Here is a 121,896-nt window from a genome sequence, read left to right as displayed (position 1 = left end):
GATTCCAGTCACAAAAGTTTCACAATCACTGTTACATGGAATTGATTCAGCATTCTTGAACTATCCCCTAACTGTCTGTTAAGATGGATATTTGCTGTTCAACATGCTGGTAAACCTATGTATGATTAAGTATATGCATGTGGACACACACACACACACACACACACACACACACGAGATGTCACTGTACTATAGTACAAACTGTATTTTGATTAAAGTTCTAAAATACAGTCCTTTGAATTTTCTAATTCACCCCAGGAAGGATTCATTACATTTCATTTTCATGTTGTTTCCTGTAAACCTTGAGAAAAAACAGAAAAAGAAATAATTATTATAATTTATTTTGGTAATACTCCAGTTTGAGCTCATCTTTACTGCAAAATAGGTCAATGTAAAATACTTTTTATTTATTTATTTATTTATTTTTGGCCAGTCCTGGGCCTTGGACTCAGGGCCTGAGCACCATCCCTGGCTTCTTCCCGCTCAAGGCTAGCACTCTGCCACCTGAGCCACAGCGCCCCTTCTGGCCGTTTTCCATATATGTGGTGCTGGGGAATCGAACCCAGAGTTTCATGTGTAGGAGGCAAGCACTCTTGCCACTAGGCCATATTCCCAGCCCCAATGTAAAATACTTATAACAACACTAAATATCCAATGATTGGGAACTAGTTAAATAATCTTATGAGAATTTGACTATTCTAGTATTATTATGTTACTTGAGTCAACTAAAAATATTTTAAATTCAATGTAAAAAGTGTTAATAGAGAAAAATATAAGTAGCTGATAAATTTTTATTTTACCATTTCTTTTTTTTATTTAATACTTGATAAGTGACATCTTTCTTCCACATTAAAATATCAATATCAAGTCTTAGATTTCACTTCAGTGTACAAGATAGCCTTGAACCTTTAATGGAAGTGATACTTATGTTTCATTATATAATAAATTCTATAAGGTTGCATGAATATTAAATTTAAAAATGGAAATAAACATGGCTGATTAGCCACTGTCCTTGAGAAGTGTTATGAAAGAGAAACTGATGAGAACACAGGTGATAATTTCCTCCTTTTTTGCATGTACATTAAAATTTATATAACTAGTGTTTTTGTAATGGAATGAAAATGAACATTTTAAAAGGAATGGCTAGAGCGCTTTGTTATTCTGAGAATAGGTTATGATTAAATTTTGCTTTAAACTTTAGATTTAAATTAGGACTGCATTAAATATTCAGCTCCATAGCCTTACTCTCTGGATTATTTTGTTAATAACTGAAAACAATCTTGCTTATTTCACTTTCATTATTATTACTTTATAATAATTATGATAATTATATATAGTAATATATGATACAATTATATATAATAACATATAGTTATATATAATTGTCATATTTTTTAATTTTTTGGTGGTACTAGGGTTTGAACTCAGGGCCATTGTTAGGCAGGTGGCTTTACCACTTGAGCCATGAAAAGTTAGCCTTAAGCCAAGCTGTTCTATGAGATGGGAGAAACCTGAAGTCTCATCACTTGAAACACTGGAAAGGCCACTGGAGCTAACTTGGTCCCAGACCCAGGGTTAAACCAGGCTATGCTGAGGGCTGAGGAGCCTGTGGCCAGTTTTGCCAGGATCCTGTAGCTGGAAAAACAGGAAAGGTGATGGGTTACTATGAACACAGTAACTTATTTATGTAATGGAGAAACTACCATCAATCTTTTTTATTTTTCTTCCAGATCTGGGGCTTGAACTCTGGGGCTGGGCATTGTCTCTGAGCTTCTTTTTGCTCGAGGCTAGCACTCTACCACTTAGGCCACAGTGCCACTTCCAGCTTTTTCTGTTTATGTGATATTGAGGAATCAAATCCTGGGCTTCATGCATGCTAGGCAAGCACTGTCCCACTAAGCCACATTCCTAGCCACTACCGCCAATCTTGTAAAAGCATATCTGCCTCCAATTTCAAATCTCTCTTGGCGCTACTTCTTTCTCCTTTTTCATTTCATGTCTTTTTCTCCCTCTCTCACTTTTTTCTTTTCTCTCACTTTCTTTCTTTTTGTCTCTACCCATTATCTAGAAGCAGATAGTTTTAAGTAGTGTAGTGAGTATTTCTTAGCTGACTCAAAGACACAGGTAAGGAAATAGGACAGGAGTCACATATGTAGAAATGCACTTTTGGGGTTTGCACCACTAGTCAAAACATCAGCTTGTCCTTGGGCCTTGGACCAGTCTGTAAAAGCATTATTTGCCTGTGCTATATGACCAAGATTCTTTTTGCCTTTATCAGTAAGTCAGTCATAGCACTAAACTCTACTGTTATGACTCGTGATCTGAATGAACCTGAGCACTGAGGTACAGGCATCCAGCAGCTGAAACACCATGGAAGCTTCTCACTGGGGTTAGAAAAGGGAGCTGATATCTCTTGGATAGATTGCTGTTAGTCAGTGGCTGTCAGTCATGAAGTCAGAGCACTGTGTCCCGCCCCCTTCCCCATGTCATTCCCCAAGCTTCATTAAGGGATGCTCACCTTCCATTAATATAACAGATGGTGGTGGTGGGCAGGCATATCAGGCAAGGTTTATTAGTCTTACTTGCAAGAAGACATTTTAGAATGGTTATATTTTCTTTTCCAAAGGGGTTCATGACTATGTGAAAGGCTGGTACTGAAATCAGCGGTATTTAGAATGAATGGACTGCCCAGCTTTGCTCAGCCCCCTGCTCAGAAAGGAATTCACTGGGGGCTGGGAATATGGCCTAGTGGCAAGAATGCTTGCCTCTTATACATGAGGCCCTGGGTTCGATTCCTCAGCACCACATATGCAGAAAATGGCCAGAAGTGGCGCTGTGGCTCAAGTGGCACAGTGCTAGCCTTGAGCAAAAAAGAAGCCAGGGACAGTGCTCAGGCCCTGAGTTCATGGCCTAGGACTGGCCAAAAAAAAAAAAAAAAAAAAAAAAAGAAAGGAATTCACTGAAGACATAGGTCATTTCATTCTTATTGAGAGATGACATTTGGATAAATGCAGTTGCTTCTCCCCCAAAACCTTCACTGCATATTGTCTTATTGTCTCCTTTGAGCCAATTGGTGATTATATTTTGTTTGGAAGTCACAGGAATCTTTTTTTTTTTTTCTTTTTTTTTGGCCAGTCCTGGGGCTTGGACTCAGGGCCTGAGCACTGTCCCTGGCTTCTTTTTGCTCAAGGCTAGCACTCTGACACTTGAGCCACAGCGCCACTTCGGGCTGTTTTCTGTATATGTGGTGCTGGGGAATCGAACCCAGGGCCTCATGTATACGAGGCAAGCACTCTTGCCACTAGGCCATATCCCCAGCTCTATTTTTGGGTTTTTTGAGACAAGTTCTCACTCTTTAATCCAGACTGGCTTCAAATTAGAGATCACCCTGCCTCAGTCTCACAAGTGCTGTGTTTATAGGCATGCATCATTTTAACCCAAGTAGTTCAAATGTAGTCACACTGGAGTTTTGTTCCTCAGCACCCTTTTCATCTTCTAATTCCTACCTTCTGCCCAGCTTTCTCTTTTAAGGGTTTTCTTTCAAATCAGGAGGTGTAGGTGGGGGGTCTTCAATTACAAGATAGGGGTATGATTCAGTAGGAGTCGTGAGAGGGTGCTATTTCCCTGGCCATAATAAGTTTAGCAAGATAGGTAACTCAACAGAACAAGTCAGGCTGGGTATTTTTACCACACTAAAAATGGAAATTTGCTTTCTAAAAAATAAATTAAATCTCAGTGTTTGTGCTTAGCCTACATGAGGCCCTGAGTTTGACCCTCAGCATTACGAAAACAAACAAAAGACTGTTCAAAAGATTTTAGAGGTTGAGGTGGCCGAGTGGTTAAGGTAATGGACTGCTAAGTATTTTTATACATATGAAGTAGTGAAAATAACACATAAAACTCCCTGTACTGGGGACTCAGCTCCAACACTGATCCATACATGGACAAGCTTAAAAGCATGAACTGTCTTTTCACATGGGCTGATGGACTAGGAGAAGGATGCTGACTCCAGATTTTCACAGCTGTTGAGCAAAAGAGAGATGGACTTCAAAATGAACTCAAGGCGAACTGCAGCAGAGCCTCAAAGACAACATCTGAGCTCCTTGATCCAGCTGAGCCTGAAGCCACTGCCACCTCTGCACAGGAGGAGGAGGAGGAATTGTTCCAACTCTGTAATGAGCTCTCTAATAAGAAAAACCTTAAAGAAGACTCAAGTAATTTCTAAAATTTTGTGTTTTGAAGTATTTGCAAAGTAGATTTAAGGGAATAAAGGAAAATAGGAGCTCTCCACATATTAAGATAATCAACATTGAAAATTTTTCATTCTTCTAAATGGATTATTTCAGGCCCACTAATACTTTAAATTAACTATCATCAATATCATAAGATATGTAACAAAGGGTAAAAGTTTCACACCTTAAAACAAACACACTTTGAAATCAAAATAATCAACCCTCCCAAACGCACATGAAATCACTGAGTCTGAATTATTTTCAAAGCAATGAATGAATGAATGAATGAACACAATTACTCCTCAGGATTTTGACATGCTATTCTTGGGTATATGATAACTCCTTTTGTGGCTTTTCTTTCCTTAGCATCCACTTTGGCAGGGTGATACTTACCTTTTTGCTTTGCTAGTTCTTTCATTAGATCTTCATATACTTTGGAAAAAAGGTCCTCTTCAGATTTTGTTCCATCTAAGTAAACTAAGAAGAGGAAAAGTGACAGTTCTATGTTAGCACGCTTGCTCTGGCACCTGCTATGTCAAAAAAGAAAAAAAAAGCAATTAAAGGTACACACCTAAGCCAGGTATCATAAATCAAGAATTTTGGTTTGTTATAGAAAAAAAGCTTAGCAGCTCCTTTGCAAATCATTTAAATAAAAGAGAAAGGAAAGGGAGATGGCATATGCATAGAAGATGGACGAGGTGCTAGGGAGGCAACCCACCAACTCCAACGCTGGGAAGACCTGGGAAGTTTCTCCAGGCATTGGTCTGGGCCCTGCCACTTATGTACTCAATTAGAATTCTTCAGGCTGGAAGAAATGTGTTTATAGTAAAATGGATGAAGGCAGTTTTGGAGAAAAAGAAGTTGCTCATGGCTGGAATCCTTCCTCTCAGGCCATACTTCCCAGCCCTCTTTCACTTTTTGTTTTCTAAAGTAACACCTGATCATTCCTTAGATACCTGCCATCTCATTTCCCAAGATGCTCCACATATATTTCATCACACAATTGTAATGAATTACATAGGACCCTAATATGTCCCGAACCATGTAAATCCATCTTCCACATAGACAAGGGATCTTACTCAAACACATGTGTCAATCCATCCGTGTTAATCTGTATGTAGAAGTTTCTAATTTATTTTCTTGTATTAATGACCCAAACCCTTAGCAGGCTTGTGGGCCTAGCAGGGTGTGGCTCCTGCCAAGGTCAACAGAATAAACTCCCTCCCTGGGTTTCATCTATAACAAACAAGCTAGTTATCTTTTAGGTTCTACTAAGGCCTTCCAGGCTTTTCCTTGCACCTTTCTCATTGTAAAATCTATCTCTTTTTTCTGGTCAAACTGTTCAGTTAAACTTATCAGTTTGGTCTAAAAGTAGCTTCTTGCCGGAAGCCTTCCTGGGAGTGGGACCTGGTCTCCCCTAGAGTGTGATGTCACAGCCCTTGCTCCAAGCAGGAGACCAGCTTGTGCAGTTGGCATCTTTGGTGCCATTCCCTTATGGAAAATTAGCTTCATGAGAATAGAGCCTAGGCTCTCCTTCTACCTGCTGTCTTCATGGAAGGCCTTCAGTGAATTGTGGATGAATTAACAACTATCCAGAAGTTGACAAACTTTTGACAGGAGTTACAGAGAGAAGCAGAACACATTGCAGAGGAGGAGGAGGAAGAGGGAAACCCAGAGAGTTCCTCCTAGAAGCATCCCTTCATAGTTTTGTGTACGGGAGAAAAGTATCCCCAAGTCCTTTGAGGCAAATGACAAATCAAAGGCTTTAAATGGAGGGAGAACAGATACCTACCAATTTCCCAGGTGATGTGCTCCATTTCCCCTCTATGCTTTAGGTACATGGGCCACACGTGGCCATCAAAGTACCCTGGGACATCTGGAGGGTCGTAGACCCTTGTACTGTTGAAGCACAAAGGAAGTTTTATGTTGATAGAAATATACAATTAATAAAGTACAATGATAAAGGTAGCACATTGGGAAAATCATTAAGATTAAATCTAAATGGGATTTAAGGCTAATTTGTTTTAGGCATGTCAATTAGAAAGACAGTAAAAGGTAGTTCTCTAATCTACACATTAACTTTGCATACTACCACTCAGCATTTTTTTCATCTAGTGCTTTATAAAAGGATTAAGAGATAGCTATTAGTGTAAATAGGAGATATTGATGGGTTGGATGAAGCTCTAAATGAATTGATGTTCTTTGGAGCTGTAGCAGAACACAGTATCACTAACTTCGAGCCACAGTCAAGACAGGACTGCTTCATTTGAAGATTTAGTAAAAGCCAGTTGAAAACGGTGACACTGGCCGTTTATTAGAGAAGTACTGTGCTCAAATTATTCCATGTGAATGATGATGTACAAGAATTTGGGGGGGGGGGAGAGGGGCAGTCCTAGGGCTTCAACTCATGGCCTTGGTGCTGTCCCCGAGCCTCTCTGTGCTCAGAGCTAGTGCTCTACCACTTGAGCCATAGCATCACTTCTAGATTTTTCTGAGTGGTTTATTGGAGATAAGAGTTTCAGGAATGTTCCTGCCTGGGCTACCTTCAAACCATGATCCTCAGATCTCAGCCTACTGAGTAGCTAGAATTACAAGTGTCAGCCAGTGGCCACCTGGCACAAGAAAACATGTTGTTCCTGTGCAAAAGATTATACTTCCTTTGTTGGATAAATGAGCACCACAATGTTTAATAATGTCTTTGGAAATATGATACCAAAGGTGATTTCAACACTTACCTCCTCCTCCTCTTACACTCTTCATATGGAACGGTCAGAAAATAGCTTCTATTCCATAGGGTGTCAAATGGCCTGAGATAAGAAGCATGTTTAGTTTACAAGGCTTTTCCCACTAACAGGTCAGCATTAGAATGGGGACACTTACTTATAATTAAAGATCAGGAAACCTTCGATGATTAAAATGGAGATTTCTTCAGCCGTTTCCTGGTCTGTTGATCCCCCTGTGTGTGCTGGGCTTTCCATCCAGCACGAAATGGCTGACATCATTTTGTCCATGTCAAGTGCTTCAAGTACTAAGACAAACATTCAAGACAAGAAACTTCTGTGAGCTTTTTGTGATGATGGGGCTCTTAAAGTGTATGAAATAACCCCACTCTATTTTACCTTAAAGCTACCTAAGAACACATACTGTAGGCAACCAACTCAAACTCTAACATGACAAACTTATATGTCCGGTTTTTATTATGAAATAATCCAGCACTGGGGCTTGAACTCTGGGCCTGGCTATCCCTTTGCTTTTTCACTCAGTGCTGGTATTCTATCAATCTGAGCCACAGATTCATTTTTGGCTTTTTAATGGTTAATTGGAGATAAGAGTCTCATTTGAACTTTGATGCTCAGATTTCAGCCTCCTGAGTAGCTAAGATTACAAGTATGAACCACTGGCACCCAGCCAAATATTATTTTAGTGTAAAATGTATATACATTTTGAGCTTACGGTTGTGATTCTAGAAAAGTAGCCTATAAAAGTAGTTCTGAAATTGTGATTCTCAGAGACCTGGTAACCTCTTCAAAATGCAAATTCTCAGCCTCACTCTAGGAATACTAAATAAATCATCAGGGCTCCGAGGTTTTCTTAATGGATGCTTTTCTTTTTTGATTCATACCTTTTAAAAATTGTGTTTAAGTTATTACATATTTTTCACATTATACATTTTAACTTTCACAATGATGAAAATTGTCATTCTACTCTACATAGCTTATTAAGTCTATGAATTTTAACAATAAAATCACTTTCTCCATTTCAGATGATGTGTACATTACATTCCTTTTGTTCAGCAACATCTATTCTATCCTTCACTCATTCTTTCCTTCCCATTCCTACCCATGAGTTGCTTAGTTTCCTTTCATCAGTGTTAATGGATGCTTTTTTTTTAAAGCATGGATGAATTTAGTTAATAGATATGAGTATTAAGATTTTTTTTTATTATGGTGTTAGTTTTGGTAGGTGCCATTTTTTCCCCCGGAAGCTGTCAATTGAACCTAAGCTTTCAAACATTTGTTTCTTTCTTTTTTTTTTTTGGCCAGTCCTGGGCCTTGGACTCAGGGCCTGAGCACTGTCCCTGGCTTCTTTTTGCTCAAGGCTAGCACTCTGCCATTTGAGCCACAGCGCCACTTCTGGCCATTTTCTATATATGTGGTGCTGGGAAATCGAACCCAGGGCTTCATGTATACGAGGTAAGCACTCTTGCCACTACGCCATATTCCCAGCCCCAAACATTTCATATGTGTTCAGAATATCCAGATCTCTGAATCTCTGTAGGAGAGCAATCACAGTCTTTTCTCAGTTTCAGTACCCGTAATTGGTATCTTCTTTTTGTGGTCAGTATTATTTAACTAATTCAAGGTTTCTCATATGCTTGAAATGATAGTTTGGGTCTCCTATCAAATTTGAGAAGTGCTTTCTCAAAAATTATATTTCTTCCGTTTTCTGAAATTCCAATGGCATGAATATTACATGTTGCTCTTCCACAATTCCATTCTCTTCAGTCTCTTTTCTTTGTTGTTAGTAGTTGTTGCTATCATTCTGTCTCTGAGCTGATTATTCTTCTTCTGAGCACATCCAGTATGTTTTAAGATTTCAGTTATTGTGTTCTTTTACTTCCAAAATTTTAATGCTTAAAAAAATCTTCTATTGCTTTACTGAAGCTCGCTAATCTTCCCTGTTTCAATCATATTTGCAATTGCTTATTGAAGCCTTCTTATGATGGTACTTTAAAATTCTTATCAGGCAGCTTTGATGTTTGTATTATCATGGTGTAAGTACCTACTGACTTGTGTTTTTTTTCTTACTTGAGATTTTCTTGGTTCTTGATATGCTTTTCGGTTGTCCTGGAAATTTTAGGTACTGTGTTATGAGGCTCTGTATCCTATTTAATTTTTTTTCCACAGCCACTCTTCCTATTGAGGTATAATACACAGGCTCTGATGGAAATGTTCACCTGCCCGATGCTCTTAGATGGTGGTGCGGGGGTGTTCTAGGGGGAAGAAAATGATTAATAGAGTGCTGGCTCAGCTTCACTGATGACAGGGAGGTCAATGCGCAGCCTCACTCTGGGTCCTGCTTACAGTGGCTGCCACTTCCTGAGTGAGAAAGGTAGCTACCCGCAGCCCCCCCACATTGCTTCATTCTGCTTTTCTGCTGCTAGGTGCAATATACTTGGCTGCCCCATCTCTTCCCTACGGCTGATGTGGAGGTCAGCTCATGAACTATGCTGGTGCTGGGTGGATCCAAAACCTAACTCCTCACTTGGCCCTGCTAACACCTTGAGAGAAGCATGATGGATGGGCATCATTGATGATTTTCTATTCTGCTTGGCCACCCTTTTTCTCTTGGTCTGTTGGTTATAGGAACGGGTTTCTTGGTACTTTACTTCCCTTGGTTTATGTCAATAGATGGCTCTATGTTGCTCACGACCCTTGCACCAATCCTGGCAAAAAGGAAACCCAAGGGACTCACAGCCATGTCATTCCTTATGTCCTGTTCATTGTCTTCTTTTTATCCTTCAGCTTTCCTTTGTTGAATGCACTGTGTTCAGGGGTTTGGGTTGTAAAGAGAGGACCAGAGAGAAGTTGGGCCCATTAACCTTGACTGCAACCAGAGGTTTCATAGTTTTGAAAATGTTTGATGTGCTTTAGTTTAATTGTTTTTTCTAAATTGCACTGTGATTAATCTTTTGGTCCATGGAATGTTTAAGTATTTTTCTTATTGACAAAAGACAATGATGGGCCAGGTGCTGGTGGCTCACACCGGTAATCTTAGCTACTCAAAAGGCTGAAAGCTGAGGATTACAGTTTGAAAACATCTGAGCAGGAAGGTCCATAAAGCTCTTATCTCTGAATAATCACCAAAAATATGAAAGTGGAGCTATGGCTCATCCTTTTGAGTAGCTAGAATTTTAGGTGTGAGCTACTAATGTCTGGCTGTAAGTGGTACTTGAAAAAATATTTTAAAAAACATTTTGTTATGGAGACTTTCAGATATATATGAAAGGTATGGTGAACTTGCAAGAGTTTATCACTCAGCTTAAAAAACAAAAATGATGGGCTGGGGATATAGCCTAGTGGCAAGAGTGCCTGCCTCGGATACACGAGGCCCTAGGTTCGATTCCCCAGCACCACATATACAGAAAACGGCCAGAAGCGGCGCTGTGGCTCAAGTGGCGGAGTGCTAGCCTTGAGCGGAAAGAAGCCAGGGACAGTGCTCAGGCCCTGAGTCCAAAGCCCAGGACTGGCAAAAAAACAAAACAAAACAAAAAAAAAACCCAAAAATGAGGATCTACTGGCCAATTATATTTCATCTGCATCCCTACACACTTCCTTTTGAGTTATTTTAAAGCAATTCCATACCATCATACTTTTTGTCTGTATAGGTCCTGGTCCTGAGGCCTGAACTCAGGGCCTGGGTGCTGTCTTTGAGCTCTTTTGCTCAAGGCTAGTGCTCTATAATAGTCATTGTCATTAACTTCTTGATGAAAGGAAGAAAAGAATAAAACTACATGCCCCACACTTAAGCAACTCAACATAGAAAGGGAGTAAGCCAAAGATTTTGTCTCTCTTAAAACTATCATAGGTATGCAAGAACTGCTATATAATAACTTTCCTCCAAAGTTTACAAAAATAAAGAACACCTTTCATGAGACTGTTGCTAGTCTGCATAAACACTCAACAATCCATATCAATTATAAAAGTTACTACGATACCAGGTGTCGGTGGTTCAGACTTATAATCCTAGCTACTCAAGAGGCTGAGTGAGGATTGCAGTTCGAAGCCAGCCCAGGTAGAAAAGTCCACGAAACTCTTATCTCCAATAAACTACTCAGAAAAAGCCAGAAGTGGTGCTGTGGCTCAAGTGGAAGAGTGCTAGCCTTGAGTACAAAGAGGCTTAGGGAAAGTGCCCAGGCCCTGAGTTCAAGCCCCAGGATCAGGGAAGAATTAATTAATTAATTAATTAAAAAGGAACAAAAGGACAAAAAATAATAAGATCATGAAGTACAATATACTATGTTATCACAAAATTCTCTGAGGGAAAAGAAATATTTTCTGATGGACCTAGGTCCTTTGAAGGAATGACATATATCCATCTTTAAAATAATAATAAAAAAATCCATAGGCCTTTCTGAGAAATATAGAGGAAACAATCAAACAAACACAAGCTTCCTGGTACTTTGAACACCAGAAGGAAAACTTAGAGCATAGAAGTGTAGTCTCCTTCCGGTGAGGCAGGGGTGTGTGTGTGTGTGTGTGTGTGTGTGTGTGTGTGTGTGTGTGTGTGTGTGTGTGTGTGTGTGTGTGTGTGTGTGTGTGTGTGTGTGTGTGTGTGTGTGTGTGTGTGTGTGTGTGTGTGTGTGTGTGTGTGTGTGTGTGTGTGTGTGTGTGTGTGTGTGTGTGTGTGTGTGTGTGTGTGTGTCTGGCTGTGATGAGCCATGAATGCCTAGAGGGGGATGAGTAGAGGGCTGGTGAGCTTGTCTTGCCCTAGCTTCAGAAGGAAAGGCTATCACCATTGTTTCAGTTGGAAATACAAATCTGGAGAAGAGATTTTATTTCTTTCAATAGATGGAAGGTAAATCAGAAAACTTGTTTAAGGTACAGCAATATATTTAAGTCATTTTAAGACTGTCCTCACAGGTTGTGAATTTCTTTGGGTTTGAAAGAGGAAGTGAATGTAAGCATATAATGGTTTATAAGTTAATCTACTTACCATCATACTGCAAAAAACCATTTTTATCTGTCTCTATCTCAGATTCTGGCTAGAAAAATAATAAAATACCCATCAAAATAGTGTGTAGGGCAGAAATAATACAATTATATAATAAAGAGATGTCTTAAATGCTCTGGTGGTACTAAGATCAAAGATCGGAACTAGATGGTGCCATCTGGTGGACAACTAACATTATTGCATAGAGTCTTTATTTTATGCAAGACTCATCACTCAGTAAAGGCCTTTTGGATACAATTAAATTCCCAACAAACTTCCTTATTTTTAAAGCCAGGTGCCAGTGGTTCACATCTACAATTCTAGCTCCTCAGGGGGTTGAGATTTAAAGACTGCAGTTCAAAGCCAGCCAGGGCAGGAAAATCCATCAGACTTGTATCTCCAATTAATCTCCAGAAAACCAGAAAACCTTTGAGCACAAGAGCTCAAGGACAGCACCCAGACGCTGAGTTCAAGCATCATGACTCACATACACACATAATTCTTATTCTTGAGACAGCATCTCCCTATGTAGTCCAACCAGCTTGTGAACATTTCTGCCTCAGCACTTAAAAGGCTAGGATTACAGGAGTGAGACACAGTGCTCAGTTGCATTAAGCATTTTTATCAAATAAGTTATATTTTGTGGTTACCTTGAAGAAGTCATCCTGAGATATGATGCTGCAGTTTGCCAGGTGTTTCTGCAAGTTCTTAGCCAGTGTTGTCTTCCCACCATTTGTCACACTGAACCCAGGAAAAAATCCAGAAAGTTCCAAGGAGGAGAAGGCATTAAAAACAGAACACTTAGAAATAATCTTCTGCTGGGCACTGGTGACTTATGTGTGCATTCCTAGCTACTTAGGAAGCTGAGATCTGAGGATCACAGTTAGAAGCCAGCTTGGGCAGGAAAGCCTGTGAGACTCTTATCTCCGAGTATAACCCCAGGATACACACACACACACACACACACACACACACACACACACACACACACACACACCCCTTTTTAGAAAGGATATTTAAAACAGTATTAACTACTTAAGAATGAATTCTTATGCATCCTTCATAGGCATAGCTTTTGCTGTTAGCAAAACCATGGGCCTTGGCAAATGTGCTATACTAAATGGAAAAAAATAAGCTGGGAATGAGGGAGAAAAGGAGCTAAGTACTGGGAAATACAGACATTATGTGGAAAGAGTCATTGATAAAACAAAGTCTACAATAAAAAAATCTCAGCTTGAATGAACAGTGCAAAAAAACAAGAGGAGGGCTGAGAATATGGCTTAGAGGTAGAGTGCTTGCCTAGCATGAATGAAGCCCTGGATTCGATTCCTCAGCACCACATAAACAGAAAAAGCTGGAAGTGGTGCTGTGGCTCAAGTGGCAAAGTGCTGGGCTTGAGCAAAAAAAGAAGCCAGGGACAGTGCTCAGGCCCTGAGTCTAAGCCCCAGGACTGGCAAACAAACAAAACAAAAACCAATCAAACAAAAAACAATAGGAGTGGCTATGTCCAGGCCCAGAGTCTATCAAGAATGTACATCTTACAGGTAACACCTCCAGCCTCCCTTTCTCTCTGTACCTGGGGGTGTGGCAGGAGGTCCACCACAGTCAATTAACTCAGGTCAATGTTTTGTCCTCCCTGGGCTGGACTATGACATCAAAACAGGTCCAGACTTCACCATGCCATCAATAGTCCACAGTACGAAACTGACTGTATACCTGTTTCAGAGTAGTTGTCTATCAGGCCTTGTCTCTTGTGTTAACTATGGGGAAGAAATGGAAAAGTGGGCCAAATGCCGCTGACTGACCTTTCTTTCTCAGTCTACAGGAAGCTCTTCCACATTGGCATTTGCTTATGAGGTAGCACTCTGCCATCACACTGCATTTGCATGAAAACACCATTTGCACAAAGATTCTCTTATCCAGATGTTGCAAAATTACTCACCCACTGATTCCAACAACAAATGTTTTCATAATTAGCTTTGAAGATCCCGTCTTCCGAATGTTTCCTGAAATGAACACAAATGAATACATAGCATTGAGATGTCTAGAGAGACAAGCATTCTCAGTGAGGAGCACCAACCAGCTGAAATCGAGGGATGCCTACAATGCCAGGCTGTGGGGAGAACTTTCTGCTGAAATGTTCATGTAAAGTGCCTAGAGATGGTGCTTGCTCAGGGCCTGTCCACCAATGTCTAGGAAACCCTGAGAGCTCTCACGGCCAAGTGTTTACCTATGACCACCATTTCTAGGGATGTGGGGTTATCAGGCCACAGGAAGGCCTAGGGAGTTTTTAGTCTCCTTCTCCTGACCAGTGTGACTCACCACCCTGAGGCAGGGTTAGCTTCTCTGCCTCTTTCAGTGAAAGAGGAAGAAAACCATTGCTGAACAGAGGCTAGGGGGAAACTAATAGCCTTTTGTTTGTTTTTTTCTTTTTTAAATTTGCTGGTCCTGGGATTTGAATTCTGGATCTGGGCTCTGTCCATGAATTTCTTTTGCTCAAGGCTTGGGCTCTGCCATTTGAACCACAGCACAGCTTTCAGCTTTTTCTGAGTAGTTTATCAGGAATAAGAGTCTCACAGACTTTCCTGCCTGGGCTGGCTTTGAGTTGTGATCTTCAGATCTCAGCCTCCTGAGCAGCTAGGATTATAGGCAAGAGCTACCAGCACCCAACCTTTTATTTTGATGTATCACTGCAAGGCTAGCATTTGTCCTGAGATGGTATCATTCTTTTTTGGTGGTATATGGAATTTCCCTTTTTCTTAAGAAATAATGCTGTCAGACTGGTGTCACCATTTAGCAAAATAAAACTCATAGCATTTGTCATTCTTTGCTGTGATAGTTTGGATATAAACCCCCTCTCTCCCAGACTCCAATGCTGAAGGCTTGGTCCCCAAGGCAGCAGTGGGTAGAGGTGGGGCTTTTGGGAGGTGACTGGATCCTGAGGGCTCTGACCTGATCAATGGAGTAGTCTAAGGAGGTGTTATAGGTAGGTGATGACACATTGGAATATGGGGCTTACTGGATAAATGGGGTGACGGGTGTGCCCTTCAAAGGTATATGTTGTCTTTGGCCCTTTCCCCTCATCCTGGCTTTGTGATGATGAGTAGCTCTCCACAGAAACAACAGAGTGACCCTGAACTCAAAACTACCAGTAAAGGTAAATCTTTCTTCATCTTCTCAGGTATTTTGTCACACTGACAGAAAGCTTACATACTTGCCCCCATATCATTTACTTGTGGACAGTTTGTTGGAGCAAACATTCTGAAGCACCCACATAAAGCCTTAGCAATCACTTAACCTTCCCCTTCATTTTGTCCTAGACATTGGTCCAGATTGGAAGGAATGACAAACCTGAGGTCAAACAGCTAGTAAAAAGGAAAAATCCAAAATGAAAGAAAAGAGTGAACATCTTTCCATCACTTCAAGCTGGTACAAAGCACTTTATTCTCAGGAGCACAGAATGGTCCTTGCACACATGCTGGCTTAATTGTCAGGCTCTGATGCATGATTGGTTCTTGCTGCATTATTGATGAGGCGTCCATTTGCTGTGCACACTAGAAGGACTACTGGTTCCCTGGTGTAACTACCACATCAGTGCATACACACCAGAAGATACTCATCAATTACTCAGTATATAAATAATAAGGGAGTGTGGATGAGGCAGTAGAAACAGGACTGGGGTTTACTTGTGTGGAAATTCTAGCAATTCAGAAAAAGGTGAAGTCAAGAACTTATTTAGAAAATTCCTCAGACAGAAATGGAGGGATGTCCCATAGTCAACTGCAAGTGTTTTTTTTTTTTTCTTCTTTTTCCTTCCCCTCCTCTCCCCTCTCTCCCTTCCTTCCTCTGTTCCTTCTACATATACCATTGGCTCTACTTTAGTTAAAAGTCTGAGCTTGTTCCAGGCAGAGTTTGGGTAAATGTTAGGCATACCATGTTGGCAGGGGGCAGGTCACAATATGAAAAGGGCAGAGAACGGCAGACACAAGGCAGGCTGAGTGAGTGGATGGGATGGTGGAGGGGGCCTAGTAAATCCTGAAAAGCACAGGATGTATAAGGCACAAGTCCACAAGTCCAAGTTCAAACCTAGCACAGTCTACCTCCCCTTAGAAACTATTTATTTCTTTGACTCTTTCTCTCTTTAAAAATGATTTAAAAAACCAACTGGTACCTTTGGCTCATGTGTGTAATCTTACTCAGAGGCTAAGATCTGGGAACTGTGGTTCAAAGTCAGATGGAGCAGGAAAATACGTAAGGGTCTTTTTCCCAATTAACCACCAAATCCAAACAAAAGTGGAGTTGTGACTCAAGTGGTATAGAGCCAGCCTTGAGTAACAAAGATAAGGGAGAGTGCCTAAGCCCCAGTACCGGCATAAAAACAAAACAATAAAACAACAACAAAAAGTATTCAAAAACCAAACTGGAAGAGTTTCAGTCAAGGGTTGTCAAGTTGCAAACACATGCAGCAGGTCTCATGAAGCAAACATGTCTGATCAATTACAAAGTGTAAAACATATGATGTCTCCAGAGAAACAACTTCTTGAAGTTTCCAATGTAATCAACTTAGGCCATCCTATGACCAGGACTTCTTAAAAATCTTTTTGCTTCAACACCTGTTGGCCAAGATTGCACTGTGCACCACTACAAACTTACATATGTGGCTTCATGAAAACGTTATGTGTCACCTGCCATCTCATGGGATATTTACAATTTATTCCCTCCTTCTCCATGTGTGCAAAGTGTTCGTCAACCTCAGATATCATTTACAAATGGGGTAGAACAGACTGGAATAGCCAAATCTGAAGTGAGTCATTTCTATTTCTCTATATTTCAGTTTTACCCTACAGAAAATGTCTTTTTCTTCATAGGTGGCATGTGTTTCATGTCTAATCCATTACATTACTAAACATGGTACATTTTGGGTTCTGAGTTACAGAAGGGTTCCACAGGACACATAACAAATATGCAGATTCCAACACATAAATTCTTGGAAAGATAACAACTGCAAACAAATGGTGGTTTTTCAAATACTTCTACAGGGCAGTCTGATGTCTGTCTGATCTATGTATCTGTCTATCTGTCTGTCTGTCTATCTATATTTCTATTTCTTAAATTACATTGTATTATCTTTAATTAGTGTACAAAGGGGCTATCACTTAACAAATCAATTTTAAGTACAATGTATCTGGTTCAATGTCACTCCTTTCATCATTCTCCCTGATCTTTGCCAACCCAACCTCTCACCTCACTTTTGCTGGTTTCATAGCATATGCATTGAATATTGTGATTGCATTCTCCCCCCGCAACCCCTGCCTGATATTTAACAGAGTAAAAGGTTTATTGGACTGCTCACTCATTACTTTTTTTTTTCTCAGAAATTTACTCCGACAAAATTGGGCAGTGTATTCCTATGTGTTTTTAACCTTTGGTCCCTTTTGTAAACACAGAACTCACCCAAGTCTGAAAACAACAAAACCCTTGCCTTCTCCGTTCGAATCACTTTTTGTTTTAAAACAATCTTGAAACTTCGAAGCTTCATTTTCTGTAGGTTTTTAGGCAAACAGTATTTTCATGTCATTTTTTTCTTTCCCTCATATGAACAACAGGTTTATGATATTGGCTTATGATATTTCGAGTTTACACACACTGCCTTTCTCCTAGGCCCTAGATTCAATTTGCTAGATCATAGTTGGGCAAACTTGCATCAAGTGCCACATAGAGTAACTGTATTCAGCTTCACAGGCAGCCAGACAATTTGGGTAATGAGAAAGCAGCCACAGGTATATTTGTAAAGAAATGATAGACCTTTCCAAACAAAACTGTGCACAGACACTGAATTCTGTATTGCACAGAACTTTCATGTGTCACAAAATATTATTCTTTTGCTTTCTTAATGCAACACAAAAACCTCAGAAGGGTACAAAACCAGCAGCAGGCGGGCTATATAGTCTGGCAGCCTCAAAAGGAGTGGAAAGGCTGTGTCATATTCCCTGGAGATCAAGACCCCAAGGTGTCCCTGATAACTTCTCCCGAGGAATGCCGGGTGTCTGGCCGGTGGTTCCCACAGGTCACAAAGCAGGAGGCCTTAAAGCCTTAGGCTCTGAGCAGTTTAAAGTCCTATCCCGGTGTAGAGTGGGTGGAAAGGGGTCTGTTAGGGGAAGAGTCCCTCCAACAGGGCTTTTTAGATATCATCCAAAACCTGGAAAATACCTCCAGGTCCCATAGAGGGCCCGGCGTGGAGTCAGGCAGGAGGTACTCACCTGACGCCGTGTAAAGACACAGAGACGCGTGCCTGTCACCACAGCGTTGCTCCAGGCCGCTGGACACCCAAGAGGCCCACAGTCCCTTCCTCCACGTCCGTGCAGGAGGGGCGGCCACCAGGAGGAGGTTCCTTCCCACGGGGACACGGGGACATGGGGACCCAGCCTACCTCAGCGGGGCGTGGCTTCGGCCAACGTGGTTCTATACGCGCACGCGCGCGACCGGCTTGGCCCCGTCCCGCTCGCGTCAGGAGCGCGCATGTAGACCTGCCCCAAAGGCTAGCCCTAGGCGCCCATGCGGAGCGTGGATTGGTTCCGCCGCCTGGCACTCGGCCACGCCCCTTTCAGCTGGGGAGCCAATTAGTGCTCGGCGAGGCGGGCGGTCACTTCCTCATCTGCGGGGCGCGCGCACGGGACAGCTCCGGCGGGGCGTGGCACTGGGCGGAGCACCACGGCCTGCGTCCGCGCTTCTCAGCAGTGAGGGTGGGCGCGGGTCCCGGGAGGCGCTCGGCTGAATACCGGATAGAAAGCGATTTGGGGAGCTCCAGCTGAAAGGAGCGATCGTCAGGTTTGTTGGTGTTTTTTTTTTTTTCCGTGCACGAGGTCAAGTTGCTGCTCAAGGAAGCGAGATGTCGAAGCCGCCTCCCAAACCAGTCAAACCAGGTAAGAGAAGGAGCTCTCTCCGGGCATCGGCAGACCAGGCTTGCTTCTGGCCTCGTTTCGCACTCGGATCCTGCTCGACTTTGTTGAGTTCGCTACCACGGGAGGGATGGCTTCTGATAAAAGAGGATTTCGAGGATTTTTAAAAGAATTATCCGTTTAGTATAGTTTGAAAGGAGTTGCCCACGGTGTTGCAGCGGTCTGCACTCGCCGTAACTTTTCTACTGGGTACGTGACGGTGAGCGACGGCTCCCGGAACTCTTCCGGTCAGGCAGGGCTATTGATCTGTCTTTGAACATAAAGGAAACAAAATTCAACCACGTCAGGCAGTGGGCTCTGGCCACTTCCTCTTTTCTCAGTGTGTCACTGTCAAGTTAGAGTTCTTGACCGGCCAGCGCGCAGCGAACGGGAAGTGCGCGGCCGGCTGGGTGGGGTGGGGTGGGGAGGGGAGGGGTGAGCCGGCCTTCTGCGGGACTTTTGGAGGAGAGGGTGGGAGAGAGCGGAGTGGTTGAAATCGACCCCAGGGTCTCGGGTAGAACGTTTGGAAGATTCTGTCCTGGAGCTCCTGGGTTGGAAAGTGACAGTTCGGAAGTGTCACTTGAGCGTGCAATCCACATCCTTTGCCTCAGGTCCTGGGTGACAGATCTGCTAAACTTAGGGAAGGGAGCGAGCACAACAGGACCTTCCTCCGAGCAGTCTTCCTGGCCAGCTCACGGTTTAGTCTTCCCGTAGAACGTTTTCCATTAGGTGGGGAAACAAAAGCATTTAAAGGATGTCATTTCGATTCCTGCCTGCAGTAAACTCCTGAATGCATTCATTTGGATGGGTAATATGGGAAACTTTATACTCATTTGGTTGGTCATTACACAGAAAGAGGCAGATAAATGATGGATGAGCTCTCAGGTTTTTCCTTTGCCAATCTTGTGTAATTTTGATACCGCAGAGGCTGAAATTTAATTCATTTACATAGATTCGAAAGTAACTTTTGTTGCAAGAGGTCAGTTTTTCTTTGACTTAAAAAAACAAACAACAAACCCTGTCAAACACTACAGCTTTCCTAATTTTCCAAATTTTCTTCCCAGTACTGGACCCTTGTATTAGAAAACAGTGTACATAATCACACATGTGAAGTAATTATTCACTGAGGACAAATTTTGGAAGGCTGAGTAAGAAGACGGTTGCTGAGACCAGTTCTGCTTTGAGCAAAGATGGGCATGGCATAGGGTGCAATAGATGTGGACTCTGAGAAGATTGCAATTTAAATGCATATGTATGAGATGACAGCTTTCTAAACTCATGTGTAAATAAGGACCTCAAGTGTTCAATGGAGCTGAATTGTTCTTTGATACACTGGGGTCTTTTACTTTAAAGAATGTCCCAAGGAGCTGGGTGGTGGTAGTTTGTCCTGTAATCTTAGCTATTCTGGAGGCTGAGATTTGAGGATTGAAATTCCAAGCAGGAAAGTCTTTGGAACTCATCTCCAGTTAACCATAACAACAAATGGAGCTGTGGGGCAAGTAATAGAGTTCCAGCCTTGAGTGAAAAAGCTAAGGACAACACCCAGGCCCTGAGGTCAGGCCCAAGTACAAGCACACAAAAAAAGAATATCCCAAGAATCTGTTAATTAGGTTATTTTCATTTCTCCAAATACATTAAGTGAAGTCTGTGTTCCATCTAGAGGGACAGGGACAGCAATGTGCCTGTGCCCTGTGCATGTAAATGTGTGTACCCCTGTGTCCTAGGGCATGGTTTAAGAATCCTCTCTTATCAGTTTGGGTTACATTCCCTGAAACTATTTTTATTGCTTTCTCTTCTCTCTAGCAAGTCAGAAAACACGTGGTGAAAACATTTCTGCTCTTTTATTTGGACTCCATACTAATTTATAAATGAGACCCAAACATAAATAAGGATACCATAAGAGATCAGTTTGTTGAGGGTTAGAGATTTAGCTCAATAGTAGAGTGCTTGCCCACAGTGGGCACAGCCTTTAGTTTGATCCTCAGTAAAAAACAAAAAATAAGAAATCAATTTGTTGTTGATTTAAGTGACTTACAAGGATTATTATTGGTATCATGCAGACTTGGAACTGTTGCCTTACTTAAAACAGAAGTGTCCTGTTATCATACTTACTGGTCCACATGTACTGTGGCCTGGGCATTGGCCTAGTTACTTTTACATTCTTGTTTGGTTTTGGTTTTTTGCCAGTCCTGGGGCTTGAACTCAGGGCCTGAACACTATCCCTGGCTTCTTTTTACTCAAGGCCAGCACTCCACCACTTGTGTCACAGCGCCACTTCTGGCTTTTTCTATATATGTGGTGCTGAGGAATTGAACCCACGGCTTCATGTATGCAAGAGGAACACTTTACCACTAAACCATATTCCCAGACCCACTACTTCTACATTATTTAACTGATTCATTCCTCTCAAAAACCTTATGAGGCCAGTACCATGTTTTGTTCCCATGTGCACAGGTAGGAAAACAAGAAGAGACCAAGAAAGGTTATTTGTTTTTTGTTTTTTGATCTAAAGTCAACAGCTAGATGATGAGAAGGATAGAGCAGGTAGGATTAGAGGTCAAAGGATCTGACTCCAGAATCAGTACACCTAGCCATGATGTCACAGCTCACTCACCATGCTCTTGGTTGACTATGTATCTTATAGCTAGTGGGCAGGAAGTGGAATGGAAGGGGCCTGTAGCCCTCAGGCAGTCTTGGAATGATAATCCCCCCCCCCCAAGCTGTAGCAGTTGTGTTGCCTTTAATTTCCTGTCCTATAGGCTAGTGATGTGGTTAGAAATATCCAAAGCTCGGAATGGGTGAGAGTATATTTGATTTTTTTAACCTTCTTTCATCAATAAAAGACAACTCCATATAAATTACCTGAGAGAAAGAGAGAGGGGGTGGAGGAGAGAGATTGGAATTGAGGGGAGGAAAGAAGAAGATTTTGTGGAAGGGGAAGAATAGAAAGTTGAAACTAGATGAAAGCTTTGCTCATGGGCATAATTGTTATAAGGCCCTACAAAGTTTCTGTGGTGGGTTGTGGATTTGACTCTCAACTTAAAACGTGTTGTTTACTCTGAGAAGTAGAATTTTACAAGTACTAAGGTCTAAGACAAACTTTTCCCATGGGAACTGGACATCATAAGCAATAAAAGACGGATTTTAGCACTGTTTAAAAAAATATTGTAAGCCGGGCACAGGTGGATCACACCAGTAATCCTAGCTACTCAGCAGGATGAGATCTGAGCATCAGAGTTCAAAGCCAGCATGGGCAGAAAAGTCTATCAGACTCTTATCTCTTATTAACCACCAGAAAACTGGAAGTGGTATTGTGGCTCAAAGTGGTAGAGCCACTAGCTTGAGCTAAAGAGCTCAGAGACAGTGCCCAGGTCCAGAGTTCAAGCCCCATGACTGACCACAAAAAAAAAAGAAAAAAATATACATACACTAAAATTAAATATAATCTGTCAATATGTTTTCTATGAGAAAGAAGTAGGGAAGGTCATACCTTGTTTACTCTCCCCCCGCCCCGCCCCCCCCATAGGATCACTTTTGTCTTGTCATTGAAACTCTTCCTTCTAATTGTTAGATGTGTCACTACGGAATGCTACTCAGATGTGTTTCAGTTTCAGCTTCATGGTCTTTAGTACATTCCTTTTTTTTTTTAATGTTAGTTTTGGTGCTTGAACTCAGGGCTTGGGTGTGGTTAGCTTTTTTATTCCAGGCTAGTGCTCTACCACTTGTGCAACAGCTTCACTTCCTTATATATTTATTTATTTATTTGTTTGTTCATTCGTTTGGTCATTCATTCATTCATTCATTCATTCTTTTTTTTTTTTTTTTGGCCAGTCCTGGGGCTTGGACTCAGGGCCTGAGCACTGTCCCTGGCTTCTTCTTGCTCAAGGCTAGCTCTCTGCCACTTGAGCCACAGCGCCACTTCTGGCCATTTTCTGTATATGTGGTGCTGGGGAATCGAACCCAGGGCCTCATGTATACGAGGCAAGCACTCTTGCCACTAGGCCATATCCCCAGCCCCCATTCATTCATTCTTAACTGGATAAAAGAGTCTCACAAACTTTCCTGCCTGGGCTGGCTTTGGGTTGTGATCCTTAGATCTCATCCTCCAGACTAGCTAGGATTACAGGTAAGAGCCACTGACATCCAGCTTTAATTATTGCTTATGGGATTTTCCTTACCTTTTTCTGAACAAGTTCAACTTCTCAGTTGACTTTAGGTACTGTCAAAGACTTTGGGCTTTGACTAAGGTGAACCGCTCAGGCTTGTCAAAAGGTACAAGGCAGAATTTTTGGCTGGGTGTACACAAGGTCTACTCTTCTAATCCAGCAATGTGGGAGGCTGGCATAGGAGAATGGTGGCTTGAGACTAGCCTACAGGGGAAAATGAACTAGAGATCTTACCTGAAAAATAGAGCAAAAAAGGGGCTGGAGGTCTGACTCAAGTAAGAGGGCCATTATCTAGGAAATATAAGACTCAGAGTTCAAACCCTAGTACAGTCAAAACCAAGAAAAAAATAAAGTAAAACAAAACACACACACACAAAAACAGAATTGTTCTCACAAAGACAATTTTAAAGACTGTGTTCTGGGACCTTTTATAAAAATGGGCCTATGGCTGTCAAACAAAATTGGACCTTAGAATCTCCTCATTCTAGGCAAATTTGTTACCAATCCACTGTGTTCAGAAACCTGATGTCTAGCTTTGGCTGCATCTTTCAAATGGCTTATTGATTTTGTGGTACAAGTAAAGCAACATAAATATTTTATGTAGCTTGTAAAAATAAATTCATAGAATTTAGAAACAAATGTGTTCTGGTTCTTTTGCTTTGTGTAGTAAAAACATCATAAAACTTCAAAGACATCAAACATATGCTGCACCTAAATATCAAAGAGGAAAAAGAGTCTTCATATATAGAGATCACAACTATTGTGTAACAATTGTGTGAACTATATTGTGCAATTGGCTTTGAATACACAGAAATTATTTTCTCTCCTAGACTGTGAAATGCCCTACTGGGATTAAGAGCAAGTCTGAGGAAAACACCCAGAAAAAGCCCAGGGTAATGAAAATATTGACCTTGGTAGAAGCAGATAATATTTATTTGTCCCTATTTGTCTGGTACGATATCAAATACTTTATATGCTCTATACTGTTTAATTGCCCTGCTTTTTCTATGAGTTGGGCATATCTCTATTTTACGAATAAAGTAATGGTTTAAATATATTACTTAAAACTTCAAAATTAGTTGTGATTAGTGTGCCTGTAAGCTTGCTAGGCTTACCCTTAAGCTCTAGCCCTAGAAAGCAAGAATTTTAAGTATCATCAGCCTTCCTATAAAGATGCATCTCTGTACATATTTGTTAGTGTAAATAATTGTGTTTAGTTTTCAAGCAGAGATGAATGCATTAGTAGCTCCAAATAAACTTATTCATGCGACTGTTCTGGCTGCCTTTTTGTTTGTTCAGTATAAACATCTGTAGAAGTTTAAAAAATGCAAAGGCACATTCTCTTTTGGCAGTGATTGAGGGAAAGTTTTGTAATATATTTGTGCTTTCTTTTTTGTGTATATGTGCCAGTACTGGAGCTTGAACTCAGGGCTTGAGCGTTGTTCCTTAGTTTTTTGCTCAAGAAGATGGACATTCTATCATTTGAGCCACAGCTCCACTTCTGGCTTTTTGATGGTTAATTGACAATAAGAATGTCACATGCTTTGCTGACCAGGCTGGCTTTGAACCTTGATCTTCAGATCACAGCCTTCTGAGTAGCTAGGATTACAGGTATGAGCCACCAGTGCCCAGCTCTTTTTTTTTTTTTCTTTGACTATTTGGGGGCCTGCTTAGTCAGTGTAGTTTTGTCTGAATTAAACATATCTTGACAGATTCTTCAGATAAGAATACTGGCTTTGAAATATTGTGACAGAAACCATTCTCTCAGAGTGTTAGTGTACTGAAATGGTATGCCAAACTTGAAATGTTTTCAACCTTTACTTTTCTGAAGAAGATGAATACATCACTACTTCTTTGTTATTTAGGGTCTAAATCTTAAGTTACCCAAGCAGCTGCCCACTAGAACCTGGATCTACTTGAGCTGAGATGTAAAGTAGGAGTTGCTGCAACTGCTCATAGGAGCCTCTTCCATCCAACAGGCCTTTTGGTTCATGTCTAATATCCTTCTGCTCTGAAGGACCAAGGCTGTTCTTACATATTGAAGCTCAAAGGTCCTCTGGGGACCACCAGGGTCCCAAAGCCTTGTTAGAAAGTCTATTGACATGTTAGAAAGTCTATTCTTAGTCCTGGATCTTGTCCATTTTCTGATTCTTAGTTGGGATGAAATCTGTTATGTCTTGATACCTGTTCTGGCATTCCCTTTTGATTAGTTTCTGTATACCTTGCTGCTCAGCCTCCCCCCCCTCCCCACCCCCTGCCCAAGCCTTTGTCATCTGCCTCTCCTTTGTTACTTGGATGCCTCTCCAAATGATTGGAACTGTGCTTTATGGCTTTTTATCTTATAGTGGGTATGGGTCTTTGTCTACTTTTGGATAGGTTGCTATGTGGACTTCCTTCCCTGTTAAGACAGACTTTGGTCTAATTTGAGCACCATATGCCCAGGGGCCCTTACAGAAGTATCTTGCTCAGAACTGTCCCAAATTTTCCCCCACTCACCTCAATTAGAACTTGGTTTCCTTTCCTCTCAATTCCATGGGTCCCTGAGAATGAATTCACTGCTTCTTATCTGATGACAAATTCTCCATCAGTGTTAAAACAATCATCAATTCATTGTAGTTCTGTTTCCTAAAGTACTTACATTAAGGTATCTGGCAAGAAAAAAAATAACAAGATTCAAGATTCTGAGAAGGAATTTATTCCCTGTATATATTTTTTTGTTATTGTTTTTTCTTTTTGCTCAGGGGAAGTGCCCTATCACTTTACCACAGCTTTATTTCCTGCGTTTTGGTGGTTTACTGGAGATAAGAGTGTCATAGATTTTCCTCCCTGGGCTGGCTTTGGACCATAATAGTCAGATCTCAGCTTCCTAAGTAACTAGGATTACAGGTGTGAACCACTTGTGCCCAGCTATATTCCCTGCTTAAATAAATTTGACAAAAGAATTTCAAGCAGAAAGCCTTGTGTTTTAGGATGGAGATTGTAGGTCCAAGAGATTCACTGGAGGAAGAAGAGACCAGTTATACTAATGGAAAGTAAGGATTAAGTTTGAATTCTAATTTACAAATTAGCTTGCTAGGGGACCTTGATAGTCTCTGGACCTCTAGGCCTATTTCTTTATCTTATTCTAAGCCTCATTCTAAATCTACTAAATTACCTTCAACTAGATTTCAAGTAATTTCTCACACTTCTAAATAATTTCATTCTGTGTTGCTTCTCATAAACCCTTGGGAAAGCTGGGATTATTCCTTACCCATCTCCCAACTATTCTTGTGGTTAGTGTCATTGGGATGCAAGCGTGGAGGAATAAGTCCAGATTTCTGTGACAAGTGGGGGTATGGGGGAGGTGGGGGATGGGATGAAGGTAGGGGAAGAACATCATGTGCCAATAATTGGGTCTGATCTAATTTCACTTAGACTCTGGCTACCTAGGGCAATGTCTTTCACAGCTGACTGGAGAAAGAGAACATCGATTGTAACCTGGCCCGAATTTATCGGTGGCACTTTATGCACAAATTCTAATGAGGCCATTGCAAAATGTGACTGTCCATAAATAACTATTGAGACAGTGGAGATCTTTATATCCACTCTAGACCTCAGATGTCGGGATGTATCTTCTGCCAGTTTTTAGAAATTAATTCTCTTTGCAAGATGTCATTTAGAATGCTTATTTCTTGAGGACCCCCTTCTTGTTCTTTCAACTGTCCTCTTTGGTGGTAACAATTTAAAGCCATGGACTCAAGTTCATACCTTGCTTTATTGTACATTGCATTCCAGGATGTCAGGTCTTTCCTAAAAGAATTGTTTGTCATTCATGTGAGTTTCATCAGAGAAAGTAACCTCCTCCCCTGGCCCCTCTCCATCTCTCCATGCAGGAAACACCACTTATTTATTCCTAAAGGTTCTGTTATAACAACAGTTTTAAGGACATAGAGTTACACTGGGAATAAGTGTTATCACGATGGCTTTATGATTCATACGAAGATAATTCTCATAGTATAATTACTTAACTTTCCACTAAATATCTTTAAAAACCAAAGGTAAAGTCTGCAATTTGTTAGAAGAGATGGCAAAATATGTCAGCGTGTTTGAGTATGGGGGCAGTGAGTATAGATAGCAAATTTCTGTGATTGTCATGGTTCAGGTGGCTCCAGTGAGCTGAATTCTCTAATGTCTCTAACCTCTCTGTCTGCAGACAGAGGTTATTTTCAGTGTCATTTCATTCACTTCTTACATAACCACTGGATCTGGGACTTAGAAAAGAACCAGTATTATTCCTAGGAGTTTAAGGGCAAAACTCAGTTGTCTGTCCTTCCATCCATGTCTCCCTGCTCATAAAAAGACAAAAGAAAACTGGTCACTGGTGGACCATGCCTGTAATCCTCACTACTCAGCAGGCTGAGATTTGTGGATTGTGGTTCAAAGCCATCAGGCAGGGAAAGTCCATGAGTCTCTTACCTCTAATTAACCACAAGGAAACTGGAAGTGGAGCTGTAGCTCAAAGTGGTAGAACACTAGCCTTGAGCAAAAGAGCTCAGGGACAGTGCCCAGGCCCAGAGTTCAAGTCTCATGACTGACCAAAAAGAAGAAAAGATAAAAGGATGCTTTGAGTGTCCACCAGAGAACTTTCTGGGTTTTTTGTTTTTGTTGGTCTTTTAAAATAACCTATAGCCAAGCATTTATAGGAGGTTCACACTTTTTTACTCTAACTACACAGAAGCTTAAATCCAGAGGATTATATTTTAGAGCCAGCCTGGGCAGATAAGTTTGTAAGACTTCATCTCCAAATTAACCAACAAAGAGCTAGGCTGGAGGCTTAAGTGATAGAGTACCAGCAATGCAAGCAAGCAAGCTGTACAACTGTGAAGCCCCGAGTTCAAACCCTAACACCAGCAGAAAACTCTCAGAACACAGCCTATTAGGCAAGTTCAGCCTCTAAAGGATATGGTCTTAAGCTTTGGAGTGGCCTAAAATGAGGCACTTCAAGTAAATTTATGTCCCTTCTAGTGATCAGTACTCACCACCAGGCCTTGAAAGAAAGGGTCTGTGATTTTCCCCTGTTGTAATTACAGTCCCTAGAAAACCACAGCTCTTCATTTATCTTCCTGTCATTTTCTGGGGAAAGCCTAAAGGACTCTGTTCCCTTGAGAACCCCTCCATTTCTCCCCAGATCTGAGCTGTTTGGGAAAATACCATGAAATTTCTTTTGGTTAAGATCCTTCCCTGGTCTTTTCGGCAGTGTCTTGGATTCATTGGGTCTTTCCAGACCCTCCTCACTTCTGTGTTGCCTCTCCTTCCCATAAATAATTTTGACTTTCAGAGTCCGGCCAGTCTGGAGCAGGACCTTGACACCTAGACATCTTTTGATGGGCAGTCAGGGCTGAGTGGACAGGCGGATGCCTGGTCTGGCCCTGGAGAGGAATGGTGGGTAGAAGCCACATGTTCAAGGCCACCTTTTATGATAGGAATGTGGCCTGGAGAAGCATAAATCTTTGAAGTTAGGGCTGCTGAGACTAGAGACAGGATGTGATCAGAGAAACAAAATCTGGCTTTAAAATCTGGCTATTGTGCTAAGGAGGAGATGATCTTGGGAGAAATTAATAAAGTCTTGCACATCTTGCTCATTTCTTGCAGATGGCTTCTCTGAATCTGTGTCCCCCTTTTTTGGTTTTGTTGTGGGTTCTCTTGGATGTATTGCCTAAGTAAATTAGAATCCTTTTGTTTTCTGGATAGAGAGTGCATTGCTGTTCCTTGCTGTTTATTCACTCTCTTGTGATTTTATAGATTTGATTCCTACATATCTCTGGGGCAGCTTTGGTTGAGTATCTGGAGTAAGATCAGTTCTTTATCTTTCATGATTCTCTTCCTTTTCTTAAATACTCAGTATGTCCCTGTTTCAATGTTAGTCTGAAAGAGGCTCTGTGGTTCTCACTGGACATGCTTTTAGCATTATGAACACACTCAGTATGTTTGTTTATGAAGATGGGTCTTCATAAAGGACTAACACTCAGGCCACTTAAAATGTATTCTGGCCTGGGGCTGGTGGCTCATGCCAGTAACCCTAGATAGTCAGGAGGCTGAGATCCGAGCATAGTGGTTCAAAGCCAGCCTGTGAGGGCAGGAAAGTCCATAAGACTCTTATCTCCAATTAATCATCAAAAAGGCAAAAGTGGAGCTGTGGATCAAGTGGTAGACTGCTAGCCTTGAGCAAGAAAGCTAAGAAATATTGCCCCGGCCTTAAGTTCAAGCTTCATATTGGCACACAAAGAAAACCCAAAACACACACACTCTCTGTCTCTCTTTCTCTCTGTATATATATTTCAGAGGACATTTCACTAATTATAATACATCAGGTATCTAAATCTAAAAAATATGTCATGTGATTTCTAAGCATTGGATTTATACATTCACATATTAAATGTCTTAGCCTGCTGGATTTTAATTTTTTCAATTGTGGGTGGTGATCCAAGAGTAGAATATGAAATCAGTATTAGATAACAGGAGCAACCAGAAAGAAGGTGGGGGTAGGGAGGAGAGAGAAGTGATGAGGAAGGAAAGGAGGAAAGAATGAGGGAGGGAGGGCAAAATGAGAGGAGAAGGGTGAGCTTTCTGAGTTTCAGACAACATATAAAGATTTAGACGTGGAAACTTACTGCTTATTGCTCTGCCAGGAGAGGAAAAAGAATTAACTGATTATACATAACATTTTCCCTAATAATATGGAATTTATATATTTAGTGTTCAGTCCCTGGAAATAATATTGATAACAGTGAAATGAAAAAAGCTCACCCTCAAAATTTAAAAATAAAAAGGAGTTTAAGAAATTTCTAGCAAATTTGCATCTCCCTCCCACAGTTGAATCTTTCACCATTTTCTACCCCAGGCAGTGGCTGAGGTTTCTAGACCTCATATCCGACCTTCAGCCTCTCTGTTGTGTGTTTTATGTCTTTCTACTGTCTATTATCTTTTTTTGGGGAGAGGAGGGAGGGAGAGTGCTGGTAGTGGGTATTAACTCAGTTTTCTCAACTTCCTTACTCTTGGTGTTCTTCCTCTTGAGCCATGTCTCCACTCCAGCTTTTTGCTGGTTGTTTTTTTTTTTTTTTGGCCAGTCGTGGGCCTTGGACTCAGGGCCTGAGCACTGTCCCTGGCTTCTTCCCGCTCAAGGCTAGCACTCTGCCACTTGAGCCACAGCGCCGCTTCTGGCCGTTTTCTGTATATGTGGTGCTGGGGAATCGAACCTAGGGCCTCGTGTATCCGAGGCAGGCACTCTTGCCACTAGGCTATATCCCCAGCCCTGCTGGTTGTTTTTGATATGGATTCTTGTGGGCTTTCTGTCTGGGATGACTTTATGCCTCAGTGCTCTGGATCTCAGCCTCCTGGGTTGCTAGGATTACAGGTGTGAGCCACAAATACCTAGCTCTACTGTCTCTCTTGCACTTCTTTGCAAAGGTACCTACTGTTTTCATTCTCCTCTCTGTGTTTATTAACTAAGGCAGGAAGTCTGTTTGCTTTTGGCATTGCAGATGCTTCTCTATGCATTTTTTCCCATTGAAATTCAAGGAGAAAAAGATATAAAAGGAAACTTAATAGTAAATATTCTGGTGGTAAATATAATGCTAGTAACTTCTAAGTGTCCTTAATAGAGCATTAAAAGAGTATACACTTTATTAGATGTGCATGGAATTTTTATTCTTGTAGACAATTTGGAAGATAGAGAAGAAAATAAATATGACTCAGAGGTCTACCACCCAGAGGTGACTGTTGACAAGTTGGTATTTTTTTTGCAGGTTTTCTTGGATGCATGTTTTTATTTTATATGGCTGATTGCATGTGTATTATCTCTAACCTTTTTGTATTGTAGCAAAATGTAAGTATATTTCCAAAAGCTAATTTTTAGGAAACATAAACTTTTGGGAAAAACTCCATTATTATAATAACCTGTGTCTCAGTGTATGTAGACATTTCCACACTCATGCATTTGCTTCTCTCCCTCCCCTCATGGATAATTCTATAGTCATTACCATAGGTTTTCAACAAATGATAGATTTAGGGCTAAGGGGCCTGGCTTAAGCAATAGAACAGTGCCTGCTTACCAAACATGAAACTCTTAAGTTCAAACCCCAGTACTGGAAAAATGAAACAAAACATATGATAAATTTAAGCTCTTTCTCTGTTGTGTGTGTGTACGCGCGCACGCGCATGTGCGCACACACATGCTTGCCTGAATGCTCACTAATACCGGGACTTAAACTTGGGGCCTCATGCTCTCATTTGGCTTTTCCACTCAAGGCTGGTGTGCTAGCTACCACCAGAGCCACACATCCACTTCCAAGATTTTTTGGTTGTTAATTGGAGATAAATAAAAGTCTCCCATATTCACGTTCTACTTGCTTAATAAGTAACATGAAGTTATTTCTGCTGGGATGTTGTAATGATACATTCTCTAGTTCACAGAGCTGGCTTGTCCAATAATGTGAGAGGTAACAAAATTTTAAGCTCTAAATAATGTAAAAATTCATAGCAATTAACAACAGTTAACACTTAAGGGCACACATCCTCAGTCTGGACCTACATCTATTATTTTACATATACACACATATTTTACATATTTAGTTTCAGTGTATCAGCTTTCAAAACCTGGAGACCTGAGCAGTATGGGTTCCTGCTGTTCAATCTTAGCCTGGTGAAGTTGGGGCCTCAGATTAAGCCCCCTTCAAGATTTGTGGACCAGACTGCTTTCCCTTTCTAATCTCAGTTTCCTGGGTTGTAAAATTGGGCTAATTATGTATTTGCTTCATTGCATTCTTTGGTAGATTAAATAAATTGCTGTAAGTTAGTGCTTTGCATAGTATCTGGCCTTTGGTAAATGTCTTGGAAATGTGAGTTCAGACGGGTAATTTGGTTTGAGATGAGAGACATGAATGTTAGGGAAATTTCTGTCTGCAATCTTGGCTATGTAGAGTTCAGTCATGATTTTTTTTTCTTTCTTTCTTTCTTTTTTTTTAAGCCAATTTTTTCATACAGAAGGAGGTCCAGCCTAGGTAGGTTTTGGGGTGATTAAGAGGCATTTCTGGAGCTACAACTTCTCAGGTGGTGATATATTGGTTCTTTTGTCTGATTTGTTACTTCTAGGAAAAGGGGACCATCAGGTAGGAGTTATTCTGTTCAAAGGCAGATAGTAAATATTTTTGTTTTGGTGGACCACAGAAAGCCTGTCGCTGTAAGTTCAGTACAGGCCAGACAATATGCAAATCGAGGGCTGTTTCCTAAGAGTACTTTACTCAGCGATATCACAGTTTAAATTTCATATCATTTTCACATGCCATGAAAAACTACAGTCATCTCTTGCATTATTGTGGTTCACTTGTGGCTTCACTGTATCTCGAGGGTTGAAAAAATTACTTAAATTACTTATTGCTACTTCGCAGATTTTCACCTATTGGGGGTGTCTCTGGAACATGCTAGGTGAGGGATCACTGTATTTTTCTTTTTATTTTCTCCCCAACTGTTTAAAAATATAAAACCCACAGGCCATACATTTCAAACATTGCTGTCATGGGTCTACCTCAAACTTAATCTACATTTTGTAGAAGATGACCACTAGTTTTGTTTTTGTTTCTTTTTGGTTTTGTTTTGTTTTTAATTCCTGAGGCTGCAGAAGGTTCCTTCCATTCTTAAGTCTTCAAGGGCTGTTCCTCTCGTTTTCTAATACCTTAGTCAAGATATAGTTGGCAAAGGGCATGCCATTGGAAAATTTGAATTCTGCTCTTTGAGATTTTTATATTCTATGGTAAAAGAATAAAAATAGCCAGTAGGGGTGATCCTTCAAGATGTAAAAGCACCGAAGTTTGCTGAAAGACATGGCAAAGTATAAGCAAATGAAAAAAAATGGATTAGAAAAGGCATACTGTTAATAAACAGAACCCTCTTGTCAGAAAACACATGGCCACTGTTCTTAAGGAGTTTGCCATTCATTCCTGCAGCTGAAATCAAGATACATTTCAAATTCCTTAGTTTTTTTTCTTTCCTCTTTTTTTTTTTTTTTGGATTGCATAAAGAGGCAAGAGGTGTTGTTTGACTAAGAAGGAATAAAAATATATACGTCCTTTGTGTTTTCTAGTAGCTGCGCAAATAGAATGGACTTAATTTGCTTTAATTAACTCAAAAGTATAAATATGTGAAAAGAAATTTGTCCTTTTGTTCATTACATCCACAACTCTTGGATAGTGTCATGCCCCAAATCATATGATTTGTTTTTTCCTTCCAAAGATTACAGCCTCTTTTTCTTTTCAAGAGCAGTGGGCTTTTGTGGAATGATACAGGGAACTTTGAGCAAAGCAAGCAAGTTCTGAGCTAACCACTTCGCTTAGGGCCATTGGAATCTTTCCACAAAGCCCAGGGGAGGACTGTGTTGACCCAACAGAGCACAGCTGTTTCCTTTCACCTCAGGAATCCAAAGGAAGGCCTTGACTCTTGGATGCCATCACATAGACTTCTTCTGTTTCACTTGGAGCAGAAAACATCCTGTTTCATCATGTATGTTTAACAGTCTAAACATGTCTCATAGAATTCACATTTAGTACTTTCACTTAGACCTGGGAATTTTCCTCAGGTCATGACACTTCTTTTTGGGTCCATTTTCCACCATTTACTCTTATTATAAAAAATAGTTCAACTCTTCTTGCAAAACAAAAACAAAATAGTACATACATAATGGACACACATATCACATTTTTCTTCCTATGGCTTTAGCCCAGCCCTACCCTATCAAAAGAGACTACAAGAAAAAACAAACAGAAAAACACATGCACTTGTGGGACATACACACACACTCACACACACACACACACACACACGCGCACACACACACACACTCAGGAAACAACTCTACCTGACCACATTCACAGAAATGACACCAGGATACACTACAAAACAGAAGAAGGTGTCATCTGATTCTTCTCCATGTCTTGTACTAGTTGAGTAACTATCATTGAACACACACTAAATCAAAACTAACTTAACACTTGTCAGATCTGGAGGCAGAACAGGAACTGGAGTCTTCCCAGCAGCATTTTCTTACAATAAGCACTGTCAAAGTAGCAACTCTTCTTGAAAACCAAGGTTGTCTGTACAGTACAAGTAGGCAAGGTAGTGCTTGCCTACTTGGGCTCTGCTCTTCAAACTGACCAGATTTCCCCTCAACAGAATGCTTTCCCCTTAAAAATTAAAGAGAATGAGTACATTTAAACTGAAGCAATTTGTACTTTTTACATGTAAAAGAGCATTCTAGAGAAAATTCTCCTATCTTTAGACCTACCTAACTGCACAGGCTTCCTTAAAAAGGCATTTAGAAATTAGTTTAATTGTAAGGGTGATGTACAGAGGTGTTACAGTTACATAAGAAAGGTAATGAGTACATTTCTTGTCAAACATTGTTACCTCCTCCCTTGTTTTCTGCCCCCCTTCCCTCCCACCAGGTTGTAAAGTTCATTTCCAACACAGTGTCTTGTGAGTATAGCTGTAAAAAAGGCATTTTATTAGGCCTCAATAAAGAAGCCCACATAATAACACCCTAAAAAAATGAGAACATATTCAAAATAAAGTCTGTGGCAAAGAAAAAAGATAAAAAGGAGTGGCCAATGACAATTAATATAATGCATAAATCTAAATACATTTGGGATGTTATTCCAAAATTTTTTAAATAAATTCCAATTTCTAAATAAAACATTTAAACTTAAAAAAATTCTCATGTACTACTGTCTGAATTCAAATACCTTCAGGATAAATGTTTTTCTCATCATTTATCCAATTAGAATATTGCTTAAAGTGAAAGGAGGATCTCAAAATTTTCCCTAGAAATCAATCACACCTAGGTAAACTGGGGGCTCATTCAAAGAGTTTTGTATGATCATGACACGTTTATTTTTGCATACCTACAGGATATAAATTAAGAAGATCAATTAAGGAGATTTCTTTATCTTAGACAAATATATAAGAAAATATATGTATATAGTAAAATTCATGTATTTCACAATTCTCCTTTGATCAAATAATCTATTTTTTGCTTTTTGAAAACTCTATGACTGGTTGTAACTATCTGGTGTTGAGGAAGAGGATAAAATAATGATTTTTTTATATAATAACTGCATCTGAAACTCATAAAATACAAGAATATTACTTATTTTTTATAGAGTCCTAATTTGGTCAGATGATAGAGCAATGATTTGTAATTTTTGTGTATGCCAGTACTAGGACTTGAATTAAGAGCCTGGCTGCTGTCCCTTAACAGTTTTTACTCAAGGCTAGTTACTCTACCTTTGAACTGTGATCCTCAGAAGTCAGCCTCCAGAGCAGCTAGGATTACAAGTATAAGCCTATATATTTTTTTAGACCTTGACCTTTAGCAAGATGCTTTACTTGGTGACCTGATACATTAAAAAAACACACACAGAAATATACATATACACAAGGGGGGTAGACCATGAAATTCACCTTAGCCTTACATTTCTTTCAGAATCTGCCATCACCTTTTGCCTGCCTGCTGGCCAAGTAAAGTTGTGCCCCCTTCTGTGTCATGTCTATTATGCCAGAGCTTAGCGTTAGCCGGGATTATAGATTGTATAGGCAACTCTCATGCCTAATCATAGTAGCTATAAGAGTAATGAAACAGAGCATGACACTTTGATTTTTTTTTGTTACCTTATATTCATTTTGGAAAAAGAGTACTGTAAATGTAATTTATTCCTAAAAGTATGCTTTTTATGTTTTGTGATTTATATTTTGTCCTTTATTTATTGAAATTCTCTCAGTCAGAAGCATGAGTATTTACATCTGGATGATAAAAGTATTAAAATTAATGATGCTTTTGAGGCTGTAAATTTTCAGTCTGAAAATCATTGATGAGTAAAAACATATTTGGATTTTTGTAAATACATTGGATTTCAAAATCCAATATTGTATCTTTTTTTTTCTTTTTTTGTTTGTTGTAGGGTTGAACTCAGGGTTTGGGTGCTGTTCCTAAACTCTTTTTCTCAAAGCTAGCACTCTACCACTTTGAGCTGCAGCATCACTTCTTCTTTTGTGGTGTTTAATTAGAGATAAGAGTCTCACAGACTTTCATGCCCAGGCTGGCTTTGAACCATGACCCTCTCATCTAGGCCTCGTGAGTGGCTAGGACTACAGGTGTGAGTTACCAGCACCCAGCAAAACTCAATATCCTTTTATGATAAGAACCTTGAAGAAAATTGGGAATGTAAGGATCATATCTCACCACAGTAAAGGCTTTGTACTGAAGATAGCTAAGATTATATCAAATGGGGGAAAAACCAAAAGCATTTCCCCTAACATTGAAGGAGACAGGTGTGTAAACTGTCATCACTTTTTACAATATAGTGTTCAATTCTGAGCCAGAGCAATAAGGCAAGAGAAGGAATTAAAAGACAATATTGGAAAGGAAAAATAAAAAAACCAGTTATCCATGTTTCAGATAGTATAGTCCTATACCTAAAAGATCTGAAAAGCAGCCATCCTGGAAGACCTTGTGGATATCGTCATGTACAGGTGAAAGAGGTTTATAAGAAGGTTTATCAGAGGAGCCATGTTCCCCAGGGGAGTGGGAGCAATATGGCGCCTACTCCTATCCTGGTTCATCCTTGTAACACTGAGGTGGAGGTGCCCTGCATGTGCAGCTACGTCTGGGCAGAGAGTGGCAATGCTGCCCAATCCCAGGAGAATATTAGGGCAGGGAAGAGTTCAGGTCTGGGTGGAGAGCTTTGCTGGGGATGACAAGCTCCCCTGGTGGTAAAGTGAAGTGGGAGGGGCTGGGGAACTGATAGAGAGGGAATGCTAACTTTTTCCCATTTGTTGTTTAACTAGGGATACCAGACTGAGAGTTTGGGTGGAGGTCATTTCTTCTGGAGCTACTTCCTGCTTTTAAAGGAGCAAAGTAGTCAGGGGTTCCAGATTTGTGCTTTGGCTGGATACAATCCCAGAAGTATTTGCTTGACAATTAGATTGGTAAATGTCCTCATCATTTCAGTGAGATAGTTATCTAAATTGCAAGGCACAATTAGTAGAAAGCAAAAAATCGCTGCTAGCAGACCCAAGAGAGGAATAAGCCAGGAAGGGATTGATTTCCAGAAAGGGCTATCAAAGATTTAGGATTGTCTTTTCTGCCTTGGAGACATACTGCATAGTACCTGACTCCGTGTATCCTGGAGGGGATTATGATGAACATGTTTGGCAAAGTAGCCAGATGCAAAATCAACACACAAAAACCAGTAGCTTTTCTACACACCAACAATAAATTTACTGGAAAAGAAGTCAGAAGACAATCTCATTTACAACTTTGAAGGAAATGTAAAAAAATATCTTAATCAAAACCTAAATAGGATGTTAAATACCTCTAAAATGAAAACCATCAAGCACTGAAGAGAGAACTTGTAGATGAAAGGATCTCCCGTTGATCCTAAGTCAGCAGAATTAATACTGCTAAATGGCTATACTACTAATAGCAATCTGCAAGACAATATCAAAATTTTAATTGACATTGTTCACAGAAAAAGAAAAATAATACAAAATTTTATCTAGAAACACAGAAGGACCCCAAATAGCTAAAGCAATCCTGAGCAAAAGAGGAATGAATGCTAAACCAGGTGAAGACATGCATTCCTGCAATACCATTTCTTAGGTGGCCGAGACAGGAAGAACAAGAATTTGAGGTCAGCTTGGGCAACATAATGACACTCTGTTTCAACAAAACAAAAACAAGAATGAATAATGCTGGACATATCTCATTGATCTGAGTTCAGGTATAGAACCATAGTAATAGAACCAGTATGTGGTTGCACAAAAACAGATGCATAGACCATTGGAATAGAATCCAGAAATAAAACACCACAGCTGTAACTATTTGATTCTTCACATAGGTGACAGAAACATACATTGGAAAAAAGACAGACTCTTCAAAACTGCAGCTGGAAAAACTGGGTATATACATATAGAAGACTGAAACTTGATCCTTAACTTACCCTGAACAAAAATCCAAATGGATCAAAGACCCACTCCTTTCAATGACTAGGAGAAAACAGGGGATCATTTCAAGATCTAGGACTAGACAGTGACTTTCTGAATAGGACTCCACTAGCTCAAGAAACAAGAGCTTGGCAAAGGAAATAATTGTGTGAAGAGACAGCCCACAGAATGGGAGAAGAATCTTTGTCTGATATTCATCTACTAGGAGATTAGTACGCAGAATATATAAGGGACTCAAAACACTAAGCAACAAAAGAAAATCCTGTCAACAAGTGGGACTGAACAAGTGGAATTGAACAGATGCTTTCAAATATAAATGTACGAATGGCAACAAATATATGAAAAAAATTCAGCATTTCTATCCATCAAAGGAATGCAAATCAAAACTCAGGATCAAATCAAATTACAGGTGTGAGCCACCTGTAATCCTAGCTACTCAGGACCTGAGGACCTTGCCATTGGAAGCCAGTCCTGGCTGCAATGTGTGGGAGACTCTTATCTTCAGTAAACTACCAAAAAGCCAGAAGTGGATTTGTGGCTCAAGTGGTAAACTAGCCTTGAGCAAAATAAGCTCAAGAGCCCTGCCCAAGCCCTGGCTGGGTTCAAACCCCAGGGTCTGCATCAAAAACAAAAACAAAAAGAACAAAACTGCATTGCTATTCTTTCTCAATGTAATCAGAATGATTGTCATCAAGAAAACAAAAACAAAAGCTGACTAGGTTATAGAATAAGGGGAAGGAATGCTTCTTACTAAGAATGTAGTTTATTCCAGCCACTGTGGAAGTCTATATGACTCAAAAGAGTGAAAATAGAGCTTCCTAATCATAGAGTGACACCATGTCTAGGCATTTGCCTAAAGGAACAACGTGAACTTCCCACAGAGATTCCTGAGCCACCTCAGCACTGTTCATAACCGCCAAGTTAGGGAATCAGCCTAGGTTCCTTGAGCAGTGGGTAAAAGAAACCCAGAATAGCCGGGACATTGTATCATTTTCAGGAAAATAGATGAGAGTAGAGATCATCATGTTTAATTAAATAAAACTAGAGAAAGACAACTGTTACATGTTCTCTCACACATGAGGAACACTGGGGTGGGGGGAAGACAGGAAAGTAAAAGGGGGACTCTGAGGGACACTGAAGGAAAGGGAGAGTGTATGGGAGATAATGAAAAGGCAGTAGAGTAAGTGAATATGATCAAGTACATTATATGCAGGTATAGATATATCACAATGAAACCATCTTGTATAATCACTGTACTAATAAAAGCAAAACAAATAGGTGTAGATTAAGAATTCATATTGTGATAGCTTGTTCATGAATAAATGTTGAGAAACAGTTGTAATCTTTGTGGGATTGATTACCTCCTGTGAAGTCACATTATAGTCATTAAGCCCATTTTATCTCAGGAGATGAGGAAATATGCTTTGACCTATTTATGTTGCACAGAAAGGAAAGTTTACAAACTCTTGCAACATTACCACAGGCAATAGCTTGGTTGGCAAGGCTGGTGCTAAACCCTGCTGCTTTCCCACAGATTTTTCTCTTTCTTTCTTTCTTTCTTTCTTTCTTTCTTTCTTTCTTTCTTTCTTTCTTTTTCTTTCTTTCTTTCTTTCTTTCTTTCTCTTTTCTTTCTTTCTCTCTCTCTCTCTCTTTCTTTCTTTCTTTCTTTCTTTCTTTCTTTCTTTCTTTCTTTCTTTCTTTCTTTCTTTCTTTCTTTCTTTCTTTCTTTCTTTCTTTCTTTCTTTCCACATTAAAAATAATTATCGGGCTGGGGATATGGCCTAATGGCAAGAGTGCTTGCCTCGTATACATGAAGCCCTGGGTTCAATTCCCTAGCACCACATATATAGAAAACGGCCAGAAGGGGCGCTCTGGCTCAAGTGGCAGAGTGCTAGCCTGGAGCAAAAAGAATCCAGGGACAGTGCTCAGGCCCTGAGTCCAAGGCCCAGGACTGGCAAAAAAAAAACCCCAACAAAATAAAAATAATTATCTTTAAGAAGTTGTACAAAGCAGGTGCCATATAACAAAGCAAATTATAAATACAGGGCATCTTGATCAGTGTTTACCCATTCAACATTCTCACCCCTCCCCATCTATCCCTTCTCTTAGTTTTCTTAATTTTGTGGTATATACAATGAATTCTTGATTATATTCTTCCCCTTTCCTCCTTCCGCCTTCCCCTTGGTCCTGTCTCCTTCTTGGATGTACTCATTTCCTGGTGTTGATTTAGGTGGGCTTTGACCTAGTCCATTTTTCAATTAATTCATTTGCAACTACTTCCATAAGGCCTGTCCCGACATGTTTACTTAGCTTTTTTTTTTTTTTTTTTTTTTTTTTTTTTTTTTTAGAGAGAGAGCACGCTTGCGTTTAGATTCACAAAAGTCCAATGAGGCTTCAGGCAATAATGGTTCTTGCTCTTTTTTTTTTTTTTTTTGTCAGTCTGGAGGCTTGAACTCTGTGTCTGGCTCTATCCCTGAGCTGCTTTTGCTCAAGGCTACCACTTGAGCCACTGCACTACTTGCAGCTTATTCTGGTGGTTCATTGGAGGTAAGAGTTTCATGGACTTTCCTTCCTGGGCTGGCTTCCAATCATGATTCTAGATCTCAGCCTCCCTTGTAGCTAGGATTACAGGCATGTACCCACTGGCACCAGTTCTTGCTCTTTTTACATTGAACTTTTAACAGTGGATCTACTGGGATTTCTAAAAATTTGTAATCATTCAATTGGCTTGAATTTTTTAAATTTATTCTCAAATCCCATTGTAGTTCATTGTGTACAGATGACATGTAGTTTTGCTAAGAAGTAACTTTTAATATTTTTTCATTTTGTAGTATGCCAAGTAAGTATTTGATAAATTTCTAAAAATAAATATTTTCACCCTTTAAGTGAGTTAACAATTTCACATAATAGTAATTAATCCTACTAAATCTGGTACACTCTGGTCTTTTCTGTCCCATTTAATTTTGGGGTGGGGGGAAGATACTTGGTTTAGCTGGGTTCTGGTAGCTCATAATTCAAGTTACTCAGGAGGCTGAGATTCAGAGGACCGAGGTTTGAGGTCAGTCCAAACAGAAAAGTTCAAGAAAGTTCATCTCCAAAATAACCATCAAAAAGCTGGCTGCAAGCTTGGCTCAAGTGGCAGCACACCGATCTAGCAAATTTTAAGCCCTGAGTTTAAATACAAGTACTGCCAAAAATTAAGCTAAACCAAAACAACAACAACAAAAAACTACCCCCCAACCCATTCAGTTTCATTTTCTACAAATGGATGATGACCTCCATTTACAAATGTTGAGACTTGCTGTTTTCTGGGAATAGTGAGATAGTTGGGAGGGGTTAGTTTTTAATTGCTACAGTTTTCCAATAGTTGTGTGTGTTGGGGGGTACGTGTGTGTTAATTTAACCTCTGTGAATGGTGAATCTTGACAAAAGTCATCTTCCAACCCTAGGAGGAATACTTTTGGATGTAGTGGTTTATTCTAGAAGAAGGTCCTAGGAGGGTGTGTGGTTATTGTCCTTTCTAAAAACTGCAATTTATGGTCTCAAAACTGTATTAAGACTTGTGAAAAGTGGCCAAGGGACAGTGGCTCCTGCCTATAATCCTAACTACTCAGGTGGCTGAGGTTTGAAGATCGAGGTTCGGAGCCAGCCTGGGAAGAAAAGTCTTGTGAGATTCTTATCCACCAGTTAACTATCAAAATAGCCAGAAGCACAGCTGTGGCTCAAGTGGTAGAGCCATCATTGAGTGAAAAATCTAAGCCCCAAGTTCAAACCCTAGTACTGTACTGGCATTGGAGAGAAAGAGAGAGGAGAAAGAGAGAGGGAGAGATCTATGAAAATGAATTAATGCTACTTCTAAATAATTTTCTGTATTATTATGTTAATTTTATACTCCCTTTAGCAGTTAGAAAATTCCAGTTGGCCTGTGCTTTTTATTTTTTATTTTTTTGGTCAGTCCTGGGGCTTCGACTCAGGGCCTGAGCACTGTCCCTGGCTTCTTTTTGCTCAAGGCTAGCACTCTGCCACTTGAGCCACAGCGCCCCTTCTGGCCGTTTTCTGTATATGTGGTGCTGGGGAATTGAATCCAGGGCCTCATGTATACCAGGCAAGCACTCTTGCCACTAGGCCATATCCCCAGTCCATGGCCTGTGCTTTTATTAACTTTTAACATCATTAATGCTTTTTAAAATTTTTGAATTAGAGGTTGAGTAAACCTTATTGGAAGAAATGTTCCAGATTCTAGAGCTTTTCAGATTTTGGAATGCCTGCATAGACTTTCCTAATTGTAATCCCATAACCTGGAAATTCAAAATCTTATATGCTCTGAAATCCAACACTTTTATTTTAGGTTTTATTTTTTGGAGCAGTTTTAAGATCACAGCAAAATGGAGTGGAAATGCAGAGTTCTCATATACTTGGTGCCCCTGCTCATGTTTTCTCCCAGTTTTCCATTTACTCTACCAGAATAGTCCATTTGTTCCAGTCTGCAAGCCTGTGATGATATATCATTGTCTCCTGTAGTTTACAGTAGGGTTCATTCTTGTAAAATCTAGAGGTTTGGCAAATGTATAACAACAAGGGTGTATTTTGCTAAGTGAAACTTGTTAAAATTTTTGTTAACTGAATTTTTTTCTTAAAAAATTTTTCACAATGAAAAAATATGTACATGTATATATGCTATAAACATTAGGTCTGATTTTATTACTCGGATATCCTCATCCACAGCTAGGCCTTAGACCTAATCATGTCAGAGCTGCCCATTTCTAAAATCTTAAGCTCTAAAAGCCCATGTTCTGAAGTAGGTTCTGTTTTTCCAGCACTCCTACCTAATTAGTACATCAGCACCATAGTCCAGCATCTCCATTTTTTCCCTTTTTATTGGCCTGTACAGCTAGATTTTTGATCATTAATGTTACTCTAAACTTTGGGGCAATTCCCTGGGCCCTTGGCCATTTTATTACACTTGCCCAGCAAGGCCAGTCCTGCTTAGATTTTCTTTTCCTAAACAGAGTTGGTGACTGGCCATTCTCTCCCAGATCTTTTTTTTTTTTTTTTTTAAATCCAACAGCTCAAATTTCTCATCCAAATGAGCAACAAAACATTCTGTGTGGCTTGTTTCTAGCTCTTTCTGTAGCAGCCCCTACATTACCCTGCAGCAGTTCTGAGTAATGGGGTTTGATGGATCTGGAAGTCAGACCAAAGCCAACCTTCCACCTTTGAGGTAAATGATAATAGGGTGGGGTGGGGTGGGGGTGCAGCACATGGTAGAGTGCTTTCCTAGAATGCCTAAGGGTCTGGGTTCAATCTAGCACCACCACAGGAAAAAGAATGACACCATAAGGACTCATTAGGGTTATTGTATGTAGTTCTAGTACCCCTAAATAAATCTGAGTTTGAGCCTTTCCTGTAAAATTATACTCCTTTCAAACAATGAAACAAACACAACTGCAATGGATGTGTTTGAAAAGTTTTAAAGGTGTGAAAATTGCTGTTTTCCCACAGTGGACAAACTAGATTCTATAAGCTTGGGATTATGTAGTCGGGTAGGATTTTTGTTGTTGTTGTTGGTGGTGTTTTCTTTTTTTCATTTAAACATTTGTAATTTCTACCTTGTGACCCTGTCTAAAGTCTGGATTTCCTTGCAAATAAACATTAAAAGATAAAAAACAAAAACAAAACAACAAGTATCTAATTCTGTAGTCCTCATTCTGGATAGTTCCACTGGCCTGGATCCTCAGTGTTCCCCCGGTCATCCCTCCCTCCCTTCTGGCTCCAGGTCCCCACAGATCCTTTACTGTTTCCCTACCTTGGCCTTTTCCAGAAGGTCATGTCGTTGGAATTATATAATATGAAGCCTTATCAAATTAATTGATTTCTCTTGGTAACATTCCTTGAAGTCTCCATCTTTTCCTGGTTTGCTAACAATTCCTTCCCTCCCTCCCTCCCTCCCTCCCTCCCTCCCTCCCTCCCTCCCTCCCTCCCTCCCTCCCTCCCTCCCTTCCTTCCTTCCTTCCTGTGGTGGGGCTCAAACTCAAGGCCTGAGTGCTATACCAGAGCTGTTTTGCTCAGGGCTAGTGCTCTACTGCTTTGAACCACAGCTCCACTACTAGTTGTTGAGTGGTCAATTGGAGATGAAGGTCTCACAGGGACTTTTCTGCCATAGCTGGTTTCGAACAATGATCCTCAGATCTCAATCTTCTGATCCTCAATCTCAATTGCTAGGTTTACAGGCATGAACCACTGGCACCTGACACAACAATTCTTACTAAATATCTCATTGTATGGTTATAATTTGTCCCATTGTGGAGTAGTTTTTATTTTAGCCACTATACTAGCTATTGTCAGTCAGTTGAAATGCCTCATGCTTCTCAGCATTCTTTTGAGACACTCTTTCTATGTAGCCAAGTTGGCCTTGAACTGGAGATTCTCTTACTTTGGTCTCAGAAGTGAGGGATTACAGGAGTGTACCATCAAGCCTGGCTGCTTTCCAGCATTTCTAGAAGATTAGTGCAATAGTCTATCTCATATAGGTATCTGTGGCCTTGTGTTTTATTTTTCTTTCAGTTCATTATATATCTATTCCTTATAGTAAGCAGTCCCTTCTGAACAGTATTGGTAGCTGCTTCTCTCCTACTCCTCTAACAGAATAGGAATTCTGTGTTTGGATTTATTTGTAAGCCTCAAGTCATCTTATGTGTTTCAGGGGCACACTGATACATCCCCCAGAAAAAGAAATTTCTCTTACCCTGTAACTGTGAAAGTCCCGTGTCCCCCCTCCACCACTTTCTCCTTGCCTTCACGCTTGATCACAGGATTCGTGTATGGAAGTACCACAGCTATAGTGGGCTTGTCCATTCTCTAGAGGGGGCCGGGTGGAGTTGGAGAGGAAAAGGAAGGACTGAGAGCAGGGCTGGGAAAAGAGGCTGTTGGAGACTGTTACTGCTGTCCTTGCAAATTTACCTTTCTAGTTATGTCAGGAGACCAGCCCTGCTTAAATCTGTCTATGGTACTATTCACATGAAGCCTGTTTATGTAATATCTACCTGCAGCATCACACAAAAGGTTGGGCCTCTTTCCAGCTTTCACTCAAATGCTTTTCAGGGTGGTTTTAGGTAATTTCCATGGTCCTCTCAGCTCCCCATTCTCTACTTATAAATGACTAAACTTGGCAAGAAAATGACCACATTGAGACACCCTTAAGAACTAAGAAGGCAGCCAGGCACCAGATGTCTCACTCCTGAAATCCTAGCTATTCAGGAGTCTGAAGTCTGAGCATCATGGTTCAAAACCAGCCTGGGCAGGAAAGTCGTGAGACTTTTTTATCCATATAACCACCAAAAAGCTAGAAGTAGAGTGGTGGTTTTGAAATTCTTTAATTTTTTTTTCTTTTTTTTTTTTCTGGCCAGTCCTGGGCCATGAACTCAGGGTCTGAGCACTGTCCCTGGCTTCTTTTAGCTCAAGGCTAGCACTCTGCCACTTGAGCCATATATGTGGTGCCACTTGAGCTATATATGTGGTGCTGGGTAATCTAACCCAGGGCTTCATGTATACGAGGCAAGCACTTGTGCCACTAGGCCATATTCCCAGCCCAAAATTCTTTAATTTTTATTGAATTTTACTTGACATTGGGTCTTGTTTCCAAATTGAGCCCACACGTTTCATCATTGCTGCCCCCTGGAAGGAACTAGAAAATGTCATTGTGGATTTTGGTCACAGGTGGATCGCTATTTCATTTGACTCTTCTTGGGAAAATTGAAGTAATCAAGAGAACTAGTCTTCCTCAGGAGTGACAATGGAGAAAGTATTTCTCCTGGCAGCTCCTCCTTCCGTTGGATGTTTTCATTGTCCAGATGGGTTGTGGGTATCTGTGGGTAAAAAAATAATCTGTGAACCAAAACCTTTTTATCTCCACTTTTGCTTCTGCTTGTGAACTTTCCCTACCCTCCCTGAAGCAAATAGACATGGCTCTAGAATTCTCATGACAAAGTATTTTCTGGAAGATATATCAGGTTACAGGCTATGAGCTGGGCTCCTGTATTAAGATGCTGAGAGGAAGAAGGGTTTTGTGTGTTTGTTTTTTTTTTTTAATTCCCCAGTATTGTTACTGTTATCATAGGTAATGAAAGTTAGACATGCCCTGTGTAATGAATGTAAACACTAAGGTGAAGTGTAATGTGAAGCCCTGTAAATGCTGGTCAAGGTCTGGGGCGTAGGCGTGTGTGTGTGTGTGTGTGTGTGTGTGTGTGTGTGTGTGTTGTGTGTGTGTGTACACGCACATGCGTGTGATAATGTATCAGTACTCAGGCAATAATGTATCAGTATTCAGGGCCTTTGGCTTTTGCTTGACTTTTTTTTTTTTCTTTTTTTGCTGAAGTCTGATATTCTACCACTTGAACTCTACCTCTATTTCTATCATTTTGCTAGTTAACGTCTTTCAGATTTATCTTCCTGGGCTGGCTTCGAAACAGGATTTTCAGACCTCAGCCACCTGAGTAGATAGGCATACAGATGTGAGCCACCAGTGGCCAGCTTGATGAGAACACTTTATATCCACCCTCAGTGTGTACTCATTCAGCAAACATGTGTTTATCCTGTGCACCTGGGAGGCACTGGGAAATTGAACAAGTTGGGGTTCATGCACTTTAATGAGACAGGCTTGAAAATAAAGTGTTGCCTGTAGAACAGAGAATAGCTCTTGAGGAGTCATCTTCTTTGCATCGTTATTGCATTCTCTACTATGGGGACTTAATGAAATGTTTCTTCAACAGATTCTTTGATTTATTTCTCCATGATATTTTACTTACTTTTGGAAATGATAAGATTCTAACTTAAACATTTAAACCAATGTGAATTGCCACAGTGTTTTTGTTGATGTTCACTGTTGTGTGTGTGTGACCCTGAGCTCTTTTTTTTTTTGCCCCTTCAGTTGGTCATGAGATTGAACTCAGGGCATGGGCATTGTCCCTGAGCTTTTTTTTCTCAAGGCTCCATTTTGAGCTTCATATCTCCACTTCTAGTTAGAGGTAGGAGTCTTATGGACTTTCCTGCCCAGGCTGGCTTTCATACATGGTCCTCAGATCTCAGCCTCCTGAGTAGCTACGATTACAGGCATGAGCCACTGGTGCCTGGCTGACCCTAAGCTTTTTTGCTCAAGGCTAGTGCTTTACCATTTGAGTCCTCTACTCTTTTTGGTGGTTAATTGGAAATAGGAGGCTCACAGACTTTACTGCCCAGGCTGGCTTTGAACCATGATGTCAGCCTCCTGATTAAGTAGGATTACAGGTATGAACCTCTCAAGGGCTTTCAATGAGGGAATTGGATGGACATAATGAATAATACAATTTAAGACAAAATGAGAGAGAATTGGTCATATATATATGTTTTTCTTTCCTTTTAGGACAAGTTAAAGTCTTCAGGGCTCTGTATACTTTTGAACCCAGAACTGTAAGTATTCTGTTTTGTTTTGTTTTTACTTTTAGATTGGCATAACAATGTCAGGTGATTTTAGGTGGATTCTTATGCTGGTGTGACTGGTATGCCATTTCTTGGATAGAAGTTAGGTGAGGTCACCGGAATGAGTGTTTACTTGCTTCCTGCTGCTGGCCCTAAATGCGCATGTCAAGTCCTCTAATCTGGGTCTGAAGATCTTGTGGTCCATTTCCTACTGTTTCTCCCCTTAGTGTGACACCCTAAGTCACTAATGATTTCAGGTAAACACATGTCTTAGTCATTCTTCCTTCTGTTTCTGCCATATAGCCTTTCCATTGTTATGTGTCTATCATCCCTCAAACCCCCATAGCTCTCTGTAAACTTGGCTCATAGGAAAGCTATGATTTCATGCCTGACCGACCTCATCAAGTGCTTGCTATATTATCAGGCCCCTGAGGAAGGTGGGAGTTGGGAAGGACAGGTGGCCATCAGCTGGACTATGCCATGGAGTGATTCTTGATGTGTTCTGTACTCTGTCCCCAGTTAGCATCATTTTAGTCCTTTCTTGATGACCTTCTCCTCCTTCCCCTATGGTTCTTCCTGACCTTATGCCTCTTCCCATTTTCACCAGCTTCTCCTTTTGTCTTCATTCTCTGCATGATTAATCTTCCTAAAATGTGGCTTCTGTTTTACTACGTGCCTCAAATTTTCATCCAGCTGAGGCTATGAATCTTCTATAGGCCCTCCTTCTTGAATCACGAGATCAGGCTCCTGGTAGAACCCATTACTGAACCACTTCTGGATCTACTATAGTCCATTCCAAGCTCTGTGAACTACTTCCTCTTCCATAGATCCTTCTCCGACCACTTTACTTCCTCTATCTCCTCCACCTCTGACCTACAACTTTGAGTTTTTGCATTTCACGGAGTGCAGTGAGAACTTTGGCAGAACAAAGAGCCTGTCTCAGTGTTTTTATCTATAAAGTGAGATAATAAGCATTTCAGGGTTTTGTTGTTGTTGGGTCTTTTTTTTTTTTTTTTTTTTTGCCAGTCCTGGGGCTTGAACTCAGGGTCTGAGCACTGACCCTGATTTCTTTTTGCTCAAGGCTTGTACTCTGCCAGTTGGAGCCACAGCACCACTTCTAGTTCTCTGGTGGTTAATTGGAGATAAGAGTCTTGGACTTTCCTGCCCAGGCTGGCTTTGAGCTGTGGTCCTCAGCTCTCAGACTTCTGATTAGGTCTGGTTACAGTTATGAGCTGCCACTAGCACTTGATATTTCAGGGTTTTTACATATTACATGTAAAACTAAAGTTACTACTAAGCAGTAATAATTATTTATTGGAAGGAACAGTGGTTATTATATTGAGATGTTTAACAAATATTTCTGGTTGCTTGGCATATTGGTTAATTTACCTCCAATTCTGCTCTGAGATTGAGTTTTTCCACTGCTTTTTTGTCTGCTTTTAATAAATTCTTAGTTGTTGTTTAATGCATAGGAGAAAATACACATTTAACTCATTAGGGCTTAAGCTATTCCATATTTAAAGTATGGCTGTATTATATGGAGGACCTTAGACTGTCGTTAGTGATAGCCTTTCCAAGATGTACATGCTTCTCAAATCGAAACACTTGAAGCTAGTCTCAAAAGACATCAACCTCAGAGCTAACTCTTTGATTGGAAGCTTAGAAAGCCTCCCATTCTCACTTTAAATCCAGATCTTGAAAAGTCGGGTTTGATGGACCACGGAGCCCCTAGGTTGGTCTTTTCCCACTGTGATTGGTGGCCATTTTCTTTTAGAGGGACAGGTACACCATAACTCCTTGGGGAAGGATTTTTTTTTTTTTTTTTTGGAAAATGATGTCTTTTTATTGCTATGTTTGCAGTGGCTTTTTAGCACAATAAGAATGCCCTCCATAGGCCCATGCCCTCATCTAGCCCCACCCATCAGGCCTAAATCTATCCCCTTATGGAGGAATCCTTTCTATGGGCCGCTCAGCTGTTTGGGCTTGATAGGACACAGTTGTGGGTAAAGCTGCTACACAGAAGACTGGAGATAGGGCAAGTACAGCAGCCTTTAAGCTTGGAGGCAGGAACTTGGGATCCTTTTCCCTGGGCTGTGCCCATGGATGATCCCTGCAGTCAAGCCCAGCCCAGGGAGCAGGGTATGGGCTAGCTTGAACATGCCAGGTGAGCAGCTTGGGGAAGGATCTTGCATCTTTAAACCCATAAGGACCTGGTAAGATTGAAGGGCTGAGCAGAAGAAGCTTTTGCCAACATGGAAAACACTTTAAGAAGGTCTCAGGCCTTTGGAGAGAGAGAGAAAGAGTGTGTGTGTGTGTGTGTGTGTGTGTGTGTGTGTTGGTACTGGGACTTGAACTCAGGGTTTGTGTGTTGGTACTAGGGCTTGAACTCTGGGCCTGGATGCTGTCCCTTAGCTTTTGCTCAAGGCAGGTGCTCTACCACTCGAGCTATACTTTCACATCTGTCCTTTTGGTGGTTAATTGGAGATAAGAGTCTCATGGAATTTCCTGTCTAGGCTAGCTTCGAACATATCCTCAGATCTCAGGTAGGATTACAGGATGAACCATCAATGCCTAGCCTAAGGCTTGTTTTTAATTACTATTCCCTCTCCAGGGGATAGATAGCAATGGCTTACTTGTATTAGTGATCCTTGGAACATGTAGAGCATGTTGCACCTTCTGGCTCTGGGTTCTTCATAGAAGCCCATTTGTCATCTTAAAGCCCATTTATTTGTCTTACTTAATGGCAAGGTAATTCTGACATCACTCAATCCTCAATCCGACAGTGTCCTGGCAGGGTAATTCTGACATCACTCAATCCTCAATCCGACAGTGTCCCACAGAAACACGTCTGGACTGGATAGACTAGTGCAAAGACATCTGGACACAAGTGATGGAGGAGTGAGTGTTGATTTCAAAAGGGAAGCCATCTGGATGGACCCCAGCAAGGCCTGATGGGCTGTACTGGTTTTACAGCACATATTGTGCAGGAAGGAGATCTACAATGGGAATCCAAAAGCTGAGGTAGCAGCCCAGCCAGGCTCCACATTGTGAGGCAGCAAATTCTTTTAACTTTTGTGGGTCTGTTTATGAAATTGAGATTACACCCTGACCCAGCCACACCTAGTGGGTTGTTTTGAGGACCAAATCAGGTCAAGCATACTCTGCAAGTAAAAGGCTGGCTTTGTTCATTGCCTTATTAGGAACACCCCCTTCCTTCTACCCCACCTCTTTTCCCTCCATTCCCCACACAACCTCCTGACTAGGGATTAGAGCCCAAGCCTCTAGTTTTTTTTTTTAACTTTTAAAATTGGTACTATAAAGATGCAGAGGGGTTCCAGTTGCATAAGTCAGGTAAAGTACATTTCTTTTTGAACCATTCCACTCCTTCCCGCACTCTTATAGTTTTTCCCTCCCATCCTCACCCATAAATTGTATAGTTAAAAAAAGTTTTTATTGTAAAGGTGATGTGTACAAAGGGGTTGTAGTTACATAAGTCAGGTAATGAGTACAGTTCTTTTTGAACAGTATCACTCCCTCCCTCATTTTCCCCCTCCTGATATAGTTTATTTTCAATATAGTGTCTAGTGAGTACCCCTGCTGCATTTGTTCACCCTTTGTCCCTCCATTTATGTCCCCTTCTGTCCTCCCAAAGACAGATAAATGAACAAACTAGACAAAAAGAAAAGGAAACAAAAACAGCAACAAAGAAAAAAGAATCCCTCTTGTTTCCATTTCCTGGAGTTCATTTCAATAAATATTTTATATGACGAAATGCACATAGGTGTTGTACCTTTGTGTGTTCCTCTCCTAAGAGTATCCTCCTTTGATCTCACTGTTTGTGAATGCCTGTATAATTTATCATGTCCTAGTGATTTTAGATCTAGCTTCTGTGTATGAGGGAAAACATGCACTGGGCCTCTAGCTTGCTAGGCTAGGTGATGCTTTACCACGTTTGCCACTCCCCAGCCTTACCCTGCATTCACCATTAGGGGTGAGACTGGGAATAATGAATGACAGCTATTTTCCAAGGCTATTATCTTTGAACCCGACGGTGTTAACATCATAGCAAACAATGGCTGTGTAGGATGTTTCTGTGTGAGAGACAGCCTTGGTGGGCTTAACAGCTGGGACCTGCTCTTAAGTCACGTGCTGTCTGGTCTTGTGACAGTCAAAATAGCTCAGCTTCACAGTATTGTTGATGAGGATTAAATCTGTTAATGTTTGTCAGGGTCAGGCCAGGACCTGGCCCATAATAAACATTATACAGTATTAAGTGAAATGGGCTCTTAGGTTATCAAATTTGAAAAAGATCAACAGTTTCTTTAAGCTTCCCATAGAATATATACTTGAGTAAACCAACAAAAATAACACATTGGGCTAGGCCCTGGTGGCTCGTGCCTCTATTAGTAGCTACTGGGGAAGCTGAAATATAATCGAAGTTCAAAGCCAGTCAAGGCTGACAAATCCAAGAGACGTTTATCTCCAGGTGAGCAGCAAAATGCTAGAGGTGGAGATTTAGCTCAAGTGATAAAACACCAATTTTGAGTGAAAAAGCAAGAAAGTTCAAGCCCTAGTACCAGAACACACACACACATACACACAAAAGTAATGGTTTGGTAGCCATGTTACCTAGAATATACAGACTAGCAATGAGACTATGTTCCCAAGTACATGCCTACCTAGGTCTGGAACTTTCTTGTTCAGATATCCCATGGTTCTTCAAGGAGAGAGGAAGGGGAAAAGCTATTAAAAAATCTGAGAACAAGCTGAAAATAGAGACAGCCTTAACTTCACAGAGCTGTGGTTTTTCCCTTTTCTGTCCCATCAACAAGATGCCAGGAATTTCAAAGTAGATCCTCAGTGAATAATTTATGACAAGTGTTCTGCTGGTGGAAAATGTGAATATGATAGGTAAAAATCTGATTTTCAAATCAGCTTTGTTATCTCTGTGACCTTTAGTATTCTGAAGAATTTCAGAAACTACCTTTTTAGTCATGTTAGGAAAAAACAGCTCCTCACTTCTTCGTAGGTAGTAGCATTGTGCATCTGGAGCTTTTGATTCAAGGATAATAAGCTGGCCTGGATCATTCCTCAGGATGAAAAAAAAATAGTAAGATCTTTCTATGTGATTGAAATTGACCTCTGTTGTGGCCTTAGTTGAAACACTATGTTGACATAGTGGCATGTCACTATGGACCATCAGCATAGAAAATCATCCAGATGATTATAACTGGCACTGTTTTCCAAATAATGCATCTTACCAAGTCACAAGCATTGAGTTTTAGCTGTTTTTGAATTTTTACATTTTCAAAATTGAGGTAAAATTCACGTAACAAACCTTGGGGTTAGCCACCGAGCAGCTAGGATGCTGCAGTATTGAATGCATCTCTAAAGCCTGTCTGATAGTGATCCATTTTGCAGCAGATATTAAAGGAAATAATGAAAGATAGTAAAGGAATAATTAAAAGAAGTCTGAAAGGAAATTGTGTCCCTGACCACTTCCTGCAGCCATTAAATATTGGTAGTAAAATTGGTCATCAATCATCAAAACATTTTAGAGACAGATTAAAGGTCTTTAAGTGCCTTTCTCCAAAATATTTATTCAAATAAAATTATGATGCATGTCATCAGGTCTAGGAGGTTAATTTTGTTTAGTTTGTATTGTGTAGAAGTAAATCAACGTGCAATGTGTTATGTGGAATGTAAATCAAAGTGTAAATGAAACAGATGCTTTAGGAATTATCTTTTAAAGAAATCCAGCTGTTTGGGTGAGATACCATTAATCATTATCTAATTTAAATATTCATATATTGCTATTTCTTCAAGCAAGTAGTCTTCACTTGTATTCAGGACAAAATAAGTTAGAATAGTAATAGTACAGACCAGCTTTGAAATGAAGTAAATTACTAATTCTGTAAATTACTAATCTTTTTTTAAAATTTACTCCAATCTGTTACCAAGAGGAAGCAAACAAATGGAGAAATAACTTGTTTCTCTAGTGTAGTTGTTATTTGTAAGGAATAGTTACATAATCAGAAAGGTTCAAGTCTTTTTTTTACCCAAGGTATCTCACCACTAATATTTTCAAAACAATACTTCTTCATGGTAGAACATTTCAGAAATTTTCTATGTATGTTTCATGCACAGTTGCTATCTTATGTGGAATATTGTCCCCTGAATTTATTTTTTTCTGCTCTGGGGGCCTGTAGCTGAGCCATTTTTACTCAAAGCTAGCAGTGTAACACTTGAGTCACAGCCCCATTTCCAGCTTTTTGGTGTTTACCTGGAGATAAGAACACAAACTTCCTTCTCTATCTGGTTTAGGACCACAGTGTTCAGATCTCAGCCTCCTGAGTAGCTAGGATTGCTGGTGTGAGCCACTCGCACCTGGCAACATATATTTTTAGAAAATGATAAATGTCTAGAATTTCAGTCACGAAGAATACCAATAGTTGCTATCTACTTATTTTAAGAATACCATCATCCTGGTGTTCATAGGGAATAGAATTTATATGGGTGAATAATTAATATATAGTTCAGCCATTAATAAAGTCAAAGAGCTAAAAGATATAAAGCAGTTACTGTCCAGAGACCATAAACAGCTCTAAGGGGTTAGAGGTAATCCATATGTATTCTGGTTGTACACAACAAATGTCCTACAAGCTCTGAATAAAGTGAGCAATTTAAATGAAACATCTATTTCTCTTTTGATATCACACCCACACACTCACACACACACACAAACACCTTGTTTCTCTTGTGGAAGAATATGAGATATATGTGTGGAAAACCCTTATTTGTTTTATATACCTAATTCTTTGGCATGCATCATGGAAAATATTCAGCTTTCCATTCAAGTATTAATTTGTCACTAAAGTTTTGTTATGTGGTTTATATGCTGATTAAAATTTAGAAAGCTACATTGTCTATAAAGGCCTTTTAGAATTTAGAATTATATGATTAAGGAATCATCATATTATAGTTCATAAAAGAGCACATGACTCAAACTTTTTTTTTCTTTCAGCCAGATGAATTATATTTTGAAGAAGGTGATATTATCTACATTACTGACATGGTAAGCCTAGCTAATATTTTGTAATAGTATGTATGTACTACAGTTAAAAATGTTAACATTATTTAATGAGTATGTACACAGACTTACTTATGCAGAAATCTGTTGAATTTAACACAATTCATAGTAGCATAAGGTTGAAAGTAGGCCTTTAGTTGATAAAAAAGGAAAATTAGTGGAATGAACAGTGTTATATACACAAACAATATTATGCAATTATAAAAAAGAAATGGGGATTCTGTTATGGAGCAATTAAAGCAAACAAAATGCAAGGTGAAACAATGTTTATATTGTTTTTGATATTATTACCAAAGGCAAAGTAAGAGAATGTACAGATATGTTTGTATGTTTGTTTCCTACTATTTAAAGTAAAAATAAAAAGGTAAGAAATTAAATTCGTTTCTTTCTTTTTTTTTTGTCAGTTGTGGGGCTTGAACTTTTGGCCTGGCTATTGTCCCTGGGCTCTTTTGCTCAAGGCTAGTGCTCTACCACTTTGAGCCATAGCACCACTCTGATTTTTTGGTGGTTGTATGGGGATAAGACTCTCACAGGGCTGGGAATGTGGCTTAGCATGCATGAAGACCTGGGTTCGATTCCTCAGCACCACATAAAGAAAAAAAGCCAGGAGTGGTGTTGTGGCTCAAGTGGTACAGTGGTAGCCTTGAGCAAAAAGGAAGCCAGTGACAGTGCTCAGGCCCTGAGTTCAAGTCCCAGGACTGGCAAAAAATAAGTAAAAGAGTCTCATAGCCTTTCATTTGGATTGGAAATATTTTATATTTTACCTAGAAAGAAAGAAAAATATTTCTCCTTCCTTCCTTCCTTCCTCCCTCCCTCCCTCCCTCCCTCCCTCCCTCCCTCCCTCCCTCCCTCCCCTCCCTTCCTTCCTTCCTTTTTGCGCCAGTCCTGGGCCCTGAACTCAGGGCCTGAGCACTGTCCCTAGCTTCCTTTTGCTCAAGGCTAGCACTCAGCCACTTGAGCCCCACAGCGTCACTTCTGGCCATTTTTTATATATGTGGTGCTGGGGAATCGAACCCAGGGCTTCATGTGTATAAGGCAAGCTCTCTTGCCACTATGCCATATTCCCAGCCCCTCCTCTGTTCTTTAAAAGGCCTCAAAACTACTATCTCAAATATGTTATTTCCTACTGCAAGGAACAAATCTACTTAATAGATGCCAGAATCAGGTGCCAGTGGCTCATGCCTATTATCCTAGCTACTCAGGAGGCTGAGATCTGAGGATCATGGTTCCAAGCCAGCTTGGGTAAGAAAGTCAGTGAGACTCTTATCTCCACCAGAAAACTGGAAGTGGCACTGTTGCTCAAAGTGGTAGAGCACTAGCCCTGAGCAAAAAAGCTCAAGAACAGAGGAACAGTGTCCAGGTCCTGAGTTCAAACCCCACAACTGACTAAGAAAAAGGGGGGCTCATGCCTTTTATCCTAGTTACTCAGGAGGCTGAGATCATGGTTGAAAGCCAGCCCGGGCAGGAAATCTTGTGAGATTCTTATCTCCAATTAAGCTTACCTCACCCCCCCCCCCCCAAAAAAAAACCCTGGAAGTAGGGCTATGGCTCAAATGATAGAGCATTAGCCTTGACCAAAAAAAAGCTTAAAGATGGCGCCCAGGCCCTGAGTTCAAGCCCTAGGGGCAGGACAAAATAACCAACAATAAACAACAAAAAAAAGTTACTCAAAAGATGAGGTAAAATAGAAAGATCGTTAGGAATCCTTCCAGAACATAAAATTTTAGAAGAGAAGCAAAGTCAAACAGAACAACAACAAAAAAAACCACCCCCAAACAAGAAAACTCTCACTTCCACTATAGTTAGTTTTCTCTTTTATGTTATCTCTGATTTGTCTGGGGGTTGAGGCTCTGCCATGAAGTCTATTTGGTTCTTGTGTTAATTGTAATTTAGTAGTAAGGGAGGTGGCTACCGGTAATAGTGGTATGGTATGAAGGAATTTGATAAACATGGGCATCATAAAGAAAACAGAAACAGCTCAAGCAAATAATCTCATAATGTATGCAACTAAAGCTTCTACAAGAACGGGAACAAACCAAACCCCAAAACTATTAGAGGGAGAGCTATAGTAAAGATTAGGGCAGAAATCAATGAACTGGAGACAAAAAAAATATACCTAAAATCAATGAAACAAAATGCTGGTTCTTTGAGAAAAAATCAATTAAATGGCAGACCACTAGCTAAATTGACAAAGAAGAGAAGAGACTCAAATCAATAGAATTAGAGATGCCAAAGGAAACATTATGATCCAAAAGATCATGAAGGACTACTTTCAAAACCTGTACTATACTCAAATAAAATGATAAACATGGGCAGGGCCAGTGTACACTTTATAGTACAGGTAATCTGGGAACCAGTGGTTTTTAAGAGAGGTTGAATGGAATCTGGATTTGGTACCATATAACTGAACTCTTCTTTCATCAGAGTGATACCAATTGGTGGAAAGGGACCTGCAAAGGCAGGACGGGGCTCATTCCAAGCAATTATGGTAAGTGCTACTGGGGTGGCTTTACTGTGTTCATTTTCATCTCCTGGTTCTTGAGGTAGATTTGGCTTTTTGCTTGCAGACGTGGCTAAGAAATCAATGGCTTTATTGCTTGTCTAGGACATTTTCTACTTTCTGAGCCTCCAATCATACAGTACCCAAGAATCATAGGCCTGAACCCTGGGCTTGAGAGAATGTACTGCAGTAGCCTGAGGTTTCCCAGGAAACAGTATGGTCTCAGTTCACTTGGCTTTTCTCTTTCGATTCTTTCTTAGATGAATTCATGTTGTTGTTTTTTAAAAAGCTCCACTTTGTTAGTTCATGTTTGTGCAAACCCCCCCAACTTCTAGGATTATATCCATGTCCCATCATGCCCAGCTCTTGCACCTTTTAATAACAAGGTACCTTAGTTAAGACTCATACCTTAGGAATTTAGTTTTTGCATATCTACGAGGAAAGGTTTGCACATTTATCGATTCTAAGGTTCCTTTAGAATTTAGCATTATGTGAGTCTTTAGACTGATAGAGTTTGCTTCAGGCATCAATTCCCAAGTACCAGAGATAACTTAGAAAATATCAGAGTACTTCGAAGTTCTGGTGATAATTGGCGCCATGGCTAAGACCTGGAGCCTAGCACAGGGATCCTGCTCACCTTGGTTTTAGGATGGGACTGTTCTTTGCCAAAGCACCCTCTCTTCACTCTCCCGTAACCAACAAAACAAAATACAGGAAGAAAAAACAAAAAAAAAAGAATTCTCTAAATATTTACATATTTCTGCACTTGGACTTTTTTTTTTTCTTCTGATTTGGTGCTGGTCCTCTGAGGTTTGAATTGAGGACCTGGGTGCTGCCCCTAAATCTTTTTTGTTAAGGCTAACATTCTATCACTTGAATCACAGTGATACTGGCTTTTTGGAGGCTAATTGGAGACAGGAATCTCAGGGACTTTCCTGTTCAGGCTGACTTCGAGCCACAATCCTCAGATCTCAGACTCCTGAGTAGCTAGGATTACAGGTGTGAGCCATTGGCTCCCAGCTTGTGTTGCCTTTTTTTTTTTTTTTTCTTTTTGGTCCCCAAACTGGGTCCTTTTTCTCTCTGGAAAGTGGGAGATCAACAAGAAGACCCAACACCCATTGAGCAATAAAGAAGACTTTTAGTTCTTCTTTTTTTTTTTGCCAGTCCTGGGGTTTGGACTCTGGGCCTGAGCACTGTCCCTGGCTTCTTTTTGCTCAAGGCTAGCACTCTGCCACTTGAGCCACAGCGCCACTTCTGGCCATTTTCTGTATATGTGGTGCTGGGGAATCGAACCCAGGGCCTCATGTATATGAGACAGGCATTCTTGCCACTAGGCCATATCCCCAGCCCGAGTTTTAGTTCTTGTCCATGAATAGCAGCAGTAGGAGATAACTCCTGGATGTTTGGGGATCAGAGGTTATAGATGCAGAATAAAAGAAATGGGTTAATATGGGGCAGGATAGTCACATCTTCTCTAGGACTAGGTGGAGTTTTCCCAGGAGTTCAAGTGTTATCTGTTTTCACTCCTTTCATGATTTGGTCAAGGTGTCCCTGTGGTAATTATCAACTGCCACAGAATTGGAGGGTTGTGTCATTTATCACAGAGATAGAATTATTATGAACTTGGGGGTTGCTGGGTATTTACCTTGGCAGCCATCTTAGGCTCCAACCACCTAAAGATGGGCTTCTGGGCTTCTGGCCTCCCGGCATCCTGTCCTCAGAGATTACTAGATGAGGGCATGGTAGAAATTCAGCTTGTGGGGGCTTAGAATATGGCCTAGTGGCAAGAGTGCTCACCTCATATACACGAAGCCCTGGGTTCGATTCCTCAGTACCACATATATAGAAAAAGCTGGAAGTGGCGCTGTGGCTCAAGTGGTAGAGGCTAGCCTTGAGCAAAAAGAAGCCAGGGACAGTGCTCAGGCCCTGAGTTCAAGCCCCAGGACTGGCAAAAAACAAAACAGGGCTGGGGATATAGCCTAGTGGCAAGAGTGACTGCCTCGGATACACGAGGCCCTAGGTTCGATTCCCCAGCACCACATATACAGAAAAAGGGCCAGAAGCGGCGCTGTGGCTCAAGTGGCAGAGTGCTAGCCTTGAGCGGGAAGAAGCCAGGGACAGTGCTCAGGCCCTGAGTCCAAGGCCCAGGACTGGCCAAAAAAAACAAAAAACAAAAAACAAACAAACGAAATTCAGCTACTTCCCTAGGTGGTGCTCCAAGAAACATGTGACAACCCACATGGACCTTTATAGAAAAGAACATTCCATTACAGTTCTTCCATAGTGGGAAAGGGTGGTCGTGAAGACACATTTGAACCCCTAGCCCTTCTTCGAGTACACTTCCTCATTCTAGGACCGCAGTGACACTTCTCTTTCAGGGACTCGTAAGTTTGCCAGTTGTCCTTTCTGACCACAGGAGGCAAGTTATTTCCCTCACTCCAACTTGTACTCACACAGAGGAACCAGAATTATTTTTAGGTATTTTCAACACAGGTTGGTTTGCTGAATGAGTAGACACCAGATGCTATTGTTCCCGTTTATTTATTTATGGAATGCTTGAGTAAATCCCTGGGGTTGGTATTAAATAGTAAATCCGCAGGTTGGATGGTCTATTTGGCTTTGTTCATATTTCAATGAATTGCTGTGTGATTGCCTTACTAAACATAGACTTCAGCTTCCTTTAAAGCAGGCAGTATCTATTTGATTCTTTGTTAGGTTTTAATCTACATTAAGTAAATGAAGCTGTATTGTTCAGGGCCTTGACACTCATAAAGTTAGGATGTGGGTCACTCTGGTAAATCATAGGACATCCTCAGTACTGGAATTATACTTTTTCTTTTCAATTTTCTAGTGGCTGAGCAGGCAGAATCCATTGACAATCCACTGCATGAAGCTGCAAAAAGAGGTGGGTGTGATTTTTCCATGTGATTTTTTTTGTTCGTTTATTTCTTTGTTTTGAGTAATACTGAGGTTTGAACTCAGAGGCTCCTGCTTGCTAGGCAGGTGGTTCACCACTTGAGCCACACCTGCAGTGAATGCAAGGATTTAAATTATGCAATACATTGACTTTTGGAAAATGCATACAGCCAGGGAACCAACACCCAAATTAGAATCTAGAAAATTTCAGCCACCTCTAAATGTTCCCTCCTGTACTTGAGATTCTCTCCTCTCCAGAGACAGTCTCTGTGATGACTTCTAACTATAGATGATGGAAATGTAGTATGATAGGTAGAGAAGTTGAAATGTATTTAAGTTGGACAAGCTGTAGTGGCCAGACTAAGGAACTGGAGAGCAAGAGCATGGTGGTATCCTGGGGGTACATTGAAAAGAGTGTTCTTGTGGAGAGGGGGTTTGGGGAAGTGTTGGTTAAGCAGCATTTAGTTTGAGGAGGATGTCTACAATGAGCACCCGCCTCCTCATTATTTTCAGTACTAAGGTTTTGAACTCCAAGGCTTCATGCTTTCTGATGCTTGCTTTACTACCTGAGCTATACTCAACACTTTTAACTTATTTATTTTTCAAATAGGATCTGCATTGTTTGCCCAGGCAACATGGATTATGATTCTCCTGTTTATACCTCTTGCATAGCTGGGATGATAGATGTGTGTCACTATGCTCAGATTATTGGTTGAGAAGGGTACTTGCTTTATGTCTTGCCTGAACTGGATTTAAACAGTCCTCCACATCTCAGCCTCCTAAGTAACTATAGGCATCTATCACTGTACACCCATTTAGCAGTAATTCTTTCCATTAAGCTCTTGGGCATTTGGCTGTATTTGGAGACATTTTTACTTCCATGACTTGGGAAGGATATTACTGGCATATTTTGGAGAGGAGGCTGGGCATGACACTGAGGCTCCATAATAAAATTCTCTGGCCCCAATGCCAGTAGCACCACTGTTGCCACAGATAATAGGTGTTTTGCTAAAGCCTTGGTGAGCTCTTTTCCTTCTGTTCTGGGTCTTTTAAAAACCCAAATGTGTATAAAGAGATTATGGGATTAGAAGTACTAAGATGACATTTAAAAACATTCCTTGTAAATTAGATAGTTAGAGCATTAGCTTGAAAAAAATTTAAATTTATAGTTAAGTTTTAGCATATAAGGACAGTAGATTTGTGTAGTTTATGTAGTATGTCTTGTCTTATAGGAACTTTAAATATGGACCTGAAGAATGAAGACTGGTCTTCACTCTAAGGTTCAGAATTTCACAGAGAAAGACAAATACATACATACATATATGTATATATATATTTATCATATATTTACAGAATACCTTCAGTAGATCTACTTAGATAGCTCTTCCTATCACTCTACCATTAAAACTTGATGTGCATGCTTTCCATTAATAGACTGAGAGTCAAAATGTATAATAATAAATGCACCAGTGGGCATGCCTTAATTTAAGACTTGCTGCTGCTGCTCCACCACAAATGGAAGTTAGTGAAAGATGAAATTGATGTAAAAGCAGAAGAAAAATAAGATTGTCTTTCTTGTGTTCTTTATGCATGTAAATTTGTTCCAGGCAACCTGAGCTGGCTGAGAGAGTGCTTGGACAACCGAGTGGGTGTGAACGGCTTGGACAAAGCTGGAAGCACCGCCTTGTACTGGGCGTGCCATGGAGGTCACAAAGGTACTGTGTGTCATTGGCTGTGACAAATCTCTTGTGTTGTTGGGACAAAAGTGTGTCACCTAAGGGAGCCAGATTTACAAGAAGGAAAATCCATCAATGCTGGCTGTTCTTTCAGAACGCTTTAGAGCATCAGACCAAAGCCTTGCTCCGGGAGGCCCCGCAGAGCTGCCAGGCTGTCAGCCTCACTGGCTGGGCCCACTGCTCACTGGAAAGGCTGTAAAGTGCTTGTTTTCTCTCAGGCTTAGAAAGTTTCCCAGAAAACAGAAGTACTTCAAAAATAAGCCCATTGTTCTAATTTTGCAGATGGAAAGGGAAAATGTAGCTTTTACCAAGACATATTTTTATGAATTTTTTACTACTCCCTTAGTTTTTTGTTGTTGTTGTTGTTCTCAAGGCTAGTGCTTTACAATTTGACCCAGGCCTTTGCTTCCAGCTTTTTGTTGGTTAATTGGAGATAAAGGGTCTTAAAGAGTTTTTTGCCCTGACAGGTTTTGAACCATGATCCTTAGATATCCGCCTCCTGAATTGCTCTTAGGCCCAGCTATGATTTGCATTTTAAGTTGAATGCTAACAATTGACTTCGGAAGAAAGGCATTGTTGTTGGCTTAAATTTATAGTTCATTTGCTGGTCTCTCTATTGTAATCAGTACTAATGACAAAGTATATTTCTAGTTTTTTTTTTAAACATTGGCCAAAAGTGTACCACACCAATCTCTTTCTACCTTTTCCTATAACACAAAAAATACCAAACAAGGAGAAAAACAGAGCCCAGCTAATTAAATAGCACACAGCACAGGGAAATTTGTGATGCTCTCTCCAAAGAAATTTGTCTTACTTTAGGTCACCAGACAAGATAGGCGGATACTAAGTATCTTAGCAAAGGTAAAAAATACTTTTGAATAGATCATGTGGAAATTCAACAAGCAAAACTATTTGAATAGTTTAAACCCTGTAATAATTCTACTTCATAGATTCTTTTTGTTTCCTGTGTATAGATTTTTTGGACAAATTTGTTGCAAGAACTTGCTGGAAAATCCTCCTAAAGAATCTTTCGTTAAATACGACTGTGCCTACTTCTATCAGGTCTTACCTTTCCTGCTTAAGAAACATCTTTTGTGCTTGACTTTCAGATGTGGTGGAAGTTCTATTTACCCAGCCCAATATTGAACTGAACCAGCAGGTGAGTCTGCTCATTGTGAAGAAATCACCACACACACCTGCCCTATTGTGTTCGGTACAGAACAGCCTATGGCATGCACAGTTTAATTCATAAAGCAGCACACAGGATTTGTTTGTTGTTACTTTTTTTCGCTTTGTTTTGCTGTGTTGCTGATGGAACCCAGGGCCTCACACATGCTAAAGACTCACCCTACCACTGAGTGACATTGCTAGCCATTAAAGCATTTACAAAGTAGTATTATTTTAGTTTTTAAATTGTTATTATAAAGGTAATGTACAGAGGGATTACAGTTTCATAAGTCAGGTAAACTTCCTTTGGGTACTGTCACCGCTTTCTTCACTCTATTATTATTTTAACATTCAAATTGGTCAGTACTCCTTTAAGTATGGAGCTGGGTCAATATGTAGCATCTGAAGATGTATATTTTGGCTTCCTGGTAGATTGCCGGAGGTTTAAGCTTGTTGATTGACCCCTGATCTCATCTTACAGTATCCTAGCACTCAGCATGTCTATCCTTGCTCCTCTTGATGTATGTTATCATAGGCTTGGATTATATTACTGTGTACTGTTTACACTAGCACTACTGTCTAAATAATGGCCACTGCTTGTATAACTTGTTTCTTTATTGTTGACTTCTGTTTAGCCTTTTAAAATCTTATTCAAACTTTTATGGTTTACACTCTATTGCTATTCTTTTATAAAATGCTTAAGATAATCAATGAGTTACCAAAATCTCCCACTCTCATCTCCCACACCTGAGCAGCTCAGCCTCTGCTACCTGTTGCTGCCATCCCCTCTCTTCTGTGTTGTAGCTTCACTTTTCTGGTTATACTTCTTTCATTTGTCACAGGACATCTTTAGGTAGAGTCTTGAAAAAGGAGAAGGTTGAGATGGGTTATTTAGCTTGTCACAAGTTTATATTTCCTCAGTGCCCATTGACCTATGGTGTTTTTGTTTCTGGGGTTGCTTTTGAGAGGTTTGATGTCAGTTTGCTCTTGTATTAGACAGTTTTCTGTTACTAAAATGAAATATCTGAGACAGGTTACTCTATAACAAAAAGAGGTTTATTCAGCTAATAGTCGTAGAGATTCAAGGGCATTGAACCAAGATCAGGATGGCTGTGGTGAAGGCCTTAAGGTAGATAGCATCATCATGGTAGGAGCATCTGAGGACAGATAGGAAGCCAGGCAAACTGTAGCATCTATTCCTTGTAGGTTAGGATTCTAGGCATGCCATGGTGAACATCTTGGCTCAGATTCTCAAGGTGACACTCAGCTATGAATTGGAAGTTGGGTTCTTATACAGAGCTTCGGAAAATTGAGTTTCTTGCCTCTGCTTCCTCTCCACAGACAGCTTACAGGGTTGTTTACATTCTTGTTCAAGGTAGTTACAGAAGATGGGCTCCCTGCCTCTGACTCTTTTTTTTTTTTTTAATAGTGAAACACTAATGTAATGTAAGCCTCCTTTTCCCGACCTAAAATCTGGAGTTTCAGCAGTCTAACATTTCTCAATGGGTAACTGCTCCTGTGCTTTCCCCAGCTCCCCAAATGCTTGCTTTAAGGGGAGTCTATAGAGCACTATGGGGAAAACTTTATATATATGCTACTGTATTCCTTTTTGATTATGCAATTCATTTCAGTAAGCATAGTTTTTATATGATCATATGCACATAGCTATCAAGATCTTTAAGGAGTTCCTTCATATCTTATTTCTTTTTCCTCATTCCTACTCCAGTGTCTCCAGGGTGATAAATTCCAGGTTCTTGTTAGGTTTCTGTACAGACTAATCAAATGGCTTCCTCTTGCTGTCTCCCTCTGCAGCTGTCTGCAATTCATTTTGTACTCCGCCATGTTGTTTTCTGCCCTGCGTCCCACCCCTTCCATCTCCCCACATTATTGCTGAGTCTCCTTCCTTGTTCTTCTTAGAATTTTATAGCTCTGTTCTCACTTCAGGCTTAATTAGATTAAAGTTGATGTCTTCTTCAATCCACTCCCTCTTTTTCAAATGCCACTTGCTTTCTGTCACCATAGAACAAGTTGGGGGACACGGCTTTGCATGCTGCTGCCTGGAAGGGCTATGCCGACATTGTCCAGTTGCTTCTGGCAAAAGGTAAAGTTTGTGCTGAATCGATCTGGCCTTTGCTTACTGGGAAAGATAGGCCCCGTCTAGTCATACCATTAGAAATAGTAGAAAGATGATTGCCTCCTTATTTGAAACTGGAATTTTAGCTTTTAGTCAGTCTATATCATAGACTTTATATTACGATGAAATTGTTGGGGCTTGTTTATGTACTTTCTATTATAAATTAGAACCTTGACATGCTTTAAAATAATGTGTATTAGCTGGGCACTGGCTGCTCACGCCTGTAATCCTAGCTACTCAGGAGGCTGAGATCTGAGGATCACAGTTCAAAGCCAGCCTAAGCAGACAAATCTGAGAGACTCTTATTTCTAGTTACCCAGCAGAAAGTTGAAAGTAGAGGCATGATTCAAGTGTAAGAGGACTAACTTGAGGGAAGAAGCCTTTAAGGAACAGCTCCCAGTCCTGGAGTTCAAGCCCCAGTACATGCACGCACACACACACACACACACACACACACACACACACACACACACACACACAGCATGGGCATTACTTTTAGAAAGAATATACTGTGTGCAGTATGTATTATAGACTGTGGGAGGAAGGAAGGGTATGTGCTTATGTTTTGAAGAGACTAACAATGCCATGTGAGTGAAAGTCTTGATAAATAAGCCTCAGCATCCTGCCTCAAGCCGAGCAGGTGCTAGTGGTACAGGAATAATGCATGGCCCACTTTTTACAATTCAGCGGGAGTGTTGAGATTGTGGACTACCTGTCCATTCATCCTTGTGTCCCATGAGCATTACTTAACCCTTACAGGCAACCAGATACCTCCTCTTGATCCAGAAGCTTGTGACTCAGGATGGCAGTGGCCATCAGCAGGAGGCGACATTGCAGGATTCATAGGAAGAAATGGTTTTTATTTGTTTGTTTTTTAAATGTCAAATGTGTGGATGACATAAGCTTCAGGTCTCAAAGGTCAGACTAAAGGTCATTTGAGGCCTGTTCTATGTCTGAGCTGGCAGACAGTAGTCACTGAACACCTGAAATGACACTGGCTAGATTGAGAGTGCTGTAAGTGTGACAAAATGCACATCAGATCTCAAAGGTTTAGTGAGAAGATGTCATGATAACTTTTATAGTTACATAATGATATTATGTATTATAATACCAGGTAACTTTATACTGATAAAGTATTTCAGATGTAGTAGGTTATATAAGACCTTTATATAATTTTACTTTGTGTAAAGGTAGTTACTAGAAAATAAAAAGCAATCTGTGGCTCTGCTGTTTCTACTAACACTGTACAGAGGACTAAGGAAATGACTGTGTTTTGGTGGACATTCCCTGTCTTCACAGAAGTCGTGTGTGTTGAGTTCTAAAATGTTTGACTAGTCATAGAACTTTTTCACCCTCAGGAGTTTTTGACTTGAAAGGCTGAAGCTTTCCGCACAAACCCTGGCTGTGGAGAGTTAGAGATCTGCTCAGGAGAAAGAGATTTTGACACAAGATCTCTGTATTCCTAGACATGCTTTTTTTTTTCTTTTTAATTCCCCTTACACTTCTCTCTCTCTCTCTCTCTCTCTCTCTCTCTCTCTCTCTCTCTCTCATTATTGAGATGAGCCACCAGTATCCAGCTACAGATGGTCTTTTGTAAAGATGCTCCTTAGCAGAAGAGGCAAAGGTGTGCCTGTGGATTCACAGATTCCTGCTGAGATGCATGTACCTTCTAGTGTCTAGGTACATGGTTTAGGATTTGCCCAGGATGTGATAAACACTTCCCTGAAAGCAGTCCTATAGGGACTGGGTGGGAAAGTCTCTTTTAATGGAGCATATAATTTCAGAAGCTATCTGATTATTTATACCAAAGATACCATTTAATCCTGGGCCCAAATTGTTCTCTAGTTTGATGTACCCATAAATGATTAGTCTGATTGACTTTTCTTGTGTTGGGAAGGTGCAAGGACAGACTTAAGAAACAACGAGAAGAAGCTGGCCCTGGACATGGCCACGAACGCTGCCTGTGCATCTCTCCTGAAAAAGAAGCAGGGAACAGGTATTTACCTTTTTAGTTCTTTCTCTGTGTATACTAAGACTCATCAGGTCACATTGGGAAGATTTTTTTTTCTTGGTAAATTCTTTAGATGGTTATGAGCTTAGAGTTATACATCCTTGTTCTAAACCAGAACCTCCAACATTGAAGAACAACCTGACACAGAAATCTGGAGGAATATAAGATCTTCCACCCTTTTCTTGTCTCTTTTGTTCCTTGTAAGCTATTTCTGCTTACTTTTTTCTTCACAGTAGTCCATTCTGGAGAACCAATTCCTTTCTCCCGGTCTAGCAAAGTACTTAGGAATAGTCTTGAGGATCTCATGGCTCTGTGGTTATATTTTGTTTCTAATTTAAATGAGGATATTAGTAAATTTCATTTTAAAGTATTCTAGATTTTGTTAAACATTTTGGACTTCTTGTGTGTGGCAATACTGGTGTTTAAAAACTCAGGGCCTCATCCTTAATAGGCAGGCTCTTCTAGCTTCACTGAGTGATATCTTTTTCTTTCTTTCTTTTCTTTTTGTTTTGCTTTTCCAAGTAGGGTTTTGCTTCTTGCCCAGATTGCCTGGACAAAAACATGATCCTCCTGTTTAGACTTCTCCTATAGATGGCATGACAGACATCATGCCCTTGGCCAACTTTTTTTTGGTTAAGGTGGGGTCATGCAAACTTTCTGTCTAGCTTTGTCTCAAATTGAAAGTCTCATCTCTGCCTCCCAAATAGCTAGGATGACAGATGTGATGAGCTCCCACCTCCACACCTGCCAGCTAAACATTTTGGAATTTATTCATAATACTGTGGTAGGTTCTTTTTCTGTGTGTGTGTGTGTGTGTGTGTGTGTGTGTGTGTGTGTGTGTGTGTGTGTGTGTACATACGCCAGTCCTCAGGCTTGAACTGAGACTTTGGGCACTGTCTCTGAAATTTCTTACTCAAGTCTAGCAGTCTACCATTTGAACCACAGTTTCACTTCTGAGTTTTTGGAAGTTTATTGGAGATAAAGAGTCTCACAGATTTCCCTGCCCAGGCTGGCTTTCAACCTCAGCTTTCAGATGTTAGCCTCCTGAGTAGCTAGGATTACTTTTTCTCCATTTTAGTGGGCTGCATTATAATATTTGCATACATATATGATATATTTTGATCATATTAATGCTCCCTACTCACAAATGGCTTTCAAGTGTACATGTGTGTTTTCTTAGTTAAAAAAAATCTCTTTTGGTGCCAATACTGGGGCTTGAAATGAGGGCTTCTAATTCTTGCTTAGCTTTTCTGTTCTTAGTGTGGGAGAGCATGTGAGAAAAAAAGCACAAAAACTTTTGTGGTTGTTTTGAAAGAAAGGTGTTAAGACATAATGACTCACTTGTGATTACTATTCATGCTAGCTGTTTATTGACCTCTCTGTAAACCTAATGAAGGTGTCTTCCCTCAATTATTCTGATGAATTCAGTGAGGATTTGCCTTTAACTACTACTTCATTTCCCCCACTACATGGGCCCTCCTGGCCCATTCATGGCCAAGCAGGAGAGGTGAACTTAGAGAAAGGTTTAGACAGAGAGGACATTGAATTTCCCTTCATTTTACTTCTCAGACCTTGCCCCTTTAATATTTGGCACTTGGATACCCACTAAAATATAAACAAACATTACATTATGGTTACAGTTTTCTAGGAAGAAACTGGTATCATAGAAGGTGTATTTTTTGTAAGTCTTTACATAAAGGTTGTTCATCATCCCAGACCTCCATTAATGCTCAAAAGCTCAGCTGATCCATGTTGATAGAGAATTACCAAAAGGAATGGAATACATATGCATTCTGGAGACAAAGGACATTTGTTTTCCTGTTTTTTCTTTCTTATGATATTGGGGCTTGAACTTGTGGACTCACTTAAGCCACACCCCATCCCCTTTTTGCCTTAGTTACTTTTCAGATTTAATATCATGGTTTTCCTTCAGGCCTGGCCTTGTACCAAGATTCTCCTGCCTATGACTCCCACACAGCTGAGATTGCAGGTGTGCACCAACCACCCCATCTGACATGTTTTCTTCTTGAGTTGATTTGTGTAATGGAACACTGATTACTTCTGAATTAATCTTTGATAGTCTATCTCCAATATTTCTTTTTTTATTGGAAGAGCCAATTTTTAAAATATAATTTTATTGTTATTACTTACATGTTATCCAGAGGGGCTACCATTTCATAAGTCAGGTAATGAGTACATCTCTTTTATGGGACGCCATCACTCCTTCCTTTCCTTCCCCCAGTTTCCCCCTCCTGTCCCTGCCCACAAGTTACATAAGTCATTTTTCATATAACATGAATATGAATGCCATGATTGCATTTATTCACTCTTCTTCTCTCCCTTTCTACAACAAATGTTTTACTATCTCTTATTCAGTTGCTAGCAGAAGCAACAAAATAGAAAAATACCCTTAGGCTCCTGTTTTAGTCCATCAAAAGAAATTCTCAGTTCCCTTTTCTGCATGATTTGCCAAAGGAACCTCCAATGATTAATCTCTGCACTTCCTACCAAATTCCCATCGTAGACCTCCAGGAATGCCTTGTTTTGTTTGTCTTTTCTTCCAGATCTATCTTTGTTCCACATTTTTGTTTTACTTTTCCACTTTAGTTCAGATGTAGTGTAAACCACTTACCAGTTTGGATTTCTTATTTAAGCCATGAATGCTCACTGACAGAGCCAATCTTTCTTTAATGATCCCTTCGTAGACATGGGTTCTACTAAAGGAATGAGAAGCACTGATCAGCTAAACTGGTGCTGGCAAGAGCCATTTTATTGGGAAGCCATATTTGCAGCTGTGTGGAAAGATACTTTAACTTGAGGTTGGCCTCCCACTAACTCCTCCTTGCTGCTTTGGTTAGGTTAGCAAGGAAGAGTGTGGCCCAACTTCCTTTTTCTGCACTAACTTCCCGTTGCTAGACAAATAAATTCAGAAAGTCTTGAATAAGTAAGGTTTATTACCAGCTGCAGCTTCTCAGAGTCTGGTGCATATTGTATTCTTGACCCTGATAAATAAGGACCATATCAGATCTCAGCCTTGGAGAGAGGTGGAGCTGGGAAGTGGGTGGAAAGGTTTCACTTAAATTTCTATCGATTGCACAATGGACTTGTTAATGAGATAATCTCAGGGTCTGGCAGACAGAGCCCAGAAGTGAATCTTCGTATTTCAGGTTTCATGCTTCTTGCTTCATTCCCTCAATCACCCAATTTTAAAATTTAAAATTTGTATTGTTACCCTCTTTGAATGAAGGTTCCATTTGGCCATGTCCACCAGCTTGAACTCTAATCTAGAAATGGTATAATTGGATATTATTTGATAAAAACAAAATATGTATTCTTTTATAAGGACAAAGAAATCTCACAGATTGTTATCACCCTGAAGGATTACTTTGGGATGTAGGAGTAGGGGCAAGGGTCATACTTAAGCCCTTTAAATTTAAGCTTAAGTTAAATTTAAGCCCTTTAAATATCCTCTTCCAATTAAAAAATTAACTATAATTTACATTAAGTAAAACACACAAATGTCAGGTGTCTTGTTAGATAAATTATATTTCTAACCATGTGTACCTATGTACCCAAACATGTGTCTAGCTAGAGAACATTCCCACACACAAGAATTCAAATACAGTATACTCTGTTACTCACCATAGATTGTTTTTGAGTAGCTAGGATTACAGATATGAGCTACTGGTGCCTGTATGTGTCTAATATTTTCCATTTACTGTATATCTATAAGGTTTATCTATGTGGCTGTGTTTGTCCTTCTGCCACTTAAGTGAGGAGAGGAGCATGGGAATGCTGCTCGGAGATATGTTACTGTGCTGGCTGCACATGAAGGTGGACAGTGGAGAGACTCAGTTAATACACTGTATACACTTGGACGGCACCCAACACATTTACTTAAGAGTTTGTAAGGCAAATCTAATTTCCACATATAAGGGAAAACATACATCCTTTGTCTCTCTGGGCCTGACCTTACTTAACGTACTTTTTCCTAGTCTTTCCTTTTTTTTGACAAATGGTACAATATCATTCTTTCTAATGGATGAGTAAAATTCCATTGTGTATATATACCACATTCTCTTGATCCATTCAAGAATGTAACTAGACAGTTGAACAGGTGACAATGAAAGATAAGCTGTCTTCATTTTGACCCCCATTCAAGGTGTCTTTACCATTTGATTAGTCCAACTATTTCTATTATAAACCTTTAACAAATTAGCATACATTAGTTGTATAAAAGGAATTTCACAGTGACATTTCCATACATATAAACAGTGCATCCTCATCAGCCCTTCCCCACCCCTCTATTATTCTTTCATAATCTTAAAACTTTGTTTTAACTTTCCATCATTTGCTTCTAAGAATACTTTGATTTCAGTGTTTTCTAAAATGAAAGTGAACCTTATATGTTTTCATTCTGTTCTATTTCTCTATTAGTTATCTTTGTGCCCACTGACATTGTCATGAGTGAAGGGCTCAGGTTGTGGGCTAAGTGGGCTACATGTGTACTTGACAAGGGGCTGGAGGACGTTGGGAGCTCCATGATCACAGCATTGTGACTTGTGTCATGGTACCATGGTGTATGTGGCTGATAACCGTTAGAAATGGACTTACATTTGCTTTGCTGTCTCACATGGATGAAGAACATGTAAGCAGATTTATTTGTCAGGCTCTGCACTGGCAGAAACTTAAACATTTCTGAAAAACAAACACGGGAAGATCTCAGGGAAAACATTATTTCTGGGTCTGGGAGAAGATTACAGTTTGTTAAATTGAAGGAAAAAAATGAAAGCAATTTGTAATTTCTGTGTTTTACCTTTTCTCCCTATTCTTTTAGACACAGTTCGAACATTAAGCAATGCCGAGGACTATCTTGATGATGAAGACTCAGATTAATTCCCTTCTGGAGCTTTGACATCTAGAACTTCTTTTGCTTTTGCCATTCCAAAACTTTGTTTTTGCCAGAAGAGTATTGATAACTGTACAAAAAAATGTCTATATGGACATGGCAGTGTTGCACTGTGAGTAGGATGTATAAATGAATATCTCACCTTTGTTTTGCCAATAAGTGGTAGGAAACTTTGCTGTGTAAAATACATTTATATTCACCAGAGTAGAACAAGAAGAGATTATTTCTATTTATCAAGCTAAATGAATTTTAAGAATATTTTGCCTTAAAAAGTCAGGATCTCTCTCTCTTTCCCCTTGGCCCCTCTCGGTTTAGTTGAAGTTCTTTACCTCAAGGATTGGGGTATCTTGAATGGATTTTTTTTTAAAGGTTGGATGCTTATTATAGTAACAGACCAAAATACTTAATAGAAAATTGTCAGCTGTTCTGATAGAAATAAACATTTTAAGAAACTTTATGTCCTTTGTGTGTTTTTGTGCCATCATTCATTTTTAGTAAATAGAGCAAACTTCTTATACTGAAGGAAGAACTGGTTTGTGTTTTTTAAAATTATATTTTATATTAGTACAGAAGAATCATGCTAGCTATGTTTAAGGACAAATTCCTGTGTCTGCTTTGGTTAGTCAAGACAGTAACCAGTGAGAAAATGAATATGTAGTAACATGTATAATTTGAACAATTCTGAGATGTTCAGTTTTATTTCTAAGGTTATATAGTTATAGTTATATAGTTACTGTTCCTAAGTGAAGAAATTCAGTAACTTATCACAGTTTGCTTAAGATTTGAAAAATTGAAAATGTTTATATACTACCCCCAAAAAGCTGTCATAGGTTTCCATAAGAAAGAGTTAAGAGTCATGAATTTATTCACATACATTATTTTCTCTTGCCATATTTCTTTCCTCAAAGTGCAGGTCTAGCCCATAACAGTTCAGAATCTTTTTGCTGAATTAATTAGCATCGCAGGAAGCTTTGTGCAGTAATGACTGACACTTCCTTTGTGCTTCTAATTTTGTGTTACTGCTGTGCTGATGTTAAAAATGACATACCCACTAAAAATTTGCCTAGATTCTCTACTCTGGGCCCAGAAGTACATTCATAAGTAGACTGAAATGCTAGTTTCAAAATTTACATTGGTGAAGAGAAGGAAGTGTTTGAAGCAGGAAGTGGTTTAGTTCAGGAAATGAGTATCTGCCACTGTAGGAGTTTCTTTTGTCTGTGACTGGCCTTTCTTGCTGTATCTTGAGAAACCACACTAAGAGAAGCCAATGAAGGACACTGAATGGGGGTATTTAATGGAATCTGTACATGTTTTGACTGCGAAGGATGAGCTCAGTGTAAAGAACTAATCAAAAGAGAATATTCTAAAATAAACATGTCATTAAGTTTTATTTAATTTGTTTTTCATCCTAAGAGTAAACTAGAAGATAGATATAAAGTCCTTCTTGAAACTGTAAGGATTTTTTTTTAAAAAACAGGGCTGTGCCTATGTGAAAAGATTTTTGAGAGTCTTATAACTTTTTGCTCTTTTCTATTTTGCACTTCTAGGTAATTAAATGTGTGTGTGTGTGTTTGTGTGTGTGTGTGTTGTACTGAGTTTTGAACTCAGGGCTGGTGTTTTACCATTTGAATTTCAGCTCCACTTCTGACTTTTTCTTTTTGCCTTTTGGTGGTTAAATAGAGATAAAAGTCTCACACACTTTTCACCGCAGCTGGTTTCAAACTGAAGTCCTCATATCTCAGCTTCCTGAAAAGCTAGGATTAAAATTGTGAGCACTGGCACTTGGCTTAAACACTTAAAAAAATATATATATATAATGATAATAAAGTTTTGCTGGGATTATGGCCTAGTGGTAGAGTGTCGGGATCTGACAGATCCCTTTCTCCCCGATCCCCCGGGGAAAAGGCTTGAACCCCCAAATCTATGAAAGAGCACTTGGCCTTGCCTTCCGCCGGCAGAAAGCCAAGGCGTACTCTTATGGAAATACGCTAAGTTGAGGAAAGGTTGCTGAAGCCTACCCTCCTCCTGATCCCCTCACATGTTACCAGGAGTGGGGGCGGAAGAAGGCATCAGGGAGACGCTGTGATGGTTGAATGAGTCTCAAAGGCTTTAATTTGGGAGGGGGGCTTATATAGAGGTAATGGCGGGAAAGGAAAGGACTTGGGCCATTGGCTAAGCGGAGGTGCCCATCAGGTGATGTCATGAAACTTCCTTTGTGGGCTGGACAACCCTATCATGGTGGCACACACGTGTTCGCCCCCCAGGGGCGGGAGGCTTCTTTTCCGGTTGAGGCCGGAAGGTGGGAGGGGCTCCCTCCCACACTGTCCCAGGGCTGGGGGAGGGACAGCGCCTCGCTCTTGGCGCCCTTCCCCCACCAAGGCCAAAACTGAGTCCCCAACAGTAGAGTGCTTGCCTTGTTTACATGAAGCCCTGGTTTTGATTCCTCAGCACCACGTATATAGAAAATCCAGAGATGGTGCTGTGGCTCAAGTGGTAGAGTGCTAGCCTTGAGCAACAAGAAGTTAAAGACAGTGCTCAGGCCTTGAGTTCAAGCCCCAGGACTGGCAAAAAAAAAAAAAAAGGATAAAGTTTTATAGATAATTTTTTACAAAATACTATGTGCTTGATTTAGATGTATTATTTCTTTAAGAAAAAGAATAATATGGCTTTACTATTGTTGTTTTTATTATGAGGATTCCTCTATGTTGGCCAGTTATAGAGAGAGGACATAGGCATGACCTCTGGTTTCTGGGGAAGTTGTAGCTGTAATTCCATGGAAATTTTCTTTCTTCTTGTTTGTTCAGCTTAGCAGATCAGAGTTTCCTCTCAGATTGTTTAATGCTAAAGTCAGCAACAAAACCCCATTTTGGGAGATTGCCACTACTCTGCAAGGAGAGCTTTGGTTATGTTCTAGAAATGATTTGGAAGTTTTGTTAATCGGAACGTTCTGACAGTTGGTGTAGTAGGATGCTACCCTAGCTGTTGCATTCGGTAGATAGAAATACCGTCCAGCCTCTCAGGCAGTGAGATACTGGCCCAGCTGTATGTCCAAAAGCATCTTGCACTTTCCAGTTTTAGTTTCCCTTCTGGAGTTGGGTCTGCTGCAATTTTTTTTTTTTTTTTTTGTCATTGAGCTGCCATACATTACAGCAATGAGCTTCTGGATTTTATTTTTGTTTTTAGTGTTCCTCACCGGCTCCCCCCCCCCCCCCCCGCCCTGGTACAATTTTCTTTCTTTTTTTATTGTCAAGGTGATTACAAAGGAATTACAAAGTAGTGACTGCATTTCTTGTCAAGCTTGGTACCTCCTCCCCCATTTTTCTTCACTGGCTCCTTTTTCTGTTAGACTATTGCTCTCACTACTGAAAGGTCTTCCTTCCTTCCTTCCTTCCTTCCTTCCTTCCTTCCTTCCACTTCCACTTGTATTCCTAGCTACTCAGGAGGCTGGGAGCTAAGGATCACAGTTTGAAGTTATCCCAGGATGGAAAGAGACTCTATGAGACTCTTCTCTCCAATTAACTACCACAAAGCTGGAGCTGGAGGTGTGGCTAAAGTGCAAAATAGCTTAAGGACAAGGCCTGGGCCCTGAATTCCAGCTCCAGGACTAGCGTGTATGCATGCATGTGCCCGTGCATACACACACACACACACACACACACACAGTTGGAAATAGTGCTGAAAATGAAATTTTATATATTCAAAGTAGAAGAAAATAATTTTTTTCTATAACGTGTGTGTGTGTGTGTGTGTGTGTGTGTGTGTGTGTGTGTGTGTATGTCAGTACTAGGCCTGAACTCAAGGCTTTGTACTCTTGCTTGGATTTTTTTGCTCAAGGGTGGTGCTCCATTAATTTTTGCTGGTTGATAGGATGTAAGAGTCTCTTGAATTTATTTATCTACCCAAACTGGTTCTAAATTGAAAATTTCAACCTCCTTAATCACTACAGTTACAGGAATGAGCCACTGGCACTTGGCTAAGGCTTCTTTATAAATGTTATGTTTTATGTATATGTATATTTATTATTTATTTATTGAGACACATTGGCCTCAATACTGAGATCCTCCTACCTCAGCTTCCTGAGTGGTGGGATTACCACGTGTCACTATGGCTGAATATAAATGTTCTTTATTAGGGAAATTTATGATTTACTGTTTTATTTTGAGGATCACTATGTTTCTCATTACATATTGGTTTCTTTTCTGTTTGGCTGTAGCACATGACATTTACATTATCATCTGCATTACTCTGCTGTCTTTGATTTCTTTTCACTAGATTTTTAAAAATAGTAACTATGTTTGTGGCAGTAATACCAGAGCAGGAATATATTACACAGCCAAACTTCAAAGTATCAAATTTCTAATATTTAAGGTTTTGGTTCAAGAAGGAGTGCAAATGATAATGTAACCAATCCCTGTTTTAATTGCATAGATAACTTAGGACACTGAACAGTTCAGGGAAAATTGTAGACCAGATTTTTGGTTCCTGACTCCTTATTTCTTAATAACATGCTTTTATATCTGACCCTCCTTTAAAATGACCTAAAATGAAGTAAAAGTAGTATTTATTAAATGCCCCCACTGCCAATTCCTGTGCTAAGCATTTTTACAGACATCATGTCATCTGATCCTTACCGCTGCCCAGTAAAGAATATTAACATCCCATCTGTTTACAGAGAAGCTGAAGCTTGAGAAGTTAAGGAACTGTCTCAAGGTCATGCTTCTTAAATGGACATGCAGATCTGGGGAAATCTTAGCCCATGCAAGAAAGTTTTGTAGAAAGGAAGTGTTACTTTTTCAACTCAAACCCAAACAGAGACATCTAATAAACCCAGCAAATGCAACAATCAATTATGTAACCCAACCTTAAAAACTTCCATAAAAATCTTGGGCGTCACCCCCACCATCCCAAGAAAAATGTTGGCAAAACTCTTTTGTTTCCAGTCATCTTAAATATGATTGAATCAGGTGTTCCCTTCAAGTATATGAAGTTTCCTGCTCTTTCTGTAAAGAAAGAGGCCAGAACAGCTTTGACTCTACATGGCTGAGTTCAGAGTTGTCCTGGAAAGTCTGCAGTCCTCATACATTTCTGAATAAACATGGAAGGACAAGCCAGTGTTCCGTCAAGTTTGGTTGCAGGTTGTGGGAACTGAGGAAGCCTCATTTCTTAGGTGCTTCTTAGGTGCTTAGGTGCTGCTGTGTCTCTCGAGGGTGCCATCTGCTTGGATCTTTTTCCCAGGAGGCTCAGTCTCCTGCCTAAGTTTATACCACCTGCAGACTGGGAGCTGGTAAGGGGCCAAATCCTGGCCTTGGCTGCACAGGATAACTGAAACAGTCCAGGGGGGATGCATTAGATGGCTGAGAGGAAGCAGAAAAGTGGATGGGAGGGAAGGCTGAGCAGCAAAGATATGATCACCTTCCGTCGTTCTGATAGAAACCATTAGGATGTTTCAAGAAGTGGCTAAGAGAACAGGCATTGAAGTCAGACTCTGCATTCAAGTTGTGCTGCTTATTGGTGCATTATTTTGAAGAAGACTGCATAAACACTCTGATTCTTTTCCTAAAAGTGGAGAAACAGCAATATTTATTGCCTAGACTTTTTTTTAAATTAATTTTTTGTTATTATAAAGGTAATATACAAAGGGGCTCTGCCTAGACTTTTGAGGATTAAATAAAATGATCCATGTAAATCACTGAATTGATTAGTTATTACTTAACAAGTATTGCTTATAATAATGAGGGTAAATACAGTTTTCATTAAAAGTAAACTGGTGTATATGTAACACTTAATGTTTTGCAAAGGCACTAGTATTTCTTGGAAGAGCAGAATTTCCTAAAACACTGAAAATAAGTGAAGGACTATGATGTTTCCACCTAGTCTTATAGGTATAGAAGGTTTGGTTGTTAAGTTTGAAAAGAAAAGTATGATTTAATTGATTATAAAAAAGCATAGGATACTCATGTATAATTCTAATAAAATGTGTAAAGGATCTGTGTACTAAAAACTACAAGTTCTGCTGAAAAAATATCAAAGGAGTCTTAAACGTATCATCATAATATGTCTGTGGTTTGGAGCATTCAGTATTGTTGGCATGTTAGCTATTGCCAAACTAAAGATATGTTCAGTCCAATCCCAAGAAACACCCCAAGTTTATTTTTCAAAGTAGCAAAGCTGATTCTAAAAATTACAAGAAAGTCAATTTAAAAACTCATTAATTGTGAAAAAGAGAAAAGATAGTTAGGCATTGGTGGCTCAAAACTGTAATCCTTGCTATTTAGTAGTCTAAAATCTGAGGATTGAAGTTCAAAGCCAGCCAGGAAAGTCTGTGAGATTCTTGTCTCCAATCCACTATGAAAAAATGGAAATACATCAATGGTTCAAGAGGTAGAACTCTAGCCTTGAGCAAAAAAGCTTACGGACAGCACCCAGGCTATGAATTCAAGCCCCAGGACCAGCACACACACACACACACACACACACACACACACACACACACACACACACCTTACATGGTCAGATTTTAAGACATATATACAAGTACTAAAGTCATGTTTGTAGAATACTTGGCTAAATTGTAATCACAAAGATCAATGAAACTAGTGTTAAGAAGTTTATTTGTAGAGAGGTTTTACACAATAGTTTGACAGCAGTCCCATGTTTAAAAGATTATTGGATTGTCCATATGTGAAACAAGAAATTTGTTGTATCTTGTACTTTTTGCAAAGATTAACTCAAATGATCATAGTCCTCTGTAAAACATCAAACTATAAAATTTATATCACACTGGATTAAGCAGATTTCCAATATCTGAAAGTAAAGCACAATCTATTTAAGATCAACATTGAACTTCATCAAAAATTTAAAATCTTTGTGCAGAAGTATCACTGTTACTCAATTGGTAGAGTGCTGGCCTTGAGCACAAAGAGGCTCAGGGACAGAGCTCAGACCCTGAGTTCAAGCTCCAGGACTGGCAAAACAAAAACAAAAGCAGAAAGAAAGTTACTTAAAATTTTTGTGGTAGGGTTTTTGAGTATGAAGTTACTTCTGTGAGGTACTGAGGAAAGTAACATGATCAGACAAGGCTTGGTTATTACTAAAAATAATTCAGGCACAGAGGAGAATATCTTAAGAATACTAATACATATTAATGTATCTATACATTACTATATATAATATATTAGCAGTACTACGTTAAGAATATCTTAAGTTTATATGGACACTTTGAGTGGTTCAGCTTCAAAGACCATTGCTCTAAGGTGGTACATATGGATTTCAAATCAGAAGGGTATTTGGTATTAATATCTTGCTTCTACAGTATTTCCAAAGTTGAAACAGTCCAATTCAAATGGATAAACTTTTCAGTTTCATGTTTTCCCTACAAGGCCTAAGAATTTAGTCTCATAGAAATTAAGTATCATGTATTCATCACTGATTTTGAACTAGAAGGTGAGAGAGTAAGAAGTCAGTTGGGTATTTCATCACTCCCTCCAGAAGGAAGATTCTTGAGGGTATTTCTTGTGTGAGTCAAAGATGTGGAAATGAAGCCTGTTTGGACATGAGTTGACTTGAAAGATCAGCTAATGCAATAATTGACTGAAGCTAGAGTCAGAGAAAAGATTAGCCTTGAAAGGCTCTCCAAAGAAGGCAGCATTTTCTTTGCTACTTGGGCTCAGAAAAGCTTGCTCTGAAAGCTTCATCATTTCCTTTTCTTCTTTTTTTTCTTTTTCTTTTCTTTTTGTGCTGGTCCTGGGGTTTGAACTCAGGGCCTGGACACTGTCCCTGAGGGTTTTTTTTTTTTTTTGTACAAGGTTAGTGTGCTACCACTAAAACTACAGCTCCACTTCTGACTTTTTATGGGTTAATTGGAGGTAAAAGTCTCATGGACTTTCCTGCTCAAGATGACTTTGAACCTCAATTCTCCGATCTCAGTCTCCTGAGCAGCTGGGATTATAGGTTGGAGCCACTGGCACTTGGCTCATCATTTCTTAGCTTGGTAACACTGATTAGACCTTTGGTCTCCTGATATGTCCATAGGAGATTCAGGGGACATTAGCTTCGCCTTCTGTGAATGCAAAGTGTTACTGCTATACCTGCTTTTTAGATTGTCCCCATCAGTGATTTGACTTGAGCCTCTCAGAGCACAACATAACCCACAATGGTTGCTGGTCAAGTCTACAGTGTGTCATAGCCCTCAGGTGTCTGGCAGGATACAGGATTGACCCCCACACTTATTATGTGAACTAAGATCCAGATGGTGGATCTTGGAGTGAAAGGGCATGGAAGATTCTTTATCTAGTACAACTGAGAATGTGGGTGTGGTCTAGTGTGGTCAGTTTTTACTGGCTGGATGGTGCTGACATCACTGTTTTTGTGGGTGTTAAGCTTTTCATGTTGACACCTGGGTCACCATTTACCAAAAGTGTGTGACATTTTGTATCCCTTTCCTTTAAAGTCAGAAACTTATTTTTTTTCCACTTTTCAAAGTTAGCAATAGTTTTATTTTCTTTTAGTAATATGTGAATTCATTGATTTCTATGACCACTTCTACCTGTGACTATTCAGCAGGCCTAATTTATTATTTATGCTTTTTTCTGTTTGTTTGAAACAGTCTCACTATGTCACCCTGTCTGACTTCCATCTTGATTTGGAACTCTGGTTGACTTTGTCAGGTGATCTTCCAGCCTCTGCCTCCTGAGTTCTGGGATTTGAGGCATGTGCTACTCCACCCTGCTGAGAATTGTTCTTAAATTTTGTTCTTGCAGTCCTTAGATACTATTCATTCAGTCCATATATATATTCTTGAATAGCTGGCGCTGGAGGCCCCAAGGTGACTTGCTAGGGGGAATGTAAACTCATGCCAGCTGATCAGCAAATGGGGAACCAGAAGCAAGGGATTTGAGGTGCTTGTGGAGGGTGATGCTCACTAGATCACATTGTTGTGAGAAAGATCACTTTCAAGTATCTTTTCTTTATTGGATTATCCAGGTGCTAATTTCAACATTCTTTCCTTTATTCCCTTCTCTTTTTCCTTCACCTACCTTTTAGCCATACAGAGGGGAAATGCGAAGTGTCTCATCAAATCAACATTTTCTTTTTCCCTTACATTTCTTTCGTGATAAATGTTACCGTGGTGAATATGGAGAGAAGTCGAAAAGCTAATCAAAGAGAAATTTGAGATGATGGAGTTAATTATCCATGCTTTGTCCCTTATTAATTACTTCCCCTAGGTAAACAGGAGTTGAATGTCCATGGTATCTTAGTTACTCCACTGACAACGTCATTCAATACAATGGATGTTATCCAGTATCAATATCAGTGTTGCTTGTGCCTTCTCTCTGGTTATCCATCTGTAAATGGCCTATATATGTTTAAGATACTTCCTTTCTGAGACCAGTGATAGGTACTTGGAAGCCCACAAACTCTGGAGGCTAAAGGAGGATGTGAGTTCACGGTCAGCCTCTGCTATACAGTGAGACACTGTTTTAAAAAAAATAAGGAATAAGGCATTACACATTATTAAATGTTTTACTTAGTATTTGTGTAACAGCCTGGACATTTAGACCCACCAAAGAATTCTAAGAATGAAGTAGGTACTGATTCAGTAAATACTTTTGACTTTTATGTGTTCTTTTAAACCAAGAGCCTCGTAAGCTTGGTAATGACTTCAAGTAAATTAGAATGGACATCCAGTTTCCTTTCTAGTCTTATGATATGCCTTGCTTAGTTTAATGGTTTGCATATATTTTTATTGCATTGTTAATAATGAATTCATACCAATACACATAAAATCTCACTATGTCCAAATTAGTTTTCTGCTCTTTTCCATTGTATATGCTTGTGGTTTAATAAAGTTGTGACTATATACATCCAGTACTATCTAATTTCCCTTTTTATTTTTAACCACATGCTATATCGTAAACTTTGTTCTCTATATAAATTATGATCATTCTCTCTTTTTTACTGTAAGAGAGCCAATATTTATATGTCTTAAGAGGTTTTCCGAATGATTTCCTGGTTCTCTATAAAACTCATAATCATTTTAATCATTTTTAAAAAATTCTATGCCAATAAGGAGAGTTCGTTTGGAACAAACTCTGCTTTCCCTCATGTTAGCCCATACTTTTGTAAATTGTTACAGATCATAGTACTTTGTTTAATACATTTTTAGACTGTTACAAAGATGGCATTGCACAGTGCCATGTGAAGGCCAGTGCTGTCTATGTTCCTTAGCTCATGTTTAGCCAGTATTTTGACAGAGATTTCCTTTAGTACCAAGAACTGAGAAAGCACAACAAATACAAAAAAGAGAGGAAAAGGGAAAAAGAACCACCTCTCCTAAAGGTTAACTCTGTGCTTTGTGCCTTCCTTGAACATTTAGCCCAGCTCATTCTAAGTCTAGAGATCAGCCCAACATGAAAGTTTAGAATCTGCTCAAGGTTTTTCTCTACTTGTGCCTTGCCCTGGGCATACAGGAAGCCTTCTAAAATCTTAGTATACTAGCTGCTTTTGAATGTTCTAATTTCCCAAGGAAATTCACTCTAGTTTTTGCCTCAGGCAGATTATTGTATTGTAAAATTTTGCCTCAGGCACCTGACAGTTGTTAGTTTGGTTTGTAGTATATTTGGGCATTGCTTTTCTGGCTTGCTCTCTGAGTTAGGAAAGCAAAGATGGTTGACTTGTATGAGTCCCTACATGGATTTAAACAAACGTGCAATTGTTTGTTTTTTGCCAGTCCTGCTGCTTGGACTCAGAGCCTGAGCACTGTCCCTGGCTTCTTTTTGCTCAAGGCTAGCACTCTACCACTTCTGTCACAGCATCCCTTCTGGCTTTTTCTATATATGGGGTGCTGAGGAATTGAACCCAGTGCTTTGTGTATATAAGGCAAGCACTCTACCACTAGGCAAGTACTCTGCCACATTCCCAGCCACAAACACATGCAATCTTAAGTCTATTTGTAAGTCTATTCTGCTCCCTTCTGGGTCACAGAAGAGTCTCACAGTATGAATGCAGGCAGCTATTGTGTGTGTGTGTGTGTGTGTGTGTGTGTGTGTGTGTGTGTGTTGTCAGTAGTGAGGTTAAACTCAGGGCCTGGGCACTGTCCCTGAGATCTTTTGCTCAAGGCTACTGCTCTACCACTTTGAGCCATGGCTCCATTTCCGGTTTTCTGAAGATTAATTGGAGGTAAGGGTCTCATGGGAACTTTTCTGCCTGGACTAGCTTGGAACCTCAGTCCTCAGATCTCAGCTTCCTGAGTAGCTAGGATTACAGGTTTGAGCCACCAGCACCTGGCTAAGTGTTTTCTTTGCATCTTGTTTTGTTTGTTGTTTTTGCTAGCAGTCTACAGAGTTAATTCTGACAGTTCGTATTGAATCTCCAATGTAGTTATAGAGAATGAATGTGGAAAGCTACTTCACTGTTTCACTGATGTCATGTAGCATGCAGTTGACAATTCTTCAATTAAGTCTTATGTTCTTGGAGAACATGAGCTCTGTCTATTATTTTATTGTTTTCTTCTTTTCATGTTTTGTTTTGTTTTATTGCCAGTCATGGAGTTTAAACTCAGGGCCTGAGCATTGTCCCTGGCTTCTTTTCTTTTGCTCAAGGCTAGCACTCTACCACTTGAGCCACAGTACCACTTCAGACTTTTTCTATAAATATGATGCTGAGGAATCGAACCCAGGGCTTCATGTATAGGAGGCGAGCACTTTACCACTAGGCCATATTCCCAGTCCTGTTTTCTTCTTTTCAGACTCTTGTGTGAAATTGGATTTCATCTATGTTCAACTTCAACAGAGCTGGACTCATCATCATCTGCTTAACTAGTAATAAGTCATTTGCTTATGCACTCAACATTTGCTGATCTTGTCTTTTCGTTCAAGATGAAGCTATAACTGAGAAGGGTGAATCAGAGTCAAGATTTCTTCCCCCAAAAGCTAATGACCTGCTGGGCACCAATGGCTCATACTTATAATCCTAGCTACTTAGGAGGCTGAGATCTAAAGATAGAGGTTCAAAGCAAGTCCAGGCCCAGTTAACCAGAAAAAAACAAAACAAAACAAAATGCAAAACAAAACAGAAGTCAAGGTATGGCTTAAGTGGTAAAGCAAAGCACAAGCTGTGAGGGAAAAAGCCAAGGGAGAGTATAGTACCAAAAAAAAAAAAAAAAAAAAAAAAGCAAGAAGAAGCTAGTAAATCTAAAGGAAAGAAATGGCTTCATTATTGCAGGGTTTTTTGTTTGTTTTTAAGAGAGGTTTCTTCTAAGATAATGGGAGCCTGAGAGAAGTCTCTGGAGTCTCTGGAGAAGGAGCTACAAATAAAGGGTCAAATGAAAACATAATGATAATAAAAAATAAAGTTTTCTTGAATCCATTAAAAATTTCATAGTTTATTTTTTATATTTCTAAAATGTTGACTCCTGCAGGACAATGGTCTTATCTGAATGGAATATAAATCTAACACCCAAAAAGTGAAAAAAGGAATATTTGTTTTTTTTTTCCCAATTTTTATTATCAAACTGATGTACAGAGAGGTTACAGTTTCATATGTTAGGCATTGAATACATTTCTTGTACTGTTTGTTACATGGTCCCTCATTCCCCCCTCCCTCCTCCCGCTTTCCCTTTCCCCCCATGAGGTGTTCAGTTCACTTACACCAAACAGTTTTGCAAGTACTGCTTTTGTAGTTGTCTTTTTTTACCCTGTGTCTCTCGATTTTGGTATTCCCTTTCAATTTCCTAGTTCTAATACCAGTATAGACGGTTTCCAATATACTCAGATAAGATTACAGAGATAGTGTAGATACAACCACAGGACGGTGATACAAGAACATCATCAATAGTAGAAGCTACAGATACACATGGGATGTTGAAAGTAGTTACAGCTGTGATATAACAATCGTTTCCATACCATGGAGTTCATTTCACTTAGCATCATCTTATGTGATCATAAGGGTATATCTATTGGGCTCTTGTGATCCTCTGCTGTGACTTGCCTAAACCTGTGCTAATTATTCCCTATAAGGGAGACCATAGAGTCCATGTTTCTTTGGGTCTGGCTCACTTCACTTAGTATAATTTTTTCCAAGTCCTTCTATTTCCTTACAAATGGGGCAATGTCATTCTTTCTGATAGAGGCATAAAATTCCATTGTGTATATGTACCACATTTTCCTGATCCATTCGTCTACTGAGGGGCATGTGGGTTGGTTCCAGATTCTAGCTATGACAAATTGTGCTGTGATGAACATTGTTGTGCTGGTGGCTTTACTATGATTTTGTTTGTGGTCTTTTGGATAGATACCCAAAAGTGGGGCTGCTGGGTCATAGGGGAGTTCTATATTTAGCCTTCTGAGGAATCTCCATACCGCTTGCCAAGAGTGGCTGAACCAGTTTACAGTCCCACCAACAATGAAGTAGGATTCCCTTTTGGCCACATCCCCTCCAACAATTGTTATTGTTAGTTTTCTTGATATATGACATTCTTACTGGGGTGAGATGGAATTTCAATGTTGTTTTGATTTGCATTTCTTTTATGGCCAGTGATGTAGAACACTTTTTCATATGTCTCTTGGCCATTCTCATTTCCTCATCAGAGAAGTCTCTTTGTAAGTCTTTAGCCCACTTGATGAGGGGGCTATTGGTTCTTTGCGGTTTTGTTTTGGAGAAAGGTAAGTCTTTTAGTTCTGCATATATTTTAGATATGAGGCCTTTGTCAGTTGAATGGCCGGTAAAGATCTTCTCCCAGTCTGTGGGCTTTCTGTTTATCTTGCCAGCTATGTCCTTTGCAGTGCAGAAGCTCTGCAGTTTGATGCAGTCTCATTTGTCCAACCTTTCTTTGATTTGTAGCCTTTCTGGGTCTTTGTTAAGGAAGTTCTGTCCTACGCCAAGGAGGCCAAGTGTTTCTCCTACTCCTTCCTTTAATGTTTTCAGGGTGTCTGTTTTGATTTTGAGGTCTTTAATCCATTTGGAATTGATTTTGGTGCAGGGTGATATATAAGGATCTAGTTTTAGTTTGTTGCATGTGTTGAGCCAGTTTTGCCAGCACCGTTTGTTAAAGAGGCTTTCTTCCAAACTATTGTTTTAGCTCCTTTATCAAATATTGAGTAAGCGTAGTTCTGTGGGTTCATTTCTGGGTCTTCAATTCTGTTCCATTGGTCTTCAGGCCTGTTCCGGTGCCAATACCAAGCTGTTTTTATTACTATAGCTTTATAATACAGCTTGAAGTTGGGTATTGTAATTCCTCCAGCACTGTTCTTTCTGCTTAGGATTGTTACAAAAGAATATTTGTGAAGTTATTTAAGACATGGAGGAATCAGAAGAATTTTTTTGCACGCGCATACCATTAAGGTCAGTTAATGGCAGACAGCTGTGTCATTATATTATATGCATGAATTGTTGTACCCAGGAATTTTCTAATCTAAATGAATAATTGAAGTTAGAGGATGATGATTTCATTTTGACTGGGTTGGCCCAAATTCTGAAACCTTCAGCGTGTGGGCCAACCCAAAGGCTTTTCTGATGGTTAGCATAGCAGAAAACCTCAACTACTTCTTCATTCATTTTGTCACTCAACAAATATTTTGGGGGCTCCTAGTACATACCAAGTGTTGATGATAAACAAAACCAACATGAATGCTATCTTCATTTCCATAAACAGTGAACAAATAAGCACATACATAATATGGATTATTCTAAGTGACATGTAGAAATGGACCAGATACTATGATGTTATGGAATTAGACAATTACTTCAATTGAGATGACAATTTAAGACAATTAAACAAGACTGAATGAGAAGCAACTCTGCTGACAGATGATTCTTGGAGGGTGACAAAGCCTCCATTTTCAGTGAAAGAAATGTGTCTCAAAGATGGAAAGAAGTTGTTCTGTTTAAGATATGGAAAGAAGGGCTAGAACAGAGTGAAGGAGGGAGAGAGCCCTGAAGACAAGGATGGAGAATGAGACAGGAGGTAAATTGAAGTCAGTGCCAATCCTTGGAATGACCCATAGAGGTGCTGGGATAGAGAACTTGAAAAGAAGCACTTAAAACTTTTTGGTGGTTTCACAGAGAGACTTTATATCTGTCCAGTGTAATACAAAATTAGACTGATACTTTATGTTCTTTTTCTGGCTTAATTTTCCCCCAGTAATTTACTTATTATGTCTTATAAAAGTATCTACCAGAGAGGGCTTGGTCATTTTAAAAATACAGGTTGGTCCTTCCCCATTGCTTTTTTAAGGCATCACCTTATGGACCCAATAAAGCATTAGATTTTCTTGTAAATTCAAAGGAAAATTTTAAATTGTAGGGTTTATTTGGCTTGCTTTTACCTTATCAAAAGACTAACCTGGGGTTGGTTCAGCTAGTACACACACCTAAAAGTCGATTTCCTTGGTGGATGAGAGATATACTTCCTAGGCACTTTGATTGGCACATGGAAAGGAAATAAAAGTAGAAAAGTATTAGCAAGAATAGAAAGATCACTTCCTATAAAGACTAAGAATTGATAGCTCAACTGTTACTACCATAGAGTAAGACATTCTGGAAGCCATTTCTTCCTTAAGCCCTTTGTGGGTGGTAATATGCATATTAAAATGAGTCATTTTTCAAAAGAGTTAGAGTCGTTTCTGGTGGGTGAATGGGTTTGAACTTGTAAGTGTGGGAAAGGAGAGACTTGTTAGACTGATGATCATTGTAATGTTCAAGAGGCGTGTGAAGAATGGTAAAGAGCAAAATCGAACTGTGTTTTCTACACATTGCATTTCAGATCTGTGAAATGCAGAAGTAGAAATATCACTTAGTTGGACATGTGACTTGGAACTTTTTTTTTAGTACTGGGGTTCAAACTCAGGACATTGCCCTTGCTAGGCAAGCACTTTACCACTTAGCAACATCCCAGCCTGTGAAGTAGAACTTTGAGAAGAGGTCTGATATCAAGATATACATTTCTAGATGATCAATGTATAGGTAGTATTGATTGTATGTCATGACACAGTTATTACCATGGAACATAAAAACCCCCAATTTCTAGAGGTGATCTTAAGAAGGGTTGGCAAAGGAAACTTGGAAGTAGTAGATTGAGATAGGGAAAGATACAGAGAGTGCGGATTCTCAGTAACCAAAAGAGGAAACTGTTTTAAAGAAAGCAAATGGAATGGAACACTGTATGACAAGTTTCGGAAATGAATACATTTAGAATACTGTGTGAGTTTAGACTTTGATAGCATTAAATCACTGCTGACTTCATCATTCAGATTCCAGTTATCCTTCTTGTGGTGATAAAAGACCTCCCCTGTACGAATGATCTATGTGTAGAAGAGATCCCCAGTGATGTGATGGGCTTTTCCTCAGTGAATAAAGGGTCTTTCTCAGCTGAATGATATACACATTCCCACAAACAAGCCAATATGGATTCCTACCTGCCCTTGGTATCATTACCTAAGGCAGAGTTTTATAAGTAGTGTAGAAATTCAAAGTTCCTAACAGACTCTTCTATTTTTCTTCTGTTTGGAAATAGCATAACTATGTGTCAACTTTATTGTGTCATCAAATGATAGAAGTCACATCTTGTTGAGTCTACTTCCTAGATCTCCCCTTTGCGTTGGCATGGCACCTAAGACTTTGTCTTTGTTTTAACATAAACATCTAGATTATGTATGATGTTTTTCAGAATTGTAACTCTATAGCTACACACAATAAAATTTCCTACAACAGTTACTTCTCTGAAATTCTGCAGGAGAGGTTATTGAACCTCAAAGATGTTGCCTACTTGTGTAACATATCAGAAAAAGTGGAATTCTTTGGGTGTGGGTGTATTTGGGTATGTCAGTCCTGGGTTTTGAACTCAGGGCCTGAACACTATCCCTGTGTATTTTGCTTAAGGCTTGCACTTGTCACTTGGGCGACAGCTCCACTTTCAAGTTTTTGGTGGTTAATTGGAGATAAAATCTCATGAAATTTTCTATCAGAACTGGCATTGAACCACAGTCCTGGGATCTCAGCCTCCTAAGTAGTCAGGATTATAGGTATGAGCCCTGGGAGCCAGACTTGGACTTTAAGTTTACTTGGATTCCATTTATTGATTGATTGACTGATTGTAGGTATGAGACTTGAACTCAAGGCCTAGATGCTGTCCCTGTACCTCTTTGTACCTCTTTTCTAGGCTAGCGCTCTACTACTTGAGCCACAGCAGTACTTCTAGTCTTTGAGCGGTTAGTTGGAAATAAGAGTCTCATGGGGACTTTTCTACCTGGGCAAGCTTGGACCTGCAATCCTCAGATCTCAGCCTCATGAGTAGCTAGGATTATGGGTGTGAGCCACTGGCATCTGGCTTTACTTGAATTTTAAACAACAGAATCCCAGAGTGAGAGGACATGGAAATCATATGAACAAACTGTCTCTGACCCACATCTGCAGAAATCTATTTGTAATATCTCCACTGTGGACCTTTCCTGACCCTGTTGCTACCCACCGTTCCTCAGAGTAGAAGGGTACTATTTTCTGAGGCATCTCAATCCATTTTTTCTTTTGTATTGCTACTAGGGTTTTAGCTCTCTCTCTCTCTCTCTCTCTCTCTCTCTCTCTCTCTCTCTCTTTCTCTCTCTCTCTCTCTCTCTCTCTCTCTCTCTCTCTCTCTCTCTCTCTCTCTCTGTCTCTCTCTGTCTCTCTTTGTCTTTCTCTTTCTTGTTCCATGCTAGTACTCTACCACTTGGGCCACAACTCCACATCTGGCTTTTTGGTCGCTAACTGGAGATAGGAGTTTCATAGACTTTCCTTTCCAGGCTGGCTTCAAACCATGATCATCAGCCTCCTGAGTAGGTGGGATTACAGGTGTGAGCCATGGGTGCCCAGCTCTACTTTATTTTATTTATTTATTTATTTATTTATTTATTTATTTATTTATTTATTTATTTGTGTGTGTGTGTGTGTGTGTGTGTGTGTGTGTGTGTGTGTGTGTGTGTGTGTGTACATTCTGTGGATCAAACCCAGCACCATGTTAGGTAAATGCCTTACCACTGAGCTGTACCTTCAGTCTGCTCCATTTTAAACAACGCTAAAAGGAAAGACGTTTATCCAGACATTGATTTAAGGTCATTTTCAGTTTTTATTTGGGGATTAAACATGATGTTTTTATAAGACAGCCTTTTAGATATTTGAAGACATCTTTTTATTTCAAAGATACCTCTTAGAAAATATTTTTATAACATCAATTAACAGTTATTTAGTTAAGCATGAATTTACTTTCACAGTTGTAAGTCAAAATTATGTGGGAAAGAGATAAAAAGAACTGTCAAGTTTCTAGTTCACAAAGTTCAGTAGCATCTAATTTGAGAGAGGAAAATACCCCGAGGAGAATGCACTGCTAATTTGAGAATGTAAAGATGAGGCAGGGAAACCTATCTCTTGGTGGAAATGAATGATGAAAATCCATCTGTGAGCACAAATTTCTCACTAGCAACCAAGAATAAGAGGGGCCATCAAAGCCCCTGTACAATGCCCATTCACTAGAGGAGGGGGAGGGTGAAGAGCCCCTTCCTCATGAACTGTTTCTTTGGATCAATTGGGAAATGTGGATCTGGGAATCTGGCTCTTTGCAGAATGGAGTGAGGAAAATCCACTGGTGAAAAGACATTTCACCCTGGAAATGAAGGAGGGAGGGGACCATCAATGCCCCGTTGGTGGGCTTTATGCTGGAGATGGACCCTTCACATATCTTTGAGGAGGTGGGGGAGGGGCGGCAAGGAGGCCCCCTTTCTCATCGACTTTCCGTTTGGATCCATTGACAGAAAGGATTTGGGAATCCAGCTCTTGGCAGAACTGAATGAGGAAAATCCACCAGGAACAGAGGATGTGGCCATCCATAAAAGTCCCTTGGAAGAATATTCAGGAGAATGTCCACATACATTTCTTTGAAGAGGTAGAGGGCAAGGAGGGCCCCATCCCATGCACTTACTCCTTAGGTCTACCGGGGACAATGGACCACAGAAGGATCAAAAGCAAAACCTGCTGCTTAGCTGTTCAATAGGTAGTGATAAATCTGGCACAGTAGAATTAACAAGGTCACTTTTGGTATCTTTTTCCTTGGATTCCATTTCTAATGACATTGACGCATTCACTTTATTGAAAGAAGGCCTCTTCAAGCTTCTGGGTTCTTCTGGTCCAGACTGTTTAGCAGAATGGGAATAGGGTCTATTTTACTTCAGTTGACGTAGTGCTATGGGACCATTAGGGACATCATGCCTGTTGAATGTTGTACATGGAGCATCAAATGTATAAGGATCTTTATCCACAAGTTCACATTGAAATATCATTTCAGCCATTTTTTAGTCTTATCATATAGGCATTTTTTTTTGGAAATACTGAAGTTTTTTTCAGCAGTCTTCAGGCTGCTAAGGATGTGGCACAAAGTTTTATCTCATAGGAAACAGCCTGACTTTGATAATAATGAATGGTTTTCTTCATTTTTAGTTAAAGCCCTCCAGCTAGTTTGCGATATTGTTTAGGTCTTCAGATGCATAACTGATCTTTTTTTTCTGCATTGGAAACTTTCTTCTCTATCTCTAGCCTGCAATGTTCCTCAACTAGTAATCTCCTACATGGGTTGTTCCTTTCTTTTCATACATTTCAGCCAGTGTTTTAAGTCTCTGCGGAAGCTTTGGGTTCTTCTGTTCAATATGTTCAGTTATAGACTTGAAAGATCCTTTTTCAATCTGGAGATATTTAATATGGTTCATGTTGGTTTTATCTACATGAGACAATGGAGTGGAAATTTGCTTTCTTTCTCTTTCTAAGGTGTAAGGAAGCACTTACATGAATGGCAGGCAGCAGTTTCTTCGAAGCTCCGTTGTGCTAATCAAAGTAAGCACCACTTTCTGCTTCACTCTTCAATTTAAAGTCCCCATCATCTGACACATCAGCTCCTGGCAAAGCATTCCACTCTTTTATCTATAGCAAGCTTTCAGCCAGAGACTGGATAGTGTTTATCATTTAGAGCTTGCTCTGCATGGATGTTGGAGTTTCTAGCTGCTATTTTCTCTCTATTAAGTTCACTTATTTGTTGTTTCCTTATTTCTTCTTCTTGTGAAAGCTCTTTCAGGCAATCCTTAAGCTGGGAATTTTCATGCAGAATATCCGTGACTGAGTCTTTCAGTTGTACATGGTTGATTCCAAGCCTCTTGCGGGTGCTTTTGGCCTCATCTACTTATGAGATAAGCAATTTGGACACCTCTTCTGCCCACTGTTGTCTTTCTGAAATCTCTGTGAACAACATATCTTCCCCAGAATGTTGAGATCTCTCTTCTAGAGTCTTTTCTCAAAAGAGAATTTCCTCTGCAAGTTTATTTTTTTTCAAATTTTTATTATCAAACTGATGTACAGAGAGGTTACAGTTTCATAAGTTAGGCATTAGATACATTACTTGTACTGTTTGTTACCTCGTCCCTCGTACCCCTCACCCTCCTCCCCCTTTCCCTTTCCCCCCATGAGGTGTTCAGTTCCCTTACACCAAACAGTTTTGCAAGTATTGCTTTTGTAGTTGTTTGTCTTTTTTTAACCTGTGCCTCTCAAATTTTGGTATTCCCTTTCAATTTCCTAGTTCCAATACCAGTATAGACGGTTTCCAATATACTCAGATAAGATTATAGAGATAGTGTAGGTACAACCACGGGAAGATGATACAAGAACATTGTCAATAATAGTAGCTACAGATACACATGGGACGTTGAAAGTAGTTACAACTGTGATATAACAATCATTTCCATAACATGGAGTTCATTTCACTTAGCATCATCTTATGTGATCATAAGGGTATACCTATTGGGCTCTTGTGATCCTCTGCTGTGACTTGCCTTGTGGCCAGCAATTCACAGGTTGCTGCCACACTCTGCCTCTGTTGAGTAATTCTCAAAGCTGGTATCTTTTAAAGATGACTTGAAGCCTTCATGTTTTTTTCTTAAGCAAGGCCATCATTTCTAAGTTGTTTACATGTTTCTTGAATTAATCCCAAAGACTTTAGGACAATCTTTCTGTCTCTGTTCAGATAAATCCAACCTCTGATGGATTGAAAGCTAACCCATGAAAGTAACGGAATGGACACAAGTCCAACACTAGTTGTACATATCAAGAATTCCCATGAACACTCAGAGGGATTTGGGCCTAATCTCACATCTTCAGGTCCTGCTTGAATAATCCTGAAGATTCCTTTCAAGATCAGCCCAAGGTATCACTGAGAAACAGCCTTAGGCTCTTCCATGGTGCATAAGCTGCTCTGGCTATTGCCAGGGGTCAGGCTGGGCCTCAGGAGACAACATACAGCATTCAGGGTTCTGGAACCTTAACAGGCATCTTTTATTATTATTATTTTTTTTTTTTTGCCAGTCCTGGGCCTTGGACTCAGGGCCTGACCACTGTCCCTGGCTTCTTTTTGCTCAAGGCTAGCACTCTGCCACTTGAGCCACAGCGCCACTTCTGGCCGTTTTCTGTATATGTGGTGCTGGGGAATCGAACTCAGGGCTTCATGTATAGGAGGCAAGCACTCTAGCCACTAGGCCATATCCCCAGCCCCAGGCATCTTTTTTTTAAATTGAATTTTATTGACAAGGTGATGTACAGAGGGAGTACAGTTACATAATAAGGTAATGAGTACATTTCTTATCATTTTTGTTACACCCTCCCTCATTTTTTTCCATTCCCTAGTTCAGATAAGCATATATACAATATCTAGTATACCAAAACCATATACAGTAACCACATGGGGTATGCCACAGGAAATTCCCCTACTACGTAAAACCTAATGACAATGATAAAATCTTCCTTAACAGGCATCTTTTGACCAGAGCAACCACTGCAGCAATGGGGAGAGGGAGAGCTGGACTGGACCACATTATGGAACTGCATGGGGGAGGTCGGGGAATGGGGGACACTGTTGAGTGACTCTGTGGAGCTAGCTGGAGGTGAGAGGCTGGATGACACTAAGAACCTGGTTTCTGGGGAGTGGGGTAGCACTGTGCCCACAAGCCTCAAAAGATCCTGTTGCCACCCTGTGCTAGTAGCTCATACTTGGAATCCTAGCTACGCAGGAGGCTGAGATTTGAGGATTGTGTTTTGAAGCCAGCCCAGGAGAAAAGTCTGTGAGACTCTTATCTCCAACAAATTCAAGAAAGACTGGAAGTGGAGCTGTGGCTCAAGTGGCAGAGTGCTAGTCTTGTTGGACCAAAGAAGCTCAGGGACAGCGCCCAGGCAGAACCTTTGCACCTTCATGAAGCTTTAAGTACCCGTTTTAAACACATTTTCATTATACAGAGTCTTTACTTTGACATGGATTGTCAAAGTGAAATATTATATTGTAATGGAATATATATGTAGTGAATATATGTATATATACCATATATACATATAATGTAGGGAAATAGTGTATGCATTATATATAAGTACAATGTGTCTTAATTGGACATCATCATTTTCCTTCCTTCCCCCTTCTCCTTCCCAAACTAATGTCAATGAGATTTATTGTCCCATTTTCATACATGTACAGAAGTTTTTTAAATCTTTCTTTTTCTTCCCCATGTCTCCACATTCATACAGATCAAGCATAGAGCCTGGGCTGAAGTGTATATGGGATAGGATTATTCTGCCTCTTCTTTTCATACAGTCACTATAAGAACACAATCTGTGGTAAACACCAGGAGTACTTTGACCATAACCACCCCAAACCCTCTCACATCACCTCCTTCCTCTCATTTGAGTCCTCATCCCTTGTCTCACTGTTGACCTATTTCGGTGATTCATTTCTCAAAATGTATACTAATTATTCAAAAGGGTTTCACCATGCTATTTCACACATGCATATACAGTATTCAAATCAGGTTGGCCCTTCATTTACTCTCATTTTCCCCTATCCTATCATTCAGTAGCTTCCAGTGAGTTTTGTTTTGCTATCTCTGTTAATAGCTGCAGTCCATTTTGGTATTCTTCATCCTCTAACACTCTTCTGTTTCTCACTAGTCCCTTAAAAAAGTCCCAGAATCACAACACATATACATGATCTTGTCTATGTAGTTACATATATATTTACCTTTTAGGTCTAACCTTCACATATGTGAGAAATATGCATCCACTTTCTGAACCTGGCTTATTTTATGTAACATGATAATTTCCCTTTCTATCTCTCTCCCACATTATTTCTTCTGTCTGAACACCACTGTATATATATTTACATTCATTTTTCATCTATTAAAAGGTATCTGGGCTGTCTGCATAGCTTGGCTGTTGTAAATTGTTCTGCGATGACCAGGAGTATAGAAGTACCTGTGTTTTATCCTGACTTCCATTCCTTCAGCTATATGCCCCAAAATGGCATCACTGTATCATATGATGGGTTTAGTTTTAGTTTTTAAAGAAACTCCATACTGCTTACCATAGCGGTTGTACTAGTTTACATTTCTGCCAACAATTTATAGGAGTTCTGCCCCTGCATCGTCACCAGTATTTGTTTGTGTTAGCTGCCATCTAGGTAGCACCAAGGACTGTCAGCTAGAGGCCACTCTCCCTTCTTAGTGCTAGTTGGCTCACTGTGTTGTTTGTGCTATTGATGATGGACATTCTGATTGAAATGAGGAAAAACAAATTTCCATGTTCTTTTGACTTGCATTTCCTTTACGTCCAGGGATGTTGAACATTTCTCCAGGTATTTATTGGTCACTTGTAGTTTTGAAAACTTTTATTAAAAATTGTCACTCCAAGACTTCTATTCTCCCTTAAAAATGGACTGGGAAGTTATCTGGTGACTGTACCTTCTCTGTCAAGGTTAAACACTCCTCTTCCTCCTCTCTCAGTTCTGTTACATGGAAGTAGAGTTGCTGAATAAGGGTTGGGTAGAGAGGAAAAGAGTTAACCTCATGTTTGACCAAGTTCTTCACCACCCATAGGCAAGAGGCAGCTGGCATGGCAAATGCTTCATAATGTTCTTCTTGAGAAATCTGGACATACCTGGTTATATTTAAGATGTTCCAACAAATTCTTGCTTTGTTACAATTCACATGTGAAATGAACTGTCACTTGCAAGCTATGGTCATTGAAGAATCTTGGGAAAACATCACGTCACTTGCAGCAGCACAGAGGTAATAAAAATGACAAATATTCTATCAGGAAACCAAGATGCATATTTACTTAGTGGTCTAATGCTGAGGTTAGAGAACAAAAGCTGTCCTGTGTCCTAAATTCTGTCTCTTAATAATGAATGATTGTACTAGCTCACAGAGTATGGTGGCTATTGTGTCAAACACTTCACATATGTGGTTGAGTCAGAATAGCCGCCAATACCTTATGACAGCACCCAGCAAAGGTGGAGTTGATTCTCTTCCTCTGGAAAAGATTCTTCCCTACAGAAGGCAGTAGACATAACATTCCAGGACATGGGCACACCAGCTTCTGCTCAGATCTCTTGTAGCCTGATTGATGAGTGGTCTGGGAAACTTGAGGAGCAGTATGAAGAAGTCCATTGGAGACCGAGAGTGGCCTCTAGCTGACAGTCTTCGGTGTTACCTAGCTGGCAGCTAACACCAACATTTTTAGGGTGGGAGAAAACACAGGAAATGGATCCTCTTGCTCAAAGGAATTACCTTAGCCAATGCTCTGTCCATCAGAAATAAACACTCAGACAGATTCTTACTATGTTCCTGACCCACAAAATCATGAGCAAAATTCAGTTGCATTTCAAATCTCCAAATTTTAGGGTTGTTATCTGTTATATGCATCAGATCACTAGATTGTGTACATTAACTTAGTTAATTAACTAATACATTTAATTTATTTTAATCTTATAATAGTTCTATGAAGGAGATACTAGTTTTAATCCACTTGAATGGTGTCAAAACTGACTTAGGCGTGTTAAATAATTTAACACTTGCAACTAACAAATCGAGAAAATGGGAATGGAGTCAAAGATATCTGGCTCTAGAGCCATACTACAGACACCTCAGCTAAATGGCTAATATGATCTTACAATTTGGGCTGGGAATATGGCCTAGTGGCAAGAGTGCTTACCTCATCTACATGAAACCCTGGGTTCCAATCCTCAGCACCACATATATAGAAAATGGCCGGAAGTGGTGCTATGGCTCAAGTGGCACAGTGTTAGCCTTGAGCAAAAAAGAAGCCAGGGACAGTGCTCAGGCCCTGAGTTCAAGGCCCAGGACTGGAAAACAAAAAAGAAAGAAAGAAAATTTAATTGTGATCTTACAATTTGAAAAAAAAATGTGAAGTTGTGTTAGTCCTGTGTGCTGGACCTTCATTTTTTTCAGAAGGGAACGGTCTTCTTTCTAGTCTTAGGAGGATGGTATATTGCAAGCAGAGAAGAAACTTTGGAGACACCTTGAAGTGAAATGTTGGCACTCATGAATAATAAGGAGCTCCCCACTGAACGTCTGCTAGGAGGGTCACTCTGAGATCACTGAGATAAACACAAAAAAGGACACAAGTTAAGAGAAATAAAATAGAAACCACAACTTTCAACTCTGTCTCACAGTGTGCAAAACAAATAAACTATGCCTAACAATGGTACTTAAAAACAAACTACCTAAGTTCTGACTCTTAGGTCGGCTCCTTTGCACCCTGTGCCCAATACCATAAACTTGATCCAGTAACTGCATAGGGACTTATATTTTTAATGTTCCAGAAACTCATCATACCTAAAGATTCTGACCCTCACTATTTAGATCCAGCTTATCATCTTCTGGTCTAAATTCACACTACAACAATCCCAACAAACCCATTGCCTATTTTTATTTATCTATTGAAGACCTGCTTGATTACTTACAATTATTTCCAATAGCAATAAAAGTATAAATCAATAGCAAATACAAGTCATAAATATCATAAGTTATAAATAAGTCACAAATATTCTCAAACAAACTCAAATATTATCAATCTCTCTGAATAGAATGTACAGGAACTGAAATACTTAGAAACAAGGTCAGTATTTCATTTGCTTTGATCTTATCTAGGCCTCTCCAATGTCCGACACAGTATGGAAACAAGAAAGTGTATGTTTATGCTTACTGGTTTTTTTTTTTTTTTTTTTTTTTTAATATATTTTTTACTATCAGGTCCCATATTGGCCACTAGAGGGCACTGCTAGCAATGGTTTATAAAGAGGTAGAATTACTGAAACTTATGGTACAGTATTGGTTACTTAATTCATCTTAAAATCAAACCTAATCACATTTGATGTGCAGCACTATCTTTTTATTCCACCTGAGAAATGAAGCCTTGCTTTATTATTCTGAATTTTCATCTAAAATAGAAATGCGGTTTCTAGCCTGATGGAATCTGTAAGAATTAAAGATTAATGGAAACTTAAGAATGTAGGAGAACAGAGAAGATTAAGTAGTGGAAAAAGAAACAGAAATACATCACAACAAGGTGGATAAAATGAAGAGAAGGGAGCAAACATGGTCAGGGAAAGAAGATGAGAGAGAGTAGTGGATCCATATGATAATGAAGGGAATGTCTACTAATATTGGGGTTTCCTCATTCATTACTCTATGAAATTCCATAAAGAAATATCTGACTAGTTAACTTAAATGAGAAAAGGTTTACTTAGCTCACAATTTGGGGAGTTTTAGTCTAATAATCTTAGGCAAACCTGTGGCGTGGGCTTGGAGTAGGATGTTGCCAGAGAGCAGTGGCAAGGAGGATGTGTCAGCATAAACTGCTCACCTTGGAGCTAGGAAACAACATAGAGGAAGGGATGAGGTCCCATAATCTCATTCATGGATACACCCCAGTGACCAGACCACTCGCACTAGGCCTTGCCTAATGAACATTCTACCACTCCATAGAAGTACCACCCTGGGGACTAAGCCTTTAACACATGGGCCTTTGGGGGGCCCTTAACATTCCAGCTGTAACACCCTCATAAGATACATGCCCATAGCTTGGAGCTGGGAGCTCATGCCTATTATACTAGCTACTTAAGAGGCTGAGATGTAGAGGACTGCAGTTTGAAGCCAGCCTGGGCAGAAAAATCCTTAAGATCCAATCTTGAATTAACCAGCAAAATGCTAGGCTTGAGGTATAGTTTAAGTGGTAGAGTCTGCAAGAACCCCACTTCAAACCCTAGGAATAAAAAAAAAGGTAAAATCCTATTCACACATATATGTGCATCCATACATATATATGCCTTATCAATATGAAGGGGAAAGGACGTCTTTACAGAACTTTCTTCTTTGGATCACGCAAGCATGGCAGTTGCCAGAAATTATTGATGTTTGTTTTGGGACTTGTGGGATCCTGGCACCTATTGACTCCAGGGGTCATTAAATAACAGCAGGGGTTTCTATTCCATTTCCACTTCTCTGTATGGAGAACTTTCCATGCCCTAGAGTCCTTCCTCATGAAAAGGATGAGAGAAAAAAACATGGCCACTGATATGTTGTTTATCCAAACACATCTCCTTATCAGGGAAACCATAGCCAAGAGACAGGAAATAGGAACTAAATAAATCTTATCAATTCTTACACTTTACTGGCAGACCTTACATAAACTTTGTTCTTTTATTTTTGAATAAGATGGGTATGTTGAATATAGACATATGCGTATGTTTGCTGAGCGTTGAGAATGAGAAGTTATAATAATTTGCCAGATTTGAAATTGAAGGCTAGCATGTCCAGAAAACCTATTTATAATGCAGCATTTTTCTTGGCTAAGACCAATGCTTCATCATGAAAATGTCACATCTGAATTGGAAATATGGATTTGAAACCACATTTAACCTTACTTTTCTGGAAACGCTAGGTATACCTTTCAAAGGCCATGGAGTCTTATTTCAAGTCTCCGTCACCAGATTAATTTCTGCTTCTTCATGTGCAGAGCTGCCCAGGTAGCAGTGTACAGGTGTGTGTGTGTGTGTGTGTGTGTGTGTGTGTGCGTGTGTGTGTGTGCATGTGTGTGTGTGTGTCTATGTTGTTAATATTTGTGGAGAGCACTATGACCATATGGCTCATCAGAGATTTTTCCATGCTAATAACCTGTACATAAATCCACAAAGAAATGAGTAAAGGCAAAGACGAAAGAATTAGAAACTGGCCTCTAATTTTTTTTTTTAGCCTAACCATTTTTCCTTTACTTAGTTCGGCAAAGAAAGTTGGAAAAGCCCTAAAAATCTCTAAACTACAGGTGTTGGGTGTTTCAGAAGGGCTTTCCAATCTAAGCCATGGAGACAAAGTAACTTAGACAAGAAATACATTTTCTCTTGACTTTGTGTCCCCCAAAATCACAGTACTCAATATGTACTTATTAACCATTTATACTTAATTAACATTTCTCTAATCACCCATTGCTCCGTGTTTGTTAACAACAGCCCAAGATGCCACATACAAATAAGGACACCAACTTGAAAGGAACTCAGCAGGGCAAAGTTTGCTTTTGCAGAAGGGTGCAATCATCAGCCAAAAATCTGCCACCCAAGCACATGGAATTGACAAGCTGCTCCTGTTTTATCATTAACCCAGTAGGCACTGCCTCTCTGCTCCCATTGGCTGAGATCAGTTTCCCAATCAGCAAAAGGATGTGGCTTAACTAAAATTCAAGGAGCTTCTTACTGGATGTCACAATAAAAGTGAAGCAGGAAAATGGTGAAGCTAACATGTAATTAAGAGGGCCAAGCCACCTGGCTAGAGCAAGAACTTTTCAGACAAACAATTCCCACATGATAGAAAGGACACTTTCCTCACAGTGGTAAGAATTGTATTAGTTTAACCTAAATGAGCACATAAACTTTTTTTTTTCAAATTTTTATTATCAAACTGATTTACAGAGGTTACAGTTTCATATGTTAGGCATAGGATACATTTCTTGTACTGTTTGTTACCTTGTCCCTCATACCCCCCCTCCTCCCCCTTTCCCTTTCCCCCCATGAGGTGTTCAGTTCACTTACACCAAACAGTTTTGCAAGTATTGCTTTTGGAGTTGTTTCTCTATTTTTACCCTGTGTCTCTCAAATTTTGGTATTCCCTTTCAATTTCCTAGTTCTAATACCAGTATACACGGTTTCCAATATACTCAGATAAGATTACAGAGATAGTGTAGGTACAACCACAGGAAGGTGATACAAGAACATCATCAATAATAGAAGCTACAGATACACATGGGATGTTGAAAGTAGTTACAACTGTGATATAACAATCGTTTCCATACCATGGAGTTCATTTCACTTAGCATCATCTTATGTGATCATAAGGGTATAGCTATTGGGATCTTGTGATCCTTTGCTATGACTTACCTAAACCTGTACTAATTATTCCCAATAAGGGAGACCATAGAGTCCATGTTTCTTTGGGTCTGGATCACTTCACTTAGTATAATTTTTTCCAAGTCATTCTATTTCCTTACAAATGGGGCTATTTCATTCTTTCTGATAGAGGCATAAAATTCCATTGTGTATATGTACCACATTTTCCTGACCCATTTGTCTACTGAGGGGCATCTGGGTTGGTTCCAGATTCTAGCTATGACAAATTGTGCTGCGATGAACATTGTGCACATAAACTTTTATATGTTTGTTTTTATGATTGTATAGAATCTATGGCAAGTGAATCTAGAGTGAGCTTCTCAGTTTGGCATAAAGGGAAAAAACATACTAATTTGGGAATCAGAAGAATGAAGAGCTGGTACTGAATAAAGAAGACTAATGCCTTGGCCCAGGACGTCATCAGACACTTTTGCTTCTTATATGTATCTGGTTGGTTCTGCCATCTGTATGTACTGATAATTTTGTATGGCCTGTGAATGGTGCTAAAAATACCCAAAAGGCCATTGGCAGAAAAAATGTTTCCCAGCCCTGAGAGAGTTTAATATGAAGAATATCTTTTTTTTTTTTTTTTTTTTTTTTTTTTTGCCAGTCCTGGGCCTGAGACTCAGGGCCTGTGCACTGTCCCTGGCTTCTTTTTGCTCAAGGCTAGCACTCTGCCACTTGAGCCACAGCGCCACCTCTAGCCATTTTCTATATATGTGGTGCTGGGGAATTGAACCCAGGGCTTCATGTACATGAGGCAAACTCTCTTGCCACTAGACCATATTTCCAGCCCCAATATGAAGAATATCTTAAGAGACTTGTGACACAAAATATCCATCCAGTATTGTTTATAAGAATGAAATCTGAAAAAAATTTACTAAATTTTCCTAAACTGGGAATTGTTTAAATAAATTATGGTATAGTCACTTCATGGAATTTCTGTAACATTTCAAATACTGCTATCAAATTGTATCTATGACATTTAGATGGTAGTACCAGGGGGTTAAAATTTATGATGCTTTTATGTAGATTCATTTTGCATTTATTTCCCCCCCCCCCTTTTTTTTTCTTCCAGTACTAGGGATTGAACTCAGGGCATGGTCACTGTTTCTTAGTTTTTTTTTGCTCATGGCTAGCACTTTAACCACTTGAGCCACAGTACCACTTATGGCCTTTTTGAAGTGGTTTATTGGAGATAAGAGTCTCACAGACTTTCCTGCCCAGGCTGGCTTTGAACTGCGATCTTTAGATCTCAGCCTCATGAACAGCTAAGATTACAGGAATAAGCCACTGGTGCCCACCTAGATTTAAGCTTTTGCAGTTTTGAAGTAAAGACTGGGTAAAGACAAACAGAAGACTGCATAAGTTCTCTTGCATAAAGATGAGAGAAAGTCTCCCTGGATGTGGGAGAAACAGAAGGAAATCACAGGGAAAGGGAGAGGGCAATGGGGTCTTCAGTAGACCACATCCTAGAGTTTGAGGGACCAGGAATTTGAAAGAGGAAAAGACCTGTGGGAATGAATTCTCAGGTGAACCAACTAACCCCCATGAAGCTTTGTTAGCTATTGAGTGCCCTTCACTCTGGAATTGAGGGAGCGGGATGGGGAGGGAGAGGAGTTTGTGCTTTCCAGACCTTGCTGTAATCCAGAGACATATCCCAATAGTAGACTGCTGAGGGTCTGGGTCAATATAGATCCTGATTATAATAATGCATAGAATAGTATTATCCTTGAATTATACTAATGATAACCAATGTTACAGTGCACAGAGAAAATGCCTTTGGAAGTCACCTAGTGTCAGAATGTGTTTATAGTTGTTCTCAAGTCTCCTTGCAAACAGCAGCTCTGAAAGCTCCGAGATTCACAAGGCTCCATTTCTATTAAAATCTAATCTGAACAAAACATACCAATCTAGCAGCACACGAGGTTGAAATGTGACTTCATTTCTAACCTGCCAAAATGGCCTAATTTAAAAAATAGCATTGCACAAATAAAGTATCTTTTTATGCCTTCTAGTAATGAATTCTGTCATACTATTTACATCTATTAAAATTACAACTCAACGGTAAAAATATTTGCAAATATGAATTAACCTTATTTCTCTTGTCATTGTTTGGCTGCCATTTATCTTGGAGTTTATTCTGCTGTGCAGTCTCACCCAGAATTCTTGATCTCAAGTCTTCAGCACTGTTCTCACTGCTATATCTGTGAGCTTATCTAAGTTATTTTCCCATTGCATGCATCTAGCACTATCACTTATACCCTCTGTCTTTATATCAACCCTCCCCCACCTCCCATTCCATCATACTCTTTTGGATGTTTTTCTTTCACTATTTTTACTTTAAATTTTATTTTGTTGTAAAGGTGATGTACAGAGGGGTTACAGTTACATATGTAAGGAACTGAGTATAATTTTTGTTGAACATTGTTACCCCCCTCCCTAATTTTCTCCCGCTTTCCCTCCCTCCCAACCCTTTGCCAGTCCTGGGGCTTGAACTCAGGGCCTGGGTGCTGTCCCAGAAATTTCTTTTTCTCATGGCTATAGCTCTACCACTTTTGCCACAGCATCACTTCTACTCCTTTCTGAGTAGTTTATTGAAGATAAGAGTCCCACAGACTCTCCTGCCCAGGGCTGGTTTTGAACTGTGCTCCTCTCAGATCGCAGCCTCTTGAGTAACTAGGATTACAAGGTGCAAGCCACCTGGTACCCAGCTTTCGTTCCATTCTTCAACTTCCCTAAGACTCCTTCTTTGCATTCCTTAATTATTAGTGATTTTTAAAGCTTGTATTCTCAATCTTTTCATTTATCTTTATTTTGTTCCTGAAAAATGTCCCATCTATTGCCAAAGCTTTAATGATCATCTACATGCTGCTTGATCCCAAGTCTCTCTCCCTCTGATTTAGCATTATTCCTTCTGAACTTCAGATTTACATAGCTGTTGTTTACTAGGGGTCTATACTTGGGTGATCCGTACATTCTGGATGCTTGGAATAGATCCCTCCCACCCTTTCTCCCCTCCACACAGACTGTTTCTCCTGGCTTCTCTGTCAGTGGCTGGAGCTCTAGGCAACCTAGAGGCACTGAAGAAATCTGGGGTGTCATTTGATATCTCCCCATACATGAGTCCCCATCTGTATTAGTTTTCTCAGGCTAGTATAAGAAAATAGCAAGCACTGGGTGGCTTAAATCACAGAAAGTTATTTTCTCAATAGTTTTGGAAGATGGGAAGTCCAAGACAAGGTGCTGATAAATTTAGTTTAGGTGTTTTTTTCCCCCTCTAGTCAGGAGGCTTGAACTCAAGGCCTTGTGCTGTCCCTGAGCTTTTTGATTTTATTTTATTTTATTTTATTTTATTTATTTATTTATTTATTTATTTATTTTTTGGCCAGTCCTGGGCCTTGGACTCAGGGCCTGAGCACTGTCCCTGGCTTCTTTTTGCTCAAGGCTAGCACTCTGCCACTTGAGCCACAGCGCCACTTCTGGCCGTTTTCTGTATATGTGGTGTTGGGGAATCGAACCCAGGGCCTCATGTATACGAGGCAAACTCTCTTGCCACTAGGCCATATCCCCAGCCCCAGCTTTTTTATTTTTGTTCCCCCTCAAAGCTAGTGCTCTACCACTTTGACCCATAGCATCACTTCCGGTTTTCTGGTGGTTAACCAGAGGTAAGAGTCTCATTGACTTCCTTGCCCTGCCTGGCTTTGAACCACGATCTTCAGATCTTAGCCTCTGGAGTAGCTAGGATTACAGGCCTGAGACATCGGTGCCAGGTTGTAAATTTTGTTTTGAGAGAGGGTTTCTTCCTACTTTGAAATGATTACCTTCAGAAGGCAGATAGGGTAGAAGCAAGGAAAGAGTTTCCTGGTGTGTTTTCTCAGAAGGACACTAACTATATGAGATCAAAGTCCTATCTTTATGACATTCATTACTTGTTTTCTTATAAATGTGGTCGCGCTAGGAGTTTGGGCTTCAGCAAATCAGTTTTGTGAAAGAACAGATACATCCAGTCCCCAGAACCAAACATCAATCAACCAGGTCTTGGTAATAGTGTTAAAAAAAACGCTCACTTCTCTCAACTCCTTTGGTCATTAGTTTAGTTCTGGACACTATCATCTCTTCCTGGATCTTTTACCACAGCAAATCCCGGTGTCTCCCTGTTTCTAGTCTAATTCTCAGCCTTGTGGTTCCTACACTGCAATGAATTCTCATCAGAAAGAATAGATGCTTGCATTGAGGGACATGCTACTTACTCTGATTTGATTGCTACACAAAGTATACATGTGCCAAAATACCATACCTTAAGTATGTTCAATTACTACCTGTCAATGAAAAGCAAAATTAAAAGAAAGAACATGCAAAAAAGGAAAGAAGTCTACAGTGATCAAAATACCCTAATTCTTTTTATAAAGATAAAATTGGAAAGTTGAAAAAAAAAGAATCAAGTAGTGATCCTTAGTTTTAACCTTGGATGTGACTGGGTTCCTTCCTACATAATCTGAAACAAACAAACAAACAAACAAAAAAACCCAAAAAACAAAAAACTACATTAGCTACATTCTAACTGTCTCCAGCAGAGGGCAGTGGTAGTTAAGCTATCACTCAAACGCATTCACAGGTCGCCTTTCTCAATCACCATCATCATCATGCTTGTGAAGAGGATTGCCTGAAAGGTGATAAGGTTTTGCAAGTCTGGGGGATCAGCCAACTCTTATAAACTGCCTTACATCCACCTTTCACTTTAATACATAGACGTTGTGCAGAATTGATTTGAAATGTAGCCAATGCCAGGACTTCAAGCCACAAAGCCATGTGGTAAAGCAGTTTTTGGAAGCAGCTGTCAATAATTGGCTGGTTGCTCTTTCATTCCCTCATTTCTGTCTTTCACTATTAGAATTGGGGACTTCAAAGAGGAGCTACATCAAGAAAGAGATCCATTCATTTGCTAGGTGATATTGATACAGCTTATGTCTTGATTAACACATTCATTCATTCACTCTGTTTATTATTCAAGGGCTTCACAAGCATGTATTATCTACCACATGACAAGTACTGTGGTGTCAGCAGAAGGTACAGTGACAAATACAAATCACAAAGCTCATCTTTTGTGAACAGCTACTTCAGAAGAAGAAACAGTAGCAGCATTCTGTTCTGAGGATTTTTTAGATGAGTCCCCTGGTAGAGCAGCAAGCATCTGGGGAATTTGCTTGAGCAGCAACTAAACAGGTCCTCATCTGTTTACTGCTAAGAGTATTTTAGACTTACTCTAGGATTAAAATAGGAAGATTAGCAGGGTGCTGGTGGCTCATGTTTTAATCCTAGCTTAGTCAGGAGGCTGAGATCTGAGGATTGTGGTTCCTGCCCAGACTGGGCAGGAAAGCCTGTGGACTCTTTATCTTCAATAAACCACCAGAAAACCGGAAGTGGCACTGTGGCTCAAAATGGTAGAGCTCTGGGACAGTGGCCTCTAGGTTCAAGCCCCACAACTGACCCAAAAAAAAAAAAAAAAAAGAAAGAAAAAGTTTAGTGTTTTTATTTGATTATGTCATTGGCACAAAGAATATATCTAACAAACTTCATGAGTTTCATAGGTTCTAATTCAATGATCCCAATCAAATGGTGATGTCCCATCAAACAAGTTTATTTCAGAACCATTTGAGAATCAGAAGAGAACAACAGTTCTTAGAGAAATTGTCAAGGTTTGTAGTGTGTAAAGTATGTTTTTGGAATCTTAGGAAATTCTAGGGCAGTATTTCTTCAGTGCACTCTGTATCACCTATATCAAATACTTGGGAGGACTCTGTAAATATCCCATTCCCCTCCTAGAAGATCAAAGAGTCAGATTCCGCAGGGACTATGAGGACCTGCTCTTACACAAGTGATTTTATTGAAGAGGCCCAAGGGTCAGACTCTTCCTCTTGCCTCCACTAGTTTATACTCAGAACAGTTGGCTTTTGCTTTTTCTCTCTTTTTTCTTTCTTTCTTTCATTTTTCTTTCTCTCCGTCCCTCTGTTCTTCCCTCCCTTCCTCTCACTTCTCTCCCTCCCTCCCTCCCTCCTTCCCTCCCTCCCTCCTTCCCTCCCTTCCTTCTTCCCTACCTCCCTTTCTCTCTTTTTGATAGGACTAGGATTTGAACTCAGGTCCATATACTTGCTAGGCAGGTACTTTACTACTTGGGCCATGCCTCCAGCTGTAGAATATCTCTTTTTCTGACATGTATAGTCTATGACATCATGAGGGTTTTTTTGGTCTTTCTACTCAATGCTGAATATTCACTACTTGAAAGCCTCTGTTGTATAATAAATATTTATTGACTAATTAAATGAAAATAAATTTTCACATTACCTTCCATTATTACATAATTGGAGTTCTCGAAGTTCATTTTGATAAAAGTTTCTAATCCCCAAATGGAAGAAGGCTTAGACTACATTTTGGATCATCTTCTTTCCCTAAAAAATAAAAACACAGATAATTTGAGTCCTCAGATTTATGAGCCCCTTTTAAGTACTTACATTGTGTATAAACCTCTTATAACCACATCTTCAAGACCAAGTTTTGAGTGCATTCTAAAGAACAATTTAGCAGGTATAAATATCAACCCTGAGTTTATTTCAGTGGAGACCATAACTTACCAAATGCCAAGTGTCTGTTTCTGTCAAGCTTGCTTTCCCACCCAGCCCTGATAGCCTGTGGACACAGTCTCTTGGTGCTGAGTTGCCTATCACTTGGATTCAAGTTAAGGAACAATGGTGATGTGACTTGTGTGGGCATTTCTGTTGATGATGTTGGAAGTGGGGCTAAGATTTCCAGTTTGGGACTCTTATGTTCAGGTCAATCGCCTTTCCAATTTTTGTCATGGAGGAGCTCTATATATGCTCAATTCTACAACTGGAAGTCATCCATTCATTCATGTATTTGTTCTCTGTAAACAACCAGATGGAGCATCTCTGCCCCCACTCCACACACCACCCCCCCTACGGCCCCCCCACCCCGCCCTGGAGTTATAGAAACAATTGGCCAGTCTTTCCATGTTTATGGGAAGAACATACTAATTATTTAAAAATGAGATCACTGGGATTGTGTGGGTACATTGTAAGTTAAATCCTTGGATTGAAAAGAAGAAAAGCACATGACCCCTTACTACTAATTCCTTTTTTTCTTCTTCAATCTAGAGATCAGTTTTAACAAAACAACCATAGCTTGGCACTGGTGGATCATGCCTCTAATCCTGGCTACCAGGAGACTGAGACTTGAGAATTGTGGTTAGAAGTCAGCTCCAGAAAAGAAAAGAATAAAAGCCAGTTCCGGCAGTGAGATCTGTGCACTCTTATGTCCAACTAATCAGCAAGAAGGCAGAAGTGGAGCAGTGGCTCAAACAGTAGTGCACTAGTCTTGAATAAAAAGTCAGGCAGGCACACAAGTCTGTGAGTTCAAGCCCCAGTTCAGGTACAAGCAAGCAAGCAAGCAAACAAACAAATAAGAGAAATGATAAAGATGATTCTTTATGGGAACTGAAGACTGAAATTAGGGGAAGGGGAAAAGAAGAAGGGAAGTGAGCATTGTACGAAGACAGCCTGCTTGCAGATGGCCTTTGATTAAGGTACACACAATGTTTTGGGGAGAAGTGAGCCCGGAAGGACCGTGGGAGTAGAGACCGTGAGATAGGGAAGATGCTGCCAGAAAAGGCATCAGATCTGCCATATCTTCCCTTAAAGATGAGAGGATCAGGTCTCTGAATGTCACGAAGAACTAGAGATCTTCTACTGACTCCTAGGCTTCATTAAGGAAGGGTGGGCTCTTTACTAACTTACTTCCTGGTACTTTCTGCATCTGTCCCTACCTTGAGCCAGTCCAAGATTGTCCTCAAAGAAAGGACACGAGGGAAGCTAGAAGAGTGAAAGGGAACACACCAAACACAGATAGATGACCTCTGGGTTGGTGGAGGGGGCTTGGCTTTGAGGTAATAGATATCTAAGTGATGCTTTATTTTATGAGTTCCCTATAGGGTGTTTAAATATATTCAAATTAGATGGATTTCAGTGTAATGTGGGAGTGCCTCATTTAATCTTTGGATCTTTATTTCACCCGCCCCTTGTGCACCCCTAGATTGGCTGCACTATTATTTCTTTCTCTTGATGGCCTTTGAGCTGGAGCCTCAGTTCTCTCTGGCTGTCCTGCTTGACCTGCTACCTGTTGCCTTGCAGATTTGTGCACTTACTTGCCTCCCTGGTCATATGAGCCAGTTCTCCCTCTCCCTCTCTCATGTGGTTCTGTTTTTTTTTGGAGAATTCTAATATGCACATGTTTGATTTTTTTTTCTGGTAAGGCATAAAAGTAGAAACATTTTTGGACAAAGAAGAAAAAATGTGTCATTTTCATCCATTTGTTGAAGCAGCCTGGTATTCTGATAATTTTTTAAAGTTGTACAACATTTTGTTTAAATATGTAAGAAAAAAAATAACAATGCACAAATCCAGATCATTAAACTTTCAAAACCAAGTAACCAAACTGAGAAGCACATTCTCTTTTCAGAACCATTTTAATCTGCACAAGAGATGCATGTAGTGGTACAAATGTGCACTTCCTCTTACTGTTCTTCTTGGAATTCTGAATCTATAAGCTATAATTTTTTTTAGAGTGAGTTTAGCTCACAGTACATTCTGTCCACGAAACACATCACTGCTCAAGGTGTATTTGGCCCTTTCCTGTTTATTGCTACCCAGAGTGATTATAATTAGAATGAATTTATTATTTCCTACTACATACTAGGTACCTTAGTCTTATCTCTATTTCTCTTGGCTCCCAAGTTTCTGAAAACAACTCTTAAGAACGACTCTGGTTGCAAGCTGGCAACTAATTATGTTCTTATTTGCATCATCTGAATTTCTCTATTGGCTATACTGTAGTGCTTTTGCTATATGTCAATCAATATCTAGTCGAATCCCCAAACATCTGAAAAAGCTAAGCCTGATTAAAAAGCATTAAATATGATCTCATTTTCTGCATTAAAAAAACTAATTTTCAGAGCAGTAATTTGTAGGAAGCAAATAACCAGATTATTTCCTTTATATCTCAGTGTTTTCCAGATGGAACAGCCTATATAATAGTATATTATGCAGCTTGAGTTGGATGTACATCAAAATCATTCACTCACTTTCAAAGTTCCACTGAGATGATTAGAAATAGAGTCAAGATGAAATTGACTCTTGGAAGATAAATTCCAATGAAGTGAAGCCAAATGTTGTGTGTAAAAAGAAACAAAGCATCTTTTGGACAAACTATCTGATATCGTTTAAGATTCTAGTGCTTTGGGGTCGACAATGGGAAGCAGAGAATGGGGTGAAGGAATAAGTTATTAATTAGGAGGTGACATTGGAAAGAGAACGTCCGTCCTCAGCTTATTCATGGAGTCCTGCCTCATAATGCGAAGAATAACTCTTGATGTCTGCATGTATGAAGACTGTGGGATATAAATGGCAGAAACTCAACCTTCAGGAAAGCCATGCTCTAGGAAGGATGAAGCTGAGCAAAGACGCCTCCCCCACCCCGCCCACGACGGTGTCAGGATTCTTAGATTGGCAGTTGGTGGCGTTGTGGCTGAGCCTCGCGGATGCCCGGGGTGGCCAGGAGCCACGCGTTTGGGTGGATGGTTAACGCTCAGTCATCCTCCAGCCCCCCCAAGGAAACAGTGTGAAGGCTGAGAAACGCTGGCATTGACCTCACCAACAAAGCATGCCTCCCCAGTAAGGATGGAAGGGAAGCCATCGGCCCATCGCTCTTCTCCGGAGGGGTTCTCAGACCTTGAGTTTCACACCATCTTGCTGGTCCAGCCCTCCAAGAGGCCCGAGGGCAGGACGTACGCTGACTACAGCTCTGTGAACGGATGCATGGAAGGCGTCTGCAAGATGTACGAAGAACATCTGAAGAGGATGAGTCCCGACTGCCCCTCCATCACCTACGACATCAGTCAGCTGTTTGACTTCATCGATCATCTGGCGGATCTCAGCTGCCTTGTTTACCGAGCGGATACCCAGACATACCAGCCTTACAATAAAGACTGGATCAAAGGGAGGATCTACGCGCTCCTTCGTGCGCAGGCCCAAAGGCCCGGAAATAACTGAGCTGGAGACCTGGGGTTGGGTTTGGGATGCTGGAGTGAGCTGCGTTACTGTCTTAGGAGTTTGAGTTCTACCGATTCTGTTTCCTTTGTGTTACACTGCAGCTAAGAGGGATGAATGTGTTGGATGAAATGGGAAGATCTTTTCAGTGAGAAGCCCCTATGGCTCTTGTGTTTCCTGATTTTATTTTTAATGACAATTTCGATGGAAGTCGTTCTTCGTCAGTTCATGTTGGTTCCGGTTCTTTAAACGGTTCAATCTGCTTCATAGCATTCAGCTAGCAAACCCTTGTAGATGGCACAGGTGGGAGAGAGGGGGTGACACAGTGTCGTTCTGCCCTCAGGAAAATGTCTTACTGCAAAGTAAACAATTGGTCTTTAGCCGTGTATATACAAAAAAGATTTTGTCTTCTTTTTTATTTCTGTCAATCAGCTTGGCACTTCTTAGGACAGACTAGCTTTCTCCATGAGGCAGGAGGCAAGACGGCTAGTGGTTCTGAAGAAGGACATCTTCAGTTTCACTTACTGAAGAGTTCGACTTACTAGACAGTCTCAAGGACATACAACACACACGCACACACAACATACACACACACACATTGTTTCTCATTTCTGTCATTTCTTTCTCCTCTCTAAACTGAGTGAGGATGTTCATGATTTAGTGTGGGCCAGAGAGCAAGGTGCCATCACTAAGTAAGCAAATTAAAGTGGCAAATATTACCTGGGGCTTTGCATATGTGATTTCTAATCATGGAGCTCTTCAAAATAGGTCTTATTCTGTTCCAGATCAGACCCAAAGAGGTTAAATCACTCAAAGGGTGTTATTTCATTTTATGTACTACTACTACTACTATTACTATCACACCTACTACTACTTAACACATTTAGTTAGCAATGTGCCCTCTTGTCTGGTAGCTACCCTCAGGTTTCATCATTCATTCTCTCCCCAAGCAATGGAAAGGAGGTAAAACACCCAAGTATTCATTCCAGTGTTCCTTAATTCTAACCCAGCTTCAGTGATGTAGTGGTATCCTGAGCTGTGGTCCCCAGTGCTCTCCACTTGTTTCCTTGATTAGTTACTTGTGTTTGTCATTGTTGATCTTCATCTGGGCTGGGGGAGGGGTTGCCCTGGGTTTGTGTGAGAACTGCCTTGCCCCTTTGGGACTCAGGCAAGACCTGCTGTGCAAGCTCCATTTTTCTCATGGCCACTGGAGCACGCCAGGATGTTTCTCCTATTTCCTTGTGAGAGGTGAAACACGGCGGCTCCAATTTCTCCCTTTGTTTTACCAGTGATTAGTTGAATTTGTCTCCCTGCAACAAGCTAGACATAGAGATAAACATTACCTTTTAAACTGAATGAGATGTCTGATTGCAAAATCAATCTCTAATGTAAACTACCCTGTCTAGAACTTGTTTCTATCTACCTACTTGTATAAGATAAAGCTAATCCTAATGAGACAGGCTCAACTTTAGATCTGGCATGTTTCTCCTGCTGCCATAGGCCCAATAAAATTAATTTCCTTATTCAATTTTGTGCTTAATAAGCCAGGTCCGTGTAAGAAACCTCCCAACTATCCTGGCCCATGAGGACCATTGGCAATTCACTCATGTACGCATGGACACTTATGAGAGTCAGTGTCTTAAAGGGATGTTGGCAGTCATATTAAATGTGGTCAATGTTCCTCATATTTACAATTGACACCCCCCCACCACACACTAATAATCCATGGTGGTGCTATCATCATAGATTTAGATACATGTTTATGCTCCTGAGAAGGAAATCACACCAGTGGTTATTGTTATTAAAGATTCATGTTGGGGGACAGATAAAAGTATCTCTCTCTCTCTCTTTCTCTCTCTCTCTCTATATATATGGTTTGTCTCTCATTCTGGGAAAATGTGTCATTCATGCTTTGAGCTCTGCTTCTACCACCTGTCATAGTTGGGGATCTCATATAATAGAGCACCATGAGGCCAACTTTCTATTAAGTGTAATCCAAACAAACAGCAGACTAAAACAGTGTAATTGGTTATGGAAACATCATGAGCAGAGGCTCTCATTGAGGGAAAGTTTTTTTCCCCCCATGCATATCTCAATCACACCAAACCTCTCTATTGGCTTTGGGGATATAGATCTAAGTAAGAACTATAAAAACCAACATAAGCTTAAGGTCTATTCAAGCTTGAGGAGAAAAAATGATTAGAAGAATGTGGATGTATAGATTGGGTGTGAGAGAGAAAAAAACAAAATCACCCCTACATGATTCAATTTTCTTTGCATAGAACTTTGCACATAGTAAATTCTCAGGAATTTATGTAACACACACACACACTATTGGAAATTGCCACCAGTGGTTCATATTTGTAGTCTTAGTGACTCAGAAGGCTGAGAAACGAATTTGAAAACTATCCGGAGTAGATCAGTCTGAAAGACTTTTGTTTTCAGTTAAAACTCACAAAAAGCAGAAGTGGAGGTGTGACTCCATTGGCAAAGCATCACCTTGAAGAACAAAAATCCAAGCAAGAACTTGAAGCCCTAAGTTCAAATCCCACTAATAGCACACACACACACACACACACACACACACACACACACACTCACACACACACACACACAGTGGAATAATTTTTTTTTTTTTTAATCAATTCTGGGGCTTGGACTCAGGGCCTGAGCACTGTCCCTGGCTTCGTTTTGCTCAAGGTTAGCACTCTGCGGCCACTTGAGCCACCTCTGGTCATTTTCTATATATGTGGTGCTGGGGAATTGAACCTAGGGCTTCATGTATATGAGGCAAGCACTCTTGCCACTAGGCCATATTCCCAGCCCCATTTCTTTCTTTCTTTTCTTTTTTTTGCTTTGCTTTTGGTACTGGAGATCAAACCCAAGGCCCCCCACGTGCAAGTGCAGATTTTTTTTTTTTTTCTGTGTCAGTCCTGTGGTTTGAACTCAGGGCTGGAGCACTGTCCCTGGCTTCTTTTTGCTCGAGGCTAGCACTCTGCCACTTGAGCCACAGCACCACTTCTGGCCTTTTCTATCTATGTGGTGCTGAGGAATAGAACCCAGGGCTTCTTGTATACAAGGTAAGCACCCTTGCCACTAGGCCATGTTCCCAGCCCCTCAGTGGAATCAGTTCTTAAAAGATACTTTAAAGTGAAATTTTAATAAAACTTTTGGCAAAGCAGACCAAATAAATGCACATTCTGAAGAAGACTTTAAAAAAACCCAGTTAGGTATTATACTTCATTGAGAATATATGCCATTAATTTTTTAAATTAAAAGAATTTAAAAAGGAAGTTATCATTGATTTTTTTTTTACTGTGAAGGCAATATATATTTACTTCAGGGAAATTAACAGTATAAATAAGTGCAGAGTAGTCATAATCTCAGCTTCCCTAGTAATTCTGATTAATAATGCTGCTCACATTTCTGCCTGCTCTGGTTTTTATGTTTGCCAGAGACATGGATTATCTTCTCTGGCTCATGGGAATAATCACATAGCACCATTAAAGGGTCAAACATTGTTTTCTGCACCATCATGTACACATTACACTATGATCCCCAGGATCTGAAAAACCAACTTCCCTTTGTGTGACTCCTGCCACCTGAGTTTCCTGCTATCTGTCACATGATAGATAATGAATGATCTTTCTCTCTTCTTTTCTTACACTTGAGTATATTCTCTGGCTCTGGATTCAGTTCCTACATACCCCAAGAAATGAATAATCCCCAAAGTCTAGTTAAATCTTGGTGCATTCTGTTTCCCCTATCAGGAAATGTGGACTCATAGCTAGGGGGAACCTAGGTTGTCACTCTGAATGAAGAGATTGTTTATTATCTTCACTTATGGGTACTGTGTAGTCAATCTATGAAATAAGCATTGAAGGCTATTAAAATGGACTGAAATCAGAGTTTGAGATTAACCGTGAATTGAATTCATGTGCATGGCTCTCATTTGCCCAGATAACTGAACCATACACTCCTGGGTTGGTGGAGATAAGCAACATTAATGAAACAAGAAGGGATGTGGAATTTCCAAGTGACATTCTGTGTCCACTTTCACTAGCAGTAGATGGACAGAGAAACTCTAGGGTCTGCAATTGCAGCTCGACTTAAAAAAGTACAAAGGATGTTCTGCTTTATGTTTTAAACTCTCTACCCATGATCATTATCTGGTAAGAACCATATCAATTAATTGTAATTGCATTGCTTTTAATATTATCTAGAAAATCATGCACATTAATAGTGGATAGCTTTGAGTTCTGTGGAAGAACAATTACTCCAAAAACTTTATTATACTGTGGAAATAGAGGATTTTTTGTTTCATTTTCTGTGCAAAAGAAATGCCAGCATTGATGCACCATTTAAAAATTGTTTTGGGGAGAAATACATTAAGTTTCTTCAACACCAGGATCTTTTAGTGCAGGAGTAATTTCACATTATACAAATGCAAATGTTCTTTTCTTCAGGATGAATGTGTTTGTTTTTTGACTGATAATCCTCCTTTTTAATCCGGCAGGGGGTGATAAGCCACTTGGATTACTTATATGTTTTGTTTTACCAAGCTCTATGGCTCCTATGCTATTTCATTTTGGCTGCGGGCTATAATAGCTTCAAATAATTATTTTAATATCTGGAATTGATAAGAACAGTCTAAGAAGAAAAACAGCATTGTTTGCCTTTATATCTCCACTTAGAAGGTAATGGCTGTAATAAGACGGAACTCATAAATGAATTAGTCACGTTGCCTGCTTCATTTTCTCAGAGAAATTCTTGTTTTCAACAATGTACTAAAAAGGCATCATAAATGTGTATGATGTACTTGCTTTTTAATCTTTCAGGGCAATATATTTTTGAACAGAGTATCTTTGTTGAGGATCACTGTAGTAAAGTAATATTCTTATTAGGTTTTCAGTTACAAATCAGCCTTCCTTCCTTCCTTCCTTCCTTCCTTCCTTCCTTCCTTCCTTCCTTCCTTCCTTCTCCATTCTTTCTCTCTTTCTTCCTTTCTTTTTTTTGTGCTGGTATTGAGACATGAACTTAGGGACTCAAGCTCACAGCTTGGCTTTGTAGTTCAAGGTGAAGGTTCTGCCAATTAAGACACACGTCCACTTCAAACTTTTTGCCGAATAATTGGAGATAGAAGTCTGGAAGGATTTGGGGCTTGGGTTGTCTTTGAACTGTGATCCTCAGATCTCAGCCTTCTGAGTACCTAGGATTACAGATGTGAGCCACCAGTGTACAGCTTAAAACAAGCTAATAATGTGTGTTACTTTTCCTGCTTTGTAACACATTCTTTTTTCTCTCTATTTTAATAGTAGTGTATATAAATTATATCAAGAATTTTCATTATGATAATTTCATACAGCCTTATAACATTGTCAAACTCACCCCCTCTATTACTTTCTTGTCTCTCTTCCCCTTTTAAACAGTTTTAGTGAGTTTTGTTGTCATATTTTCATACATGTGTATGAAACACTTCAATTATATGAATTCTTTCTTTTCCTTTTACCTTCCCCATGGCCAACTAGCTCACTATTTTCCCTGAAACAAATTCTTGATCCATTTTCCTTTCCTCCTCCTCCTCCTCCTCCTCCTCCTCCTCCTCCTCCTCCTTCCTCTTCCCTTTCCCCTTCCTCCTACTCCTCTGCTTCTTCTTTCTCTTTCTCTTTCTCCTCCTCCTCCTTCTTCCTCCTTCCTCTTCCCTCTACTCTCGGCTTCCTCCTCCTCCTCCTCCCCCATCCTTCCCCCTCCTCATCTTCCCTCTCCTCCTCCTCCCCCCTTCCCCCTCTTCTTCTTCCTCCTCCTCCTCCCCCCTTCCCCCTCTTCTTCTCCCTCCTCCTCCTCCTCCTCCTCCTCCTCCTCCTCCTCCTCCTCCTCCTCCTCCTCCTCCTCCTCCTCCTCCTCCTCCTCCTCCTTTTTTTTTTTTTTTTTTTTGGCCAGTCCTGGGGACTGGACTCAGGGCCTGAGCACTGTCCCCGGCTTCTTCTTGCTCTAGGCTACCACTCTGCCACTTGAGCCACAGCGCCCCTTCTGGCCATTTTCTGTATATGTGGTGCTGGGGAATCGAACCCAGGGCCTCATGTATATGAGGCAGGCACTCTTGCCACTAGGCCATATCCCCAGCCCTTCTTCTCTCTTTTTTAAATTTGTATTGTCAAACTGATGTACAGAGAGGTTACAGTTTCATACATTAGGCATTGGATACATTTCTTGTACTGTTTGTTACCTCCTCCTTCATTCCCCCCTCCCCCTTCCCCCTTTCCCTTTCCCCCCCATGAGTTATTCAGTTCATTTACACCAAACAGTTTTGCAAGTATTGCTTTTGTAGTCGTTTGTCTTTTTTACCCTGTGTCTCTCGATTTTGGTATTCCCTTTCAGTTTCCTAGTTCTAATACCGGGATACACTGTTTCTGCTTCTTCTTCTTCTTGAACTCAGGGTCTCAAGGCTGGCATTCTACCACTTGATCCACAGCTCCTTCTGACTTATTTCTGGCTAGTTGGAGATAAGATTCTTAGACTAAAGCCCTAGCTGGCTTTGAACTGTGGTCTTCTGATCTGAGCTTCCTTAGTAGCTAGGATTATAGGTGGGAGCCACTGGCACATAAATAAGAGATACTTTTCTAAGAGATACAAGTAAGTTATTTTTGCAGCTGCCTTTTCTCATATATATGAATATATATATGGATACAAATACCTACATATGTATGTATGTATACAATGTTTTCCCAACATCATTTTCTTTCCTATGTAGATCTTTTTGGAGTCATTTCTGACCAATATTTTTCTCCAGGAGAAATAATCATATGTTGATTTTATGTTTGAATATAAACTTTTAATAACTGTATTGTGAAGTTTTAAAAATTGAGGCAAAATCCACATCACATAAAACTATCACTATTTCTACACACTCAAAATATTTTTTTTACCCCAAGAGAAACCTTTGTATCTTTTAAAAAGGAAAATTTAGGTGAAAATCAAGCTTATTAAAAAATGGAGTATTCCAAATACAGAGCTTTATGCCAACACAAAAAGAGGAGAGCATTTTCTTTGGTTCTTTTTCTTTGATAACTAAGGCCCCAAGTTTGTCTCTCATGCTCCAATGATGTTAGGTAAAGGCACCTCTGAAAAAGTGTGAGTTCAGGCCACTGGCACACTCTATGCTTGCTGTTCAGGTTGAGACACAGTGTAATCTCCAGGGTCAGGTGATCTAGGGTACAGCATAAGACCATTCACTCAGCAGGGCTCATCAGGACATTTAGACTCCATTTGCCACAACTTCTCCCCCAGTCATTCCTCATGAGGGTAGAACTCAAGATATCCTTACACTGACTTTTTGTACCCTTTACATCAGCATCAGGGCTCCAGCGCTTTCCTTTCTTATACCACATATTAAACACAAACATATCCCTCTCTGCTACCTCAGTAGAGGCCCACTGCTATCATTTCTGCCTCAGCCTGAAAAAAAAATCACAACAGTCCTCATCTCAGTTGTCCAAGTGTTGGTCCTCCAGTCCCAATGAACCCAGTGTGATTGTGAGTTTGACTGAAAGAATAGGACCAAAGAGTGACTTGTCTATAATAATATCCTTTTCTCTGGGAAATGGGTTTCTCTTCCTTCCTCAAGGACATAATCCAATTATACAAACCTCCAGCATACATGACTGAACTAGGTAGTAAAAGTCTCCATCAGTACCACTGACATTTGGATATAAAATGATCTCCTATTTATCTTTCTAAAACCCTGATTGGATAATAAGTGCTTTATATTACAATAACTTAAAGGGGATATTCTGGGATTTTTTCTAAACATTAGGTACCTCCAAAGGCCTTTCAAAATGTTCAGAAGCTCCTCAAGTGGGGGGTTTACTTCTTAAAATCAGAAAACAGTTAAAATATCTTGCTGATCATCATCCCACTGATGTTACAGTAGTAAGAAAAAAAAAGGCTGCAATTTCATAACTCCACACATCTAAAAAGAATCATTGATTTTCTTCCAAGTAAAGGAAAATCAGTAGTACCCATGATTAAAGGAAAATGTGTTTAAGTTTTCCCAGGACTGTGAGTTTAGATTTGATTCATAGTACAGTATACACATCCTGAAGGACTAAACTGAAGTTCTGGAATTATCTGTCTTTAAAACATTAATTTATATCTATCGGAAAAAGAATGCATTACTATGCCAAAAGTCTCACAAAATCCCCAGTGCCCTCTATTTTATTTTCTTGTTTTTACTTTTAGACTTTCATATCCATTCCCAGCTATCCCCTAATCATTGCTGATTTGCTTCCAGAGGCATTGGTTTAAAAAGTTTTACATTGTATTTTCAGTATTTATCACCTACTGCAAATAAAATGAGTATGTCTGCCCCTTTAGTCTTCAATGTTAGACATTCATTGACTTCCTTGAGTGGAAGATGAAAATTATATCTTTTTCCACCCTCTCTTTTCTTCCACTCAATACTTTATATAGTTTGGTAAACACATGTGATTATGTTTTGTATTATTACAACCTGTTACTTTTCCTGGACATGATACTTGATTTATATATTCATATTCTTTCTGTCTCTCTTTGTTTTCCTTCTTTTCTATAATTTGTTTTCATTTGCATGTATTTTCATATGTGTGTGTACTTTTGTGTGTGTGCATGCTGGTCCTGGGGCTTGAACTTACGGCCTGTCCCTACCACTTGAGCAACTACTCCATGTCTGGATTTTTAAATTATTATTATTTATAGTTTACTGGAGACAAGAGTCTTATGGACTTTCCTGTGAGGCTGGCTTCAAATCATGATCCTCAGATTTCAGCCTCCTGAGTAGCTAGGATTATAGGCATGAGCCATCAGTGCCCAGCTAATTTGCTTATATAATTTTTAATCCATCGATTAATTTCTCTCACCCCAACACCAATATAATATGCTTCATTTAAATTTCTACAGATAAAATTTCAGTTTATTTTATTTTGTAGATATAGTTCTTTAAAAATTCTCTGCTCCAATCTGGACTGGTAGCTTTCTTGGTCTCATTCACAATTCTTTTTTGTTTTCCTATTCAAAAGTGGGACTTGAGGGCTGGGGATATAGCCTAGTGGCAAGAGTGCCTGCCTCGGATACATGAGGCCCTAGGTTCGATTCCCCAGCACCACATATACAGAAAACGGCCAGAAGCGGCGCTGTGGCTCAAGTGGAGGAGTGCTAGCCTTGAGCGGGAAGAAGCCAGGGACAGTGCTCAGGCCCTGAGTCCAAGCCCCAGGACTGGCCAAAAAAAAAAAAAAAAAAAAAAAAAGTGGGACTTGAATTCATGATCTGATGTTTTACTCTTATTGACAGGTGCACTACCACTTGAGTTATGCCTTCTAGTTATCTTTGCAATGAACTCCAGCATCTTCCTGACAACAAGCATTGGGTTCATTCTGCATTGGGTTCATTTTCTTGTATGTTTTCCTTTTTTTTTTTTTTGGCCAGTCCTGGTCCTTGGACTCAGGGCCTGAGCACTGTCCCAGGCTTCTTTTTGCTCAAGGCTAGCACTCTGCCGCTTGAGCCACAGCGCCACTTCTGGCCGTTTTCTGTATATGTGGTGCTGGGGAATCGAACCCAGGGCCTCATGTATATGAGGCAAGCTCTCTTGCCACTAGGCCATATCCCCAGCCCCTATGTTTTCCTTTTTACCTACATGTTTTTTCTTTTCCTGTAGCAAATCCTTCTGAAGTTTTCTTAATATTTAAGTTTACTTAATATTTAAAAAGTCCAACATTAGACTTAAAGGATGGATTGTCTGGGTGCAGAATTTTATTTCCTTTTCAAAATCTTTTCTAATTTGCCAGGATATGCAATGTGATGAAAATTATGACCCTTTGTTACATTTTCCCCTTTGGAAAAATTCTAAGATTGGTTTCTTTTTCCAAGGATCCGGAAATTTCTGGATATCTGTCTTGTTGTTAACCTTTTTTATTTATTACATCTGGCATCTGATGGACCATTTTAACCAAATTTCACTGGGTAAATATTTGTATGTGTGTGTGTATAAAATTCTTGCTTCAACTTTTCCCTGTAGGTATGATGGTATTCTTGTATTAATAGTCTGATTTCCTTACTTTTGTCTAATTACCTTTTTCTTTTTGTTATACTTTGTAGAAGAGTTCCTAAACTTTACCTTCCTACAATTCTGCTAACATTTCGTGTGTGTGTGTGTGTGTGTGTGTACATTTACTTCTAAATGACCCAAGGTGTCCATTCTCATCTGATAGCGATAGCCAAATCCTTATTAAAGCCATCCATATCACTGAGTGATAGGTAGGCTTACTAGGGTCACCAGGTGATTATTCAGCTTTTTGGTGGGAAATTTGCACATGCTAATCTTTAATTATGTTTATCCCTGAAGTGGTTCAACTTCAGGAAAATATTCTTCAATTCCCTGTTTGGCAGGTAAGTGTGGGACTACTGAAATTCTTTAACTGGTCAGATAAGGAAAGATAGGGAGAAGTTTCTGTGTTCAATTTGTAGACTTT

The 121,896-nt window shown here is 39.9% G+C and overlaps 3 protein-coding genes and 1 non-coding gene across 4 annotated transcripts; 2 read left to right on the top strand and 2 right to left on the bottom strand.

The window, feature by feature from the left end:
* Nucleotides 1–1,405: 1,405 nt before the first annotated feature.
* Nmrk1 (nicotinamide riboside kinase 1) lies at nucleotides 1,406–18,407 on the bottom strand. The gene is made up of 9 exons (XM_048332306.1): nucleotides 18,206–18,407; nucleotides 13,888–13,951; nucleotides 12,596–12,686; nucleotides 11,949–11,997; nucleotides 7,113–7,260; nucleotides 6,968–7,039; nucleotides 6,025–6,131; nucleotides 4,626–4,709; nucleotides 1,406–1,635 (listed from the first exon to the last, which is right to left on the bottom strand). The coding sequence occupies exons 2-9, from the start codon at nucleotides 13,914–13,916 to the stop codon at nucleotides 1,586–1,588; spliced, it is 630 nt and encodes a 209-aa protein (XP_048188263.1). The 5' UTR covers nucleotides 13,917–13,951; nucleotides 18,206–18,407; the 3' UTR covers nucleotides 1,406–1,585.
* Nucleotides 18,408–18,630: 223 nt separating this feature from the next.
* Nucleotides 18,631–72,452, top strand: Ostf1 (osteoclast stimulating factor 1). The gene is made up of 10 exons (XM_048332293.1): nucleotides 18,631–18,868; nucleotides 47,477–47,523; nucleotides 54,557–54,607; nucleotides 57,047–57,110; nucleotides 59,974–60,027; nucleotides 61,646–61,753; nucleotides 62,884–62,933; nucleotides 64,964–65,042; nucleotides 66,973–67,071; nucleotides 71,924–72,452. Exons 1-10 carry the CDS (start codon nucleotides 18,835–18,837, stop codon nucleotides 71,980–71,982), a joined length of 645 nt encoding a protein of 214 aa, XP_048188250.1. The 5' UTR covers nucleotides 18,631–18,834; the 3' UTR covers nucleotides 71,983–72,452.
* A 22,096-nt stretch (nucleotides 72,453–94,548) lies between these two features.
* On the bottom strand, nucleotides 94,549–94,677 carry LOC125341620. The gene has a single exon (XR_007209026.1). It is a non-coding gene; the product is annotated as a small nucleolar RNA SNORA51 (small nucleolar RNA).
* Nucleotides 94,678–111,025: 16,348 nt separating this feature from the next.
* LOC125352196 (enhancer of rudimentary homolog) lies at nucleotides 111,026–111,397 on the top strand. Its single transcript, XM_048347328.1, has one exon. It carries the CDS (start codon nucleotides 111,026–111,028, stop codon nucleotides 111,395–111,397), a length of 372 nt encoding a protein of 123 aa, XP_048203285.1.
* Nucleotides 111,398–121,896: the final 10,499 nt, after the last annotated feature.

Source organism: Perognathus longimembris, chromosome 1 (genome assembly GCF_023159225.1).
Source record: "Perognathus longimembris pacificus isolate PPM17 chromosome 1, ASM2315922v1, whole genome shotgun sequence".
NCBI classification, from domain to species: domain Eukaryota; kingdom Metazoa; phylum Chordata; class Mammalia; order Rodentia; family Heteromyidae; genus Perognathus; species Perognathus longimembris.
This window is presented reverse-complemented; position numbering and strand designations above follow the sequence as displayed.

Coding starts and splice junctions, on each gene's coding strand:
- Nmrk1 (XM_048332306.1), bottom strand. CDS start 13,916: ATGAAAACATTTGTTGTTGGAATCAGTGG. Junction 7,040..7,112: donor TTCCTGATCTTTAATTATAA/GTAAGTGTCCCC, acceptor TTCTTATCTCAG/GCCATTTGACACCCTATGGA. Junction 6,132..6,967: donor GAGTGTAAGAGGAGGAGGAG/GTAAGTGTTGAA, acceptor GTGCTTCAACAG/TACAAGGGTCTACGACCCTC.
- Ostf1 (XM_048332293.1), top strand. CDS start 18,835: ATGTCGAAGCCGCCTCCCAAACCAGTCAAACCAG. Junction 47,524..54,556: donor ATACTTTTGAACCCAGAACT/GTAAGTATTCTG, acceptor TTTTTCTTTCAG/CCAGATGAATTATATTTTGA. Junction 65,043..66,972: donor CCAGTTGCTTCTGGCAAAAG/GTAAAGTTTGTG, acceptor TGTGTTGGGAAG/GTGCAAGGACAGACTTAAGA.
- LOC125352196 (XM_048347328.1), top strand. CDS start 111,026: ATGGAAGGGAAGCCATCGGCCCATCGCTCTTCTCCGGAGGGGTTCTCA.